The sequence below is a fragment of the Tursiops truncatus genome, chromosome 2 (assembly GCF_011762595.2).
Source record: "Tursiops truncatus isolate mTurTru1 chromosome 2, mTurTru1.mat.Y, whole genome shotgun sequence".
Lineage (NCBI taxonomy): Eukaryota > Metazoa > Chordata > Mammalia > Artiodactyla > Delphinidae > Tursiops > Tursiops truncatus.
Window position 1 is genome coordinate 144,131,434 of NC_047035.1, and position 144,179 is coordinate 144,275,612.

Below are 144,179 nucleotides of genomic sequence, written 5' to 3' on the forward strand. Positions count from 1 at the left end.
GCTGCAGGCAACTAGGAGCCTAGAGTTACCAGATGTCACTCACGCTGGAGCGGAGCCCAGGCTCTGTGCCACTGCTTGAGCAGAACCCAGGAGCCTGCGCTGCCTGGGGGCTGCTGTTGCCACTTGCTGGTGGTGACTTCAGATGCAGGGGGGGAAAAGGCATCTCCCTTCCTCCTGAGACAGAGACCAGCAGCCCCTGGCAGCCAGGAGCGGGCCTCGGACTTCTCCTGTGAACACGAACCCTTTCACAGAACATCCACATCAGACAAGGCCATCACTCTGGTCAAGCTGAGGCAAGACACAAACACGACCGCTCCACCATCGTGGGTGAACTTGGCCAACACAGGAGTACTGTTCAAACGACAACATGAGCAAACATCCCCATTCTGGCTGATGCGAGCATCTGCTGCTTCTTTACCAAGGACAATTTGGGCCTCACACTGCTCGTCCGTCCTTCTAGATCAGATTTGTTAAGACACCCAGTCACGGAATTACCCCACTTCCTGACAGCATCTAACCCAGAGCAAGCTCCTCTCCCTAAACTCTCCCCCAGATCACCTGCCACAAGCCCAAACCCTAGAATCGACTCTTTCTTACACTCTCAACGGAGACGCCCCCAGTTCCCTTGTGGTCACCAGGTAGTCTAGGCAATTAAACAAGCATTGGCTAAGAACCAAGGTTAATAGCTTATTGATGTGTTACCAGAACACTACAAAAAAGAGGTAGGTGTATGGGATGAATTACACAATGCTTGTTTCGAATCACCTGGAACTGTCCTCTTATCTCTCCTCTTATTTCTCAACAGTTTTCCTTGTTTTTAATATCCTTTATCCATTCCATCTTAGTGCTGAAATCATGTCCACCTCACTAACTCAATTCTCTATCGTATCTAGTCAACTGCTGACTAGCTCTATTCTCGTACCATACTTGCATAATATTGGACTATGTCGGGTACCAGATGAGGTGCATTCAGTTAAAGATGGCTCTAGGTCTCCACCCAAATCCTCCACCCAGAAGGAAGAATGGAACGCTCTGTGTTGTAATTTTGCATGACTAATCCAGGACCTGGCAGCCTGGGTCAGTTAAAAATGGAGCTTGGGCTGCAATCAGCTCTAGTTGAACCACGCAGAGAGTGGGAAAAGGAAAAGGGTGATTCCCAAGGAAAGCTAGAGAAGCTGTGACCAGAATTAGGGAAAATGGAGCCGAGCAGGGAAAAACCATGCGTGTCCACTACAGCACCCTTAACCGCTATTGCTGTTCACCTACCTATTTTGAGTGAAAACCTGTGCATTTTGGGGCTTCTTTCCTAATACCAGAGAAAAACGCTCCAATGCCACTTTTTTTCCTTGTCATTGTCACCAACAGCAGCACTGAGCCAGGTCTGTCATGGTCACCTCATGGTTTTTGGAGCTAACAGATTCTCAAAACTGCTGGTGCAACCCTAGCCCCTCCAGTGTAACATGGGGTCTGGTTCTACATATTTATATATTTTATTTTTGAATGTTTAGTATTTGGGCTTATAATTCAGAATAAGGTATAGAACTCCAGAAGTCCAGGATAACCCTGGAAAGTTGAGGACCAATGAGGAATTTTTTTTTCCTAGACATATTGCAATATTGAAATTCCCTCTCAGCTCTCCAGACCAGGTAGTTGGAGCCAAGAGGCTCTACCAAACGATTCGTTTAGGAACTTGACCACCTGGAAGGTTTTATTTTTATCCACTTACCCAACAAACACAGGAATGAAAGCAATAATAGGTCATTCGATCATTACCAGAAATCATTAATATGCATGAAGACACTCCCTGTTTCTTTCTCTAGGACCGAGGGCTAATCGTGGCTTTTAACAACCACTACCTCTGTGAACTAAAAGATGCGAACCACCCAAGTATTAAGTCCATTCTGAATGCCCAGGGTGCTGAGGCCTACTTTGGAATGAATTAAACTGACTTAAAGAAGGTCCATTCATGTGGAGACAGGTGAGGCCAAAGGCCACCTTATACATGAATGGGTGTAAGGAACGGGTTTTATCGGGGAAACGTACAAGCTAGTACGATGAGACATACAGTCCCCTGCTCTGTCCTCATCCATGGAGAAGTACAAACGGGCAGAGCACATCGGGCAAACCCTGGTATGCTCCAAGGGTAGGCCCTGCCTTGGCTACGTCATCTGCACAGTGCCAGCACGAGAGCAGCCTGGCATGCAGAGAGAGGAAATGCCAGTGCACGGGTGCCATGCTGTCCGAGTTCACACACCAGATGCTAGAACTTGGTGACTTTGTAAGAAGTGGCGTTCTAGCTTCAGGGACACAGGAGCCTCTAGTTCCATGGGAAACTAAGTGTGTGCCCAGCCTCTCAGCTGACGGCAGGTGACCTTCAGTCCCAGGTAGCCCACTTCCAGACAACTTGAGGAGGGCTCTTGGGGTGATCAGTGAACAATTCTACCTGTCTCTCCACAATTTACAAGGCACAGATTCATCTCCAGCTTTTTCTTAGTGGAAGTATTAAAGAATCCGTTCATCTTGAGGGAGCATAGAAAACGGAATTGAAACTATTCTGTGCCTTTTGAAAACAAGAATGCAGCCATCGTTAATCTCTGCCACTGACTTGGAAGTTAGCATCCTCTGAGTTCAAACCCCGTCACTTGGCAATCGGTGAAAGAAAAAAAATGCATCTTAAAGTACATCCTGTTAAATACACAGAGGGATGCTGGATTGCTCGGTGCCAAGGGTCCTGTGACTCCTTCCTCAAAGTCACGCAGCCAATGGGACATTGACCATCACCCTGGAGAATTAGATTTGCTAGTCAGCCCCAGGCTATGTGCCTAACATTCAAATAGCTTTGGGATCGCAGTGACTAGGCTTCCCAAAGACAGGCATGATGGAAAGGCGCTCACAGGACAAAAAGAGTCAAATGTGCTTTCGCTTTGCATTACAACTGAAGAAAATTGAGAATTTGCTTTTTAAATTATTGTTTTTGCTGCCCAGTTGTAAACTGTCCTATTCTTTTAGTATGAATATATATTGTTAGAGAGGGTGAAATCGTTTTCATATATTTATTGACCATTTGTAGTTTGTGAATGATTTTTTTTCCTGCCTTTGGTTGTCATTTTCCACTTGGAGTTTTCAAAAGGAAATTGTAAGCATTCCTTACATATTAAAGTTATTGGCCATTTCTTTGTGATACAGTTTGCAAGGATTTTTCCTAGCTTGTTATTTGTCACATTTGGTATCTGACACACAAATGTTGAACGAGTTATTAGCTGGGTCTATCACCCTTTTCTTTTCTAATTTCTACCTTTGTTTTATGAGTAAAAAGTCCTTTTAAAATAAAAGTTATGTAAGTAATTATATTTCCTTCTAGTGATTTTAAGGGTTTGTTTGAGGGGTTTTTTACATTAAATCTACCTGAAATTTATGTTAATGTATGGGAGGAGATCACAAAATCTATTTTTTCAAATAGTTATCTGGTTATTCCTAATCTGTTTATTGACAAGTTCTTCCTCTTCAACATAAAATGCTACTTTTGTCATCTAATGAATTTTTATATATACCTGATCTGGATCTGGAATATTCTATTGCATGTGGGATCTTAGTTCCCCCACCAGGGATCGAACCCGTGCCCCCTGCATTGGAAGCTCGGTGTCTTAACCACTGGACTGCCAGGGAAGTCCCATATCCTTCCCCCTTTTTAATTTTTACAGCCATTTATATGCGTAAATAAATATTTTATATCAACTTTAAATAGTTTGGTAAATTTCCCTCCCAAAAATCCCACTGAAATGGGAATTGGAATTATAGTAAATGTATTAACTAATTCTGATAAATTAACTGGTTTTGCAATCCAGGACCTATAAAATAATGTCGTTCTACTTCTGTAAGTCATTGTTCATGACCTTGTTTTCCTTCTCATAGACCCTAGAATGTTTTATTATTCTCATAGACCCTAGAACGTTTAATTCCTATGGTATCTATTTTTCAATAATTAATGCGATCTTTTATTCTTTATATTATCCAAGTTATTAATGCTCTTATAAAGGAAAATAATTAGGTTTGGTATATTTATTTTATAACAGGACACATTTTGAAATCTCCTTTTAGTTCTAAGTGCTTCACTTGATTCTCTTGAGATAACTTGGGGTCATCAATTTAATAGCTATTTAGGCAAAATATGTAAAAATTATAACTATAATTGAAAGTTTAAATAGTTTTATGATTTAAAATTAAATACTTTCACCTGGATTACCTCCTTTAATTCTCACAAAACTTATATGAGATAAAATTTAGTGTCCTTATTTCACAGATGAAGGAACGCAAGCTGAATCGACACCACTGGCAAATGACAGCATCGGAACCTGAACGCAGAGAATTGGTTAAAAATCTCAATTACATATATTTATACGGAGTATTATACATTTATTGTACGTGATTCTGTAGAATACTGTCTAATTTAGTGTTTCTGTACTGTTTTTCACTTCACAGCACACATAGAAAATGAAAATATTGTATGGGGCTGAGTGGACAACCAGCTTGCAGCTCTGGCCCTCTAGACACCTATGTCTCAGGACATCTATAACCCATTTAAAGCACTGCATTTGGGATGCTCTGAATTACTGATGTGCAAAGACACCCATGTTGCAGTGTTACGCCACAGTACGTCCCTGTGAGGAATAAATGAATAAAAACATGTAAAGCCCTTATTATGATGCCTGGGATATCAAACGCCCTCAGTAGTAGCTGTTATTGTCCCTTTTCTTCTGCCCTTAAGTCTGTACAGAGCAGGCCTCTTTCTTATGTTTCAGGAACGTCCTTTATCAAAAAAAAATTAAAAAGTAACTGTGTGCACCAGAAGATTCTGTTTACCCACCTAAACAGCCCTGGTTCTTCAGACAGCATGATCAAGTACATGCCATGCAAACCTGGACCCTCTGCTTTATTTATTTATTTTTTGTAATGCTCATAGAATATTTATTTGTAATATCCCCAAACTGGAAACAAACCAAATGTCAATCAACACTTAAAGGAATAGATAATGGTATATTCATAAAACAAAAATTACTGCAATGAAAAGGAGTAAACTAGTGACACATACAGCCACGTGGCTATATCATAAAATAAGTATGCTGTGTGAAGGAAACCAGATAAAAAAGAATAAATACTGCATTATTAATTTTTTAATAAAATTCCTAAAAATACAACCTAATCTCTAGTGGTAAAAATCAGAACAGTGGTTGTCTGGGATAAGAGGGCAAAAGAGGTGGGAAATACTCGAAAGGAACACGAAGAAATTTTGAGGTGATTTCATGTGCATTTGCTTGATTATGGTGATAGTTTTACGGATGTATACATATGTCACAACTCATTAAGATGCACGCTTTAAATATTGGACCCTCTACTGTAGCGTCCACATAAGATGCCTCAAATCCCATCCCGTGTTCTGTGTGGATCCCGCCCAGCGCGGCCCCACCCCAAAGGTCCCAGGCATTTCCAAGTGGATTCGATACTCCGGTTGGTCCTACTTGCAGCCTGTTGCTTTCTCTGGACTCTTGTTCCCAGATTCTGCGGCTACCTTCCTCTCTCCCCACTCGCCGCCCCCTACCCTGGCCCCAGCTCCTAACTCCATTTTCATGCAGTCTCACTAACCATCACTGGTTGGCTTTACCAGATTTTGCTAAAGGTTTGGAGTAATGGAGGGAGATTACAGCAAAGTACAGGCAACAGATTAAATCTAACACTAGACTTTAATGTCCTAAAAATGTATCGACTATTCCTCTGATGGGCCTTCCTGAATCGTAAGGAAGAGACCTGCTCTGTGCGCACCTAAGGGGAAATTACAGCCACTCCTGAGGGCTCCTGGCCTTCCAGGTATTATAATAAGGTCTTTACGTGTCTGTACTCATGTATTTCTCTTGCTGGGTATGATCCGCTGACTGTCACCTTTTTGATACACGCGTCTTCTCATTTCCCCTTCTCTCTCTTTTCTGTGCTTGAGATCCCCTCAGTCATTCCAGCGGCCAGAAAACAGCTCCCAAACTCTGCATCCTTTATTTAGGGAGCCGTGTATTCCTCTTTTCTTTCCCCTCCTGCCCAGGGGAAGGGAAGCCTCCTCTTCAACTCAGAGGTCCATTAGGTGATCTTTCTGTATAAGGATCCATCACCTTTAAATAAATTAGGCCACTTCTAAGTGTACAGATGCAGATACAGTGCTTTGGTTCTGAATTGCTTTTTCTTCCTTCTGGCTACATAAGCCTCCTGCCCCACATTGTTTCCCCGTCCTGGGCAAAATCTTATTTGTCCGAGAACCTCTCTCTGGGGCGTCCATGGCTTATCTCCTGCCACAAATGGGACTGCTGCTTCCACTCTCGGGTGCCAGCCCCCGTACCCCTAGTAAGTGCAGAGATGGTGTGCAGTCCAGACAAGGTGGGAAGAAAAGCCCCCCCATCCCCCCTTCTCTCTGCTCCCCCGATTTATCCAGACTGACCTTCAGGGACCTGTTCGGATCACAGCCCTCCTGCCCCGCTATCTGTTACTCACTTACCTGAAAAGTTTTCTGCAAACTGCTCCTTCAAGATGCAAATAGCTTACACCCAGGGAAAGCTGCATAGAGCTGGCCTACTTCCTGAGAAGCTTCCTTCTTAGCTTTGGCAGATAAGGAAATGTTGGGATCTTTGAAAGTAATTCTTCTTAGCTGAATATAACTCCCGCTGGTGGAGTGGGGAGGCAGTGGTCAGAGGGCCTGGTGTGGACCCGTGACCTATTCTGGCCCAGGCCAGGGGATGCCTTTGTCCTCGACCTCCTGACCTTGAAGCCGGCTCCTTCAGGTGACTGTCATAAAAGACACATTCCATCCCTGCCACCTTCCACCCCAGCCAGGCACCGGTCACTCTCAGCCTGCTCAGTCTAAACTGCAATTCGTGGCCAACAAAATGGAACTTTCTTCAGTCAGGCCCATTGGTGGACCATTTGCCTAGACATACCCTGTAGGTCTGATACCTGAAACCCCATAAAGAAAGAGTGAGTCACCTAAAGTTTTATGCTTCGAAGCGGCGAGATGGGTGTCACACCCAGGTGCGCTAGCTTCAAGTCCTGACCTCTGTCCGGCACGCCTCAAGGCCTCCACCTCTCCTAGCTGATGACAGGGTTTCCAAGACAGGCCACCTTCTTCCAGCACAGCCTTTCCCAGCATGGCACCCCTCAGCCCACTCTCCAGTGCCCTGGGCCCCCGATGGAGGACAATGGGCATGCCTGTTCCCCCAGGTCTGTCCCCATGTTCTGGTTTTCCTCACGTAAACAGGCACCCTTCACATGCCCATTCCCTTAGGGGTCTGTAGTCTGCTTTATCTGGTAAACCAACCTGTGCTCATGTAGAAACTGGGACTGGCCAGTAGCTTAACAAAGCGTTTCATCTCCCAAGAAGGATGTTGATACAGAATTTTCATGACGTTTGGACTTACAATCACAGGATCAAAGAATCCTAGGATATGACAGCATGTAGGGACTTCAGCGATGCTATAGACCAGTACATCCATGTTCCAAATGGGGAAACTGAGACTCAGGAGGGGAAGTGACTTTTGCAATGGTTTTCCATCATAATGAAGAAGTAGAGCCCATGGTTCCTGATTTCCAGGCCAGTGCTTTTCTTACTGACTCAGATATCAACTGAAATCAGAGAGGGCTCTGAATGCCCCAGGAGCTGGGTGGGGGAGGGGTATGAAGACACATCCACAGACAGAAGGACCCTAAGGAGAAGGAGGTATAACATTAGTTCAAGAAGAGTGTGTTTTGTTTAAAAACAAAAAACAAAAAATTTTTTAAATTCTAAAACTAATGCATGCTTTTGTTTTAAATATAGAAGAGTATAACATGGAAAACAGATCTCCCTTCCCCAGAGGCATTCGCTACTAAGCTGGTGTATCCTTTCAAACATTTTTATCCATAAATAAACATACACATATTTGTATATGTTTGTGTATTTGTTTACAAATGCGCATATAGATACATACATTCTTTCACAAAAGAGAGCTCGTATTATACACTCTATTCTGAGATTTGCTTTTCTGCTTTACTTAATGTATTCAGTACATTTTGTCTACGTCAACACATATAAATGTCCCTCTTTTTGAATGTCTGCTTCATAATCCATAGTGTCGATATATCCTAACTTATTTACCGTATTGATGGATATTTGCGTTGTTTCTAGTTTAAGGAAGTTATAAAGAATGCTGCAGTGAGAATCTCCGTATAGATCTCTGTGCGTTGCTGAGATTCTGTAGGATAAATTTCTAAAAGTGGAAATGCAAGGTAAGAGAGATGAGCACTTTCAATTGTATTTTTTAGAGTGGGCTTTCCTGATCTCCTTTTCTAGCCTGCCACCATCTGCTGACCTTCTCCATCCCTTTACTCTGCTTTTTTTGGTTCTCCATCTGAGACGATATACATTTATTTATCATTCATCTTCCCTTCTGGAAACTCCTGACAGGAGGGGCTTTCGCTGTCAGTTCACAACTGCAGATGTTCACTGGTGTGATCCAGGTCTCAAACAGTGTCTAGCACATAATAGGTGTTAAATAAACATTTTTTCACTCATTTATTCCTTCCTTCATTCACTAAGTGTATATTGAGCACCTATTACATGCCAACACTGTTCTAAAGCACTGGAAATACATCACTAATGAAAGCGGACAAAAATCCCACCCTGTTATTCAGTGAATGAAGGGCTCATTCTAGTGGGGGAATATTTGGGGCTGGAGAACACTTTGAACTCTTCAGAGCAGACTGTTTTTCCTCCCCAGTCTAACAAGACTCTGTTGGATTGCCGCATCCCTGCGGGAAAGCATCACACAGACCCACACTGATTCTAGGTCTAGAGGTGGTCTCTTCCTGCGTACTTGCTACACCAGACACGTGCCGGGGGGGTCAGCAAACAGATCATCAGAATGTTCCATTAAGGCCAGCTCTCCCAGTAATGACAAAGAGCTGGATGAGAAAACTGTTATGTTGCTGACATCTCTGACATTTAATTTACAATAATGATGTTCGCTCGGGCCAAAACATCTACAATTAAACCTCTCACTTTAAAATTTAATATCAAATTGCACTTTCTTGAACTTTTGATCAGTCAATCCATTAAAAACTAGCTGTAAAGTGGGCAGCAGCTGACTCCCAGAAAATCACAGATGGAAAAGGTGAAGGACGGGCTCAGAGAAAGGGAGGACAAGCCAGGCAGGTGAGGGTCAAGGCTGACTCCTTGAAGCTGGATTTTTTTTTTTCTTTGCGGTACGCGGGCCTCTCACTGTTGTGGCCTCACCCGTTGCGGAGCACAGGCTCCGGACGCGCAGGCTCAGCGGCCATGGCTCACGGGCCCAGCCGCTCCGCGGCATGTGGGATCTTCCCGGACCGGGACACGAACCCGTGTCCCCTGCATCGGCAGGCGGACTCTCAACCACTGCGCCACCAGGGAAGCCCCGAAGCTGGATTTCTTGAAGGCTCACATCTGCCAGCACGTCCACCCCAGATGCTGAGCCAGACCTGAACCAAGGGGCAAAGACTGGCACTTGTTCTTCTCCCACTCTCTAATCTGCAGTCCCTTTGGAGAGGGTCACAGTGTGCACCAAGCCAGGCAAGGGTGCATGGAGTGGTCGAGCCATGTCAGGTAACTGGTTATGATGGAGGTCTGGTTTGAAACTCCAGCCACTCCCAGGACTGGAGCCCTGCTTGTGATGGGAAAGCTGGGGTCACTCAGTCCTCCCGAAGAGGTCAACCATTGCACAATGGGAAGAATCAATAAAAATGAAGGAGTGGCACCATTTTGCTGAAGGTAGTGAGGCTTCTTTCTTTTTTAGATTTTGTTTTATTATAGAATATGTGTTCAGTTTTTTTTTTTTTTCAGTAGAAAACATAGATAAGCAAAACCCAAAACAAAATCTGCAAATCACACTGCAGCACCATTTACAATAGCCAAGACATGGAAGCAACTAAATGTCCATCGACAGATGAGTGGATAGAGAAGATGTGGTACGTATATTCAGTGGAATATTACTCAGCCATAAAAAGATTGAAATAATACCATTTGCAGCAACATGGATGCAACAAGAGATTATCATACTAAGTGAAGTAAGTCAGACAGAGAAAGACACATATCATATGATACCACTTATATGTAGAATCTAATTTTAAAAAGATACAAATGAACCTATTTACAAAACAAAAGCAGACTTATAGATATTGAAAACAAACTTATGGTTACCAAAGGGGAAACCTGGGGGAAGGGATAAATCCGGAGCTTGGGATTAACATACATACCCCACTATATAAAAAATAGATAACCAACAAGGACCTACTGTATAGCACAGGGAACTCTACCCAATATTCTGCAATAACCTATATGAGAAAAGAATCTAAAAAAGAATGAATATATGTATATGTATAGCTGAATCACTTTGCTGTACACCTGAAACTAACACAACATTGTAAATCAACTATACTCCAATAAAATTAAAGTATATTCTTTTTAAAAAAACCTACATATCACACTTGATCTGCCATCAAGAAAAAAAATACGTGGTGAAATTTTTATGATATTCTTTCTGGGATTTTTATCTATGCAAGAACGTGTGTGCATGTTGTGTGTGTGTTTGCATATTTTTATTTTTTAATTTTTTATTTTTTTTGTGTGCGGTACGCGGGCTTCTCACTGCTGTGGCCTCTCCCGTTGCGGAGCACAGGCTCCGGACGCACAGGCTCAGCGGCCATGGCTCATGGGCCCAGCCGCTCCGCGGCATGTGGGATTTTTCCGGACCGGGGCACGAACACGTGTCCCCTGCATCGGCAGGCGGACTCTCAACCACTGCGCCACCAGGGAAGCCCTGTGTTTGCATATTTTAACCCCAAATGGGACTGTACTGTGGATACTGCTTTATAACTCAAGGAAGTTATTTTCTTCATAATATTCCTGCACATTTAAGAAAGCTCTTTCCTCTAGTGGTATAATATATATAATTGTGTTGTTGTAGTAAATGGGATCTTTTTTCCATTAAGTTTTCTAACCAGCTCTTGGTCTGCAAGAAAATATTGACTTTGTATATATTTTTAACCAGCCTCCTTACTGTACTCTTGTTAGTTCTAATAGATTTTTAATTAATTACCCTGGGGTTTCCACATACAGAATCGTCTTGGCTACAAATAAAGATTATTTTTAAATTATGACTTTTATTTTACTTTGAAAGCTTAAGTGCATAAAGAAAAATCAATTTTCAAAGGAACATGGCACATGAGTAAATCTTGTAAGCATCCCCCTGCTTTGCTGTATCTGAAATCGTATTGACAGCCCTGTTTGGGGTTGACCACAGGACACCCTGCATTCTGGGGCTGGACAGAGTTTGTCTCCAAAAAAATAACCATAGACTTGTGACAGGTGAGTAGAGAGCCTTGCATGTTCACCAAGTACCAGAGCTAAATTGAATGCTGACCTGTGCTTTCTGGAGAGCCAGCAATGGGGGTGATTGTCCAAAAATGGAACCAATGGTCTGTGCCACATAAACGTGTGTCAAAGAGGATTTTTTAAACCCGATTTCCCCATTTAATTTTATGAAGTATTTTATTCGGAAAGAGAGGAGAAGGAATCTATTTTGAAGCACTAGTAATTGAAGATTTTTTTCTGGACACTTGACCCATTTTTTTCCATTGAGTTGGTAGTCTTTTTCATCTCAGTTTGTAGCTTTCCCTCTCTCTCTTTACTATTCCCCTTTTCTCTCTCTACTTGAGCATTTCCATGAGATTCCCATATGTTGCACTACCCACCCTCTTTAGAAACAGTCTACCCCACATCTCCTTCTGGCTACAGCTCAAACACAGCAAAGCTTTAGAGCAAAACTCCTTTAAAACTTTATCCTCCAGCCTACAGCTCCTCATCTCCTTGGATGAGTCTCATAGAGTTGCAGTCAAGATGTTGGCTGGGGCTGAGGAATTTCAACTAGGCAGTTCTCAACAGCTCTTAAATTCCATGGCATTCTGTGACGCGTTGAATAGCCCTGAATAATTCCCACAAACTGAGTTCCTCGGCAGCACACCTGTCTCTGCTCCGAAGCAGTGACTAACCAGCCCAACCCTCCAAGCAAAAGTAAGCTTTATTGATGTTTCTCTATTGCCCTCTTGTGGTCATTCCTCATATTGCCGCAGTTCTAAGAAAAAGATGGAATTCATTTGGTATTTACAGGAAAAAAAAATACAGTGCTAAATACAGTACATCGAGCAGTGTTTGCTGGGAGTAGTGGGAGATACACATTCATGCAGTTCGCCTCTGTAGACTTTACTCTTTCCGTAGACGTAAGACACTCTGCCCAGAAGTGTATTCTATTTTGTGGCAGTGTGTGGTGAGGCACAGAACTGGATCACAGATCTGACTTTATTCCTTACACACGCCACCCTCACCACCACCAGCATCATCACCACGACCACTGTCACCTCCATCATGACCACTACCATAATCACTGCCAACACCACCCAAAGGTTGAAGCTATCAGACCACGTAGACTTTTGAAATGGAAGTTAACAGAATCAACAGCAAGTGGAACAGATTAGCTATAAAACAATATTTGTAGAGAGCTTTTCATTTCGCAAAGAATTTTCACAAATACTCTTATGGAAACCTTGCGATAGCCTTAAGAGGTGAAGTAAGTACTATTACCATCCTTGTATTTACTTTGCTTTTGAAATTTTTAATACAGAAAAGTACAAAAGGTAATACAACAAACACCCACATATGTGCCACCCAGAATTAACAAATGCTAATATTTTGTCATATATACTTGAGATTTTTTTAATTTAAAAAAAGGAAAAAGGAATACCCCAAGATGAAATAGAAACCCCCTTCCATCCCTCCCCATCTCCATTTCCCATCCTCCATTCCCAAAGGTAACCATTTGTTTTACAACTTTGTATTCAGTGGGTGTCTTTATCATCTTAGTATGTACATTTATAGTATATTTAATACACACAGACATAAATTCATATGTTTCCATAAGCCATACAGAATACTATTTTCTGTGTGTTTTTAGTGATACATAAGTAGTATCACACTGAACAATTTTCCAACTTTTTCTTTTCACTCAACAGTATGTTTTCAATACCATTTCATGTTGCTGTATAGGGAGCTATTCTATTTATTTCTAACCGTTGTAAAGTATTCTCACATACTACATTTTGCTTCTCTCTTTTCCTGCTGATGGACGTTTAGTTTATACCCAATGTTTTATCACCACACACAATGCTGCAATGAACATCATTACCCATGTCCCTTAATATCACATCGTATCACAAATGAGAACGCAGAGGCTCTGAGCGGGGAGACCATGTGATTTGCTCACCCTTGCACAGCTCCCAGATGGCAGAGTCAGGACGCGATTGCTACCAAACTGTTCTGCACTCCAGGCATCTCTGTGCCTGTTCCCAATGAGACTGGAGTACGACCAATATCTCATAAAAGAAGCTGGGAAAAAAGTGCCTGATTCAAGCTATGAAATGTATCTAATCTTGACAAAATAGAGGTTCTGAAAAGAACGTAATTTAATTTTTTTAAAGTAGAAAAAATGAAAAGAGTTGGATTTATCCAATTCCATCTGTTATGAGCCGAACTGCATCTCCCCCAAATTCATATTTATGTCCTAACATCCAATATCTCAGAATGAAACTCTATTTGGAGACAAGGCCTTTAAAGATGTAACTAAGTTAAGATGAGATCACTGAGGTGAACCCTAATCCAATATGATTGGCGCCCTTATAAGAGGAGATTTAGACACAGACGTGCACAGAAGGACTGTGTGAAGACACAAGGAAAAGATGGCCATTTACAAGACAGAGAGAGAGGCCTCAGAAGGAACCAACCCTGCTGACACCTTGATCTCAGACCTCCAGCCTCCAAAACCATGAGAAAATAAATCTGCTGTTTACACCACCCAGTCTGTGGTGTTTGTTACAGCAGCTCCAGCAAACTAATACAGCTTGCAAGAGAGCAGCTAACGGGGGCGGGGGGGGGGGGGGTAGATACTTTGGATTCCAGTCAGTCAAGATGCAGCCTTGGTAATAGTGAGGCGTGGTCCTCCAGGGTCCACCACAGCCCGGATGGAATACCTAACAGAGGTTGCCAGCCCTCTGCTTTGATGACAGACTCCCAAAGCAACTTGTGGTGATTACTAATCGTGCCTTGATACTCAGAAGTTGGTGGAAATGTCCATGTCCCTCGATTCTGTAAACCAATCAATCCACTCTGGTAGGTAGAGTTTTCAGGATCTGATCCACCCAGAGTAACAATGTGGTTTGCCAACGGCTCAAAGTGTAGGAAGCGCCTAAAGTCTAGCTGACAAGCCAGCCTAGGGCGGGGCTCTATCTTTTTTTTTTTTTTTTTTTTGGCGTTTTCACATCTACCTGCTAGAGCTGAAGTTCAGGGAAGGGGATATTTCCAACCCAGGTGTGATGGTTAATTTAATATGTCAGCTTGACTGGGCTAAGAGATACATGGAGAGCAGGTAACATATTATTTGTGGGTGTGTCTGCAAGCCTATCTCAGGAAGAGAATAGCATTTGAATAGGTAGACTGAGTAAAGAAGATTGTATACCAATGTGGTGGGTATCATCCAATCCATTGAGGGACTGAAGAGAAAAAGGCAGAGGAATTTGCTTTCTCTGCTGGAGCTGGGACATCCCACTTCTGACCTAGGGCATCAGCACTTGCACTTATTTTATTTTTTTTTAACATCTATATTGGAGTATAATTGTTTTCCAATGGTGTGTTAGTTTCTGCTTTATAACAAAGTAAATCAGTTATACATATACATATGTCCCCATATTTCTTCCCTCTTGCGTCTCCCTCCCTATCCCACCCCTCTAGGTGGTCACAAAGCACCAAGCTGATCTCCCTGTGCTATGCGGCTGCTTCCCACTAGCTATCTATTTTACGTTTGGTAGTGTATATATGTCCATGCCACTCTCTCCCTTTGTCCCAGTTTACCCTTCCCCCTCCCCGTATCCTCAAGTCCATTCTCTAGTAGGTCTGTGTCTTTATTCCTGTCTTGCCCCTAGGTTGTTCATGACCATTTTTTTTTTTTTAGATTCCATATATATGTGTTAGCATACGATATTTGTTTTTCTCTTTCTGACTTACTTCACTTTGTATGACAGACTCTAGGTCCATCCACCTATCTACAAATTTCGTTTCTTTTATGGCTGAGTAATATTCCATTGTATATATGTGCCACATCTTCTTTATGCATTCATCTGTTGATGGACACTTAGGTTGCTTCCATGTCCTGGCTATTGTAAATAGAGCTGCAGTGAACATTTTGGTACATGACTCTTTTTGAATTATGGTTTTCTCAGGGTATATGCCCAGTAGTGGGATTGCTGGGTCATATGGTAGTTCTATTTTTAGTTTTTTAAGGAACCTTCATACTGTTCTCCATAGTGGCTGTATCAATTTACATTCCCACCAACTGTGGAAGAGGGTTCCCTTTCCTCCACACCGTCTCCAGCATTTATTGTTTGTAGATATTTTGATGATGACCATTCTGACTGGTGTGAGGTGACACCTCATTGTAGTTTTGATTTGCATTTCTCTAATGATTAATGATGTTAAGCACTCTTTCATGTGTTTCTTGGCAGTCTGTATATCTTCTTTGGAGAAATGTCTATTTCGGTCTTCTGCCCATTTTTGGATTGGATTGTTTGGTTTTTTGATATTGAGCTACATGAGTTGCCTGTAAATTTTGGAGATTAATCCTTTGTCAGTTGCTTCATTTGCAAATATTTTCTCCCATTCTGAGGGTTGTCTTTTCGTCTTATGGTTTCCTTTGCTGTGCAAAAGCTTTTAAGTTTAATTAGGTCCCATTTGTTTATTTTTGTTTTTATTTCCATTTCTCTAGGAGGTGGGTCAAAAAGGATCTTGCTGTGATTTATGTCATAGAGTGTTCTGCCTACGTTTTCCTCTAAGAGTTTGATAGTTTCTGGCCTTACATTTAGGTCTTTAATCCATTTTGAGTTTATTTTTGTGTATCGTGTTTGGGAGTATTCTAATTTCATTCTTTTACATGTAGCTGTCCAGTTTTCCCAGCACCACTTATTGAAGAGGCTGTCTTTTCTCCACTGTATACTCTTGCCTCCTTTATCAAAGATAAGGTGACCCTATGTGCGTGGGTTTATCTCTGGGCTTTCTATCCTGTTCCATTGATCTATATTTCTGTTTTTGTGCCAGTACCATACTGTCCTGATTACTGTAGCTTTGTACTATAGTCTGAAGTCAGGGAGCCTGATTCCTCCAGCTCTGTTTTTCTTTCTCAAGACTGCTTTGGCTATTCGGGGTCTTTTGTGTTTCCATACAAATTGTGAAATTTTTTGTTCTAGTTCTGTGAAAAATGCCAGTGGTAGTTTGATAGGGAATGCACTGAACCTGTAGATTGCTTTTGGTAGTATAGTCATTTTCACAATGTTGATTCTTCCAATCAAAGAACATGGTATATCTCTTCATCTATTTGTATCATCTTTAATTTCTTTCATCAGTGTCTTATAATTTTCTGCATACAGGTCTTTTGTCTCCTTAGGTAGGTTTCTTCCTAGATATTTTATTCTTTTTGTTGCAATGGTAAATGGGAGTGTTTTCTTAATTTCACTTTCAGATTTTTCATCATTAGTGTATAGGAATGCAAGAGATTTCTGTCAGCACTTGTTCTTAGGCTTTCAGACCCAGACCAGGACTTTCACCATTGATCCCCTGGTTCTCAGGCCATTGGACTCAGACTGAGTTATGCCACCAGCTTTCCCGGGTCTCCAACTTGCACACGGCAGGTGGTGAACTTCTCAGCCTCCATAACCACGTGAGCCAGTTCCTAAAATAAAATTCTTTGGTTTTATTGGTTCTTTTTCCTTGGAGAACTGTGACTAATACTCCAGTCTAGAAGAAATGTCCCACCTCAGGGGCACCAGAATCACAAAGGACAGAATCAGCTCCAGCCTGCAGCCACACTCCAGCTGCCACCCTTACACACCCCTGACCAATTATTCCTTGATCAGAAGTTTCCAGCAGGAATGGATTTTACTAATCTTATTAACTTATTTTTCAAGGCCTCTTGAGATGACCAAATAGCTTTTCTCACTTGACACTTCCTAGCTGTATGGCCTTGGGACAAGTTGAATAAATTCTCTGTGCCTCAGTTTCTTCATCTATAAAATGAGAATATTAATAATCCTTATGTCATAGAGCTGTTGTGAGAATCAACTGAAATGATACACAGAGAGCACTTAGAAATGTGCACATAGCAAGAGCTCAACAGAATTTCTTTTGTAGTTGTCATAATTAGTATTCTTAAACCTTAAAAATAAGAACATTAGCATTTACACTTTCTCCTATCTTCTCCATTGCCTGCATTGTTCTTTTTAAATCATTAGAGTTTATAAAATTTATTCTAACTAGATTTTCCATAGTTGTCTCATCTCAGGGGTCTATTTTAATGGATGAAACACTTCCTGACCATCTGCCCTTTCTATGATGGCTTCTTTCCTTCCTGGTTCTCTAGAGCTTTTCAGGAGAGTAGCTTATTCAATAATGGTTCACGAGTGCTCTGTCCCCTGAGTTCCTTCCAGCTTTGGAATGGTCACCTGCTGCCTTTGTACATGAATGACAAGCTAGCAGTTTATAATCTTCTTTAGTCTACATTCTCTTTACCTAAATTCCTTGTAGACGCTACTTTGCCATCTGTCTCACAGTAAATGTCATAGAAAAGTTGGAGAGCACATGATTTCCTCTTGTCGATTGCTTGCGCTTTTTGTCTTTGTTGTTAATGTAACATAGATGTTGATAGCTTCCTTATCTTTTTTTGATGCTAAGTAACTTCACTAGGATATGTCTGTGTTGATCATTCTTCTTCAATTTTTCCTAAAATGCAAGGTACCCTTTTAAACCAAGGATTGGGGTCTTCCTTTATTTCTATTAAAGCTTTCTTTTTTTATGTCTTTAGATTTGTTGTGGTGGTTCTACTTTCTTCTTCAAGGATCCCAATTACCTGCATGCCAGATATCCTTTGTTATACAGATCTCTCGGGTTTTCCCTGATAACTTCCAGCTCTTTGTTTTTTTCCATTTTATCTTTTTTAATTTCTTTATTTTTTATGTATTTTATTTTTGGCTGTGTTGGGTCTTCATCACCACATGTGGGCTTTCTCTAGTTGTGGCGAGCGGGGGCTACTCTTCCTTGTGGTGCATGGGCTTCTCATTGTGGTGGCTTCTCTTGCTGCAGAGAACAGGCTCTAGGCACGCAGCCTTCAGTCGTTGCAGCAGGTGGGCTTGGTAGTTGTGGCTCACGGGCTCTAGAGTGCAGGCTCAGTAGTTGTGGTACACGGGCTTAGTTGCTCTGCAGCATGTGGGATCTTCCCGGAGCAGGGCTCGAACCCATGTCCGCTGCATCGGCAGGCAGATTCTTAACCACTCCACCACCAGGGAAGCCCTCTATTGATTTCTTAAAATCATCAATATCAGTATCTTTTCCCAAACGAGACAAGAACCTTTAGTATACCCTCGTTCTCTTTAGTCTCTCTGCCTGCCTCTTAAATGCTCTGGATCTTGTTCAGAATGGCAGTATTTGGTTGGCATGTATTTTCTTTCCTCCTTTACTCTGGCCCAAGACTTTTAGACAATGAATATCAGTTCTCATATGTTTTACCGCTGCCTCTGAGGTTTAGTTCTCTTCTCCTCTGCTGTGGTCCTACGTGCCTGAGATTTCTCAGTGGGTTTTCATGTTGACAATTTGGCTAAAGTCCAGGGTTATTTTATTCTTGCCTTTTCTATTTAAAAAAATGTGCCCTCATTTTCTTCTTGCATGCAATGTTGCTGCTGAGAAATCTAATTTAAGTCTGATTGACAGAGGATTTGTTTTTCTCTCTGGAGGCATTTGGAATTCTCTCTTTGCCTTTGGTATTCTTAAATGTCATTACGTGTCCATATGGGGCTTCACCTGGTCAAACCTCAACCCTGTTTGTCACTCTGTGATGCTTTTGCTCTGAGATCTTTCCTTTCTTTCATTCCGATATATGTACCTTTATTATTTCTCCAAATATATTTTTTCTACTTCAGGTTCACCTATTATCCATCTCTTATCTCTTCTATTTTCACCTTTCCTATCTCTTAGCGCTTTTTTTTCCTTTTCCTTTTAATATTTTCTCCTTTTTTCCTGCTGCCATCTAGGACGGTTTTTCATACAGATCAGCTCTGTCATGCTTTTATTTCCTCTGGAGTAGTCTTCATTTCTACTTTTATAATCCTCATCCGTAACATTTCCACTTGGTTCTGTATTACAACTTCTTGTTACAGCTAAATATTATTAACATTTTCTCGTTTAGAGTATATTTATTTTGTTACTTAAAAATTGGGGTCCACACGTTCCAACAACTTTGCTTCAAATGACATGGTTGAATGGTGGTCAAGGTGTTGTATCTTTTTGGTATCCTTCAGGGTCTGGTTGTTTCTGCCTGGGTATTCATGTTCCCTTGGGGTCTGGGAATGTGTATTGACAAGGGCTAAAGTCTAGGACCTAGCTGGTGTCTCTGCAGAGGATTTAATGAGGTGGCGGGGGAGGGAGCCCCAGGATGGAGAATCACAATGGGTAACCCTCATTTGCTAATACTTGCCAGCCTTGTTGTTCAATGTTCACTTTATATTTTTTATAATTCTTAATGTTTATTTTATTTTTGGCTGCTTGGGTCATAGTTGTGGCTCACAGACTCTTTGTTGCAGTACATGGGCTCCTCTCAAGTTGTGGCATGTGGGTTTTTTTCTCTCTAGCTGTGGTGCACGGGCTCCAGAGCACGTGGGCTCTGTAGTTTGCACATGCAGGCTCTCCCATTGAGACGCGCGAGCTCAGCAGTTGCGGCGCGCGGGCTCAGTTGCTCCACGGCATGTGGCATCTTAGTTCCCAGACCAGGGATTGAACCAACATCCCCTGCATTGGAAGGCGGATTCTTTACCACTGGACCACCAGGGAAGTCCCTTAATGTTCACTTTAAACACTCGGAAAGAACAGCCTTGGGATGAGAGAGTGGCCTTAGTTTTTAATCCACCAGCCATGGATCTTAGGGAGGGGAGGACAGGGAAGAGTAGACGCCCTGGGGCAGCTGGTCAACCACCGCTCACCACCCAGGGACAGGGCCTTTGCTCTGTCCTGGTCGTGCCCTACACGGGCACCTGCGGCCTGGCTGCTGCCACTCAAATCATGGCAAAGGAAGGGGGCCATGGTAGCCCCAAGGCAAAATGAAGGAGAGGCAGGTACAGAATGTCAGCTTCTAAGAGGAAACAGTCACATTATATTGCTTAATCCAGGTAGTGGCACATAAGGATGTGCTGTATTGTTTTTCACTATACTGCAAACATATTTCAAAAAAAATCTTTTATATACACTCGGTACTTAGAGAAGAAATACCATCAACACTCTATGAACAGGTATAAGTAGGATTTATCTTTCAATCAAGCTAAGTAAGGCTTATGGAGTTTCTATCTCATGGGATTGTTTATTTTGTTCCCTACAATGCACGGTTAACACTTGCTAGACAGCTCAGGATTTCAGATTTCTTGGTAGGTTTTTTTAGGACAGACATCATATCATCTTCCCTCAAGACCTACTATACAGACACTTGATCAGTACGCATTAATCTCTTACTAATGGGCAAGGCTGTTCATCTAATAACTAATATCTATTAAGAGCTTAGTATATATCAGGCATTATTCTACACACTAAGAAATACAGCAGTGAAAAAGTCCCTACCTTCATGGAGCTTACATCTAGACAATAAACAAACAAGTAAACATATCTGTCAATGGTGATAAATGACATACAGAGGAGTAAAGCAGAGACAGAGACACAGAGGGACAGGGACAGGTGAGATGATGCCATCTTAAACAGAGTGGTTAGGAGAGACCTCACTGACAAGGTGACACGGGTTAGGAGGAAATGATGGAGCAGGTCATGCAGATATCAGGGAGAGGGTGTTCTAACAGAGGAAACCACCTGTGCAAAGGCCCTGGGGCAGAAGCATGGCCTGGTGTGATAGGAACAGGAGGATCTGGAAGACATGGGAGAAGTGAGTGGAGGGAGTAGGGTAGGGGATTTCCAGGGCCAGAGGCTGGGGTGCCAGAGGCTGGGGTGCCAGATGCAGGATTTCAGAGACCACGGTGAGGACTTTCATGAGCTGTGAATGACATGCAGAGCCTTGGGAAGGTTTTGAGTAGGAGCGACAGGGTCTGACTTAGGTTTTAAAGAGACCACTGTAGCTGCTGTGGAAATGGCCTTGGAACAGCCACTCATCATTGCTCAGTCTTTTCTTTTTCTGTTCTTAGCCCCTCTATTTGGATTAAATGATGACTCAGTTGTTGACAGTAAGCACTAGGGTCTGAGAACACAAAATAACCAACTCCCTATTTCACTGTTTTCATTCAACTGAGAGCTGTTTACTACTCCCTCCACAAACGTCTACACGTACAGATCTCTGAGGAATCACTTGCTCTATTATGCTGTAATTAATTATATGCACACCAATGCTCCCCATTAAGCCGTGAGCTCCTTTAGAGCAGAGAAATAATGGCACAGGTCTCCATGGTGCTCACAGACAGTTTTTATTAGCCAGAGTCCTGCCTTCTAGGAGATACACAGCCAACCAAGGCACCCAGCTACCATTTTGTTCTTGCTCACAGGGCTGATTCCACGGCTCACCTGGGATGCGGATTTCTGCAAAGCCGCTTCAATGTCTGGTTTCCACAGGTACAGAGAGCTCCATGTGAGGAAAGGCCAGACAGGGCCCTGTCTCCTCCACGCGGGATACACACAAGCCAAATAGGCCATGCGTCGTGGAGCAAAAAGAGAGCCCTGAGCTGCCCCCTGGAGGCCTGGGCCCTTGGGGTTCCTCCTACGAGCCAGGCCACTGGATGGCTGCCTGCCTGCCCTCCCACACTGGCCAATCCCTAGCCTGATTGTACCCTTTCTGCATTCAGTGTTACACACATGCTGCAGCTGGATGCCTTCCGCTTTCTGGGCGCTATGAGCTTTGGCTGCTGGAGTACAAGGACCAAGCATCTGAATAGAAGGCAAGGTGAGAACGTGTTACCCTGTGCTCTTCTCCAGGCAGCTCCTGGGTCGCACCCACCAGCCCCAGGAGCCTGTGACCAAAGGGAGCTGCTCCGCCCTGGGGTGGGAGGGGCCTGGGAGCAGAGCGCCCCAACTAGGAGTGGACCATCCTGCTGACGGGTCGTTTTTCTGTGAAGAAGCTTTTCAGCAGCAGCACCTGGCTGAAGCTGACCACGAAGAGCGCGATCGTCTCACCAACAGACCAGTAAGAGACTCGGCTGTTCAGGTCCTCGGCCCGGGCCCTGTCCTGGGCCTCCCGGAGCCGGTAATGCGTCTGGGAGTCAATCACCGTCTTCAGAGCCTCGTGGATGGTCACACAGGCAGACTCCATCTAGGAAGAGAAAAGCAGTCACTGTGAACCCTCAGAAAAGAAGAACAGGACCCGGCACACACACAGCAAACGTGATCTTCAACATCCTCGGTAATTTCTCCTGGATGCTAACTGTGTGTCTGTGCTAAGGATGTGACACGGCTGTATTCATAATACGCCTAACTGAGGCTCAGAGAGGTTAAGTAACTTGTTCAGAGTCACACAGTTAGTAGATGGCAGAGTCAGGATTTAAACTCAACTGTCTGAGTCCTGAGCCTATGCTTTCAAATACTGCCCTGTGTTCTTATTTAATACTCACCATACCCCTGACAGGCAGGGATCATTAGTCCCAATGTTAAGGAGGACTGACTGATTGCTTACTGCATATACTGATGAGGAAACTGAGGCTCAAAGAGGCTACATGACTTGCCCAAGGTCACATAGCTAATGAACGGCAGGGCGTGAAGTAAACCACAATTGTGTTGGACTCTGAGTTCATTCTATTAAATTTGCAGCCTACACTTCTATGTATACACAGAAACACATGAAGACATACATTTCTCATGTACATAGAACCACACTCACATACAAACATGTGCAAAGACAGACGTGTGCACATGAACGTGCACACACACAGGCATATACTCACACGTAACGCACACTACTTCACAACTTCCTTTACCTGCTAAAATATTACGTGTAGCATGCCGGATTCTGAATACATCCCACCCCCACTACCAAGGTCCCCTGCTCCAATCCCAGGAAGCTGTGAATGTGATGAGCTGCCACTCCTGTGATTATGTTATATGTCACAGCTGACCTTAAGAGAGGGGGGCCATCCAGTGGGCCTGACCGAATCACAGGAGCCCTTCAGAGCAGGGAGCTTTCTCCAGCTGGTGGCTGAAGGAGAAGTCAGAGAGGCTGGATTCAAAAGAATTCAGTGCACCGTTGCTGGCTCTCAAGATAGAGGTCACATGCAAGGACCAGAAAAAGGCCTCTAGGAGTGGACAGCACAACAGCCAACAAGGAAACAGGAACCTCAGTCCTACAGCTGCAAGGAACTAAATTCTGCCAACCACCTGAATGAGTGTGAGAGCAGACTCCTCCCCAGAGCCTCCAGAGAAGAGGCCAACCCAACCTGATTTCAGCCTTGAGACCCTGAGCAGAGAACCCAACTGAGCTGGCCCATGCGTAGAGCCTACAGAACTGTGAGATAATGAATGCCTGTTGTTTTCAGCCATTAGTAGTAATTATTGACTCAGCAATAGAAAACTAAGATATTATGCCTGTGAAAGAACATGTGTTCTTACTCACAGGCAACCTCTAAAGCAATCATTTTATCCAAAACCCAGCAAATTCTATCCCAACAATAAGTTCTTGTGCGACGGAAGTTCATAAGCATCCAACAGACGTTTGTTTCCCAAATTCCAAAGGTGAACTACTTATAAAGCTCAACGTAAGAAGCTAGAAGGGACCAAACCATTGTGTCACCACCTTGACGGACCCCCGTGAAACCCTCATTTCTCTCACAAATTGAACAGTTTCTGGACGCCAAAGGGGAGACTATGACCAAAAAAAGATGTTGCCCTTACTTGCTTCATAGATATTCTTGATTCTGGGCCATTCAAGGAGCTAAACTAGACTACGTGAGGAGAGAAAAGCTCCCCTTTAACCTCTGTGTTGACAAGGCAGCATCTTCTGTCTGACAACTGGTCTACCTCCTAGGGGTGTGGGTTTCCCCTGCACATGTTGGCTGACCCCCTCATTCTGATCTATAGGGAAGAGGTGGTGAAATGTCACGTGGAGGGCAAACTGACAAGGTCACTGTGTACGAGATGGAATTAGTGGACCTCGACTAGGCATCAGGTCAAGGGGCAGAATCCACCGTAAAGAACAAGAACAAGGTCGTTTGTGCTTCACTTTTTCCCCCAAGGGGAACCTTGATCCTGCTTTCTCAGTGACACCTGCGTGTCCTACTTTTGGGCTATATTACGGTCTTCTCTTGCGACGGGAGTTAGCATGGGGCTTCTTCACTTTCCCCACATTTGGTAGGTAGGGTGTAGAGGGATACCTTGGAGATACTGCTGGTGTGTTTCCAGACCACCACAATAAAGCAAATGTCACAATAAAGTGAGTCACAGGGATTTTTTGGTTTCCCAGTGCATATAAAAGTTACATTTACACTATACTGTAGTGCATTAAGACTGTAATAGCATTACGTCTAAAAAAAAAATCAATGTACATACCTTAATTAGAAAATACTTTATTGCTGAAAAAAATGCTAACCATCATCTGACAACACAGGGTCGCCCAAAACCTTCAACTGTAAAAAATACAGCACCTGTGAAGTGCAGTAGAACAAGGTATGTCTGTACCTACAGATGTGTGACGTTGAGAAATGGACAAATGATCCTGAGAAGGGTTCCTGACATCAAGAAGTTGATTCCAAAGGGGACTCCTAAGTGACAACTGACTTCAGATGCCAACCACCAGAGGACACCTCTCAGGGTACAGACCTCTGCACTGGAGACGACGGTGGCATTGCCCGTCCTCGCTCTCCTGGTAACGCTTCCAGAGTTGATGAAGGCATGTCAACTGTCACACAGGAAGGAAGGGGACTAAACTGTGAAGGAACCAGGAAAGAGGTCACAGAGTGGAGTCAGGCTTCACCTACGCAAACCCGTGTCCAAGTGGAACCAAGGTATGGCATTTGTAGACGCTTCCCTACTGTGCCCTTCCAGTCACTCCCTGTGACCATGACACAGGAAGGTTTGGTAAGGCCATTAGTTCTATATTGATAGCACCCTGGTGATCTTCGGAAGACCGCGGTTATTGAAGGTAGGGCTGGGGAACTCAGGAGAGACGCCTCTCAAAATGACACTACAGGAATTCCAAATCATACTCGGTTTTCTCTGATAGCCCAAACTACACTAATTCGTTCTTTCAAATGTTTATTTATTAAGTGCCTACTCGCCTTCCAGACATTGTGCGGGGCCCTAGGAACTGAGAGATGAAATGAGTCAGACACAGTCCTGGGTCCCAAGAAGGTCATAATTTAGAGAATGTTATCAGCTTCCTGCAGTGCCAAAAGAGCTAACAACAGAGGGGTGAGAGGAGCTATAGGAACACCTCAGAGAAAGCTGCTAATCCTGCCAGAGATGGAGGCGTACCTGACACAGGGAAGAGATAACCTGAACCTTGACAGATGGGCAGCATGTCACCAGGCAGAGGATGAGGGGAAGGCATTCCACGCAGGAAAAGCATGGCAGGGCTTCCCTGGTGGCGCAATGGTTAAGTATCTGCCTGCCAAGGCAGCGGACACGGGTTCGAGCCCTGGTCGGGGAAGATCCCACATGCTGCGGAGCAACTAGGCCCGTGCACCACAACTACTGAGCCTGCGCTCTACAGCCCGTGAGCCACAACTACTGAGCCCGCGTGCCACAACTACTGAAGCCTGTGTGCCTAGAGCCTGTGCTCCGCAACAAGAGAAGCCACCGCAATGAGAAGCCCGTGCACCACAAGGAAGAGTAGCCCCCGCTCGCCACAACTAGAGAAAGCCCGCGCACAGCAACGAAGACCCAACGCGGCCAAAAATAAATAAATAAAATAAATTTATTTTTTAAAAAAAGGAAAGAAAAGCATAGCAAAGAGCACATGCAGAGCCCAGTATGTGCAGCCCATCGGGGATATGTGGGAAGGAAGTCATGGGTAGGTGGAAGCTCACGGTAAAGGCCTTGAGAGTCAAGACTTTAACACGAAGCTCTGTGAGCAGAAGATTGGCAAGGCAAGGATCCCACTTTAAGAGAACTTCCCTGCCAGCCATGATGCAGAGGCGGACTGGTGGTGGGGAAACCACTTTGGTGGCTGCAATTCTGCTGGGAAGAAAAGACGAGGCCCTCAATTAAGAAGGTCACCAAGTGGGGTAAGAAGAGCGGATCTGGGAGCGATTTAGGGGACTCGGTATCAAAGTAGAGAAGATCGTTCTTGAAATTAGTGGGATGAACAGAGATACACATATACATGTGTATACACGCACACGCATGCCCGTGTGTCTCTGCATGCATATGCATGTGTACACACAGACATACATACACACATGTTTAGAATGTATAAATACACAGAGGCTTTGTTTTTAAACACTAGGGAAGGGCTCACTGGTTTTCCAGGCTAGAATTCCACCCTCCGTGTTTATTTCCATCACAAGCTCATTCAGAAACTCAAAATGTACATTACACTCACTTGAACTGGGAGCTCCTGGGACCCCTGAGCCCTAGCCCAGGCGTTCAGCAGTATAGGCTGGTACCTCCAGCCTCCTCCCAGGGTCCAGAATCACTGGAGAAGGAGTGGGGGTGGGGGGGAGAGAAACGGAGGAGGACACAGAAACCACGGGTGCCGACACCCCGGGCAGAGGACACATCAGATATGCCACGCAAGGCATCACTTCAAAGACGTGGATCAGATGTCATCAGCCAGAGACCAGCACTGCGCTTCTATGAAGAGGGCCTGAGGTCTTTACAGGAACCACCTCAGATCTGATCAGTGACAGGGAAGGAAGCCAGTTTTCAGGAGGTAACAGAGCAGGAGGTGGTACTCTACGGCTTTCCTGGCGTCTAAAACCAGGAGACACCTTTAGAACCTGGCACGGGCCTCACAGGAGACCCCAGGGCCACACATCACCAAGATTCACAGACACCTGGAAGCATCCCCTTACCGTAAAAACATGCTACTTCCCTGTCCACTGGGATCTGCTGTTGGCGTTAGTCTAAGATACCACTTCAGCTTGTTCCCACAAAATTTCAGTTAGGCAACCCAGCCAGCCTGCTTCCTACCCAGCAGGAAGCCAGCAGAGGCCCTTCTGTTGCAAAGAGCCCTGTTCTCCCAGGGCCATGGGTCCCCAGCTCTCCTGCAGTGCGAACTTCACCCCGCTGAGACCTCCAGCCCTGGCTGGTTCAAAGTGTCCGGGCACCTCACGGGGATCGTGGGCACCACTCCATCATGACAGGTAGTCTCTGGAGACACCCTGACCTGTCTCCCTCCCAGGACCATCACTTTCCTCCATCCCATGCCCACATCCCATCCCATCTCTACCACCTGCTGATGCCCAGGTCTTCACTCTGTAACCAGCAGCAAATTCCTGCAGCCTCACCTCATCAGGACCACCACGGATAGAAGCACTTGGCTCTTTTTTATTTTATTTTATTTTTTGGCCGCGCAGCACATGGGATCTTAGTTCCCCCAACCAGGGATCGAACTCGCACCCCCTGCAATGGAAGCGCAGAGTCTTAACCACTGGACTGCCAGGGAAGTCCGCACTTGGTTCTTTAAATTCTTCAAGAGCTCAAAGGCAGCGTCGCAGGAGCTGGCCTCAGAGTAGAGTTAGGAAAACCTTTCATCTTCCCTCGACCACCACTGAGGCAGCCCCGGACCTTGGACCTCTGTCAGGAACCTTCAGCCTCCGCTAGGATCTGCCCAGACTCTCAGGACGCCCAGGGCACCTCAAGGTTGGCCTCCCTCAGCAGCATCTCTAGCCCATGTCCTCTGCCAGGAGCCTGGTCGTGCTGGAACTCAGGCCGAAGACAAGTCCCTCTGGCCTGGAGCCCTGGCCCGGGACGCGGTCACTCTGGATCCTATTCTTTCACCCTGGGGCTGCTACTGGTGCCAGAACACACAGCCTCTGGCCCAGCACTGAGCCGGAGGAAGCCTCAGGGGAAGAGAGAAGACAGCTGCAGGTAGAAAGGGGATCCATGCCAAGCAAAATAGGATCAGGGCCGGTGAGGAAAGTAAAGTGATGCCCTGAACACCTGCACCTGCTGTTCTCCCCACCCAGGAGGCCTCTCCTCCTCCCGTGCCAGACACACTCCTAGGCAAGCACCCAGAGTGTCGCTTTAAGCTAAAACTCTCCCTGTGAAGACTTCCCTGACCCTCCTGGAAGAGTCAATTGGTCCATCCCCTGACAACCCTCACCCTTAAATCTCAGCTCTGATCAGAGCATCCTGGAGCTCCGTGGTTTACAGGGTTGCATTCCACACAGGGCTCCTGACAGCTGGGACAGCGCCCTCTGACCTCATACTCCCACCACCCAGTACAGTGTGCAGACTGAGCACGGGCCCGCCACAGGCGAGGGGGAGCTGTCTGAGACAGGCACAGACCAGGCAGGGGGGTCAGAGGTACAGAAGGAGAAGGAAACAGCTCTTTTGTGGCTGGGCAGAAGGAAGGATGAGGTTCCCAGATGCAGAAGAGGGGAAGTGCAATCACTCCTTCCTGCAACAAAACCAAACTCTAATTCTAAGGCTCCAGGAAAGAACGTCTCTAGTGCGTTAATCCACAAAGCCTTTTCTCTACTGGTTTCTTTTCCACTGCTTAGAGAGAGAAATCCTTCAGCTCAGCTTCTGGAGACTCATAAAATCTTCAAAACAGAAGCTATTGCATCAACGACCAACAGACCTCCTGAGAGGATAGGTTATGAAAGATCCTACACAGAAGACACACCCTGGGCTGGAACTTCTAGCAGCAGTCATGCCGCTAAGTTCAAACGCACTGCTGTCCAGTGGAACTCCCCATGCGTGGGCACCAGCCACTTGTGACTACTGAACACTAGAAATGTTGGTACAGAGCAAACAAGGAAGGGAATTTTTAATTTAATTTTAATTAAATGTCAACAGCCATATGTAGACAGCTGTCACTGACCGGACAGTGCAGTGCTAACCTCCAACTGCTCAGAGCATGAGCCCATGGTCAAAGCCACAGAGGAATGGAGCCTGTGGTCACCTTGGAGGGCAGCCCAGAAGGTAATCTGGCATTGCTGGAGACTCAGATGCTCTGGCTTTGGGTGTGGAACAGGTGCAGCCACAGGGTCATTCCTGTCTCGCAGGTTTCCCTGGGTCCTGCCACTCAGTCATTTGATAACTATTTGGTGAGCTCTTATTCTGTGCCACACCCCAGGCACTGGGGCGCTGGGGATTCAGGGGTAATACAGAGTCCTAGCCTCAGAGTCTGCATATGGGAGGGAGGGAGAAGCTTAAATAGCAGGAGGGAAGACTGAGGGAGGAGGCTGGGGTCGGATTATAGTTAACTGTGACAGCCATGGGCGACAGAGATGACTATCCGTCCTCCAAAAGTGTCACCGTTTCTCTTCCAGATTGTGAAATTTGTCGCAAGGAGTTGACTGCCCAACTGAACTGTATTTGCCGCCTTCGTTTCATCCAGTCTATCCACAGGACTATTCCTCAACAATGAGATATGAGTGGGTGTGATGGCATCACTTCTGGGCCAGGGCTTTTAAGAAGCAGATGGGTCTTTATCATTCTCTCCTTCTTTTGGTGGCTAGAAACAGAGGACTCTGAAGCCCTAAGGGACATCAGAAAGATGACAAGAAAGAAGGAGCCTGGCTTCCTGAGTCACTCCATGGAGGAAAGTCCTCCACCCCTATCCCCACTCTCTGGATTATTATTTGAGTGAGAAAAAAAAAAAAAAACTTTCATTGTGCTAAGCCATTGATATTTGGGGTTTATTTGTTATAGCAGCCAGCCGTTGTTACGCTGACTAATATATACCACACAAAGGAGGACTGGTCTTTCTCATGCAGATACATCGTATCAGCAGAGAGGCATATGCTATGTGTACTTTGAAAGTGGTGCTGTGTCAAAGACTAAACGGGAACGCAGGAACACCAGAGGAAAGCATGGCAGGGATCCAGTTAAAGAATGGAGAGGAAGACCAAAAGGAGAACATAGGGTCTTGTAGGACTGGATGTGAACAGAGGGGCAGAGTCAATACTGAGACTTCAGACTGGAGCTGGATAGCTGGTGACTGTTCATCAGGCAACTCGGGCACAGACAAGGAGGAGCAGGCTGGCGGGGAGGGGGTTCATCTCAGCCTGTTAGCGTCCACTCACCTGGGTGAGAGCCGTGACTCTGTTGCCCATGTCTGGGAGAATGGGGGGCTCGTCGCCCACTTGAAAGTCAAAGTAGACGGTCTTGTGAGAGAAGGTGGAAAACTCATTACTGAAGCAAAACTGATAAACGCCCTTGACCTCAGCCTGGTGTGTGAAGCTGTCATACTGCTTCTTAGTTTCCCTGTAGATGGTGTTCCCCAGGGGGTCCTCCACATAGCAGTCGACGTCGTAGTGGCCTCCAGTGATGACCTGACAACCACAAAAGACACCCACAGTCTGCTGTTACCAGAGAGGCAAACACCACTTACCAAAGGCCGACCAGGCACTGTGATTACATGTCACAAACATTTTTTTCATTTAATCTTCACAGCCTTCTAAAGGCTGACACTCCCCAATTTACAGAGGATGACACTGAGGCTGAGAGAGTTGAAGTTAACTGGCCATGGTCATGCCGCTTGAAAGTGACAGGGCTAAGACTTGAATCCATGTCTGCCTGATTCCAAAAGTTTTGCTCTGCAAGAGCCTAATCCTCCCCATTTTACAGAAGAGGTAACTGAGGCCCCGAGGTTAAGTAAACTGCTGAACGTGTCTGGTAAACGTTAATATTATTGCTGATGGAATGCAAGGGGAAAGCAAACATAGACTGAAGCCTTCACAGAATCAGTGATTACCAGAGGTGGGAGAGCCCTCAGGAATCATTAGTTCAAACTCTCAACACAGGAAAGATAAGACCTGCAAAGGGCAAAAATCACAGAGGTGGTCAATGACTATAACTAAGGTCCATCAAAGAACACAGTCAGTGGCCTCCATCTGCTTCCAAATGTTAAAATTTCCTTTTGTTCAGATGGAAGAATTTGCTTTGTGATTAGTGAGCTTCCTAATGCTGGAGGTGTGTAAACTTATGCTGAACGTGCTCTAACAGGGGTTCCTGACCTGGCAGGGACCAGATGACCTCTCAGCCCCCTCCATCCTCACAACGATCATGTTTTGGTGACTGTCTCTAGGTGACCCCTGTTAATCCAGCTGCAATTTCCACACTGTCCACGGACATGTGAAAGTGGCAACACCAGTGACTCGGAGGTCATCACACATTGTGCTGTCCCCAAGCACATGCCTCTTTTAGTGGCTTTGGTCAGAGAGGGCCCACCACATGGCCTGCCCCTACTTCTGCTTCCCGTGCCAACTCATCTCTGTAATGCCTGTCAGTATGTGTCCACAAGCAGACGCGGGTCTGGGTATAATTCCCACTCAGCTCCCTACTCTTAGATCTGCTCACTAAACCTCAGGGGCAGATCTCTCACTCAAGACCTGCTCCGCTGAACTGTGAGCCATGAAGTCTCTCAAAGGAGCCAGGACTGCAGGAGCTAGGAGCTTTTCTGAGCCATATGGCAGGAGCCACAACACCACTCCTTGGACACACTGCCAGGGCTCAAAGCCTGCGCTGACACCTCCTTTCCAAAGCGCCATTTCTCATCACTTGCCGCGCTCACCCCAACTTGACTTCAAACACTGGAGAGAGGGAAGAATAATGCCAAGGACCCATTTCCTCTCGCTGCCATTTTTCAGTACAGGCGGGGACAAACTGGTCCAAAAAACTTGGGACAGAGAGCCTGTGTCCAGCTAATCAGACATGGATTCCTTAGAGTCAAGGGGCCTGCAGGTCATTGAGGACAACTCCCCAGGATGCAGGACCCGCCCCCGGGCATCCGCAGCCAGGTAGCTCACCTTTGGCGCTACCTCCCGCCCTGGTTAGTCGGGCCTGTCTCGAGTGGGCTCTGACTTCCTCGCGGGGAAGTCAGCTGGTCTCTGGTCATTCCCGCCCCATTCAGCCTCTTTGGCTAATTCCAGCCACTCCAGCCTGGGGCGCACCGGTGACCAATGGAGACCTGGAAGGGGGAGAGGAGGCGCTGCCGGGCGCCAGGGCCTCACCTGGTAATCCAGAGAGAACTTCACGCCCTGCTCCACGTCCTCGTGGAAGCACTGCTTGGCGTTGTCAGGTAGCTCGAAGGTGAGCTCCGCGCCCCGCGGCCGCTCCGCCTGCAGCAGCAGCAGCAGCAGAAGGGGCAGCGCGCAGGCGGAGCGCGAGGCCACGCTGCCCATGATGCTCCCGGTCCAGTCCCGTGGGCGGCGGCTCGGGCGTGTGCTCCTCGCGGATGGGACGGTGGCTGGGGGACCAGGGATAAGGTGCAGGGACAGACGTGGCGCTTGCGGGGCGCTGCGCTTCCGGGAGGGCGGGAGGCTCAGCGCGCAGCCGCGCGCTCGGGGGTGGTCCCGGGACCGAGGCCAGAGAGCGCCGCGGCCTCCCCCCGCCCCTTCTGCCCGTTGCGCCTGCGCGCTGGCTGGGCTGGCAAAGGGGACACGCCCCTTCCCCCGCCCCGCGCTGTTCTGCTGGGGCGTCTCGGCGAAGGTGAGGCGGGACGCCCATCCCCAGCGCGCACCTCCCCGGAAGGGCCCTCTGCCAACATCCCCGACAGACGTTTTCTGCATCTTCTGGGACCCGCAGGCTTGAGGATTACCCGGAATTGGCCCAGGTCCACGCAGTCCATCCTCTCTGGCTGCAGCAGCACGAAGCCCATGGGGTTTTACAAGGTACAGGCTCTGCTTCTGACTGGCTCTGTAACTTGTCTCACGCTTCTCTGGAGAATCAGTCTCCTGGTCTAGAACTGGGTGTGCCCAAACCTACTATCCACAATAGAAAGGAAGGCTAGAGGAAAGATATGCAAACTCTGGGGACCCAATTAACACCCCCTTTCTCATTCCCATCCCCTTCCCAAGGTGAAAAAGTATGCCACGGGGCAGGGGGGGTTGATGGGTGAGAGTAAGTGAAACCCCACAATTACATCTGTTCTGGGGAAAACCGGCACACACAAAGCTTCCTGAAGCTTCCTGAAGATACGAATACAGGTCTCTCACTCAGGGATTTCAGGTATCTCTTGGTTGTCTGTATAAGTTGAAGGTTCTTCTGGGACAAAACAATCTTTTTTTTTTCCCTTTGATTTCTCAAAAGCGCCGAAAGCAGATAAATTAATTTACTGTCTTATCTATTACCATTGACCTAAGAAGGTATTTTGTATAATCATTACTATAGCGTTTTATATTCACTATGATCAGGTAACGACAAAGAAAAAAACGATTGTAGTCTAGCTACTCAGTAAAGAATTTTTTTCAGAATATCATTGGTGAGGTGTATCTTGATTTTAGCAAAGAATTTTACTGCCTATATAGGTCTCCACGTGGATAAGACCGAAGTGTCCTGTCACTTAAAAAGCTTTTGCACAGCAAAGGAAATCATAAACATGATGAAAAGACAACCCTCCGAATGGGAGAAAATATTTGCAAATGAAGCAACTGACAAAGGATTAATCTCCAAAATATACAAGAAAAAACCCAATCCAAAAATGGGCAGAAGACCTAAATAGACATTTCTCCAAAGAAGATATACAGATTGCCAACACACACATGAAAGAATGCTCAACATCACTAATCATTAGAGAAATGCAAATCAAAGCTACAATGAGGTGTCACCTCACACCAGTCAGAATGGCCATCATCAAAAAATCTACAAGCAATAAATGCTGGAGAGGGAGTGGAGAAAAGGGAACCCTCTTGCACTGTTGAGGGGAATGTAAACTGATACAGCCACTATGGAGAACAGTATGGAGGTTCCTTAAAAAACTAAAAATAGAACCACCATATGACACAGCAATCCCACTACTGGGCATATACCCCGAGAAAACCATAATTCAAAGAATCATGTACCACAGTGTTCACTGCAGCTCTATTTACAATAGCCAGGACATGGAAGCAACCTAAGTGTCCATCGACAGATGAATGGATAAAGAAGATGTGGCACATATATACAATGAAATATTACTCAGCCATAAAAAAAAACAAAATTGAGTTATTTGTAGTGAGGTGGATGGACCTAGAGTCTGTCATACAGAGTGAAGTAAGTGAGAAAGAGAAAAACAAATACCGTATGCTAACACATACATATGGAATCTAAAAAAACAAAAAAACTGGTTCTGAAGTACCTAGGGGCAGCACAGGAATAAAGACACAGATGTAGAGAATGAACTTGAGGACACGGGGAGTGGGAAGGGTAAGCTGGGACAAAATGAGAGAGTGGCATGGACATATATATACTACCAAATGTAAAATAGATAGCTAGTGGGAAGCAGCCTCATGGCTCAGGGAGATCAGCTCGATGCTTGTGTCCACCTAGAGGTGTAGGATAGGGAGGGTGGGAGGGAGATGCAAGAGGGGAGAGATATTGGGATATATGTATATGTATAGCTGATTCACTTTGCTATAAAGCGGAATCAAACACACCATTGTAAAGCAATTATACTCCAATAAAAATGTTAAAAAAAATTCTGATCTCTATGTCTGTGAGTCTGTTTCTGTTTTATAGACAGGTTCATTTGTGCTATATTATAGATTGTACATCTAAGTGATATCATATGATATTTGTCTTTCTGACTTTCTTCACTTAGTATGCTAATCTCTAGTTACATCCATGTTGCTGCAAATGGCATTATTTCATTCTTTTTTATGGCTGAGTAGTATTCCATTGTATATACATACCACATATTCTTTATCGCTTCATCTGTTGAGGGACATTTAGGTTGTTTCCATATTTTGGCTGTTGTGAATAGTGCTGCTGTGAATGTAGGGGTGCATGTATCGTTTTGAATTATAGTTTTGTCTGGGTATATACCCAGGAGTGGCATTGCTGGATCATGTGGTAATTCTATTTTTAGTTTTCTGAGGAACCTCCATACTGTTTTCCGTAGTGGCTGTACCAACTTACATTCCCACCAGCAGTGTAGGAGGGTTACCTTTTATCCACACCTTCTCCAGAATTTGTTATTTGTAGACTTTTTAATGATGGCCATTCTGACCGGTGTGAGGTGGTACCTCATTGTAGGAATACTAAACACTGTAAGTTTTATAAATGAAGGATAAAAAAGATGAAGATATGAATTTTTAGAGTAACAATTCATGTTTCTGCATTGGGAGACTTAATCTTTTAAAATGTTAATTTGCACTGAAATAACTAAATGTCAAAGAATCCCAGTCATAATCTCAGAACATTTTTAACATTTAATAAAATGATTTTATGAAATAATTTGTCCAATGAGAATTGAGAATGAATGTGACTCACCATTTGTGAAAGTGAGTTAAAACCCTACAGTAATTAAAATAGATGCTCTGATATGGAACAGAAAGACAAATACACCAATGGAATGTAATACAATGGAACAGAATGGGGTGGAATGAAGTGGGATGGGATGAAATGAGGGAGTTTAGAAACAGACTCAAGAATTTTAAAAGCAAGAATTTAGCATGTTACAAGGATATTTTAAATCAGTGAATGATATCAAGATACTTTTAGCTTCAAGTAAATTTTTTAAACTCCAACTAGATTAAATGATATATAACCTATATTAAATAGACTATAGAATTCTAAAATATACTACTCATATCATACATATCAAAAAATATACCATTGAATATAGCAGAAAGTTCAGAGGTGAATTCAGCTTCAGGCATAGTGTGATAAGGGCTCCAGTCCATTTCCCTGCTTTTCTCTTGGCTACTCCCTCCTCTGCATGTTGGCTTTATTCTTAGGCTCTATTATTTTATTGTCACAAAAAGGTTGTCAAACCAAACAAACAAGCTTGAGCAACATGTTTATTTAGTCATGTCTATCAGAAGGAAGAGAAATATTTCCTTCACTCATGACCTGTATGTCCTTTCCTTCAGTACAATTGGGCCAACTTAGGTCATGTACCCGTATCTGGATCTAAGCCACTGACAAGGGGAAAGTCATGTACTGATTGGCTTAGGCTGGATCCTTTAGCCAATCACTGATAAGGAGAATGGGGATCGTCATAATTAACTCAGACCAATCAGGGCTTCCCTTGGAGCTCGGGATGAAGTCAAAAGGGCTGCAAGGATACAGGGTGACTGACTACATACATAAAATCAGGATCTACTGGGAAGGAGAAGGGAGGATCAAACTGGGTAGGCAACAATATCCAACTGAAGCAAAGAAAGGATTAAGTACTGATTAAATTGTAATGGGATAATTTAAAAATGTATTTAGACCCTTACCTCTCACCCCATGAGAATTCATTTTTGCCCTAGGTCAGGAGTGTCTGTGATTCTGGGTCCATCATCCCAGAGGAGGCAGAGGACTCCAGAAGGGACAGCCAGGTGGGCTTCTTTCATCAGGCTATTTGGACTGGTTCACACTGGCAAGACCTTGTCCATGAAAAATCGAATCAATAGTCAATCTAAGAAAAAAATGGGAAATTTTATTCGAGCCAATCTGAGTATTATAACCCAGAAGACAGTCTCTCCAAGAGTTCTGAGAACTGTTCCAAAGAGGTAAAGGAGGAAGCTAGCCAAATTGTGATTTTGGCAAAGGCGGTACCTGCAGTCAGGCACACATCTTTCTCAGTAGAAGGTTGCTGCGAGTCACAGTAGCAGACATCTTGGTTAATGGTTTTAGTGCTTTTCTAAGTATGGGAAGATCCAAGAATCCAGGTTCATAAAAAATTTCTGCTAAAGATACTATCTGAGGGCCGGTTCTGTCAGTTTTCCCAGAGCACAGAGTGCCTCATCCTGATCTTCGCCCTGAATTCCTTTCAGGGTGTGTCGTAGGTCAGCAACTGCAGTGGTGAATGACTTGATTCTTGCAGAACTAGAGATGGTGGGCAACAGTCTTTATTTGACAGTCCCTTCCCTTTTACTCTTTTTTTTTTTTTTTTTTTGCGGTACGCGGGCCTCTCACTGCTGTGGCCTCTCCCGTTGTGGAGCACAGGCTCCGGATGCGCAGGCTCAGCGGCCATGGCTCACGGGCCCAGCCGCTCCGTGGCACGTGGGATCTTCCCGGACAGGGGCACGAACCCGTGTCCCCTGCATCGGCAGGCGGACTCTCAACCACTGCGCCACCAGGGAAGGCCCGTTTCACTCTTAATTTCAACCAACGTTTGGGGAGCATTTTGTGACCAATTTGTCTCATGGCACTAGGAATGCTCATTCCCAGGTCAAGTGAGGATTTTGTTGGTAGGTCACTTTACATGCTATTACTGGACTATGCTCTGTTAACAATAGCCAAAAGCCTCTGGATCACCTGTCTTACTAGTCTGTTATGGTCCAGGAAATGGTTCCCTCTTATTGCTTCTTCCCATATCTAGAGTTACACTATTACAATCGTTGATCTTATAGGACTATATATTTTGATCAATCATTGCAAACTGCCCAATCATCATTAATTTTATCTGTGGCTCCGTCACACATTTGGTAATGCAATAAACGATAATCTTGTGAAACAGGCAGAATGCAAGTAATATGACTAGCGACATTCATAGGTCATAGGGATTTAAGCTCAGAACTTCCATTAGGTGAGGCCCAGTATCTCCCAAGGTTCCTGCCATTCGGGAGGTCTGGTTAACATATAATGCAGTTGCACAGTGCACACCGGAGTGGGGGGTGGAGAAGGAGGTCAAAGGACAGAGAAAAAGGTTTGATGTTTCCATTTTTCTTGTCTTGCCTTAAAATGTGAATTTTTATTTCATCAACCTTGACCTCTTCTAGCCTTTCACTTCTTTCTCTTCTCTTCCTCTCCCCCGACCTCAATCCTCATGCGTAATGATTACCCTTTTCTCCGATGAAAATTGCTAGATTTTTAACTCTGTGCTTTCGCAGTCAGTCTACTGGAATTGGATCACAACATCACCTTCAGCTAAGGTGTCCTGGTGAGAATTACCAGACACTTATTTCTGTGTTGACTTATTAGATAATGCTACAGTTCTAAAATACTTACCTCCTTTCTTTTTCTGAGATCTGCTTCTTATTCTTGATGTCTTGCCGCAGATAGATTCCAAGTGTGAGCAAGTTTTCTTCCTTCCTACTGCATGCGTGCCATTTTGTAACTTGGACCATAGTGTTGCAGGAAGGGGAACCCCTTCAACGGCCCAAGAATGGACTCTTGTCTAACACTCAGAAATGAATTGTCTGAGGAGACACACGTGCTGACAAAGCAGGACACTACTAAGAAGGGAAGCCCGGGCAGAGGGCAGCAGGGTAAGCGAACCCAGGGGGACTGCTCTGCCACGTGTCTCGCAGTCTCGGGTTTTATGGTGATGGGGTTAGTTTCCGGGTCGCCTCTGGCCAATCGTTCTGACTCAGGGTCCTTACTGGTGGTGCCCACATCGCTCAGCCAAGGTGGATTCCAGCGAGGAAGATTCTCTGAGGTTGGGAGGACATACAGACTGGTGTCTCCTTTTGACCTTTCCTGAATTCTTCCAGTTGGTGGTAGCTTGTTAGTTCCACGTTCTTTACCAGGACCTCCTGTGGTAAGATAACTCATGCAAGTAGTTACTATCCTGTTTGGCCAGGGCCTGGCGTTTTCCATCAGTGGTTCCCCTAACAATAGGACACGGACTGCTGTGAATTTCACCTCATTAACCTTTGGATGTGAGAAATGTCCCATTTCTTTACTTTGCTAAATCAAGTTAAAATTGACTGTATTTCCCAACCCCTCCTTCCCAACACTGATAAGAAAATCCGTCTCAGCCATGGTGGAGCTCTCTCCACTGTGTCCTGTAGATGCCTTAAGCAGTGCACAGCCTTCAGGTTCAGGGAGCCCTGGGGTCCTTGTGCCGATGTGTTCACTGTCCAAGCTCCAGTGTTTCTTCAAGGCAAGTGCATCAGCTGCCCTCCTGCCCAGCTTGACCCAGGCCCATTCTCCCAAGATGCACATGTCAGCTACAAATTGGCACTTGTCGTGAGCACTTGCCATCTACCTCTACAAGGATTAAAGCAGGTGCCGCTGCAGCTGCTGACTTTCAACACCCCCTGAAAGGAGTTCAGGTGGAGATCGGGAATGAGGCCCTCTGTGCTCTGGGGAAAACTGGGAGAACAGGTCTTCAGATAGTGAGATATCTTCAGGAGCCAATTTTATGAGCCCAATTCTTGCATCTCCTCATATCTAGAAAAGCTCTAAATTCCTTCATGGTGACATCTGCTCCTCGTGACTAGCAGTAACCCTCAGGAGACTAGCAGAACCTTCTGCAAAAAATATGTGCTTGGGCTTCCCTGGTGGTGCAATGGTTAAGAATCTGCCTGCCAATGCAGGGGACACGGGTTCGAGCCCTGGTCCAGGAAGATCCCTCATGCTGCGGAGCAACTAAACCCGTGCACCACAGCTACTGAGCCTGCGCTGTAGAGCCCACGAGCCACAACTACTGAGCCTGTGTGCCACAACTACTGAAGCCCACACGCCTAGAGCCCGTGCTCTGCAACAAGAGAAGCCACCGCAATGAGAAGCCCGTGCACCGCAATGAAGAGTAGCCCCCGCTCACCGCAACTAGAGAAAGCCTGTGCGCAACAAAGACCCAACTCAGCCGAAAACAAACAAACACATTTATTTAAAAAAAAACGTGCAAACTGCCAAGTATATTAAAAAATATATATATGTGCTTCATTGTATGTACACCCCCTTCACCGAAATCACATATATACTGACCTTCCCCCCTGCCTCTTTGGAGCAGTTTCTCAGAGCTATGTGAAATGCTGTCTCCCAGGCTGCAGTCCTCATTTTGCCCCAAATAAAACTTAACTCGCAACTCTCACGTTGTACATTTTTTTAAGTCAACACACATCTAGCCACTCCCCTCTAAGGTTTTGCTCTGGAAAGGAGCAAGTTCCACACAAGGGACCCCAACTTCTGAGCCTCCTATAATCTTGGGAATGTACTCCCTCACTCGGGGCGGGGGGCGGGGGGGGGCTTGTCCCTCATCACACCTCCACCTCCCCCAGCACTTTCTTCTCCTCCCAGGGGGTCCCTCCTAATCTCTCCTCAGAGGAGCTGGAAACAACATTGACCTCCCTTTCCTGCAGAAAGAAGTGAGGAAAAGACATGCTCAAACTAGTCCTTTCCCCTCCCCCACTTTTTAAAAAACTTTTAATGGAGTATAGTTGTGTACAATGTTGTGTTAGTTTCTGCTGTACAGCAAAGTGAATCAGCTATACATATACATATATCCCCTGTTTTTTGGATTTCCTTCCCATTTAGGTCACCAGAGTATTGAGTAGAGTTCCCTGTGCTATACAGTAGGTTCTCATTAGTTATCTATTTTATACAGAGTCGTGTATATATGTCGATCCCAATCTCCCAATTCATCCCACCCCCGCTTCCCCCCTTGGTATGAATAAGTTTGTTCTCTACATCTGTGTCTCTATTTCACTTTTGCAAATAAGTTCATCTGTACCATTTTTCTAGATTCCAAATATAAGCGATATTATACGATATTTGTTTTTCTCTTTCTGACTGACTTCACTCTGTATGACAGTCTCTAGGTCCATCCAGGTCTCTGCAAATGGCACTATTTCATTTCTTTTTATGGCTGAGTGATATTCTATTGTATATGTATAAATACCACATCTTCTTTATCCATTCGTCTGTTGATGGACACTTAGGTTGCTTCCCTTTTCTCCCCCTTGCTAACTGTAGTGTAAGCCTGACAGCTGGCTTTTCTTTTTGCCTTGCAAGTGCCTGACTTGATTTTGATGTCTGAGGCATCCACTTCAAAGGGGGCCTCCACCTCAGAGATGGCGATCTCGATAAATACACATTGCCAGCCACAAAGGACTAAATAAAGAGCCAGGTCATGCCCCCACCCACTCCCCAGCTTTGTTTTAGAGATCTTGGTTGATTTCAGTGATTGACCATTTGGGCCCCTTGTTTTTTTCTCTTCTCACACTTTAAATTCCTTCTCTTATGTTTTAAATTCACTCATAAAGAGTGAGCCCATGAAACCCTAGGTCCTCAGCTTGGACCCCAATAAAAGCAGAACCCCAGACCTGGGCCCTCTGTCTACCCACAGCCTCACTGTGTGACCCCAGGTATGCCACGTAATTTTCAGGACCTGTAAGCAACAAATCTTTTTTTTTCAAAGTTTCCTGATGATTATTGCTGAGGGCTTCTTGCAACCACAATAAGAACCACAAGGGCTGGTCCAGCCATAACATTGGTTATCAACAGGCTGAGACAGGCACAAAACAATATAATTTATTTCAACCATCTAGGAAGGAACCTAGGGGTAAGGTTTGGAACTTTCCAGGGAATCAGGAAGTCTGGATGAAGTCTGAATCACAGAATTCTAGAGTTTAAGAGAGAAGAGAGACCATCCACCTGGTTTATTTGATACTTACCAGCCTGCCCTGGAGTAAGAGCTAAGAGAAATCAGCTTATATTAACATTCATCGACATTAGAAATAGGGCCCAAGAGGGATATCCAGGGACCTTACCAGTAGCAGATGGCAGGTGCAACCCTGGGGGGAACTGAGCAGAAGGGCCAGAGGAAAAGAATTCACCCCCATTGCGGCAATGCACCTTCTCATTCTTAGCTTTTTTTTTTAAAGCAAAAAAGAAACTATAATACCTGTGTAGTTAAAAATTCATTTTCTAAATCACGTGTACATAAAATAGTAGGTGTTTGCTCAGGTCGATGTTACCAGGCAGTCATGCCAAACCCATCTTAAGGAAAAGGTAATATTTATAATTGAGGTTTCACTAAGAAAAATGGGAAATACTTACTATTGAAGGATTGTAATATATCTTTTATTGACATATTAGAAATATCTAAATAGTTCCATTACATGGATTTTGATACATCCTTGAGCACATCGTCAGCTCGAGACTAGGATAGAACACTGTAGAGAACCAGTTCAAGCAACACACGATACATCTAAGTACCAACACACACAAAGGAGGAAGGTCAGACAAAACCTGCATTTACTTGATGAAATTCTAAGAGGCTCGACGATGGACTTAAGCAAACAAACAAAGGCTTTAGAATGTCTAGAAATTGAACCCAAATTCCAGATTTGAAACTTTAGACTCACATTCTATAATATATTTTGATAAACATTCCAGAGAGTCTTAAGTAGATGGGTTATTGAAACTAGTTTGTGGCTATCATCTGTAGTGACCCTAGGCTCCCCCAAATCTCTGATCTAGGAAGCGTGATTCAATCCAAATATGCTTTTAAAAAGCGTTTCTCTGAGGTTTGTTAACACGAAGAAAATTGCCCATGTATGCATTAACCGTGATTAAGTATTGCAGTGGTTGTCCTAGTTTGGAACAGTCTAGTTCAACTAATGCATCGTCAGATAGTGATGAAACAAGGTACTATCCTGATGACCGTCTACAGAAAGGCCAATGGAAAGGTCACAACTGATAGATGCAGGCAGTAAGTGGCATGAGCGTACCTGCTGTTACGCATCTGTGTGACGGATGGACAGGCTATTCCAAACGGGCAACTCATCATGTTTAGTGTTTCACCTAAGCTAATTGCTATGAATGTACCACATTCACTACTTAGGATAAATTAGGCTTTCAAATCTTAGCTAAAGGTTTAGAAAAATTCCCTTATGCAGTGTCTTGCTCAAGCCCCAGTTAGATACTATCAATACTGGCAGACGTTAGTTTTAACTGACACTGACGACCATTGGAAAAGTACTTAAAATAGTGTGTGTGCGTTCCTTTAATGAGCTGCTGAGAACAGTGGTTGTCTGTCTGGTTCTCTCTTTAATACATCAGAGTTGTTGCTTTGCCTGTAATCATGGCCAGTTGGTGAGAACTATTCCCATCTAAATGGTCCTGAAGAGCGTATGGGTTGGGACACTCAACCGAGGTCATGAGCCCTAGAGTTTCACTAGCTTATGTGCTATTCTTCTCATTTTCTTCCCTTCCTGCCAAGTACAAGAGGCCATTAGCACTGAGGTCGAGAATCCTGAAGGCGCACGTTGTATATGAGTCATCTTACTAAGTTACAGTTTGAATTGCCCTGAAGTTAGTGGGACAGCCTAGCCAGCCAGCCAGACCTACACCTTCATGCAGTTTGGTTGCTCTTGGCATATTTCTACCGTGTACACAATCGTTCTCCTAGAGCAGTGGTGATCAGCTGAGGTGATATCACCTCCAGGAGATGTCTGGCCACGTCTGAAAGCGTTTTTGGTTGTCACAGTTTAGGATGAGGATGCTACTGATATCTAATGGGTAGAGACCAGGAATGCTGCTAAACAACTTACAACGTACAGGACAGTCTCCCACAGGAAAGAATTATCCAGCCCAAAAGACCCATAGTGCCGAGGCTGAGCACGTGCCTTCCCTAAAGGAATTACTAAAGAACAAACACTCGGTGTATTTATAACCATCATTAGCACTTTTGATTGGGATATACAGATACCTTTCTAGCAAATGTCATTATAGAAATGGTCTGATGTGCAGAGCTTCTGTGGCAGAATTTCTTTTACTCTACAAGTGAGTTTAAGGCTCAGTATTGACAGAACCCCTGAGAATCTCAAGGGGCCCTTTGAATATTGCAGCTAGACTTTGCTTCACTTTGTGTAGGGTATTAGGTATTATTTGAGATTTTGAGGCTCCGGCGGTCTAAAGGAGTATGAAAATCAGCTGCCTCTTTTCCAATTACTTCTACCTGTGCCAGGCACAGTTACAGGCACTTTCATACATTATCTCATTTAATTCTCACCACACACTTGTAAGGTGAAGCATTACTAACCCCATTTTACAGATGAGGGAGTGGAGGCTTGGAGAAGTTAAGCCACTTCCTCAAGGTCACGCAGCTGGTAAATGATGAAATAGAGATACAAACCCAAATCTCAAAGTCTCTCCTCTTTCCTCTATGTGATGCTATCCCCAAGGACTACTGAATTTTTTTAACCATAGAGCAAACATAACTAAGCAGCATGAAAGAAAACAATAAATGGGAAAATAACCAGAAATATCTTCATCTAGAACGTGGCTACATTACACCAAACGTGCTAAATGTCTGCTTCCGTTCTTGGGTTCGTACAAAGTGGCTCGAAAAGGTTGTACAGGTTATTTCTACAAATCTCTCATCACATAGATAATTCAGGCAAAGAAGAAACCAGATGTTCTTGAATTTCCCAGAAAAGTGAAGGGGAAGTGACAGTTTGCATCCCTTAAAATTTTCAGGCTACAAGTGGTCCCCACTGCCTCTGGCCTGAGAACCATCTACTCTACCTTGTAATATGTGCCTCTCCCATCACCATGTATCATTCTAGTTTGGAGAGATCTTACCAGGTTTTTTTTTTTTAAAGAATAATCAGGAAACGCTTCTTATGGGTCTATTCTGTGAGTTGTATGTACAAAACTCCAAATTAGCCAATAGCCCCTGACTGTTTTTCACAAGATTTCAACACAGAACCTGTGTCAGGGCAGGAGGCCAAGGCCAGTTTCATTTCTGGGCAAGATTCGTCTCTGAGGCACCAGCTACTGTGACACAACAGAATTTGGGGGACACGTAGATCTAATATTTGGGGACTCAAAGCACACCCGCATTAGTACGTGGATAAAGCCTGTTACCGGAGTTCTGAAAGATCTCAACTATGCTACACTAGCCAGTGCCCCATGACATGGTAAGAGGCAGGACCCGAATACCAGAACCTCTCTGATGGGAGAATTCTACTTCTGTTCCTCCAGATGTGACACAGATACCCATATTTAACAGCCCAAAGATCGGTTTTGAACTTTTGCACATTCGAAAAAGCCTCGTTTTCTTTATAGGCACTTTATAGATTTATTACCCATGACGTCCTCCAGATACCATCTTGTGATTTAAATTGTTTGTCTGGTAGAAAATAATGGGCGTCAGCCGCTTAGATCATTGTACCTGCGGTGTGACTTTCAAACTCCAAAGGTTTTCTTCCTTCGGAGATTTTTTCATCTCCAAAACCCAATTATACTGGGCTCTTCTCAAGTAGGCCTATAAGAACCCAGATGGTCTTTCAGAAGGGAAGCGGCACCGTTTCCATCTCTCCTGAAGCAGCCACACACCCACAGTAAGGAGTGATCAAGATGCAGAGACTCTGCATGACCATGTTGGTCTAGATTATGGTACTTTTCATAAACTACGTAGATTTAAAAAAAAAAAAAAACCTCACTGAAAAAGCTTCTAGGTCATGATTTCTTCAAAGTCAGACAGCTGCTTCATCTGTTCAACTTGCATAGAATGCCTTCTGAGGAGCTTCCTTTTACTTCTCAAGTCAACTCTCTTTGGTGAACTTGGAGCAACAGGTACCATGGATTTTAAGCCACTAGCAAGTGGAGAGGAAGGTTTGCTGCTCGATCTAATATCCGGGATAGGTGGGTTCAGATTTACATTTAAAGGCGGAAGGAAGCCAGGCCTGGTCTGGGAAATTCGGTCTAGTAGCAGAGTTCCGGAACCGCGTCTTTCGAGAAGATGGGGTGGCCTGTGGCGCGCTGAGCTGGGAGACGTGCAGGACGCAGCATCCAGGGCCTCCCTGGAGCCCTGGAAATGAGACAAGTGGGAGTTGTTGAGCTTCTTCCAATCTAAGGGTCCTTTGCCTGATTCAAGGGAGATGGAGTTGGGCGGATCGGCCCCTGGCTGTAAATCTAAATCATAGAGGTCATTTTCCAGCCGTTTGAGGGACGCTGCATCTTTGAGAGCAGAGGGGCCTGATGGGCCAATGCCACCCTTCTCTTGGTCAATAGGGAGAGTTCCTCTTCTGGCCAGACGTGGGTGGGGAGGCTGACTTTTCTCGTAGGCTGCCTTCCACGAGGCTGGTGCCGAAGAGGCTGGGATCTTCAGAACCTGCTCCGTGACCGTGAGGAAGAGGCTGGGGTCTTTGCCATCAGTACTGTTGGTTCTGGAAAGGGGGCCCCTTTTGGGGAAGGACATGTCACTGATGCTCTTGATGACCTCGCTGTCTGCACCTGCGCCATGGCTCCCATCCTGGCGCATAGAGGCGGCCAACACGGAGGGCGCGGTCAGGCCCCAGGGCTCAGATTGGAGCCTCTTCAGTTGAGGCAAACGGGCCCTTTTGAGGTTCCCGACCTTCCTAGTGAGTGACCCAGGATCATTAGGAGCCTTGGAGGTGTCGCAACCACCTGGATGCCCTGACTGGAGGCTAAAGAAGTCATCTTCCTTCTCACTGGGTGGAGAGCCCAGGCCTGGAGCCTTCAGTTCAATACCCGAGGGAGATGCACACCGTGGAGGTGACTGTCTGTCTTCCTCTTTGGGTGAAGGAGGGACATTAAGATACTGTTTGGTGGTTTTGGTTCCTGAAGATGATTTATCCGTTGTTATAATAATCACCTCCTTGCCTTTGGCTTTGCAGGCATCCAGGAGATGTTTCAATGCATCCTGGTCATCTGCATTTATTGCGTAAACCAGAGCTGAAGCCCCTGTGCGATCCTCGAGGCTGGGGTCTGCTCCATTCTCCAGGAGCAAGGAGACCACTTCTCCCCCAGCTCTTCTGATGCAAGCATGGATGAGGGCGGTCTTGCCAGACTTATCCTGAATATTGGGGTCTGCCCTGTTGTCCAGCAGATACTTCACCATCTTGGACTTGCTAATGCTCTGCTGGTCCACGTGTTTGGTGATACATGCCACCATGAGAGCCGTTTCGCCTTTGTCGTTGCTTTCGTTGATATAAGCACCCCCTTCCAGGAGGAGTCTGGTCAGCCTGAGCCTCCCCAACCACACGGCCTTTAAAAGTGAGTTTCCATCCGTCCTTAATTCGGTGTTGTCATCCATCATACTGGCTACAGCTTAGAGTCTCTGAGCCACAGTGGCAATCAGACCTAGCAAGGGAAGAAGAGAGAAAAGGGTCATGTATTCTATAGAGCTGATCTGAGCAGCAAGGCTGTTATAGACTCTGGATACAGCCGTGTCCCAGTTTGATCCCAAGTTATGCCACCTTGCCTGGTTATTTAACTTCTCTGGGTTTATTTCTTCATCTGTAACATGGCAGGGGTGACTGTGGTGATAGTGGCAAACTACCTGACTTTGTGAAGATTAAATGAGACAGTGTACCACACGTAAAGCGGTTGGCATGATGCCTAGGAGAGAGCAAGCAATAAAACGTGCAAAGCTCTTACTGGGTTGACTGCATGACACTTATCACAAATGCAGTTTTGTGATAACAGAAACTTTGTTTTCTGTCTGTTGGCATCACTAAAGTCTAAGTTTCCATAAGGAAAGGTCTGAGTCTATCTCGTTCACTGTTGTAGCCTCAGCATTTAGCAATGAGCCACACTTAATAGGTTACCTCGTAAATAATGGTTTAATGCAGTGTAGTTCTAGGTGTGCATCAAAAAGACCAGTAGGAAATACGCCAAAATGGTGATAGGATTATGAAGAGTTTTCCTTTTTGCTGTACTTCCTAAACTAAACGTGTATCACCATTGTCGTAGGGGGGAAATACTGTAAAACAAAAGCAATCCAGCTGTCCATTTCCATGTTGTAGTCCCCACTATTCGAGCAGATGTCCGAGTTCTCATCCACCTCATTCAGGCTCTCAGAATAGCTCAAATAATGCAATGCTACGTCGTCCTCTCTGGTTGAACAGATCTGAGGCAGAGGATGGACAAGGGGATTGCCATTTTGCTCACGAATGTTAGGAAATAAAGCTCGTTCCAGAGCTCCCCCCGCTGAGGTCTGTCAAACCTGGGTTTTCTGCTTTGGTTCTCCTCATGTCAATTACCTAATTCCTGGACTCAGAGCTTCCAAAATGGGTGTTGGTCACGAGGTCTCCCACGAATAAGGAGAAATGGTCTCCCAGAATTGATGCCCTACCAGCCCCGGGTCCCTCACTGGCCATGCTCTGCCAGCATGGCCCCTCCATGTGGACTTTTTGTCCCTCAGGCTCCGCTGGGCAGGTGTCACAATGCCTGAGTTTTCCTTCTCTGATGCATGTCACCCTTCCTCTTACCCCACTACCCTGAGCAGTTATTGATCAATTTCTATTCCTCTATTAAACAGGAAGTCAGCAGCTTTTCTTGGCTAAAGTTGAGAGATGGGTGTATTGCCTTTTAAAACTTTTCATCCATGAATAGATACTTTGTTTAAAAAAAAAAAAGCCCAAATCACACTTAAGTATATAAAGAAGAAGAGTACCCTTTACACGCCCCCAGCCCACCTTGAAGCCACTCATCTCTTAAGAATTAACTGTGGTTAACAGTCTAGGTTGTATCTTTCTGCTTCAGATCATTTTCTGCTTCTTCCAAATGCATTATTCTGATAATGCCATCTCAGTCTGATCTTGTTGCACTTGTGTTTGTGTGTTGCTATAAGATTTTCTGTAAAATCCCTACCATCCAAAGACACTGTATATTATTAAATGTATTCACAAGACGTTTGTTTCTGTCTCTTCAACTCTATGCTTCTTTCTTCAATCTCCTACTGAGTCCTTCCTCTCTCCCTCTCTGTCTCTACCCGCCTGCGCCCCCCAAATGTGGCCATTCTCTCTCTTATGTTTCTGCCATTTTAACTCTTCTGTGGTCATATGATCATTTTATTACAGTTCTATGTGTCTATAAGCTTGTTAGTCCCCAAACTCTGGACATCTAAAGCGGAATTTTCAAGGGCTAAATAAAGAAAAGGCAATGTGCAGTGAAAACATGCTGTTTTCCATTCCATCCAAGGGGCCCTTCATCTCCTGGCCACACCTCTTCAGCATCTGCCCTGCTACTCCTGTTCTCTTTATACTCCATCTATCTTGAAATCTGGTCATTTCTCAAATGCCCCACTTTTTATTTCTCTTCCTTCTAACCCTGTTCATGTTTCTAACTCTAAGACCTCCCTGCTCTTCTTTAATTATTCATCATCCCTCAAATCTCAACTCAAATGTTACTTCCTTTTTAATCAAGAGAAAAATCACTCAGGCTGGAAGGGAGAAAGAGGAATAAAATGACAACTGACTCATATCCAGACTATATAAAGAACTCCTACAAATCACTTCCTCCAAAAGAGGATACACAAATGGCCAATAAGCCCAGAAAAAGGTGCTCAGCCCTGTTAGTAATCAAGGAAAATCAAATTACAGCACACTGAGATACCAGTACACCCTCCAGCGCAGCTAAAATTAGACCGACAGTACCAAGGATGGAGAAAGATGGGAAGATTCAGGAACACATTGGTGGGAGCACAAATGGCTCCACTAAATTAATGCCTACACTCTGACCCAGTAATTCCATGCCTGGGCTTAGCTGTGTTCTAGACTGAAAAGCATGGCCACAAAGTCCTGCCGTCCCAGTGTGCACACCACTCGCAGTGAGGTCTTGCCTCTCCTCCCATGGAGAGGAGGCGTCAGCATGTGATCTGCTTTGACCGGTAAAATGCAGCAGAGCTAACTTTGTGTGACATTCAAGGCATGGCCCCAGTGAACCCTGCAGCTTCGAGATTTGCTCTCTTGGAATCCAACTGCCACATGCAGAAGTCTGGGGTATCCCTAACCAGAAAGGACACAGGGCGCTTCAGCCGACAGCCCCAGCGAACATCAGAGTGTGCCCGAGGCCATCTCAGGCCAGCCAAAGCCCCAGATGATTGCAACTGCGTGAGGGAACCCAGGTGAGGCCAGCAGAAGTTCCCAGAGGCTGGTCCAGATCGCAGAAATACGAGCAAACAAATGATTATTGTTTTAAGCCACTCATTTTGCAATGCTTTGTTCTCAGGAATAGATTACTGGTAAATATGCGTAGCAGAACGTGTGCAGACACGATGCTGGCAGTGAAAACTGGAAACAACCCATCAAGAAGAAAACAAAGAAACTGTAGTATATTCGTATTCATACACTGGAATATTATACATCATCTTTACGTTCTCTCTCGCTCTCTCTTGTGCGTGTGCTCTCTCTCTCTCTCTCTCTCACACACACACATGCACACACACGCACTCACACACACTACATACCAAAAGAAAAAAGTGGATACTGCATCCCCTGGGTTCAGCTTTCTCCGTTGAAGTATTGATCTGGTTCATCATCTGGGTCTACCTCCTCCCCATATCTCTGAGCCCCTCGAGGCAGGAAAACTGTCTTTCTCCCCCATCAGCTGGGTGATAATTTGAAAGTAAGATAAAGGAAAAGATGGAGGAAGGGAGGAAGAGAAAAAGGAAAGGAAGATGGGAAGGAGACGTGGGTGGAGCATTGGGTTATCTCTCTATGTTGTGTGTGGTGCAAATCACATAGCTCTGGACTACCTTGAAGTCTGGGGAGGGGGTGCAGGGAGTAGGGGAGGCAGGTAGGGGACAAAAGAGAAAAGGAAAGCGGGGAAGAAGATGGAATATCTGGGAGATGTTTCTCTCCCCTTGGAATCAGTGGCCACCTCCTCCCCGGAGCCTAGGCTTGTCCCCAGTCAACACTGCCCTGGCCCCTAAGGAGAGAGCAGGCTGGAGACACAGGATCTGAGTTGTTCTCTGAGGTCTGGAATGTCTAGCCCATCTATAGAGATAACATTCTCTGTCCACAGTGAGCTACTTTTTGGGTTGTCTCTAACCATTTTTTCACTGTGGGCCTCCCCACTGAAATTACTTAAATGACGAAAATGCAGGAGCTCCGTGTGAGGACAGAATCAGACCCTTCCCTCATTATTATTATTACTTTTTTGAAGATGTTGGGGGTAGGAGTTTATTAATTAATTTATTTTATTTTTGCTGTGTTGGGTCTTCGTTTCTGTACGAGGGCTTTCTCTAGTTGTGGCAAGCGGGGGCCCCTCTTCATCGCGGTGCGCGGGCCTCTCACTATCGCGGCCTCTCTTGTTGCGGAGCACAGGCTCCAGACGCGCAGGCTCAGTAGTTGTGGCTTACGGGCCTAGTTGCTCCGCGGCATGTGGGATCTTCCCAGACCAGGGCTCGAACCCGTGTCCCCTGCATTAGCAGGCAGATTCTCAACCACTGCGCCACCAGGGAAGCCCCCTTCCGTCATTCCTATAGCCCAGATAAAATGTGCTGGCTGAACATTAACTGTTGGTGTGCTGCATGTGCCTTACACTTTTCATGTCAAGAAAATTGGGTTGAAAAGATTGCAGTTCACACAGATGTAGAGAATGGACATATGGATACTGGGTGCGGGGGGAAGGAGGCGTGGGGTGAGTTGGGAGATTGGGATTGACATATATACACTACTGTGTATAAAATAGATAACTAATGAGGACCTACTGGATAGCACAGGGGACTCTACTCAGTGCCCTGTGGTGACCTAAATGGGAAGGAAATCCAAAAAAGAGGGGCTATATGTGTACTTATAACTGATTCACTTTGCTGTATAGCAGAAACTAACACAACATTGTAAAGCAACTATACTCCAATAAAAGTTAATTTAAAAAAATAAAAGTAAAAGATTGCAGTTCATGTAGCTGGTTGACAAGAGCCTTGCCAATGACGCCAGACTCGCTTTATGTATCATCCCAGTTTCACACAGCCCTGTCTGCTTACCCTCTCTGGGGGTTGGCCGCTCACCTTGCTCTCTTGCCTAAGTGGCCTTAGCAAGTTCTATACCTCAGTCTTAGAGTCAGGACACTGCTGCTGCTGTCACTGCTACAGACGGCTGAGCCCCACACCTGGTTCCAACTGATCAGGAGAAACTGACTATTGTAGAAAGTGTTTCTCCAACAGCTGCCTGGAGAGACAGAATTACTCAGCTCAAAAGTGTGGGGGGATTAGTCCTTTGTAGAGCAAAATATTGACCAATGGGAGATGGGAAGTAGATGTCAGGAAAACGCTTTTCCCTTGCGTCTCCTAATAGCCTGGTTTTGGTGAGTTTAAAAGATTTGGGTGGGATGCAATGGATTATACAACTTCCGCAAGACTGAGCAATCAGTGCACTTGTCTTTAACACGTGAGTAGCTCAATAATGTAGTGCTTGTATTTGCTCTTCCTCTTGCCTGGCCTCGTGTTCCATTTCCCCTTATTCCTACTTCCCAAGGGTTTTGTTTGTTTGGTTTTTATTTTTTAATTTTTATTGGAGTATAGTTGATTTACAATGTTGTGTTAGTTTCAGGTGTACAGCAAAGTGAATCAGTTATACATATACATATATCCACTATTTTTTTAGATTCTTTTCCCATATAGGTCATTACAGAGTATTGAGTAGAGTTCCCTGTGCTATACAGTAGATTCTTTTTTTTTTTTATTGGAGTATAGTTGCTTTACAATGTTGTGTTGGTTTCTGCTGTACAGCAAAGTGAATCAGCTATATGTATACATATATCCCCTCTTTTTTGGACTTCCTTCCCATTTAGGTCACCGCAGAGCATTGAATAGAGTCCCCCGTGCTATGCAGCAGGTTCTCATTAGACTTCCCAAGGTTTTATAACCCAATGAAGTGTTAATGCGTATGTTTTTGCCCCAGGCTGATACCAGCTGCCTTCTTTGAAGCGTCAAACGGCCCTATCAGATGTCCTCTCTCCCCCACTTAACAAATGAAGAAACTGAAGCCAAGAGTGAAGGATTGGCTTGCCCTGGGTCATTCAGAGATCAGTGAGTGGGTGACTCTTCTGAGATGTCCCGCCAGCCCACACTGACCCTTCTCTCTGTCATCTATCTCCCCGCACTGTGTTCAGCTTTTGGTAGGTGACTTTGTACTCTCTGACCTGCCCCATGTGCTTGACTGACTTGACCTTGGGTAGAATTTGACATTGAGACTGAGAAACACCAGTTATCTTGGGCTGTTTGTAGGAACTCAAGTGTTAGGGACTCTGGAGATAAGGCTGCTTTGGTCAGGTAGCCACATGCACAGAGAAGCAGAAAGGCTGAAGTGCACAGTGAGAAGAATGAAGTTAACACACTGAGAAGCTGATATGAGAGGTGGAGAGAATCCCCTCTCTCTTCAGCAGTTCAGCTCCCTCTGGGGTCTGTGAACACTCGAGAAGCCATGTTTCTGTTTAGCAGAGCTTGAGTTAATTTTTATTATTTATAAAATGGTAAACCTTCACTAAAACACTGGCATTACTTGCTGGCTCATTCATTCATATATTCACCATCAAACACTCAATGTGTCTACTCCACATTAGGTGTTGAAGAAATTTGTAAAATTCTAAAGAAATCTATAGAATTCAGGATTGGAAGGGTGAGACGGGAGGCTGGAGGAGCCTCTGAGAGATGACGAGGCTCAGAAGCACCAAAATGAGGAAGTTCTGGAAGAATCAAGCTGCAGAGATGTTCGAAAGCTAGAATTGCATAGTGACCCATCGAATGTGGGAGTCAACCAAGACCAAATTTACTTTTTTAAAATTTTTTTTGGCTGCATTAGGTCCTCGTTGTTGTGCACAGGCTTTCTCTAGTTGCGGCGAGCAAGGGCTACTCTTCGTTGCAGTGCGTAGGCTTCTCATTGTGGTGGCTTCGCTTGTTGCAGAGCACGGGCTCTAGGCGCGTAGGCTTCAGTAGTTGTGGCACACGGGCTCAGTAGTTGTGGCACACAGGCTTAGTTGCTCCATGACATGTGGGATCTTCCCAGACCAGGACTCGAACTCGTGTCCCCTTCATTGGCAGACAGATTCTTAACCACTGTGCCACCAGGGAAGTCCCCGAATTTACTTTAATTTGGGAATTTATCTCCTACTGTGCATCACACAGAATGAATGTTAAAAACACCTAATGCTGGAAACAGCAGATGCCTTTCAGGCTTTCTAAGCTTCTTGGAAGAAAAGGAAGCAGTCCTGAGTGAAAAGAGCTGGTACATGCCCAGAATTTTGAAATCCCATCCCCTTTGGCTGCTCTAGGCACCACGTTTTTATCTTTAAAAATTAGCAACCCCAAAGTGGTGAGGTGTTTCTTCAAGTGTTTCAGAAAAGGAGTAAACTGAGAAGTGAGCAAAGTTTGGCGGGTTCCTCCCTGTCGTGCTCCCTTCCCACCCCCACCTCCCACCCCCGCCATCCTTTTCACTTTTCAGGGCTGTTTTCTGTTTAATTCATCTCCACTATAATGGTGACTAACATAATTTCTGAAGGCACAGGGACTGGAAAAGAAATGCTGAAAACTAAAACATCACTAACACCCAAAAAAAAAAAATTGTTTTGATGGAGGGGATGAATGGGTGGAATTATTTGCCTTTTTTGTCCAGAAATCTTTGAATTATTTCATTATCCACAAAATTATGGAAGTCTTAGACTTTTGAAGCTGAGAGGAGCCATCTTGTTCAATCTTTCCCAGTTTATAAGTGGAAAGTTTAAAGACAGAGATTGAGTCTTTAATCTCACTGAATCTAGGCTCCTTCACTCCCATGTCTTCCCAGACCTTTAGCCTGATTAGTGTAGAACAAGGCTGCATAATACTGGGCTGAGGGCTAAATGTGGTGCCCAGTTATGTATTGCTCCACTGGAACAGTGCTTTAACTTTTTTTTTTTTTTTTTTCGGTACACGGGGCCCTCACTGTCGTGGCCTCCCCCGTTGCGGAGCACAGGCTCCGGACGCGCAGGCTCAGCGGCCATGGCTCACGGGCCCAGCCGCTCCGCGGCACGTGGGATCTTCCCGGACCGGGGCACGAACCCGTGTCCCCCCTGCATCGGCAGGCGGACTCTCCACCACTGTGCCACCAGGGAAGCCCCGCTTTAACTTTTTTTTTTAATTTGAATGTTTTAAGATGGATTATTCATTGTCCAGTTTGACAAAGGCCCTGCCATTCTCTGTGGTCTTACATTTGGCCCAGTTCACACATTCAAGTGACTTACCTAGCCTCTGTAGGTATGTGGGTTTATGACATGAAGCATAAAGAGTAAAATACATGGGCTACAAGTCATGATGTTGTATTTTTGTTCTTCCCCTCGCTTCCTAGTCTCTCACCTCTACAGGTTTGTTAGGAGGCTCCAACGAGCTGATGGATACAGAAGCCCTTTTTATAAACTTTAAAGTATGATGTGCTCGTGTGAACCATTATAAATAGCTAACACTTCATTACTTCAGTGCAGATAAAATACCATTCGCTTTACCTCCCCTTTCTTGAGTCTCATTGGCATCAGATTTCCAGTTAAACTTCCCTTGTTTGGCACAGTGGTAAATCTTTCAGAGGGTTGAGGCATTGCATTGGTTTCAAGACTACTTATATTAGTGCTAGCAGAAAAATTATGCCAAAGTGGAGGAGCAACAGACTCCTACAAACGTCTGCAAAGTTTCTCATATCCCTGTGCAAGGGACTGTATATACACTTTATTGTACTTTGTGACCCAAAGCAAGTGTCTAGGACTTTATAATATGCATAGTTTATATTCATCTTATTTCTGGCTACAGCCTTCATCTTGTTTCTCCTCTATTTTCTTGACTGCTTCTAATATATATAAACCTGGCATCTTGTGGACCTTTATAAGTTGTTTTAAATTCTTTGTGGAACAAAATAGAATATAATCAATGAACATTTATTAGATTGGTCCATATGACGTTACTGTGTCTGTAGGTAAAAAATGGTCAAACCATCATCAGTTTCACACGGTCCAACCTGATATTTACAGTGCTTATCTCCATATATTTTGGTGCTGTAATTGCTCCGTAATCCAAGCTCTGGAGGATGCACCAGTCATGGTGGAAGGATTACAGGATGGAGAAGCAGGAGATCTGGATTTTAACGTCAGCTCTGCTACTAGGTAGCTGAGTAATTAAGGGCAAGCGTCGTCTTTCCAAATGAATAGAACTCCGATGCTGCCTTACAAGATTGTTATAAGGATCAAAGGGTAGGCTATATGTGAACACTCTCTACAAAGTCCTCTAAGAGCCACGGGGTTATTATGTTGAATTAAGCTCATCCAGAATCCTACCTCTAAGCCCTCCCAGCACCCTGTAGAGTGCCACTGATGCCATTACCAGTCCTCTTTCTCTTCCAATCACCTGCTGCCTCCTTTCTTGCCTCCACCACCCAACCACAATTCAAAGTTTGCTGAGTCTTTCCACATTCATGATCTCTTTGACCACCCTCCCCTCACACTTCTGCAAGGGAAGCTTTATTATCCTAATTTTACAGATACAGAGTCTGAAGTTCAGACGTGTTAAGTAATTTTGCCCAAGAGCACACGTTTGTAAGTGGTATAGCTTGGATTCAAACTCTGTTCCTCTGAGCCCAAGTTCAGAGCTCTTTCACGGTGAGAATTCTGCTCGGACACATCTCCTGACTACTGCAGCCGGGAGTGGAGTTTAAGAACACAGCTCTACCATTCGGTGGTTGTAGAAACTGGGCCAAGTTACTCAGCCTCTCTTGCCTCAGTTTTCTCATCTGTAAAATGGGGATAATCACAGACACATTTGTGGTGTGCTATAACAATAAAATAACTCAGGTAGAGCTCCTAGCACAGGGCCTTGGCACATGGAAAACGCTCAATAAATGTTAAAATTTGAAGAAGTTTGGGTACACCTTTCCAAATCCAGGAGGCCACCCCGTTCAGCTGTAGTATTTGCAGAAGCTTGGGGGCTATCTTTATACTCCGCCTCTTCCTTCTACAGTCACGGGAAGCAGTTAGAAGCGGATCAGAAACTGAGTTCCACGTTTGCTCTTGCTATTCGAAAATCCTTTCTCCCAGCTCTAGGGGCGGGGTTAGGTAGTCGCCCTCAGAGGCGAGCCGCGGTAGCCTGGGGCGAAGGAGACAGGACGCCCTGGGCTAACCGGGCGCCGCGCGCAGCCCTTTTGGGCTCTGTCCGAGGTGCTGAACGCCGCGGGCTCCGCGCGCGCGGGCAGTGCGTGAGGGCGTCCACTGTTGTCAGTGTCTGTGAGCATCTTCGTGGAGAAGGCAGAGCACGGGGGTCAGGTGAAACCAGGACGGTAAGTGCTTCTCCCATCATTTCTCTAAAATGCTTAGATTCATACTCTACCATTTCTTGCACATTTTCAGGCTCATAACCTCTCACCTCCCGTTCATCATAGGTTTCTGCAATAATGTGGACTTTGCTCCCCCTTCAGTCCCTGCAGAAATTCAGACGCCTGTCTCCAGCCCCGATCCACAACCATTTCCTACAAAAAGTCATCCCCCTATGCATCTCATCCCCGCGCGTCAATGCAAAAATTTTAAAAAAAGGAATTTTTTTTTAACCATCTTTCACTCCTATCTCCCACAATTTCCTGTGATAAAAGCAGACTCTCTCCTACCAACCTCCCACTCATGCTTGTGGCTAAACTGTGCAGACTTACTTCTTAGGAGCTGAAGGTCCCACCCAGGTGACCAGTGGAGACCCCGGGAGTGCGCTTACCTGGTGGGGACGCTCACCAAGCGAGGCCACCTGGGTCCACGTCACGGGTCGTGTCATTACTCCAAAAGCAAAGTCAGAGGGCGCCCCGCACCCCTGCCTGAGGCTGTGGGTTGGCTTGCCAGGCTGAGCCAGCGCCGGGAGCTGGGGTTACCTGGGGCCTCGCGGGTTCTGTTGAGTGACTTGCCCAGAACTTCTTTAAGGTTTATAAATAAAACTTCTGCGTCAGTTCCTTCAAACCACTCCTTGTTCCTCCAAGTTACAGTGGGAACAAGGGAGGGTTTTTTTTAAGAGAAAGAAAGAAGCATGAAAGAAAGATAAGAATTGTCCCCCGTTGTGGTTTGCAGATCTCCTGCGCAACCCCAGCCCTCCAGCTCTTTATTCGGCTCTACTGGCTGCCGAGGCTCTGCTGCCCGCTGGCGCCTGAGAGCATCTCTCCAGCCGCGACGCGAGCGGTTTGTGTGGGTGTGTGTGCTGGGGAGGAAGGAGGAAGGAGGGGGCAGCGGGGGTGGGGATGTGCCTACCTGCAGCTGCGGGCAGAGGCGCCGGCCACCCCGCCCCCTCATCTCCAGCTCTTGAGGGATTAGACTCGCTTAACAACTTAACTTGAGCCTCCAGGAGCCCCAGAGGGTGGGTGCAGATGGGACACGGAGACCCTTGGATCAGGCGAAGTGAGGGGACGCTCCCAAAGTCTGACACTGCAGATCCCAGACTAGGGTAGGGATTTGAACTCCTGTCTCCTTTGCTCTTTCCGCGGCTCTGCCTTCCTTCATAAAACGCCCTCGGATCTCAGGATGTCTGTCCACAGTGTGGGAAGGAGAGGGAGAGAAGAGGGGGCGAGTGAGACTGTAAGACCTGGGAGGAATCTGATTATCACAGACGAACCATTGGATTCCATTCCAACTCCATCCTTTAGCCCACCTCCTGCTTGTTCCTAGGACTTCCCGGGGAGCCATTCACCAACAATATTTGCTCCCTTTCTATCAAAAGTAATTCGTGGCTTGTATAGAATTCAAAGCACGCGGCATTATATTTAGAAAGCAGCTGTCCCCCCTCAGCCTAGCTGGTCACCTTCCATTATTAGTCCCATTCCCCGAGGCAACCTGCATTTTCAAACCACAAACCCACTGATATATATTATCTATCTATATCTGTATCTGTCTATCTATACACACACACACAAAGTTCTATTTTTCCTTTACAAAAAAAGTCCTACTTCTTGAGTCAGTTTTATACATTTACATTTTCCTAGAAAATTGTCCATCTCACAATTTCAAGTTCACAGGCACAAAGTTACAACTAGTATTACCTTATAGTGTTTGCTTTTCTCTGAAATTATACCCCCTTTTCATTCTTAATATTGTTGATTTGTATTTTCTCCCTCCCCATGCCAATTTTTTTTTACCAAACTTGCCAGAGCGTTATCGATTTTATCAATCTTAAAAATATAAATATTGTTCTGTAGTTTGCCTTTGTCACTTAATGTTTCCATAGTGTTACCTATGGAAATGTTTTCATGTGGCATCCATTATTTGTTAAGTACTGAATAATATCGAGGGGGGTCTTTCTCTGTAAAGCAGTTACAAGGTTTTGTGTACTCAAATCTGTAAGTCTTATCTTTCATGACTTCTAGATTTCCTACCTTGCTTAAGGAGACCGAGAATCGCAAGAATAATTGCTTAAATGTTCTAGTAGCTTAGAACTTTTTTGTTATTGTTGTTGTTGATGATGATATTGTTGGTTAGGTTATCAATTCATCTGGAAATTAGATTTATGCATAAGGTAGGGCAAGGATTTGATGAAGGCGAGAAGCCAGCTGTCCCAGCACCAAATCTGAATAGTCCTTCCTCCTCTTCAAGATGATTCAAGATGCCACCCTTAATTATACCACATGTATATTCCTCCAACAAACGTTATATGGTCAATGTATGTTCTTTTATTAAAATACACTGTTGGATTGGAATTATTTATTTACCTTAGGGCTTTTAGGGGGCATCTATATTAATAAATAAAATTATTTTTTTCCTTTTTAGGGGACGGTGAGGTTTTCATTCAAATTTGGTACAAGGTTATGCTAACTTTCTAGGATGATTTTGAAAGCATCCTGGTTTTTTCCTACACACTGGTTTTTTTTTTTGTTTTTTTTTTTGTTTTTTTTTTGCGGTACGCGGACCTCTCACTGTTGTGGCCTCTCCCGTTGCAGAGCACAGGCTCCAGATGCGCAGGCTCAGCAGCCATGGCTCACGGGCCCAGCCGCTCCGCGGCATGTGGGATCCTCCCGGACTGGGGCACAAACTGTCAACCACTGCGCCACCAGGTAAGCCCCACACTGGTATTTTTAAATTGTCAAGATATCTATCTGCTCATTGATGATTTAAAGAATGCATCTACAAAACAATCTGGACTTGATGGATTTTAGAAGGCTATACCTTTAATTATTCTTTCCAAAGTTATTGATAAGTAATGGAGTATTCATTTTCTGATTCTTCTTGAGTCAATTTTGGATCATTTATCTTTGCTTAGAAAATAAGTCTGTCTCATTTACGTTTTCAAATTTATTGGCATAAAGTTACAAATAGAACACCTTTATAATTTTTCATCTCCTCTGAATCTGTTCTTATATCCCCTTTTTCATTCCTGATATTTCATTCCTGCTTTCCCCCTGTTATTTTTGGTGTTTATAGCTAATGTTATTTTGCTGTGGTCAAATTATATGATCTACGTAATTTCCACTCTATGGCCTATGAAATGACCAATTAAAAATATGCAAAGAGCATTTTTCCCTCATACTCAAGGAAGAAAAAAATGTACTTTCTGTGTTTTTAGATACAAACAACACAAATCCGCCTGCAAAGTTAATTGCACATTATTACTCTCTATATCTTTATTTTGTACTGCAAGGCAGTAAAGCATGTTGGTTATGAGCACAGGCTCTGAAGTCAGACTACCTGGATTTAAATCCTCACTCAGCCACCTACCTGCCATGGGATCCCTGGTGAACCACTAAACCGCCCTGTGCCTCAGTTTTCACCTCCGTAAAACTGAGTTCATAATAGTATCTACTTCATAGGATGGGGACCAGAGACAGCTGAGTTAATACATGTTCAGTGTTTAGTGCAGTTCCTGGTAGGGAGTAAGCACTATATATGTCTTAGCTATGTTTGTCTACCTGATCCATTAATGTTTAAATTAAACTGTTAAAGTCTCCCAGGATGCTTGAGTTCATTCATTCAGGAAAAATGTACCGAGTTGAGGCTATATGATGTGACCTGCTTTCCTTTGCATGCTGGAAACTCAGCTGTGAACAGGAAAGACAAGTTTTCTCCCTTTGTGGAGGAACCTTCTAAAGATTGAGATTTGTCAGTATCTGTGTGTGTGTGTGTGTGTGTGTGTGTGTGTGTGTGTGTGGTGTGTATCAGGGCTCTGCCATCCATTTCATACAAGACAATGTGAAACAAAGGCCTTTTGCAACCTATTCCAAGTCTGCCTTCTGGTGGTATCTCAGCCACATCCCCAGAGATGCACCTTATATGCTAGACTCACATGATTAATAACAATACAAGTCCCCTACATACAAACGAGCTCCATTCCGAGAGCGCGTTCGTAAGTCCAGTTTTTTCGTAAGTACAACAAAGTTAGCCTAGGTACCCAACTAACACAATCAGCTATATACCGCTGCTTTTATTTTTGCTTCTGGACATCCACTGTACTCTATACAGCACTGTACAGTGAAGTACACAAAAGCACAACCACTTGTAGAGGATGCACGCACATGACAATGTACTCCAGACTCGTGAATTAACTTACGTGATCGGACACGAGAACACACGTTCACATCTTTTAAAGTTCGCAACTTGAAGGTTCGTATGTAGGGGACTTACTGTAATAATTATTTTTTAAAATAATAATTGCTGGGACTTCCCTCGTGGTGCAGTGGTTAAGAATCCGCCTGCCAATGCAGGGGACACGGGTTCAAGCCCTGGTCCGGGAAGATTCCACATGCCACGGAGAAACTAAGCCTGTGCGCCACAACTACTGAGGCTGCACTCTAGAGCCCGCAAGCCACAACTACTGAGCCTGCAAGCCTAGAGCCCATGCTCCGCAACAAGAGAAGCCCTGCTCACCGCAACTAGAGAAAGCCCGTGTGCAACAACGAAGACCCAACGCAGCCAAATAAATAAATTTATAAAATAGCAATTGCTAATAATAGCAATAAATGGTTTTGAATGCTTAATATTGTCAGTGCCCTCTAATCAAAGACCTCCAGGAACACACCTGTAGTTGAACAAGTTGGATTTATTACCTGTTGCAGCAAGGGGGAAAGCACACCATGGAAAAGCATGGAGCATCTCAGTAAGAAGGTGTTAGAAAGAACGTGTTATAGAATTTGGGGTTTGGTTGGGAGATTTGGGGAGAGTTCCCTCCACACTTAACAGAAGAGAATCACATTAGATGGTATTCTGACACCACAAAGAAAATTATAAAGTGATCTTTGGTGCTTTAGTTCCCTGTGCACTCTGGGTTTGTTGTTGTTGTTTGTTTTTTATTGATATAATTATATCATTATGTTATAGCATTATGTTAGTTTCAAGTGTATAACATAATGATTCGATACTTGTATATACTGTGAAATAAATGTCTGGTTAACATCGTCACCATACATAGTTACGAGATTTTCTGTGTATGTGGTGAAAACTTTTGAGATTGACTGTCTCAGCAACTTTCAAATATACATACAGTACAGTGTTATTAACTGTAGTCCCCATGCTGTACATTACATCTCCATGACTTATTTTATAGCTGGGAGTTTGTATTGTTTAACCCCCTTCTCCCATTTCACCCACACCCCCCATGCCCTCCCCACTTCTGGTAACCACCAATCTGGTCTCTGTATCCATAAGTATGCCCTCTCTTTTTGTTTTTGTTTTTTTAAATTTATTTATATTTTATTTATTTATTTTTGGCTGTGTTGGTGAGTGTGGGCTTTCTCTAGTTGCAGCGAGCAGGAGCTACTCTTCGTTGAGGTGCTCAAGCTTCTCATTGCAGTGGCTTCTCTTGTTGCGGAGCACGGGCTCTAGGCGGGCGGGCTTCAGTAGTTGTGGCTTATGGGCTCTAGAGCACAGGCTCAGTAGCTGCGGCGCACGAGCTTAGTTGCTCTGCGGCATGTGGGATCTTCTCGGACCAGGGCTCGAACCCGTGTCCCCTGCATTGGCAGGCGGATTCTTAACCACTGCGCCACTAGGGAAGTCCCTGCCCCCTGTTTTTAAGCCAAGGAAGTATAGTGTTTATTTCCCATTCTTGAGCAGTTTCCCTGCATAGAGTATCTGTTCAATCAGTCATTGTCCATAGGGAAGAGAATGACAGACTCAGAGACGAGCCCTGAGCTCTTTCGCTGGAGCTGCTAACAAGGAGCCTTAAGAATCATTTGATTCCTTGTCACTACACAGTTTGGGAGGCTGAGTTCTAGAATGATGAGGTGCTTTCCCAAGATCACACAGCAAATCAATACCAGGACTGCCAGGTCTTGGGAGACCAGCACTGCCGGGATTGGATGTGCTCCAGACTATTAGAAAATTTGAAATAACTTTTACTGGATTGTTATTACAAATGCGTTACAGGTATATTCTAGGAAATACAGATAAGATACAGACTTATTCTTCCAGTCCTTTTATTCCACTTTTTTAAAAATCATTGTTTTTATCAGAAAGTTATTTTTTTTTAATTTTTTATTAATTAATTAATTTAGTTTTGGCTGTGTTGGGTCTTCATTTCTGTGCGAGGGCTTTCTCTAGTTGCAGCGAGCGGGGGCCACTCTTCATCGCGGTGCGCGGGCCTCTCACTATTGCGGCCTCTCTCGTTGCGGAGCACAGGCTCCAGACGCGCAGGCTCAGCAGTTGTGGCTCACGGGCCTAGTTGCTCCGCAGCATGTGGGATCCTCCCAGACCGGCGCTCGAACCCGTGTCCCCTGCATTGGCAGGCAGATTCTCAACCACTGTGCCACCAGGGAAGCCCTCCACCTCTTAATTTTTTTAAAAAATAGTTCCTTTCAAGCGTTTTTAGGGCACATTTAAATCAGTTAGAAATGCTTTCTGCTGCAAGTAACAGAAAACTCCATCTAAACAGAGGGACTTGTTTTCTTGCATAACAAAATGTCTGAAGGTGGGCAGTTGTTACTGATGGTTCAGAGGCTCAGAACTTTCAGGACCAGCAGTGATGCTGGTAGCCTTTCCCTTAAGTGTGCTAGAAGGCCGCTGACTATGGCTCCAGCCATAACATCCACTTTCCAGACAGGAAAACTGCCAAGAGTAGAGCCAGACACATCTGTCCCTTTTATCAGATGAGCACACCTTCCCCGGTACATCTCACAGCCGACTTCTCCTTGAATCTTTGTTAGAAATCAGTCAGATGCAAGACATGTTGGGGAAACAGAAAGCAAGATTGCTATCGTTGGCTTAGACCAAGAAATGACGCCTTTCTTTGGTAGGGTCTAATGCCACCCCAATGAAAATAGAATTCTGTTAGCAAGAAAATAAATAGGAAATGGATAAGGTGACCATAGCAGGGTTTGTTATTGAAAACTTGGAAAATGCAGATGAGCAATAAAAAGAGACTATATACAATATTTATAATATGTAATGTAAGTATAATTTTACAAAGCTAGAATTAAACAGAGTATACTCTATTTATACCGCATCCTTTCCTTCCTCAAAACATCAGCTCTAAAGCTATCAATTTAAATTATATATTTTTTCACTCTGAGAACTTATTTCCACGTGATTTCATGCTGTTCTTCTACTTCATTGTTAATGGCTACATTATATTTTGATGTATGCATGAAGCATAATTTCTTTACTCAATTCTGCTAAAGATGTGAAAGTTTCACATAGTTTCTCTTTTTTATAAATAACATTGCACTGAAGATCTTTTAGTTAATCTTTTTCAGATTTCAGAATTATTTCCTTAGAGCAAAATATTTGAGATTTTAGACAAAAAGGTATGCAAAATTTTAATATTTTTCATACAGATTGCAAATGTGTCCTCCAGAAAGATTGTATCAATTTTCATTACCCCTTGCTCATTTTTAAATGCATCATCAACCACACTGGATCTCATTTTTGTTTTTATAAGTTTGAATACAAGTCACAGTTAATTTTATTTGACCTGCATAGCATTTTGGAATTTTTCAATTAGTTGCCAACGTTTAAAAATGGGACGATTTCTTATTAAACTTCAGATTTTACTTTTTCTAAAAAAAATTGGAAAATCTGACACTGGGTTTGCTTCCTCGCTTGGCAAAAACGTCTTGGAGGTGAGTAGTGGATGCCTCTTTAGAAAGGATGTGTCCTCTCTGTTCACCGTAGTCCCTGGTCATCCCACTTCACTCACTCTGAGACTTCCTACTCCCGCAGACTCCTGAGTCTTCACGTCCTGGACTAGGTAATCTTCCTGGTCCCTGATGGTTCAAGTTCACTTATTCTCTTAACTCTGTCCAGTGGAGGTTGTCACATCTATTGGGCTTTTCCCCACAGCTATATTTTCTCTTTCCAATATTTTGAATCAGTCTTTCTAGTATGCATCTGTTCTTTTTTGTATCATTTTTTTAAATTAAATTTTTAATTTTGAGGTAATTGTAGATTCCCATGCAGTCGTGAGAAAGAACACACAGAGATCCTGGGTGCCTTTCTGGAGCTCATTATTAAAGAAATGTGCCAGTAGGATCATTTTAAAATGTATCAGGTCATTGTTTCAATTTGTATTGTTTTATTACTAGTCAAGTTGATTTTTTTTAATGCTTATTGTCTATCTTTCTGTAAAATTACTCATTATATCTTCTAATCCTTTTTCTGTTGGTGTTTCACAGTTGACTAGAAAATAGACATAAAGTAAATAAAATTGTTCATAATTTCCCTATCCACAGATAATCACTATTATTCATCTATTATTCATACGGGTTATATATTTGTTTCTCTCTCTCCCTCTCGCATCTCCCATCTATCCATCCATTTATCATTCAATCTATCTATCCACCTACCTAGCTTGTGATTATTTCATTCAAGTTTGAACAGCATTGAATTTCAGCAGTGGTTCTCACGCAGACTGTCCATTAGAATTTACCTGGAGTATTAAAAAAAAAAGTATCCATACCTGTGTCCCACCCTCAGAAGTTGTTTCTTAGATGGAGGAGAGCACAAGCATGAATGGTTTTTTTGTTCGTTTTTGTTTTTGTTTTTGTTTTGTGGTACGCGGGCCTCTCACCATTGTGGCCTCTCCCGTTGCGGAGCACAGGCTCTGGACACGCAAGCTCAGCGGCCATGGCTCACGGGCCCAGCCACTCTGCGGCATGTGGGATCTTTCCGGACTGGGGCACGAACCCGTGCCCCCTGCATCGGCAGGCGGACTCTCAACCACTGCGCCACCAGGGAAGCCCTCATGAATGGTTTTAAAAGATCTCCAGATAATGTTAATGTGGAAGCAGGACTAAGGCTCTCAGGTATACCATTCCTCCAAGACGCCCTAACTCTTTCTGAGAAGCAGGGGTGCAAGTGCTCCTGGAGGAGGCACAATGACAATGGTCTGGGTGGCTGGAACCCATCCCTGGCAAGTTGCCTGAAAACCAAATCCCAAAACCTGAATGCATCCGCAATTCTCAACCGCCCATTTCCACCCAATGGAAGGAGTCATTGCCTCCTTGGAACTTTAGTTATTATCCTATCCCCTTGGGAAGATGAAAGCTGTGGGAAAACCAACAGAGGCACCAAGCTCACAACATTTGTTTCATGCCAAGTTTATGATGTCATCTCTGCTCTGGTTCCTTAGCTTCACTCTAAAGAAATGGCATTGAATGTATCAGAAAGTGTCACAACATAAATGCTACAGTGTTATGATCACCATCTTCCTTCCCACCCTCTTCTAAAGGCTCCTACAGAAATTGTTTTTATCTTTTCAGATTTGAAGTGCTTTATAAAAATACTCAGCAAATATTTCAGCAAAAATAAATGTCCCTAAATAGTCACTCTATCCAGTGTAAGTCATGATCACCAGTGTTCCCCTGAAATGCCTAAAATAGAGTCTGTGCTAGCAGTTCCCTCCAAGGAGTGTCCTTGTTTAGCTAACCTAGTTAGAAGCTGTGAGTTTGTGCTTTTGGGTCCTGTGAGAGCCTTGTGTTTTTAAAATAATTTTGTCTAAAAACCCTTCTCATCTCTCAAAGGAGATTCATGATATGCAAATTTCCAGGAACTGGGAGCACTGAGCTGACCTGTTCGTAGAGGTACAGCTCTTGTCTGCACAACCCCGGGGAAGAGCCGTATTGTTTGTACCGGGAACAGTATCTGAGTAGAAGACCCTTTGGAGCCCCTCAGCCATGTTTCCTTTGGGCTGTGTTTCTCCGCTGGTGGCGTGGGCCGGTGTGGAGCCCCTTCTCCTGCTCTGACACTTTTGTCAGTCCCTCTAGAGCAACAGATGTGGAGGAAAATTCCTGCATTTTAATCTGATTCCTGCCATGATTGGGGAGAGAAGCGGGCATGGTCTTCACCTGTTGTGGAGAGAACATACTTGTATCAGAGTGAGGAGAGTGTCCTCACCGCTAACCTCAGAAGTCAACTAAGACAGTGGCGATAAAGCCTACTGGTGCCTGTGATGACCGCAGTGACCAGCTCATCCTGATTTGCCCGGGACTTTCACAGTTTCAGCACTGAAAAGGCCATTGTCCCAAGAACCCTCTCAGTCCTGGGCAAACCAGAACAACTGGTGACCCTAGGTGGCAGTCCAAAGCCACCACTCTTATGATGTGGAAGGGTAGCCCCTGCTGAGTATCATGATGAAATGTTATAAAATTTAAAATTAAAAAACCAAAGATTTCATGTACAGGAGTCAGATGGGTACGGCTATTAACCAAACCTCCATTTTCGGGAGAGATGAAGGTAGATCGGCTTCAGTTTCCGGTCCAAAGGGCCAGAGCTAAGACAAAGGACCCCACCCAAAGCAGCCAGCTGCGGAGGGTACTGGGGAGCTGAGGCCAGCACAGAACAGAGCCAGCCAGGGTGCGAATCAGGTGAGAGTCAGAGGGAAGAGGGCCAGAGCCACGGTCAGGAGAAGACTCCGTCTGCAGCACAGCAGGCCCCCTTTCCTGGTCCAGGAGCCTGCCTAAAATAGGCAGGCAAAGGACAGATGCCTCAGGCAGCTACTGACTGCTACAGAGACTCTTTGAAGGATGAAGGGTAAAGAAAAATGTTAAATCATGTCCTTCTATACTATAAAAGGAATACATTTATAATGGAGGAAAATGTGAAAAAGTACAGACAAATATACAGAAGAAAATTAAAATAATACAGAAAGCCACCACCCTGAACAAACCGTTTGTAATGTTGCCATATATATATATTATTATATATTATAATATTATAATTATAATATTATATATTATTATATATATATATTTTATTGGAGTATAGTTGCTTTGCACTGCTGTGTCAGTTTCTGCTGTACAGCAAAGGGAATCAGCTATATGTATACATACATCCGCTCATTTTTGGATTTCCGTCCCATTTAGGTCACCACAGGGCACCGAGTAGTTCCCTGTGCTATACAGTAGCTATTAAACATAGTAGTGTATATATGTCAATCCCAATCTCCCAGGTCATCCCACCCTGCTCCCTTCCCCCTTGGTATGCATATGTTTGTTCTCTACATCTGTGTCTCTAGTTCTGCTCTGCAAGTAAGTTCATCTGTACCATTTTTCTAGATTCCACATGTATTCATTAACATGCGATATTTGTTTTTCTCTTTTTGCCTTACTTCACTCTGTACGATAGCCTCTAGGTCCATCCACATCTCTGCAAATGACACAATTTCGTTCCTTTTTACGACATTGCCACATATTTCTTTCTCCCTAAAAAAGCCAACAATTTATGTGGTCCAGTGCCAGCAAGTAATCAAAAGCCATTGAGATCTTCGCCGGAGATTCTTAAAGAAAATCCAAGGGCATCTCATTTATAATCAATAGAAACACTTCTTAAAATTTTCTTTCCCATTTCCATCCTCTTGTCACCTCCCACACCCTGCAGCTTCCCCAAAACTCCTTAGCCCTCACTCTCACCTACCAGCAAAAATCTCTCATAAAGCCCAACATCAAGGGGTTTCTCTTCCCTTTTTCCCTTCCTCACCTTTTTCAAGTTTCTTTTTCCTCTCAGAGACTCTGCTTCCATTCCCAATATTAAATTAATTAAACTTGTTTCACTTCTTGCAGTTCATCTTTTCTTTCTGCCCATTTCCCCAATTCTACCTGGAAGAATCTGAGCTAAGCAGATACATTCCTTCCCCCAGAAATTGGAGGAGAAGAAGCCAAGCCATCAATGAGAGAATACTCTTTCACGAGCAACAGGAGGAAAAAATATTGCAAAATATGCAAAGGCCCATAATGTAACATCTTTTTAAAAAAAATCTTTAAATATTTTAAATATATTTTTCTACAAAACTCATTATACTGTAGGTGTAATTTTATATTGTGCTCTGTAAACTTTACATTAATGAATTCGTTCATTCAGCGAATAGTTTTGCGGGCTTACTGAATAGTTTTGTGGGCTTACGAAGGAAACATCAATGAACAAAATAGGCAAAAATTACTGCGCTCATGAAGCTTAGTCAATTAGTAAGAGATAGACAACAAATATAAAAGGAAGTTGTACATTATGCTAAAAGGTCATAGATACCCTGTAATTTTTTTAAGCAAAGTGGGTCAGGAGTGCTGGCTAGAGGGCTGGTTCCTTCTCAGTTCAGTGAGGTGATTTATGGACACAGCCTTGAGCGAAGAGAGGGCGTGAAGCATGCAGGTTGTGAGGAGGAGCCCTGCAGCGGGGACAGCACAGCCAATACAACGGCCCAAAGACTGGACGGTGCTTGGCATTTTCTAGGAATAACAAGAAACCGAGTGTGGCCAGAGTTTGGACATAGGATGTGAGAGATCGAAGCCGTTGATAGTTCCGTGATTTTCAGCCTGAACGACTACCAGAATAGAGTTGCCATTAACTGATGTGAGGCGAATGGCGGATGGAGCAGATTCTGGGCAGAATCTGGGGTGCAGCTTTGGACATGTTGAGTTTTAGTTGGTTCTTAGCCATCCAAGTGGAAAAATAGGGGATGCTGTTGAGAAAAATATTTCCCTGAGTCTTTAAATATTATTAGAAAATCTAAATTTTAAATAGGTAATGCTTTATTATAAATTTAAAGAACTTAAAAAAGGGTATACAATGAAAACTAAGTTTATTTCCCTTTCCTCCACCTAGCCACCCATCTCTTCTCCCCAGATACATCCTCTTTTACAAGTTTTTCATATATCTTTCCAGAAACCGTCTACACTTTTATAAGTATACGTTTTCCTTTTCTCTCCCATAAAATTTTAGCATGATATGAACACAATTTTCCCCCATGCCTTTTTCACTTAACCAGATGTCTTGCAATATTTCCATATCAGTAAGGAAAGAGCATTGTCATTCTTCATAATGACATAATTTTCACAGTTTTCACTTGTATGAATACATGTAACGTATACAGTATTATTTTTAACTCCCTTGTTGATAGACATTTAAGCTTTTGTTTCCAATCTTTTGCTGTTACAAGCAATATTGAAAGACATAATGACCTTTATATATATTTCATTTAAATGTGCAATTATATTTATAAAGTAAATATTTAGGAGTGAAATTATTGCTGAGTCAGAGGGTATGTGCATTTTTATTTAGCTAGATATCACTGCATTTCAATACAGCAGAGCATAAGAGGACATGTTTTCCCACACCCTCCCCAACACAGTGTGTTATCAAATTTTTTATAATTTTCTGATACAGTAAGTCTGAAAATTTTTTTTTTTTTTGCGGTACGCGGGCCTCTCACTGTTGTGGCCTCTCCCGTTGCGGAGCACAGGCTCCGGACTCGCAGGCTCAGCGGCCATGGCTCACGGGCCTAGCCGCTTCGCATCATGTGGGATCTTCCCGGACCAGGGCACGAACCCATGTTCCCTGCATCGGCAGGCGGACTCTCAACCACTGCGCCACCAGGGAAGCCCTAAGTCTGAAAAAAATTTTTAAGAAAAATATTATCCCACAGTCATATTGTTTATGGTTTCTGCAGCATACTTTAAAAGGCCTTCCTCTCTCTGAGTTTGCTCTTTTAAAAAAACTGCCCAATTTTTAAAGGTACATTTATAGGTTTTTTTTTCTTTAAATCTTTCATATAGAATTAATTGGGGGGAAGGTGTGAGGTAGGGACCCAGTTTTTCTTTCCAAATGGCTGTCCAGTTTTCCTAATATTTTTGCTCTCTGATCAGAAATGCCACCTATAAGATATAATAAATTCCCACATACTTTGGTGTTTATTTCTGAACCTTTTCTCCTTTTCCATTGTTCTGTCTCTCTCCTATGTTCCACATTAATTTCATTACTCAAACTTTACGTTTTGTTTTCATAGTTGGTTGGATGAATTGCCCCTCATTACTTATATTTTCTGAAGTTTTGGCTTTGAACAGTGGCAGACTCTTGGCATATTAACACCTTTCTGACTAGAGAAGTGTTGCCATTTGACTTTCCAACTGGTACTGTAATAGCATGACTACCTCAGTATACTTCTGTGAGCACTAAGTATTTTGGGGTTCTTAAAAGTTCCATTTCATATTTCAAAAGTGGTGAATACTTCATTTTTCCTGTGTTTATGGTATTGTGGTATTCCTTCTGTGAATCATCAGGTCAGGACTTTTGCCCATTTTTATATTATATGTCCACCTTTTTCTTAAACTTTTAAAAGATGGTCATATAGTAAGGTTATAAAAGGAAACTTAGAAAAATATTCTCATATATTCACAAACACAGTTCTTTTCCCTTTATTTTTTTTAAAGAGTTTTTTCAATGTGAACCTTTTTTTTTAAAGTCTTTATTGAATTGGTTATAATACTGCTTCTGTTTTATGTTTTTAGTTTTTTGGCCACGAGGCATGTGGGATCTTAGCTCCTCGACCAGGGATAGAACATGCACCCCCTTCACTGGAAGGTGAAGTCTTAACCACTGTACCGCCAGGTAAGTCCCTCTTTTCCCTTTAACGCAGGAGTTTGCAAACTGACCCGTGGGCCAAATCCAGCCTGCAACCTGTTTTTGTAAATAAAGTTTTATTAGAACGCAGCCATGCTCATTCATTCACATACTGTATGTCTATGGCTGCTTTCACACTACAGGGGCAGTACTGAGTACTGGGCAGTGACAGAGACCATCCGGCCTGTAAAGCCTAAAATATTTCCTATCTGGCCCTTTACAGAAAAAGTTTGCCAAGCTTCATTTTAAAGTATTATCTAAAGTTGTATTCGAATGTGTGTGTATTAAAACATTGTAACAATTGTTGAGAATCTATTTCAAGCTTTCTCTTTTCATTTTGTCAGGTAGAGTTTTAAAGTTTACTATTTAGTATTTGTTTTTATTATTTCAACAGCCGATCAATAATCTATCAAGAAGTAGTATCATTCACAAGTGGTTTAACCATTAATTGCTTATTTGACTACATGCTGCCTTATTCCTAACAGGATTAAGTCAGTTATTATCCTTCTGTTGTATAATGATGTTCTTATAAATAGCACCGAAATGAGCACCTTCATACATAAGTTTTTCATCTCTTTGAGAGACGTCCGTTGGAAAAAAAAATCCAGAAATAGTATTTGAAAAGCAGTCGACAGTAATCTGAAAGGTCATCAAAATGGTCATATCCTTTAACTCACTTATCATGTTTCTGGAAATGTTTTCCAGTTCAATAAGGCATAATGAGGCTTTTATTCTAGGAAATAGACATATATGAATGAGTCCAAAGTAGCTGGAGTAACAGAAACAGGCTCACAGACATAGAGAACAGACTTGTGGTTGCCAAAGCGGTGGGGTATAGGGAGGGATGGACTGGAAGTTTGGGGTTAGTAGATGCAAACTATTACATATAGCATGGATAAACAACAAGGTCCTACTGTATAGCACAGGGAACTATATCCACTATCCTGGATAAATCATAATGGAAAAGAATATTTTTAAATGTATATAAGTGTATAAATGAGTCACTTTGCTGTACAGCAGAAATTAACACAACATTGTAAATCAACTATACTTCAATAAAAAACAAAAAATACCTGGAGGAGATGGAGGGTAAGAGAAAGGATCTAGTACTCTTAAGGGCTTACCCTGTGCTAGGCGCTTTGTAAGAAATGTATACGTATCATGCAATTTAATCTTTACAAAGCCATTTGGAGTAGGTATTGTCATCCCCACTTTTCACCTAAGAAACCCAAGGATCAGAGAGTTGGACACAACACTGTAAATCAAATATACTTCAATAAAAAAAAATTGAGGGCTTCCCTGGTGGCACAGTGGTTAAGAATCCACCTGCCAATGCAGGGGACACGGGTTCGATCCCTGGTCCAGGAAGATCCCACGTGCGGCAGAGCAACTAAGCCCGCGTGCCACAACTACTGAGCCCACGTGCCTAGAGCACGTGCTCCGCAACAAGAGAAGCCCCCGCAATGAGAAGCCCACGCACCACAACGAAGAGTAGCCCCCGCTCTCCGCAACTAGAGAAAGTCCGCAACGAAGACCCAACGCAGCCAAAAATAAAAAATTAATTTAAAAAAAAAAGGATTAGAGAGTTTGGGAAACTTATCCATGCAAGTGGCAGGCCTGGGATTCAGATCTGCTTTACCTGTCTTCAAAGACCCATGTGCTTTTCACTACCATCCTTTAAGGTATGCATGAGTGTCTAAAGAAATATTGAGTGGACCCTTAGCAAATATTTCTGCCTGAATCTGAGTAGGTGCTGAGGAGACAGCAGAAGCAGACAGCGATGGTAGTGTGCTCCATCGGGCACCTTGGCTCAGGTCCACCCTCCCCCTCGTCCTCCCTTCCTCCCTTTCTTCCCCTGGAATTCCCTGAGCATCAGTCTGACTCCTTTCCCCTCCCTGCCCTCATCTCTCTCAGGTTCCTGGAGCGCCTGGGACCCCAAGTCCCTTCTCACTGTCCCCTCGTGCTGCACCCAAGCACCATGCCCGCTACAGGCTCTCCTTCCACCCCGCCTGATTATCTGCCACCCCACGGACATGCAGCCATGACCTTGGCATGTGGAGTTTCCACTGTGTCCATACCTAGGCTATTCAGGCAAAGCAGAGTGAGAATGGGGATGGGGAGGGCTTCCCTGGTGGTTCAGTGGTTAAAGAATCCACCTGCCAATGCAGGGGAAACGGGTTCGACCCCTGGTCTGGGAAGATCCCACATGCCGCGGAGCAACTAAGCCCGTGAGCCACAACTACTGAGCCTGCGCGTCTGGAGCCTGTGCTCCGCAACGGGAGAGGCCGCGACAGTGAGAGGCCTGTGCATCGCGATGAAGAGTGGCCCCCGCTCGCCGCCACTGGAGAAAGCCCTTGCACAGAAACGAAGACCCAACACAGCCAAAAATAAATATAAATAAATTAATTAATTTTAAAAAAAAGAATGGGGATGGGGAGAACATGAGAACTCTGGGTGACACTAGGGCCCTTGCACTTAACAAATGGGGTTGTCAGTGTGTGAGTGTGTATATGTGTGTGTGCACTTTAATGACTGTGAGTTACTGTAGGTGGTATGGCTCCATGTGTGTGGTTCAGTAAATATGAGTGCGGGCATCTGTGCAGACAAACACGTGCATGTATCTTTCTGCATGCATCTACATGCGTACCGGGGATGCCTTTTTACGAATGTTAGCATGTATAAGCATATCTGTATCCGTTGTCATGTAGGTGAGAATTAAGCTCTATGGAATGTCTTGTTTCTGAGAATAAAAAAATACTCTGCAAATATATATCTTGTTGCGGGGAGGGGTGGGGCTAAGTCTAGAAGCTAAGATTCTTGGGTATGACTGTTTCCCTAGAACAGGATGCCTCAACTTTGGCCTTACCGACCTTTTAGCCCGGGTGTTGTGGGAGCTATCCTGTGCATTGTAAGATGTTTAGCAGCATCCCTGATCTCTCCCCACTAGACGCCCGTGGCATGCCCATGCTGTGACAACAAATAATGTCTCCAGATTTTGCCAAGTATCCCGTGATACGCAAAATTGCGCCCAGAGAACCACTGTCCTGGACCAGTAGTTCTCGTCGCTGGCTGCACGTTCAGCTCGCCTGGGGAGCTCACAGATGCTCAGACTCCACCTCAGGTCACCCAAACCAGGATCCCTGGGAGCTGGGGCCTGAGCAGCAGGAATTTTAGAAGCTGCCTGGGACTTCTCTAATGTGATTCTAACATGCAGCCTTGGTGGAGGACACTTGCCTTAATCCAGTGGTTCTCACACTTGAGCATGCATCAGAATCACCCCGAGGCTTGTCAGAACACAGCCTGCCCGGCCCACCCTCAGAGTTCCCGATGCAGGTGGCATGGACAAGGCCAGAGAACCTGCATTTCTAACAAGTACCCCAGATGAGAACCACTACCCTAGAAAAGTGACATTCAGACTTTGGTGTACACAGGGACAACCTGGAGAGCTGATTGAAAATGTCCATGTCTGTGCCCAGATATTCTGACTCTATATATCCTGTGCAGGGCTCAGGAATTAACTTTTTAACCAGCAGTATCCAAGGTGATTCTGATGCAGGGGCTCTGGAAAACCACTTTGGGAAACTCTGCCACATGTCAGACAGAAGTTCAGTGGCAGTGGGAGGTACTGGACTTGGTCAGTGAGGCCCGTTTTCTGGAAGCAGGCTCAGTAAGGATGGGGGTAGGGTGGCTGAAGCTGGGCTAGGAGAACTATCTCAGCAGCAGGAGCACAGGGACCAGGGATCATCTCTCACTGATTTCTAAACAGGAGGGAAGGGCAACGGCCCAGGTCAAGAATGCAGCACCCGGCCCAAACCCCTCCTACTGAACTACCATATAACCCAGGAATCCCACTCCTGGGCATATACCCTGAGAAAACCATAATTCAAAAATATACATGCACCCCAGTGTTCATTGCAGCACTGTTTACAATAGGCAGGTCATGGAAGTAACCTAAATGTCCATCAACAGATGAATGGATAAAGAAGATGTGGCACATATATACAATGGAATATTACTCAGCCATAAAAAGGAATGAAACTGAGTTATTTGTAGTGAGGTGGATGGACCTAGAGACTGTCATACAGAGTGAATTAAGTCAGAAAGAGAAAAACAAATATCGTATATTAACGCATATATGTGGAATCTAGAAAAATGGTACAGATGAACGTATTTGCAAAGTAGAAATAGAGACATAGATGTAGAGAACAAACATGTGGACACCAAGTGGGGGAAGTTGGGGTGGGATGAATTGGGAGATTGGGATTAATGTATATATGCCACTGGGTATGAAATAGATAACAAGTGAGGACCTACTGTATAGCACGGGGAACTCTACTCAGTGCTCTGTGGTGACCTGGATGGAGGGAAATCCAAAAGGGAGGGGATATGTGTACATATATGGCTGGTTCACTTCACGGTGCAGCAGGAGCTAGACAACATTGTAAAGCAACTATACCCCAATTAAAAACAAACAAACAAAGAAGTGCTAAGAACTCTAAGAGAAGAACACCTATGGCTGCTGTCCTGCCCCTCAGACGCTGCCTAATCGATTGAGACCCTCATGACCTCACAGTTCCACCACGGGGGCCGTGCTCCGTGCCCAGGGCAGCTGACATGCCCTCTCCCTGCAAGGCTGCTGGGCCCCCTCACTCATCTTCAGAGGCCCTGCATGGCCTTCCCTGAGCCTCAACCACCCTGAGGAATTTTCTGGAATCTCCTCATATGCTCCCACTGCACTATTAGGGCATTTTTCTTCTGGAATGGCTTGGTTTCATTGTCTTTCTCCTCCACTAGACTGTGAACAGAGACCACCTCTGCTCCTCTCTGTGTCCCCAGGGCCCAGTAGAAGAGGGTCAGCTTGTGCCGACTGCTCTATATGACCTAAGGCAGCGTACACACTCACCCCCATCACCTTCACAAAAGACTGGCTGCACCTTGACCAGGAAAGCTCTAGCACTTCACCTGGAGCCCCGCACACTGTAGGTGTGACTCAGCAATTGAACGAATGGATGTCGTCCACTGATCTGTCACCCTCTTTCAGTTCTCATCAGAGTACTTACCACTGTGTGAACATGTTCATATTAATTAGCTGTATTATTTTCCTTTCCTTATCGGAATGTAAGCTCCAGGGTAGCAGGAATATTTCCTGCCTTGTTCTGAGCTCTGCTTGGCACCTGTGACAATAAGAATAGCAATTAGAGCAACCTATGGGGCATTGCCTCTTTGCGGTATGGCATGGATGAATGAATAAATGAGTGAATGAAATGACACATTAGAAAAGAGAGCATTCCTAATTAAAAACTATGCTGAGATAACATCTTTTACACATACTGATGAAAATACAAGAGTTGAATAATACAGGCTGCCAGCAGGGCTATGGAAAACAACTCTCACAGACTGTTGGTAGGGATGAAAAATGATACAGTATCTATGAGGGGAACTTGGCAATATCTAGCCAAACTGCATATGTGGTTGCCATTTGACCCAGCAAACGCATGTCTAAGAATCGATCAAAAAGATACACTGGCAAATGGAATAAATTACACATGCACGGGCTATTTATTGTAGCACTGTTTTTGCAATAGCAAAAAGGAAAGCTGAAACAACACAAATGTCCATCAATAGAGGACTGCTTGAATAAGTTACTGGTTGAATAAGTTACGCCATGGGGTTCGATGCCATTGTAGAAATGAATGAGGACAACCGGTGATTCCATTTCTAGGAATCTAGCCAATAGAAATCAAAGTATATGTTCATACAAAGATACATATGTGAATGTTCACAGCAGTGTTATCCGTAATAGCCCCAAACTGGAAGCAATCCGAATGCCCATTGACGGGTGAATGGATAAACAAAATGTGGTACAGTCGTACAGTGGAACACAATTAGACATTTAAAATGAACAAAGTGCTGACACGTTCTGCAGCATGAATGAAACTCAGAAACATTATGCTAAGTGGAAGAAGTTAGACATAAAAGACCATATGACCACATAAAATATTTAGAAAAAGCTGTTTTAAAGAAAAAAATAAAAAAGCAGACCAGTGGTTTCCTAGGGCTGGAGTTGTTAGGATTGACTACTGATAGGAACTTTTTGGGGTGATGGAAATGTTCTAAGATGCACCGGGCTACGCTTGCACAACTCTATAAATTTACTAAAATTATTGAATAATATACTTATAATGAGTAGATTTTATGCTATGTAAATGATACCTCAGTAAAACTGTTCAACCAAAATGGTTAAGGAAAGACTTCTGTGTTCTACCGTGGAGGGCTCTCCAGGCTACGGTGACAAATTTAAATTTAAGGAAAAAAAAAAAGCACAGGGCTTCCCTGGTGGCGCAGCGGTTGAGAGTCCGCCTGCCGATGCAGGGGACACGGGTTGGTGCCCCGGTCCGGGAAGATCCCACATGCCACGGAGCGGCTGGGCCCGTGAGCCATGGCCGCTGAGCCTGCGCGTCCGGAGCCTGTGCTCCGCAACGGGAGAGGTCACAACGGTGATAGGCCCGCGTACCGCAAAAAGAATTCAGCTCTCTTCTATTAAGAATCCAGTTGTCTTCTATTAACCAGACACTGGAGAGACTTGTAAAAAGTGTAAAACAATGCCACTCTTCTTACTAGTTTACGTATAGTTATTTTTCCTTAAAAAGCATGTCATTTATGTTAACATGTAATAAGTGTTATAATTTTTACATGAATTAATAAGTAAATATTTTAAAGTTTCTCAGTTTTAATATCTAATAGAAGTATCAAAAATTTAACTCACATAAACCAAAACTTTTGGGGGTCCTTCATATCTTTTGAAAGTGCAAGGGAGTCCTGAGACCAAAAAGTTTGAGAAACCCTGCTTTAAAATGATCTTGATACAGCACAGGGAACTAGACTCAATATTTTGTAATAACCTATAAGGGAAAAGAATCTTAAAAGTTTTATATATAAAACTGGATCACTATGCTGAACACCTGAAACTAACACGATATTGTAAATCAGCTCTATTTTGGGACTTCCCTGGCAGTCTAGTGGTTGAGACTCTGAGCTTCCAGTGCAGTGGGTGCAGGTTCCATCCCTGGTCCGGGAAACTAAGATCCCACATGCCGTGTGGAGCAGCCAAAAGAAAAAATCAACTGTACTCCAATAAATAAATAGTTTTTTAAAAAAAGAATGACAATAAAATAAAATGATATTGAACAAAACCAAACAAAAAGATGTTGAGGGGAAGGAGACTTACATGTATGACAGGAGTGAGTTGAAGTTGGGGACTGGATGCATGCAGATTCTTTTGTACTCTTCTCTCTCTTCTTAGTACGCTTCAAATTTCTGTAATTAATTAGGTTTTTAAAGAGAGCATTTCCCTCCCTGGGTTGTTGATAACTACACCTGCCCATGCTTTCCTGTGATTTCAGGGCCTGGGAGCCCAGCCAGAGGTAAGAAAATCCTCTGTAAGCAACACGGAGTTCCCACCCCTTTCCAAGGGCACCTAAGGACAGGGACCTGGAGGGTAAAGGAAAACAACGTCAGATCAAATGCTCTTACCTGGGGCCAAGACTCCCAGCTCATCGCAGGGGTATCTTTGATGGCCATGCCTAGTGGCCCCCGGGAAATCACAGTGGAAATTGGGAAGGGTCTGAGGTCACTTCTCTGCACCACTAGACATGTGCTGAGGACCACAGACTCCTCTCGGGGCTACAGTTGGACCAGATGATCTTTGAGAGCCCTTCCAGCTAAAGCACTCTGTGAAAAGCTATTCCTCTTGGTCCCATGAGTTTCCATGCATTTAGTAATTATAAGTGTTGATTGTCTCTCAGGCATCAGGGTCTGCCTCGTACAGGACAAGAATACAAAGCACAGTAGCATCTGTGATTTCAGTGACATCAGAAGACCCAGATGCCCCGGCCACCCTTCCATCGTTCTATTCCCAAAATTCAACTATTAATGGAACACTGCTTTGATTTCTTTCAAAATGACTCACTGACACTTTAACAGGGAGATGAGTCTGACCCTTCCCAAAGATAGAAACCAAAGGGGAGGGCTGTATTAGCAGAGAAGATATTTAATTTTATTTGAGACACATCGATTTGATGGCTCTAGGGGATGTCTTAATGGAAGTGTCCAGTTGGGTATATTGATCGGGAGCTCAGAAGAGCCGTCTGAGCTAAGAGGTAGAGATTTGAGAATGGACCGCATTTACAAAGTAGTGAAGATATGTTTGGGTTCAGTCAGAGTCTCAGAGAGGAGAAGAAGCAAGGAGGAAGGCTGAGGAAAAGCACATTCAAGGAGGGACGCTTACAAAGAGGACCAGCAAAGAATGAGCAGAGGGGAGGAGATGGGAGGGAGCCCAGGAAGCAGGAGAGTTTGTGGTCCAGGAAGACAAGGGAAAGAGGGAGGAGGAGGTAGTGCCAAAGGCAAGAGGCCCGGGAAGAATAAAGACAGAGGTGCCTAGTGGATCTGGTAGCAAGGAGGCCACTGGGAGCCCATTCCCAAGCAATCTGGGTGGGGCTGTGGGACAGCAACCAGACTGAGATCGAGAAAGGGGGATGGGGAAGAGAGATGATGGGTATAGACAGCCCATAGGAAGTTCGGCTGGCAAAGGAAGTTTGGCTGACATAGCATTCAGCAAGAGTTTTTGCTTATTTATTTAAAAAGGGAGAGACTTGAGCATGTTTTAAAAATCAACCCTTTAAAATTTTATTTTATTGATGTATAGTTGGTTTACAATGTTGTGTTAGTTTCTGGTGTACAGCAAAGTGATTCAGGTATACATATAGATTCTTTTTCAGATTCTTTTCCATTATAGGTTATTACAAGATGTTGAATATAGTTCCCTGTGCTATACAGTTAGTCCTTGTTGTTCATCTATTTTATGTACAGTAGTTTGTACCTGCTAATCCCAAACTTCCAGTTTATCCCTACCCTCCTTCCCGTGTGGTAACCGTAAGTCTGTTCTCTATGCCTGTGAGTCTGTTTCTGTTTTGTAAATAAGTTCATCTGTATCATATTTTAGATTCCACATATAAGTAATAGCATATGATATTTGTCTTTCTGTGTCTGGCTTACTTCACTTGGTGTGATAATCTCTAGGTCCATCCATGTTGCTGCAAATGGCATTATTTCATTCTTTTTTATGGCTGAATTGTATTTCATTGTATATATGTACCAAATCTTCTTTATCCATTCATCTGTCCATGGACGTTTAGGTTGCTTCCATGTCCTGGCTATTGTGAATAGTGCTGCTGTGAACACGGGGGTGCATGTATCTTTTTGGATTATGATTTTCTCCAGATATATGCCCAGGAGTGGGATTGCTGGGTCATACGGTAGTTCTATTTTTAGTTTTTTAAGGAACATCCGTACTGTTCTTGGTAGCGGCTCCACAAATTTACATTCCCACCAACAGTGTAGGAGGCTTCCCTTTTCTCCGCACCTTCTCCAGAATTTATTATTGAAATCAACATTTTAACTGATTGTATTGATTGGTGGAAAGGCGGCAACACAGAGGGAGAAGTTGAAGAGACAGCAAAGATGGTGGATAATCAGAGGCTAAGGGTGGGGTCCAGAGCCCCAAACTTGGAAGTGGCAGGAACACACAGCACCTTCACACACCATGAAAGCATGAGGCGTACCCTCCTGTGGACAGAGGGTACGACCGAGCAGTTCCAAGAAACATGAAAGACCAACAGAAAACTTCAACTTCAGGCAACAGTGAGATACTATTTTTCATCAACCAATTTGGCTGTTTACAGATAAAGAAACTGAGGCACAGAAAGGTTCCAATCAAGACGACACAGGCAGCACACAACAGAGCCAGGATTAGAACCCAAACCTGGCTCCAGAGTCTAAGCTCTCAGACACGATTTGACATCTTTTTTCTAAAAAGAATTACACGTTGCATAAATACGCATTTCTATACATACATGTGCATACACGTATGTGCATGTATAATACATACTCATGCAGAAAAGACTAGATACCGTAATATGAAGAGTGATTATCTCTGAGCAACTGGATTACAGCTGGTTCTTTTTCTTTGTTCTTTTCTGCATTTCTGAATCTACAGAGTGTCAATTACTTGTGTTCTAAGAAAAAATAAAAGTTATTTTTAAAAACCAGCCTGGGGAGGAGACTAGGATGACGACATAGATCAGACCCCCGTTGTTCAAGTCCAGCCTTCATGGATAACCTTGGCGGGAGGGAGGGAGGGCAAAGGGTGAATGGGTGAGCCGGTCTCTCAGCTACGCAGACAGAACCCACAGGTTGTCTCCTTCGTTTTCCTGAAAGTTCCAACTACTGCTTAAATGCTCTTGAATGCTCTGCAAAAGCCTGGACCATTTTTCCTGGGGATGGCTATCTCCTGTCTCAAGCAAAACTACTGTGACCTGAAGGGACCCTGACATAGGGTCTTCACCTCTTCAATCAGAAGTTCCCTCCGGTTTTCCCCACGACTCCCCAGAGGAGGAATCAAGATGCATTCCCTCCGGATATGCTCCTTTCCTCCATCAAGGGCATGTTTCTCAGGCTCTTTGCAGAACCAAGACCAGATCAAAAGCCTCCCCAGGGCTCAGGGCCCTGAGGTCAGGCTTCCAGGCCATGTGGCTCTCCATGACACCATGCAGGTGAGCAGTCTGTCCCAGCCTTGTGCTCCCAGGAACCACTCCTTCCCCTCCATGGCAGCTCTTCTCCAGAAAGACATCACTTCCTGCCAGCTGACCTCTCCCTGGCTGCAGGCGTCATAGAGCTTAACCATTTTATTTACTAGATTGTCGGTTTATTATAAAAGGATATAACTCGGAAACAGCCAGATGGAAGAGATGCAGAGGGCAAGGTACAGGGAAAGGGCGCAGAGCTCCCAGCACCTCCACACGCTCGCCAACCCAGAAGCTCTCCAAATCCCATCCTTTTGTGTTTTCACGGAGGAGGCGTTGTTACATAGCCACGATGGATTACATCATCGGCAATTGGTGACTGAACTCAATCTGCAGCCCCTGTCCTCTCCCCAGAGTTCAGAGGGGTGGAACTGTTCCACCCTTCTCATCCCATGGTCAGTTCCTCTGATGACCAGCATGCAACCATAGGTGACTTAGGGGCATTTCAAAAGTCAGCTAAGTTTACATAACAAAAGACACTTTGATCGTGCTCAGCCCTTAGGAAATTCCAGAGATTTTAGGAGCTCTGCCAGAAATGGGAAGACCAAATATATATTTCGTTTTTTTTTTAATTTTATTTATTTTGGGCTGCATTGGGTCTTTGTTGCTGCGCGCGGGCTTTCCCTAGTTGCCGCGAGCTGGGGCTACTCTTTGTTGCGGTGCACCGACTTCTCATCGCGGAGGCTTCTCTTGTCGCGGAGCACGGGCTCTAGGCGCGCAGGCTTCAGTAGTTGCAGCATACAGGCTCGGTAGTTGCAGCAGGCAGGCTCAGTAGTTGTGATTCGCGGGCTCTAGAGCACAGGCTCAGTAGTTGTGGCACACGGGCTTCAGTAGTTGTAGCACGGGGGCTCAGTAGTTGTGGCTCACAGGCTCTAGGCGCGCAGGCTTCAGTAGTTGCAGCATACAGGCTCGGTAGTTGCAGCAGGCAGGCTCAGTAGTTGTGATTCGCGGGCTCTAGAGCACAGGCTCAGTAGTTGTGGCACACGGGCTTCAGTAGTTGTAGCACGGGGGCTCAGTAGTTGTGGCTCACAGGCTCTAGGTGCGCAGGCTTCAGTAGTTGTGGTGCATGCACTCAGTAGTTGTGGCACACAGGCTTAGTTGCTCCACGGAATGTGGGATCTTGCCAGACCAGGAATCAAACCCATGTCCCCTGCATTGGCAGGCGGATTCTTAACCACTGTACCACCAGGGAAGTCCCAAATATATATTTCTTATTATAAATCACAATGTCACACTTGCACTCTCCATTGGCCCTTGTATTCCTTCCTTCCTTTCTTCATTCAATAAATACTAATCAAGTGTCTACCTGTCCTCAGGGCCTGGTGCTGGGTGCTGGGGTACAAGGTGAAAAGACACACAGTCCCGGCCCTCAAGGAGTAAAGACAAGGCAGGGATCCAGGTATGTAACTGCAAAAAGCCCAGTGACAGAGAGAGCTCCCTGTCTGCATCAGCTCCCACCTCTGCCAGGGAGAGGCAGGCCCTTGACCTGGTCCTGCAGGGGGTCTGGAAAGTCTGGAAACGTGGGCAAATGTGCAGAATGTCAAGGACATCACCAGTCTGTCAAGAAAGAAATGATACTGCCTATGTTTCCAGACTTCGTGGAAACCTGTAGAAGGCTCACGGGCATCAGCCCATAAAGCAGAGATGAAGGGCAGAAGGGGGTGGGGATTGGTGTTGCCATTAAGACCTGGGCCAGGACTTCCCTGGTGGTCCAGTGGTTAAGACTTCGCCTTCCGGTGCAGGGGGTACAGGCTCCATCCCTGGTCGGTGAACTAAGATCCCACGTGCCTCGGGACCAAAAAACCAAAACATAAAACAGAAGGAATATTGTAACAAATTCAATAAAGACTTTGAAAATGGTCCACATCAAAACATCTTTAAAAAAAATAAAAAGAAAGCAAGAAAGAAACTAACATGGGCCATGCAGAGTGCATTCATGCATTAACGACTTGATTTGATTCCCACAACAGACCCACAAAGGGAGATGTTTTGTTGGTTTTGGGTTTTGTTTTATTAAGATCCCTACTTTGCAGATGAGGAAGCACAGAGTGGTGTCTGGGCTCCAGCTCTGCCAATAGAAGGCGGGAATTTAATGTAGATTATCTCGGCTCTGGCGCGCAGGGGATTAAGTGAGATGAGAGGGCAGCCAGCATCTTGACTGCTGTCAGAAAGGCCACATCTTTCCCAGCGGTTCTCACGCTGCCATGGCGACAGGCAGTTAAAAATAGTTCAGGCACAAGTTGAGGCGTCAGTGCGCACTGACACTGGGAAAGCTCCCGTTGGCGGTCTGGAAGGATGAGTGCATTCCCTCCCAGCATGGGGTGCTCCTTGCAAAGTGTGGGGTGCACCACATCCTCTGGGCGCTTCCAAGATTTTTCCTATGGAGATAGAGGTGGGCCAGGAACATCCTGTGGGAACGTTGTCAGAGAGCGGAGGGAAGGAGCAGAACTATTGGAACAGCCTCCTCTCCGGCCTCCCTGCCGCCCTCCCCCCAACACGCACCCCTCACACTGTGCAGCTACTGCCCCCGTCGCGTGCCCTCCACTAGACTCTTATGGGGGCCCCTGGAGCACCTTTGCTCCCCTTTACCTCACCTGCAGCTACCAGGGTGCCTGACTTTCAGTGGGTGCTCCATACATACTTATTGAATAAATACATAAGACCTTGAAAATTACCATTTTTAACTCCTTGTTTTGAGCCATATTTTAATATTTCTGACTCACGCGCTAGCAAGCGCTGACTTGTATAGGTTGGCTAGAATCACACTCAGCACGTCTGGGCCGGGTCTTGACGGCTCACGCAGCTCTACACCCGCATTTCACAGAAATTCAGAGACAGACGTGTGCTTAGTTGGACAGCATCCATCTCCTGAGTCCACCCCCAGCCCACCCGCCCCGTGCAATGCTTTCTCTTTCCTCATTTTTCTTATTGAGAAAGAGAAAGTGACTTTATCTGAGCATTCTCATAGCCAGAATTGTTTTAAAACAATTCTGGCAAATGAAGATCGTTGTTTTTCAAGAGATGCTTACATCCAGGAGGCCTTCAGGTACCCGGAGGAAGAAGGCAAGGGCTGTGTGTGGGCAGCAGCAGACCATTCCAGAATCCTGGGAGAGGAGAGGAAGGAGTGAAGGACCAGCCAGCCCTGTCTGTGCCGCAGGACAGGTTATTTGCATAACGAGCCCCGCGCATACCTTAGCTCCCGATTCCTCACAGCTCCGAGGAGTGAATGGGTATTATTAGTGTCATCTTATCTAGAACTGGGTCACACCAGAAAAGACTGACTTTCCAGATGGCTCCCAGGGATCCGACTGTGCTCAGGCACGTTGAAGACACCAGCAAAAGCTGCTGCCCTGTTCAAGCCTGTCAACCATCACAGCCCTTCCTCTAGGAAATAGAGAATCAACCATCCTCTCCCCTGCGGGGCTGGGGCCTCTTGCCTTCTCACTCACATCCTCCGTTGTTTCTGAACCAAATGGGGTCTGCTTGCCCGGCGCGGTGGGCAGCAAAGGCAATCTGTTGACACCAGGTTGTGGTGAAGGAAAAGACAGTGTTTATTGCAGGGTGCCAAGCAAGGGAGTGGAAGACAAGCCTCAGACCACTCCCACTCGGTCTTTGAGCTTGGGGTTTTCTTCTTTAAGAACAAAGAAGCCGGGGTTACTCATATCTTGGGACATTGCTTAATCATAGTTTTGGGAGTCAAGGTATCTCTGGTTTGTGATTCTCTGACCAAGTTCACAGCTGGGGGTCCGTTAGCTCATCTTGCCCTGGAGAAACAACCTGAGTTTGTACGTTAATGATGTGATCTATAACAGTAATTTTAGTACATTTACAATGTTACTGACAGCAGCAGTGGTAGTCATCTGACTGTTCAGTTAGCACAGGATTGAGGTCAGAGGGGACAAGAAAAGGAATAACGTTTTGGATAGAGAGATTAATCATAAACTCGGTAAGGGAACTCAGTTTTAGGGGGACTCAGTTTCACCATCAGTAACTCACCCATTTCAATCACCTTGGACTTAGAAGGTGAATGAAAGCCAAATCTTTATCTCCAGCCTACCTTTCTCTCCAAAGTTTCAGACATTTATATCCCTCTGCCCAAGAGATGTCTCCACTTGGTGGTGCCAGGGCCCAAACGACACATCCAAAGCCAAACGCAGCGTCTACCCCTGAAGCTATTTTCCTCCTTAAGTCCCTGTCTTGGTGGTTGTCATTGTAGCCAGAGCACAAGCGAGTCACCTCCCCCTGCCACACATTCACCCTCAGATCACTGTCCTGTCCGTTTCTCTCCACCTCTGTGAAACTCACCTGCATAATGACGGCAGCACCCAGAGTGGTCTTCCGTCTCTCATCATGGCCTCTACAGCACCCACCCAAATCAATTCTCCAGAACTCCACCTGGGTAAACTTTCTGATCCAACTGTGACACTCCTCTGTGTGACAGCATTCTGGGCTCCCCAAGGCTGTGAGATTGAGACCTTGGCCCGGCCCCGGGAGCTCTGTGACGTCTGCCCCGCTCCAGTCTCACCTCCACAACCCTGCCTGCACAAAGTCATATCCCCTGTGCCCCGGACATTCTCCCTCCTCGCAGGCCCCCAAATCCACCATGCTGTCTCTCACAGCACGTCCTCCGCTGCTGCCACAGCCCTTTGAAGCCTGGGGAGAGGAGAGCTCGGTATGTTTAAAATATAAAGAAATCCCCATCCAGGGTTTCCAAAAGGGCAGCATATTTTCAACGTTTACAACTAATTCGCTAATGCCTTTGTCACAAAGACCTTATAATGCAATGTAATTGTGCCAGTCAGAGGATAATGAGAATCTTCAAAAAAGATAAATAGTACAAATGAACTTATTTACAAAACAGAAACAGACTCACAGACTTAGAGAACAAACTTATGGTTACCAGAGGGGAAGGGTTGTGGGGAGGGTTAGTTAGGGAGTATGGGATTGACATGTACACACCTCTATACTTAAAACAGATAACCAAAAAGGACCTCCTGTATAGCACAGGACACTCTGCTCAATATTCTGTAAAACTAATTGGGAAAAGAATTTGAAAAAAGAATAGATACATGTATATGTATAATTGAATCACTTCCTGGTACACCTAAAGCTAACACAACATTGTTAATCAACTGCACTCCAATATAAAATAAAGAGTTAGGGCTTCCCTGGTGGCGCAGTGGTTGAGAGTCCGCCTGCCGATGCAGGGGACATGGGTTCGTGCCCCGGTCCGGGAGGATCCCACATGCCGCGGAGCAGCTGGGCCCGTGAGCCATGGCCGCTGAGCCTGCGCGTCCGGAGCCTGTGCTCTGCAACGGGAGAGGCCACAGCAGTGAGAGGCCCGCGTACCGGAAAAAAAATAAAATAAAATAAAAAAAGAGTTAAAAATGAAACAAAAAGAAGTTAATGAAAGGGTTTATGGAATATAATCATTCAGGCTGCCCTTCCAGCCCATCTCTCCGGGTCTGCCAGAGCTAAGGGGTTTCCCGGGAAGCAGGACTGTCAGTGGTACAATCAGGAAAGGCCTGGGCAAAGCAGGACACACTGGTCACCGTAAGTATAAAACAGCGGTTGACAGGCGTATGATGGCCTTCTTCCTTCAGAACCGTCAGTGTATCTCTGTGGCTGTCTGCCTGATGTTAGCTTAAAGGCCATGTTGGAGGCCGTGGAGACTGGGAAGCCGAACCTCTCCGGCCCAGTGCTCCCTGCTGCTTGCCCTTCCTGCTGCTACCAACCAACGAGTTCCTGCTCATCCTTCTGGGCTCAGCTCGCCCCAGTGCTGGCCTGATGACTGCTCCCTCCCACGTTCCCTCAGCATCCCCAACACGCCTCCTAGCAGGCGGCACGCTGTGTTGTGGTTTTCTGTGAGCGTGTCAGTTTCCACCTTTAGGCGGTGAGCAAGTTCAGGGCTGGGCTGACCCACAGAAGACCCTCGGTGGGCGATGAACAAACAGGACTGTGCATGGCCCACCGAGCAATCCCATCTGACATGTCTGCTGGGCCCGGACAACTCACAGGTTTCCTGGGCACCTCCTGTGTGCCAGGCTCGAGCGCAGCCTCGGCCTCAAGGAGCTTAGAACCCCGTGTTCTAAAGGCACCCAGGAGAGCAGACAAAGGAAGCTAGCAGTGCTTGTTTCATGCCTGCATGATGATAAAACACCACCTAATTCCTATGGTAAGGTTGAAGTGCCCAGGGAGGGCTGCCTGGAATGTGTGTAGGTGGCAAAGAAGACACCTGTACCAGACATGAGTAGCAAGAAGGCAGATGCCTTGTTGTCTAAAAAAAAAATAAAAATGTAAAAGAAACAGAAATGCCAAGTTAGAGGAGAGGTTGCTCCCAGCAGCAAGACATGGAAGCAAGTTCCGATGGCCCCTTCTCCAGAAGGAGGGCTGAGCAACGTGACCTCCACAGCTCCTTCCAGATTCTATTATTTAACCTTGGCATTGCCAGCAGGGAGCAAGCCACAGATGCAGGAATTGAGCAGGGGTATTCTGGGTACAGTGCTAGTACCGACCAAGTGGGTCAGAGCACATAGGAGAGGAGTCTGGACGCGTGGACGGAGCTTGAATTGGGACCCCAGACTCCCCTGGACGTGTTTGGTGAAAGAGTGAGGAGTTTGGGAGCCAGGGAGCAGCAACTATCTCAGGGGCAGGAACTACTGCAGGACGTGAATGTTTGCCTGTGTGCCACCTCTGCTTCCTTCTCTCCTCCTCACACGTTTCTCACGATGGAATTTCAGGGCTTATCACTAACCACAAAGATGGAAATCAATCCAGCCCTTTCCCCCATGGGTCCCCAGCAGTATGACAAAGGAGGCTTCAGAGAGCCAGATCGATAGCTGGGAAAGCTCCCCTGGAAAAGCATCTTGACTCGGCAGCCACAGTCTGTTTTCCCAATACTTTCCTCTGAATTGGGCTTACCCACTTCAAACTACGGGCACATCCCAACCAGGGCAGAGCCCGCCATGCTCAGCAGCATGGAGGGGTGGACCAGGGGGGAAACAGGTGCTCGTGTGCAGGAGGGTCAAAGGGGAGGACGCTTGGGAGGGGCTGGCGGGCGCAATCTCAGGCTCTTTCTCCAATCTCATCAGGTGTATCAGACTCTCCCCTTTGCCCCAGGGAGGAAGAGTAAGAGACAGGCTGGGAAAGCCTTCAGGGAGCAAGGAGATCACAGCTCCCTATCTCTGGAGGTAGCAGGTGCTGGGTCCCATGTGAGGTCCCCACAGACATCTTTATGGCTACTGGGGCTCCAGACTCCAGTCTGGTTCTGCCTGTTGGTCTTACCCTCCTACGTATGTGCAGGGTACAGGAGGGAGGCTTTGTTCCATCTGCACAGGCTCTACAGGAACCCAACAGCTGAGTAGGTACCAGTTATGGATCTAAACAGAGCGTTACATTTAACTCCCACCTTCCCAATGGCAGTGGTAATCAAAGGCTGTGACCCATTTCTCTCCAGAAAGCATAGAGGATGTCAGAGTCCAACTTGTGACAGGGGCCTTGCTGAGAAGGGCATGGGGTCATAGTAAACAGAGCCGGGTTTGAATCTTCGACAACTACCCACTTCGAGATGCTGCATAAGATGTCACTCTCCAAGGTACTGTTCCATCATCAGTACGACGATGATAGGATCACAAGATGCTGTGGGAATTACTGATAATGTGTGAGCCTGTCACGTAGAGGTGATCACTAAACAGCAGGCTCTTCCTCACCTGTGTAACAGCCAGGCAAACATCACCACCCCTAGCCCTGGACAGGACTTGACCCAAGTTCTCTGGCCAGATCTCTGCAGCTCCAGCATGGGTTCCAGCATCCAGGCTGCGCTGCCAGATGATGGGCTGCAAAGTTCCTGTGGCCTCGTACGTCTGCAGGATGGAGGCTGCTGCACTCCTTCTGTCTCCTTCCAAATTGGCTCTGGAATGGGGATGGGGTAAGATGTACAGATGGGATCCTCAGAGCCTCAGATCCACATGAGGGCCTCAGGGGAGACAGAAGCAGATGCAAGCAAGCAGGACACTGTATAGCATCACCCTTTAAGCCTGTAACAAGGTAACGAAGCCTATGCCGTAGTGATGATCAGTTCATGCACATCCGGGGATTCCAGCTCCGGCTCTGCCGCCAACCACTGAGCAGGTCCCTGTACCTCCTAGAGCCTTAGTCTCCTCATCCACAAAATGGGATGACATGACCTTCCTTGAAGGCGGGTTTCTGTCACCCTGGGTGTGAGCACTTCTTTGTAAGGTGCCAAGATGTATGCAATTGGAAGGGGTGGCGATTATGGAAGTGTCATCGGAGGCACATTTGTTACTGTGGGAAATGCAGGCGCTGGACCATTTTCTCATCTTTCCACAGGTTGCTAGAATCACAACTTATAATTAACGCACAGTGATATGGCTTGACCCAGTTTCCCAAATTAGAATGTTTCAACTACAACTGATGAAAGATGTGAAATTCTTGTCTACCTAGCAGAACTAGCCGGATAAACCTCCTTTCCCTGGACTTCAAGTTTTCTTCAGAGCTAATGAATAAATACACACGTTAAGCAAATGTATAAATTCGCTTATTCAATAAATATCAATTGATCACCTACTCTGCACCATTTATTAAGCTTAACGCTTTACCTGACTTGTCCATTTAATCCCCACATGAATTCTGTGAGGTGGGCACCCTGATGTGAAAATTAGGAAACTAAGCCTCAGAGGGGTTAGGTTACTGGATCAAGGCCATGCACCTAGAAAGCGACAAAGCACAATTAAACCCAAGTTTTCTTGACCTCTCATGCACCTGCTCTTTCATGACACCACGTGGCTTCTCCAGGCCCCTAGGAAGGGGAGTTAAGGTTATGTCTGGTAGAAGGAAGGAGTAGGGATGGACCACAAATTACAGCTGTTGTGTGCCCCAGTGTCACCACATTAAACATCCCAGCCTTTCCTGGGACCCAGCCATTCATCCTGCTTCCCAACTCCAGGCAGGTGGCCCCTGGAACGCACTTACTGCCCCTGTTCTCCTGGCCGAACTCATCAGCTCTGTACCACTGTGCAGCTGCCTTGTCCTCAACCTCGGTTCTGACTTGTTTCACTTTCTACCACCCCAGGTCCATCTAGGAATAGGCTGGCACTGAACTAGGCACCCCATCTCCCTTGGACCCCTTGGGCTGGTGGGCAGCAACTGGGCAGTACAGGGCATGGAGTCAGACAGAGTGAGGCGCTTCTGATTGCTCTCCATTTGAGAAAGTAACTGGTTTCTCTGTGCCTCAGTTTCCTTATCTGAAAGCTGAGGGTAATCCCTGTCTCACAGGGTTGCTGAGAGTCCTAATGGGATAAGGTAATACATGTGTGGCATACAGTAGGCACTCAGCAAGTGCTATTTCCTTCACCTCCCCGCCCCATACTTGCAAAGTACAGCAAATGGTACATTCTGATCATGCTACGTTTTCCTCTGTGATTTCTTAGTTTTAAATGCTTGACTCTCATGTTGGTGAGTAGGGTAAGGTACAAATCTAATTCCTTTTTCAAACTCAATCTTCAGTCTTCCAACATGATTTATTAAGTGAGCTTTCCCTTCCATATTGCTTACTCATCATATAGGACAGTCTCTCATATAATTTGGTCTAATTCTTGGCCCTCTTCTGCATAACTTAGATATAGTTTTGTCTTTGTAGCTGCACTCCAGCTGTTTTTATTACTATTTGCTCTAAAATAGGTTCTTATAACCAGGCAGATAAATCTCCCCACCCCTGCTCTCCCACCCCCACCCGAATTATTTATTTTTCTTGGCCACTTATTCTTCCAGCCATACTCTTTTGTCAGGTTCCATGAGAAGTTCTGGAGCTTTAAACGAGGATTTGCTGGGTACACAGAGGATGTGAGGGCTAGCACTTTGGGGAATTCCACAAGCCTTGAAATCTCAAGTGGTCACACACATACACACACACATGCACATATGCACACACACATATATACACACACACAGTACACATACATGCACACACACATATACACACATACATGCACACACACACATACATGGACATACACACGTACACATGTATACACAGCCAACCCTGTTCCCTGCTTGCCCCTCCAACCCTTCCCCACCGATAGGAAGAAGACAGTAAATGACAACCATCTGGTACCCAATTATGACCCCTTGCCAGGCCTGCCTCGCGTTAAAAGGCATAGGGATGAGGCTGGAAATTAGTCCAGTGATGGGCAAGTTCAAGGGAAGTCCTAAGAACCTCGGAGTCTAGACCTGCTTTACTAGTTTCCCATTACATTGACCTCTAAGGCATTTGACTAACCCAGTGGATTTCCAGGTGCAAGGCTCCCTACCAGCAGCCCCTGGGAACTTGATAGAAATGTAAATTCTTGGGCCTCACCCCAAGAATTGAATCTGGGTGTGGAGCCCAGCAATCTGTTTTTTTAACAAGCCTCCCCATGACTGAATGCTTGAAATTGAGAGCCACTGGATTAAACAAGCATAGATTTACTCAAAGTCTACCTCTGCTTATTTCTGAGATCTCAGGCATGCTGGTAGCCTGGTCAGCTGCGCAGAAGAAACTTTGAAGGAAGGATGCCTGCAAATGTAGAAGAGCTGCAACAAAGCCAGATTCGTTGTATCAATAATTGGACCACACGTGACCTATACACGAGGAGGGTCGATATCTTCACAATATTACTCCTGCTTGCCAGGAAAATGCAATTCTCCTTCTGCTCTCCTGCAGGAATCACAAGTATTATGGTTTTCTCTACCCGGTCACAAACATCCTGCATTGAGTTTATTCCAAAGTACTTACTATATTTTGTCACTGTGAATGGGTTCTCCTTAGCTGTGGATTTTCTAACTGACGATGCCCGGTATTCATATAGCATCCTGTGCATTCATCGGTAATCACTCATTTTTCTGACCTCTTTACTTCTAGTCCTTTTTGACAGCTGGTTTGTTTGTCTTTCTCAAGGTGTCTTTTGAATAATAATACTGCCGACTTTGGGCCTAATGTTTATTATTTGCATTTCTGCTTCAGGGGCCCACCTGGATGAGTGGACAGATTTGACAAAAGACGGTGGAAGGAAGGGCATTTAGGGGGCCAGACTTGTCCTGGAACACACTTCCCACCTGGCCACCTACCTGAGCTTAACGTAGCCTTTGGGACTCACCTGGTAAATTCACCTTTGGGTTTTTGGAGTTTTTTTACCTTTGTTTTAATCCAAGTTTTAAAATTTGTTTGCATAGAGTTATACAGACAATTCTGTAATCATTCTCTTACTTTAGCTTTTATAGATCCATTTTTGTATATAACTCTTGGATCCATATGGAATTTCTTTGCATGTGAAGAATAAGGTGATGTTACAGGGGAGAACAAAATCTGGCTACATGTTAGATCTGTTTCTTTTACTCCCGTTGCTTTTGTTCACTAAAAGGATACTGTTTATACGTAATGGCCTGCCTTGGGGAGCCCTGCCCTTCTGCCTGAATGTTAAACCAAAGTGCCTTTGTTCAGGGGAACATCCGGACCCTGTCCACCTATGGATGGCTGCAAGAAAGAAGAAATTAACACATCCTCTCCCGGAGGCTGGCCATTCCAGGGGATACTTGTAAGACTTATGGTCTTTTTACTCTACTTCCTCACCTTCTCCCCGTCTCTCTTTTATAAAAGAAACTGACATCCAGGCCCTGATAAGATGGGTATTTAGAGACATCAGTCGGCCGTCTTCTCGGTCTTCCGGTTTTCCGAATAAAGTCGTATTCCTTTGCCTCAACACCTTGTCTCCGATTCATTGGCCTGTCACACGGTGAGCAGAGCGAGCTTGGACTTGGTAACAGTAATAAATCATTTTTTTCCTTCAGGCAACTAACCAGTTTTCCCAATGCAGTTTATTGAATGCCCCATCCGCGCTGATAAATTTAATGATGCCATTTTAATCAAATACTCATTTCCCATACGTGCTTGAATTTATTTTTTGACGCTCTTACATTGATTTCTTGGTCTATTCCTACTCTGAAATGTCTGTGGCCTTAAACAATGGTTTAATATACCTGATAGTATCACAGTCATACTTGTTATTCTTTTTCAGATCTTTCTCTGCTTCCAATCATGTGTTTATTTTACGAGATGAAATTTAGCTTTAATAGCTCAAATTCCAAACAAAAATCTATTGGTAATTGGGCTGGGAACACACTTAATTTAGAGATTAAATTCAGGAATTAAAACTACCCTACTGAATAGTCTTCCAAAGAAAAACAAGGGAGGTTTTTCACTTACTAGAATAATCTGTGCAGCTTTTAATAGGAATTTTAAGTTTTTAGCATAGGGTTAGGACTACACTGTACTGGACTATATAAGGTTAGGACTGTACTAACATTGATTAATACATTTGTTCTTAAGTATTTTTATGTTTCTATTGTAAATGGCATCTTTTCTTCCCTTAGATTTTCTAACTGGTTATTATTTGTAATATAGTAAAGGTTTGATTTTTGGCATAAACTTTACAACCAGATGCCTCTTCCTTTCTGAGTTTTGTACCTTTTATATCTTTCTCATATATGATAGTGGGAGTTCTTGTTTCTGACCTTAACGGGAATGTGTCTGGCTTTTCACATTAAGCTGTGCTAGCTTTTTGGATGGAAGATTATAATATTTTATAATGTTAAGGAAATATCCATTAGTATTTATTTTGTTAATTAAAAAAAAACTGAGGGACTTCCATGGTGGTCCAGTGTCTAAGACTCCATGCTCCCAATGCAGGGGACCCAGGTTCGAACCCTGGTTGGGGAGCTAGATCCCCCATGCCACAACTAAGCGTTCACATGTCGCAACGAAAGATCCCACATGCTGCGACTAAGACCTGGCACAGTCAAATAAACAAAGTTTTTTAAAGTGGTCCTAATAACTTCTGCATAAAAATCAAAAAAGGTTAAGATTTTAAATAAGTAAATAAATAAATAAAATACAAACTGAAATGAAGGTTGCACGATAGCAAATGCATTCTTTAGCATAAAATTTTCTAATATTAAACCATCCTTACATTCTTCAGATTGATCTCTCTTCATGTATCTTTCTTTTAGTGTCTTCTGCTTCTCTTTGCTGATATTATATTAAGGATTTTTGCGTTGGTTGTCATAACTGAGTTTGATCTGTAGATGTCTTTCTTTTCTCTTTCGCCTTTTTCTTTCAGGCTTTGGTAAAGTTTTGGTGAGATTCTCCCGTCTCTGGGAACATTTAAGTAGCACTGTGGTTATCTGTTTCTCAAAGGTTTGGAAGAAGTTACCTGTGAAATCTAGGGACTTAGTACTTTTAAAGAGAGTAGCTTTATTATGATTTTATCAATTGAGTTCTGTACCTTAGAACCTTTATTATTTTTTTAACGTCTTTATTGGAGTATAATTGCTTTACAATGGTGTGTTAGTTTCTGCTGTATAACAAAGTGAATCAGCTATACATATACATACATCCCCACCTTCGAACCTTTAAACAGTCATCATAACTCCTTATATTTTCCGTACAGATGGAATTCACCTACAAAACCAGCCTCATCCTTGTGGAGGTGGGATGGTTGAAAGGGGTAGGTCTTAGGTCCCTTTCCCAATTTCTTCCATGGTCTGACTCCTCTTTATTAAATTTTGATGACATAATTTTTTTTAGAAAATTATGCATTTTATCTAGATTTTCTAATGTTTAACCACAGAGGTTGTGCAAATCACTCTATAATCATTTTTTTTAATTTAATTTCTGTTTTTTCTTAATTCAAAATTTGTTTGAGTTTTCTCCACTTAAAAAAAATAGGTAAGGCAGTGGTTATTATATTTTATAATTTTTTCAGCAAATCTTCAATTTATGTTCTTGAATCTCTGTATCATTTTTGTTCTGTCTTCTAAATTGCTTGCTACTTTTCTCTTCATTAGTGTCTTCCCTCTACTTTCCTTAGGTTAGTTTAATTATGTTTTCTAAATTCTTATATTAATTGCTTAATTTTATTTCATTTCATTCTTTCTTACTTAGTAGCATAGATACGTAAGCTAGTAATTTTTTCCAAACACTGCTCTAGCCACATTCTATAGTGTTTAATATGTAGTGTTTATTGTGTCATCACATTTTATTTTTGTGGATATTCTAGAGCAGAACTACCAATAGAAATATAATGTGACATCATCTGTCATTTTACAGTGTACAATATCCCCATTTAAAAAGTAGAAAGAAGAAACAGGTGAAATTATTTTAATAATATTTATTATTTAACCCAGTATACCCCAAATGTTATCATCTAAACATGTAATCAATAAAAATATCAATACATGAATGAGATATTTTACATTCTTTTTTCATGTTAAGTCTTGGAAATCCAGTGTGTTCACGCCCACAGCAATTCAGACTAGCCACGTGTCAGGCGCCACGTTTCAATAGCTACGTGGGGCTAGTAGCTACCATATGGAGCTGCACTGCTTCAGAATTTCAGCTTTGGTCTCCTCTACGACAGAGGTGTTTAAGGAAGAGATTAAGATGTAAGCAGAGTTAGGCTTTTTGTTTATGTTTTGTCTTTATAGTTTGATTACACTGGGATCAGGGAATATGATCTATTCGATTGTTGATGGGAAAATATGATATTTTCCATTTTTTGAAACTGGCTGATGTATGTCATATTAATATTAATCATATTTTTAAATAAATGTTCCATGGGTCCTTGCAAAAGAGATGAATTGTCTGTTTTTTGGGTGTAGTGTTCGTTTCATTGTTTATGTCTATTATGTGGGGGGGAGGTCTACCATGAACCAAGTGATATACATCTATCTACCATAAAACCACCATAAACTAATGTAACATCTCCTATTATTATTATTATTATTATTTGGCTGTGTTGGGTCTTCGTTTCTGCACATGGGCTTTCTCTAGTTGTGGCGAGAGGGCTTCTCATTGCAGCGGCTTCTCTTGTTGCGGAGCACGGGCTCTAGGTGCATGGGCTTCAGTAGTTGTGGCTCGCGGGCTCTAGAGCGCAGGCTCAGTAGTTGTGACATACGGGCTTAGTTGCTCCGCAGCATGTGGGATCTTCCCAGACCAGGGCTTGAACCCATGTCGCCTGCATTGGCAGGCAGATTCTTATCCACTCTGCCACCAGGGAAGCCCTCTTATTATTTTGTATCTATTCATTTCCCTCTTTTTTTTTGCAACTTCTAAAAAGTTTACATTGATGTTATTTTACTTATAATTTAAGGATTTCATTGGAAACCGTCAATTTTATCTGTATGAAATTCCCCCATTTGTGTTTCTCCTTTTATCTTACATTTTTATTGATGTTAATATACTTCTGCTTTTGTTTGCGTTTTCCTGATACGCATTTGTATGCATTTTCCTTTTGTTTGCATTTTACTGATCCGAATTGCTCTTTTAGATGAGTTTTTTTGTAGACAGCATACAGCTGGGTTTTCACTGAGCTGATACATACCGTCCAAGTAACCAGTAAACACAGAGAATATGGTCAGAGAAAAACAAAATATTTCCTCCACTCCCAGTGAATACAATTTATCCCTAGACGGAAGATAAGAGCTCTTCCATCTATAGCAGGATCTCAACCTCGGCACTATTGACTTTTGGGCCTGGAATATTCCTTGCGGTGGGGCTGTCCTGTGGACTGTAGGATACTTCACAGCATCCCTGGCTTCTACCCACTAGGTACCAGTAGCACTCCCCCATCCCCACCCCTGGTTGTGACAACCAAGAATGTCTCCAAACGTTGCCAAGCGTTTGTTGGAGGACAAAAATCTCCCCTGTTTAGGAAGGGCCCTTCCACACCTAGAAGGGCCGTTCCACACCTTTCTGTCAGGCTTCTCACCCACCTATCTGCACCTGTTCCCTCCAAATACAGGTTTCAGAGTGAGATGTATGGCAGACATGCTGCTTCTCAGCTGTGGAGAAAGCCACTGCTCGGAGTTCTAGAAACTTCCATCTCTGATGACGCCTTTCACATTTGTGGTCAGAGGTTTCAGTCCTTGCCTTACTTGAACATGACCCCTTGATCCTCTGCCAGTGTGCCTCGTCTGTCTGTTTCTTATTAAGTGTACGGAGAAGGAGGTTACATGTTCGTCTGTACTCCACCATCAATCCACAGCCATCTCCCCTCTAGTCCCCAATCTGAGCTCTTTTCCCTGCATGTCTGACAGAGAGATGTCAGGTTTCAGTAAAACAATAATTAAATCTATAGTCAACTCTGATCTGATGGCATTAAACAGAGGAACACGGAACAAGGAACAATGTTCTCTGAAGGGAGAAATATTTTTACATGAATATTTTGGTATTTGTTAATGTACTGGAATTAATAGAGAGGTGTAGGAGGTGCTGAATAAAAATCCAATTTGTACTGATTATTCCCAAATTAAGATTAGCACAGAAACCTGTCTGGAGTGGGAGGCGAAGTCTGCTGTTCCAAAGAAGAGGTTTTAAAGGTGTAGGTGGGGTGAGTGAGAGAAACTGAACGTAAACGTTCTTGCAAAAAGAATGAGGAACGAGCCTGCAGATCTTCTGACAGCCAGGGGCGTCCCTTTGAGAAGGCCCAGCCCTCAGCCCAGAGAAGACCAGCAGGGGCTATTCCCTAATCCTGACCCTTCCAACATCCCTTAAATTCAGTGGGTAGCTTATGGCTTACAAAGAACTTTTGTATATTTAGCATTTCAAATAAAATGGATAAATACACGTGATAGCCTAATAAAGGGATTTATTATGGGATTCCTAAATAGATGGAGAGATTTGAATAAGCTATATTAGTTGCATAGAACTATTACTTCATCCCATAGATGTTTGTAGAGTGCCTGTTGGGTTTCACATACCAGCTATGGTGTGGAGATGATTCTTCCACACGCTGCCATCAAAAGGTTGACAGTCTACTGTGGAGACAGAAGTGAAGTACCAATTACAAAGCAGCGTCATCAGCCCCATGATAGAGACCTGATGTCTGTCCAAAGGAAGGGCGCTTAATACCGTTTGGGAGGGAGAGAAGGGAGAGAAGTCAGGGAAGGCTTCCGGGAGGAATTAAGACAGAGCTGAGTGTGACTGGATGAGTAGAAGTTAGCCTAGTGAAGGTGGCAAAGGCATTCCTGGTAGAGCAGTCCACATGAGCAAAGGCACTGAGATCAGAAACAGCATAGCGTGTGCTGGAGGCAAAGCAGGTTCATATTATGGGCGCATCAAGTCCAGGGCAGGCAGTGGCCATGAAGCACCTTGGGTCCTCTCTTCCAAGTCTTGGTATTTCATCAGGTTAGTGATGGGGACCCGCTGACCAACCCGTCTTTGCTGAATCACTTTCTGCCCTTGGCTTCTGCACTGGACACTCCTGATTCTCCTCCTCAGTAGCTTCTCTGAGTGGTCTCCTTGTCGTGATCCTCCCCCTTTTCCACCCTCTAAGCACGAGCATGCTCCAAGGCTCAGTTTTTGGTCTGTTTCTCTTCTCCATACATACACACTCCCGTAGCTTTCAGTACCATCTCTCTGCTGATGAATCCCAAATTTACATCACTAGCTTCAATCCTTACCTCCCAGATCCAGATGCATATATTCAATCGCCTACACCCCATCTCTACTTGGGTCTCAATTAATGTTCAGTTGCATGTAGCAAAGACCCAAAATGTCGGTGCATTTAAAAGGATAAAAGCTCAGCTATAGGCCATTTGTGGCCAGCATGGTGGCTCCACAGACATCTAGGACCCAAACGTTACTAGATTTCTACTCCAACACACTTAGAGTGTGGCCTTCAACCTCGTGGCACAAGATGGAGCCCCATCCATCGTAACAGAGTTCCAAGCAGCATGATGAAGGAAGGGGTGATGAAGGAGCTGTTGCAGGTCAAATTCCGCGGGCGGCACACTCGGAGACGGTTGCTTGCATACAAGAATTTCATTGGGATGTACACCTAAGGTCAACCCCTGGGGGTGAGTAACAGAAGTTGGACTGGGCAGAAGGAGAAGTTGGGCTATAAGACCTCAGCCAATCCTACAGGAAATTCTGCAGATGGTCCTCAAGAGTTTTCCCAAATGGGGCAAGGGGACCAGATCATTTTATCCCCACTTCACCCAGTCACCAGATGCAGGCTGCACTAGGAAGGGGCATCACTTGGGGAGGGGTGGCTCTCATAGCTAAGGACAATCACTGGAGAAAGGGACTCAGCTGAAAACTGTCAGCACTTACCATTCTTTGTAGCTGGGAGAACAAGTGCTGCAGTACTGAACATGGGAGAAATCTGGGTGGGAAATGACAGAATCCACTACAGTCCATCCCTTGAGCTACTCAGATCCACTTGCTTTGTATACGTTTTGAGAGGAGCACTTTCAGGATTCCGGTGGGCCTCTTTTCCTGGGGGAAACTTACAAAGAGAAGGCTTTGCCGGTGCAGCTTGTCTCAGGGTCATAACTGGTACTCATCAGCTCCTTCCTCTACTACCCCTGTGAGATCCCCCCACTCTGAGGAAGCACCTCTTCTGATCTAGGTGGTTTCCTTTTGTGGGTTACCCTGTGGTCTGAGCTCCTGGTCATTACGCCCTTCTCAGGCTGTGGCTACAACACTTGACCATTTACCATCAAATTTGGACGGGGGAGACCTAAGAGACGCCCTTGTGGATCACTTTGGTGCCAGATGTATTCTTCTTTGCCCCCTTTGCATGACAGGAGCCCTATTTTCACCTGGTGATGAATCAGTTACCACTGCCAAGATGGTGACTCCCTTTTTGTCCCTGTCAGCACAAAGAGCCCAAAGGGAGCAGGCAGTAGCCATAATTTGAAATTTAGTGGAACTCATGTTATCTCCTTTGATGGAATCATTCCCCACCCCGCCTCGAGGGTCAAGACCTCCAAACCCACTGAGTCCAAAGTTGTGGGAACAGGATGCAGACATTCTGAAAGTGGGTCCTGGGAGCAGGCCCACCCTTCCTTCATCTCTGAGTTCCTAGACCTATATCTTAAGGAATCATTGAAGTGTTTTGAGTAGAGAAATAGCAATTCCAAATCAGCAGTGCTGAGGATAGACCATAAAGGAAAGTATTTAAAGCAGGAAGACCAGCGATGAGGCTGTTAGAATAGTCCAGGCAGGAAATTATGTGGGCCTAATAATGGAATATTATTAGAACCTGACATTTCCCTCAGCAGGAAAGCAAGCACTTAGTATCCAATTAGTGTCTCTGGGTACATCAGGAGGCATACTGTAGGTTAGGAGAGACATTTGTTAAGCTTGCCCTGCACTCATAGAAGCAAAACGATTACAGAATCATTCCAAAAATAACCCAGCCAAACTGGTGAACCGTAGCTTGGCTATATGTCAGCTCGATCAGCAGAGACACAGAAATAAGACAGCCAGGCAGGTAGACTGTTTCTCTCAGCCCCACCCAGAGTGGGGCCGGGGATTCTTCCCCTAGACCTTGATCTCTGCTTATTTCTCTGTTCCAGAACATTTACCATCATCTACCTGGAAGTCAAGATGTTTACCTATCTGCTTGCCCTGCTCTAGACTGTGATCTCATAGAACAGGAAGTTTTTCCTGCCCTCTTTTGTGCCTATCACAGTCACAAAGAGACCAAACTCAGTCACTTTGGAATGGAATTGAAGAAGAAAACAAGCTCAGAACGAGCTCAGTCACTTTTGAACGGAATTGAAAAAAAACCTTTGCAAGTGAGATCGCTGAACTGCTATCAGGGATCAACAATATTAACAATAATAACAATGACAGGTAACATTGTGGAGGCCCCTCCTATGGGCCAGGCACACTTCGAAAGGATTTACTTGCATTATCTTATTTAATCCTTCCCAGAATACGATCAAGTAGGTATTATTATCATCCCATTTTCCATAGAAAGAAACTTTGTCAAGAGAGGTGGCAAAGAGAACTCCAGAGAGTCTTGCACCGGCAACTTCCAGCTCCTGCCCAAAAATGGCACATGGCCCTCATTCATGATTCGTTGGCCAAAACAGATCACATGGTCCCACTGATTCGCAAGGGAACCCGGAAGTGCAGTCTCACAAACGGGGGTCCCAGAAACATCTGAAGACCAGCACTAGTGACAACGACACTATGGAAATGAGATTTCCAGGGACCCTAAGGGAAAGCTCTGTGAGGTAGGAGAGCAGTAGTTATTGATGCGATTCCCCAATACAAGTTAATCTGATTCCAGAGCCCGTGCACCTAACCGAAATCTAGAAGGTTACACCAAAATGTCCACAACAGTTATGCCTGGGATAGAACAAATAGGTTATTTTTATTTTCTTCTTTACACTGTCCTGTCTCTTCCAATATTTCTACAATGAATCTGTATTTACTTTGATAGATAATATGTATCATAGGGAAAATAATATCTGCATAATAATTATCTTCCCCGGACAAGGTATTCCACTCCCCATCAGCCCTCTTTATTTTTTATTTTTTTAAATAAATTTATTTATTTAATTTATTTACTTTTGGCTGCGTTGGGTCTTCGTTGCTGTTGCTGTGCGCGGGCTTTCTCTAGTTGTGGCGAGTGAGGGCTACTCTTCATTGCGGTGCATGGGCTTCTCATTGCGGTGGCTTCCCTTGTTGCGGAGCACAGGCTGTAGTGCGCGGGCTCAGTAGTTGTGGCTCGCGGGCTCTAGAGCACAGGCTCAGTAGTTGTGGCTCACGGGCTCAGTTGCTCTGAGGCATGTGGGATCTTCCCGGACCAGGGACTGAACCCGTGTCCCCTGCATTGGCAGTCGGATTCTTAACCACTGCACCACCAGGGAAGCCCCCCATCAGCCCTCTTTAGATGCTGTCTCTTCCTTGCTCCGTTTCCTAAAACCCATCCTCAGAAAACATTCTGATTAAGTCCATGACACAAAAGAGGTCCTTATTGGTATTCAGGTTTTACCCATTCTGAGATGTTAGCCTTATGCCAAAAGACTTCCTAGATGGTAGCATTTCAGGTGCACAGTACCACCAGCCTGGATGGAGAGCTGCCTTTTCTAGTATGGAGAATGGAACCATCACAGCATCCCTGAAAACACCCTGCACCAACGGCCATGGATACCAGTTCCAGCCTCATGCCCCCAACCCTGCTACCCAACCTCCAGTCATATGCTCCTCTGAGAATTTCACAAGTCCCTCTTATGCAGGCATTTATTTTCAAGGAATCGAAGGTGTCATCCGTTTCTCTGTCATCCCTCCTCCACAGCTGCTGCCCTCTTCCCGCAAAGCTTCCAGCGTCTCAGCACGGGGTGAATGCACCTGCCCCTAGAAATACAAAACCCACTGCCTGAGCACAGGCACAGCAATTTCAACGGGAACCCAGGACCAGAACAGCGTCACCCCACCTGCTTCACCTTGTGACCACCCTCTGTGTTTCTCAGCTTGCCCACTACACAGATGGGTTGCTCACGCTGTCCTGGACTTTGACAAGAAGGAGCGAGGGCCCCACCCCTTGCTGCTGGTCATGTGACACAGCCATCACCTCCTTCTCTCACTTCCTTCAGAGGCTGAAAGGATGCTTCAGGGAAGCAGCAGTAAAGTACAAGCATAAACGTAAGAAACTCCTACAACTCAACAGCAAAATAAATAAATAAATACACAATTAAAAAATGGGCAATGACTCAGATCGATGAGCATCTGGTGTTCAAGGCCAGCCCACTCAAGTCAACCAGCATCAATAGAGCACCTGCTGTATGCAGAGTCATGAAATGGAGCCAAGAGTAGCTGCTAGGAGAACTGAAGTGTTCCAGATTTCCCTCCCTCAAAGGAAAAAAATCCAGGCCCTCTGTCTAGACAGCTATCCTCAGAGGCTCTGAAGATACTTTTCGATTTGGAATCTCACCCAGAGAGGCTCTGTGATATTATAGGGCTCGCCTGAAGGTGCAGCTGGCAGACTCCAGCTCAAGTGGTTTCCAAGAGGAGCTTAACGAAGACACCACTTTACAGATTAAAATCATCTCTCATTGCCATGGCAATCCTGCGGGTCATTAAAGAGAAGCACTTAGGGCTGGCGGGGCTCCTGCAGGTCCTGGGACTGGCAGGAACCACAGGCCATGGAGGATGGTAAAGGGGGGCAGACAGAAGACCAGTCAGAAAGGCAGAGGCCGCCCAAATGCCTGTCCTTCTACCAGGAAACAGACTGGAAGTGACTGACATGCAGGACACTCACTGGAATCAATGAACTCTCCAGGATCGAGAATGTTGCAGGAGTCAAGAAAATACTCCTTATGAGGGGCTGACTCAAGGGCTCCTGTAGCTGACCCCTACATCTGGACACAGCAGAGCATCTGGAACTGCAACCGCAGAACAGGCAACGGGAAACCAGGAGGTGCGCCCTCTCGGGTAAGTGTATCATCCCAGAGGGGACTGAGGGCGGGGGGCTGGGGAGCGGTGTGGAGAAGAGGAGTGATAGAGACGAGGAAGGGGTGAGGGAGGACAGCCATCTCTGCCACGTAAATGCAGGGAATTCAGAGGCCGTCTGGCTCCCAGATCCATAAGACCTTCTCTACCTCCAATAGTCCCCAGCAACATGAGTAGAGACAGAGTGAGATTTTGAACTTAGCTCAGAGGCGGAGCTTTGCCGAGGTCTTTCTTTCAGCCTCACTCACCACCCCTTCCCAACTGAGGGCCTTTCCCATCACCATAACAGCTCACATCCCATAATAATCAGTGGAACACCTGATCGAGAAGGATAAGCAAAGTGATCTGCCCCAGTTCAGAAATCTTTGTCTTCTGGGATCTCCTAGATGATCAGGAGAGTTGCTGAGACTCCTAGTCCTGGGTAATCAGAACTAACAGCTCCTGAACTTGACACAAGGGCCTCTGCTAGGGTATAGATGCTCATCCAGCAGACATACCAATAGGTAAGGTGAACCCCAACATTCTGTCTCCCCTACATAGCACCAAATGCATAGGCTGCAGAATTCCAAGTGTAACTGTGGCTAATCCTGAAAAGGGTCTACAGAACATTCTGTGATAAGGGGTGCTGCACAGGAGGTCATGGAGAATGTGAGCTCAGACAGAATGGTGAGAGTACAATCCCGTGACATAGAAGGGCAGAGGGATACAGGCCGAGCTGGTAGACAGGTTCCAAATAGCGTTGAGTGGAAAACCCAAGAGAGCTCAGTCCAACTCTGTGCACGCCCCTGCCCCAGGACGAGCTTCTGAAGCAAAACAGACCTGCTACAGGGCTGGAGGCTGGGACCGCGGATGGTGGCCTGGAGGTTGGAAGGACAGGATTCTCCAGAGGACACCAGCTCTTGCTGTCACAATGAGTCAGGCTTGGACACAGAGCATATGGAGTCCTGTAAGCTTGGTCCCAGAGGACATCTGAGTAGCCCTAGCAGGGCTAAGGTATACTAGGGTATAGGCAGGAGGGAAGCCTGGCCACAGACACAGCTGGTTCTGTAGGTGAATGGCAGACCCCAGGGGAGGGCTCCCGGGGAGGCCACCAAGTTCTTAGGAATCCTCCACCTCCACAAAGTGCTCTCTAGATGGGAGAGGGGCCCCGAGCCCACACTGAGATCCCCTCCCAGCACTCAAACAGCTTAAAAGGCCAAGATTTCAGATGGACAGGAGCCTTCAGAAGGTACATGCAGTCCTTGTGCTGGTTGGGATGGGGTACCTTGCCATCTTGTAGGGAGCAGTAGAATTGTACCCCAGCCCCTTCAAAGCCCTGGTAGTGTCCTGTAGCAATAGATGGCGCGCTCCGAGGACAGGGGTCCTTAGCTGCAAGGCTGTATTTTGCTCGTGGGGCATATACAGGTTTGAAGCCAGGGGAAAAAAGAGAGATGAGGCTGCACCCCCTGCCCATCCTCCTTCTCTGCCCCTCCCCCATTTGAACGCAGCCTCTCCCCAAATTACTTTTGAACCAGTTGTCTTAAGACCCGTGTTTTGTTTTTGTTTTTTGGGGTTTTTTTGTGGTACGCGGGCCTCTCACTGTTGTGGCCTCTCCCGTCACGGAGCAGAGGCTCCGGACGCGCAGGCTCAGCGGCCATAGCTCATGGGCCCAGCCGCTCCGCGGAATGTGGGATTTTCCCGGACCGGGGCACGAACCCGTGTGCCCTGCATCGGCAGACGGACTCCCAACCACTGTGCCACCAGGGAAGCCCGAGACCCGTGTTTTAAAGGGGCCAAATTACTAGCATGCGGTGACACCCGCATGCACAGTCCACCCTGTTCACCCACCCTGTTCCAGCTGCCCTTGCGCCACTGCGGTGGGTGAGCTGCGGAGCTGAGGCCCAGAGAGATGGGGGGGGGGGGGGGTGGAGACACAGCAGCACGTCTGGACTCAGAAGGCCGGGATGGCTTCCCCACTCCTTTATAAATGGCCCCTGAGGACCCAGGCCAGTGTCCCAATGGTATACAGTGCCTAACCAGGATTTTCTTATTGCTCTGAAAGGACCACTAAAGCCCACAGCCGAGAACAAGAGGTGGCAACTACCGCACATGTGAAGTCCAGGAACTCTCAGCGCTGGGTCGGTCACCTGGCAGCAGAGCCAACTTGGAGGTACCAGTTTGGCGACCCAGACTATTACCACCCCCAGTCCCTGGGACAGACGGGAGGACAGGAAACAAGGAAAGCAGCTGTTGAGGACATGCTGCATTTGTGAGGAGAAAGCATTCTGTCTCCCTCTTTCCTGTGAGAGTGGGAAACGGGGTGTGTTTCCTCCCCAAGGAAAAGGAGGGCAGTCCCAAGAAAACATGTAAATTGGGGAGCTGTTTTCAGAGTGAAAAGACTAGATTTGGGTCCCTGGTTAGATACCTGCTTGGTCCCCAGACTTCCTCCTCCCCGTGTGACCAGGGCCGGGAGGGACTCTCCGGAGGGACAGGGTGTAACGGGGCCACAGGCAGGAAGACAGGCCAGGGTCATCCCTTCTGACCGCCAAGAGGATGGAGAATGGATCCTGCCTAGTTGTTGCTGGTGGCCTGGCGGTGCTAGCCAGGCAAAGGGACAGCTGCTGTGGGTATGTGAAGCAAACCTCTGTCCTTCCCCATCCAGTCTGAGGGGATGTGCCAGGATGGTGGGGGCAGGGGCCCGAGGGAGCAGATCTCAGCCCGCCCCTCCCCCAAGCCAGCCTCCAGCCCTGATCCTAAACCCTTAGCGCTCTCAGTCTCACCAGCTCTGGGGGAAAAGAGAAAGAGCTTTAAATAGATGTGAGATCCACATTTTCAAGGGAACAGAGCTGAGTTCTTCCTAATTGCAAGTGACTGAACTTTCTGGAAGAAGGCTGAGCCTTCCCTGGTGGAGCCGCTACCCAGAGGGAAAGACCTTCACCATGACACAGCCAGGGCAGCTCCCAGAAAAAAATAGAGCAATGCATGTCACGTTCATACCCTGAGGAGTCGCAACTGCTCAATAAACCAGTTATGCTAATACAAACCGGTTGGCTCAGAAGCTCTCTAACACCTGGAGGCGGGAGAGTGAGGCACCAGGGACCACAGATGTGACCGGGCAGCCAAGCCAGGAGAGGTCTTGCTACCAAGGCCAGCTGGAGTCACACTGACAAGGGACAGGAACGCCAGGCTGGGGCTGGATTGGAGTCGGTTCCCACTGAGGAGGGAGGCATAGGGGCCAGTGCGCACAGATTGGCGTGACGTTCTCCTGGTGGAAGTCATATTCCAGGAAGGCTATTGACCACTCTTATGCGCCCCGGTGACCAGTCCTCGCTGTGTAGAAGCCATGGGGAAAGGCCTGGAAGTAGGGGGACATCACACATCATGGTGCCTTTGGTCCAACCACAGTCATGGCCTGTGCCCTCCTCTGAGGTCACACAGTCCCAAGGCTGTAGGGTCATTGGCTGCTTGTGACACTCTCTGTCTCCCCGGACTGAGAAAGTCTTGGGCAGGCAGGGCTCTGATTCATTTCTCTCTCCCCAGCACCCAGCGAAGACCCAGCCCATAGTAGGAACTCAGTCAGTGCTTCTTGAGTGAATGGCTGGATGAGTAATAGAATGACTGACTGGATGGATGGATGGATGGATGGATGGACGGACAGAAGGATGGATGGATGGATGGACAGATGAATGCATGAATGAACCCATTGGAAAACCCAATGTTTTCCCCTATCATGTTCCCACTATTGGAAAACCCATTGTTTTCCCCTATCTGGGGCACCCACGCCCCAGACTGAGGCCTCAGATAACAGGAGATGTCTCTGTTATGAAATGTCTGTGACCTTCAGTATGACAAACCTAATAACAGGGCTGACTAAAGCAAACTGTGCCCTCTACAATCATCACAAAAAGAGCTTCAAGTGTTCACCCTCTAGTGGCCGATTGCTAGACTGCTCTGCTGCTTAGTTTCTTTTACTGTGTTCAAGAACAGATTGGGGAGGGCTTTGTCAATTAGGGACATGAGGGGATCCATTTGGAGGCATTCCACGTTTTTGCTCCTGGAGGGAAAGATCTGGACTTTGCGCATCCTATGTCCCCATCAGGGAGCTTCTTGCCAGAACTCAAATTCACTTCCAGCAAGTGTGTATTGAGTAGCTGCTGGGGGTATAATTTATGCATTGGGTGGGGCCTTGGCGGCCTGAAATGTATTGGAAAGGCAGGGCTCGGGGGCTGGAGTCCCAGAGCAGTCTCCCCAGGCTGCAAGCCCTGAGTAATGCGGACAGGTGCCCTCCTACCTGGGCATCTACTGTGGTGCTGAGCCTGGCCTGCCTTTCACAGACCTGGTATGGTAGCTGTATGGTGGGAGCGGGGAGCAGGAAGCTCAAGGCAACCATCCTGAGTCTCTGCTCATCTGTGACATCTCCGGTATTTGTAGGTGACGGCTCTATGTGTACACGTTTGCAAAATAGAGCTTCATTGATTTTTCAAAAATTTGATATAGAAAAGTTTGACTCAAAATCCCTTCATGTTAACCCCCCCCAAAATTTCAGCAGCACAGGTGTCAAAGAAATAAAAGAAAGGACTGTTAGGTTATTTAAACATAATTTCAAATTGTGACAATCGCTCTTGATTTCGTCGTTGTTGTTGTTGTTCTTAATTGTTTATTATTTACCTGGGTGGGAAAATTGCTAATCAGTGTTTTGAGTTTAAACATCTTGATCAGAAGTTTCATATTGCCGTTTCAGAACCTGAATATTAAAAAAGAGATGCAAGCGCAAGTTTCTCATTAAGAAACTTGAGGGAATTCCCTGGTGGTCCAGTGGTTAGGACTCTGCCCTTCCACTGCGGGGAGCACGGGTTCTATCCCTGGTTGGGGAATTAAGATCCCACATGCCACGCGATGTGGGCAAAAAAGAAAAAGAAGAAAGGAAAATGAAGAAACTTGAAAATATTTTATTTATACAAATCCAATATTTAGTATTTTCTCTAATATTTTATCTTAACTATGTACTCTAAGGAAAATACAACGCTTTTTCACGTAGCCCTGCAGATGTCCTCAAATCCCCTCAGTTAACCCCCATGTGCGAGGCAAATGTTACTACGTGTGCCATGCCATGAAAGAATGTTGGAAACCACTGGGATAAAAGGCTGCCTATTCCACCTCAGAAGTACTAACATTCTTCAAATCCCTGTTAAAATTATGAAATTCTGGCATAGGCTTGGGTTTTAACAACTCAAAGCTCTTTTCACTGGAAAAATCATATCAGAGGTCAGCTGCCTGTTCCACCTCAAAGTGCTAACATTCTTCAAATCCCTGTTAAAAGTATGAAATTCTGGCATAGGCTTGGGTTTTAACAACTCAAAGCTCTTTTCGCTGGAAAATTCGTATCAGAGGTCAGGCTCTAGAAAAGTTGTAAAACTTGGCTGCCAGGATTAACATGTGGCAGATTATATTTTCCAAGGATGACTGCAACAGTATCTTCCCTCCCACGTGATCTTACTCTATGACTTTGACGTTCCTCCTATAATGAAATGGGGTCTGTGTTTCCTCCTCTTAAATCTGGATTTGTGACTACAGTAGAAGCCATGTTGTATGACTTCCAAAGCTAGTTATAGAAAGTGATACACATTCTTCCTGGCAATTTCAATACACTGGTTCTTGGAACTCAGCCACCATGCTGTGAAGAAGCCCAAGCAGCCCCCATGAGGAGGTCACGTGTAAGTGTTCCAGGTCAGTTCACAGCTGATCACCAGCACCAACTTGCCAACCACGTGAGTGAGACATCTTGAAAGGGGATCCTTTGGTCCCGGGTGGGGTCACCCCAGCTGACACTGCATGGAGTAGAGAGAAGTTATATCCACCCAGCCCTGCCTCAATGGCAGCTGTGCACAAAATAAATGATTGCTGTCATTTAAGCTACCAAATTTTACAATCAGTTATACAGAAATAGATAGCTGGCACAATGGAGAAACAAAATAATCAGCTAAAATAGGTCAGAAGAGGATAAATTAGCAATACTTATAAAAAGCTTTCAAAAATACATGTACCCTTAAATCCAACCATTCCAATTTAGGGAATTTCATCCGAAGGAACAAATTTAAAATGTGTTCTAAGATTTAGCTCTAAAAATATTCTTCCTGAATAGAATCCTAAAACAGTAAAAGGACATAGATAAAATCTAAGAAAACCTCAATAACAATGGACTTCAATTAAAGGTAATATATTGATATTGGTTCATTACTTATAACAATGTGTCGTATAATGTAAGACATTAATAATAGGAGAAATTTTGTTTGGGGGGTATGGGAACTCTGTAAAATCCTTGAAATTTTTCTGTTAGTCTAAAACTGTTCTAAAATTAAAAGTTTATTAAAAAAAAAAAAAAACAGTGAAAAGCTGGAAACAACCTAAATGTTCCTTAGAGAATTGGGTACCTCATTTATGGTACATGTAATTCTGTTGGTCCAAACCTGATCAGTCAGAATCACCTGGAGATTTTAAAGAAAAAAAAATGAGTAGTCCCTCCCCCCAGTTCCCTTGTTGGTGAATACTAAGATTGTTTCCAGTTTAGGGCTATACAAAGAGTGATGTAATATATTTCTTTAGTCATCAATTCTTAGGTATTATTGCTTTTGATCTCATAAGATCATTCCTAGAAGTAGGTTGTCCATATCAAAGGTATGCACAGTTTCAACTGCAATAATTGAATAATCATTGTGGATAATTTTCCACAAAACTTGTAGCAATTTACACACACCAGTAATGTATGACTTCCCATTTCTCCACACCCTTGGCAGCCCTGGGTGTTACTAATTTCTTAAGCTTTGTCAATGTGATGTGCAAACACTGATACCTCATTGTATCTCAATTTACATTTCTCTGATGATTAGCGAACTTGAGCAAACGCCTATGTTCCGTTTACATTTCCTCTTTTAGGAATGTCTTCTCTATGTCCTTAATTTTTTCCCCTTCTGAATTATTTATCTTTTTCTTATTATTTGGTAGGAGTTTGTTTTTTAGGGGTTTGTCTGTCATAAAAAGTTTTAGGCATTTTTTTCTCAGGCCTTCACTGGTCATCATGGCAGTCACCAACCACCTGTGGCTATATATATTTAAACCTTTTTTTTTTTTTTTTCCTTTGGCCGCCGCACACGGCATGTCGGATCTCAGTTCCTGCATCCCCTGCAGTGGAAGCATGGAGGCTCAACCACTGGACCGTCAGGGAAGTCCCTTAAACCAATTTAAATTTAATTTCATTTAAAATTCATTTCCTGAGTCACACTAGCTTCATCGCAAGGGCCCGCTTGCTGTGTATGGCTAGTGAGTACAGTATTGGACAGGGCAGGATAGAACACTTCCGCCACCAGAGAACATTCGACCAGACAGCGGTGGCTCGGACTGCCATTTCTCTTTCATCTTTTCTAGGTGTCTTTGTCTTGGCCATCCCTAATTTGAAATATTTATAGAGTTAAATCTGACAACGTTTTCTTCATGGCTATTAGGTATATATTTCTTGCTTATGAGAACCAACCCTTTCCCAAGGTTATTTTTTTTTAATTTCCATTTTTTACTTCTCATATTTTTATACTTTTTCTCATTTAGATCTTTAACACACAAAGAATTTATTTTCACATAGGGTGAGGTTGTACGTCTGGCTTTATTTTCTTCCAGATATGTAGCAGTATGATTTGTGAAGTAAGTATCAATGCAAGAGTTTGTTTTTAATGCTCAGTTGTAGAATGTCTGTGTCATCAGACTGTGATTGTTTTTATTTATTTATGGCCCCAGTGCGCAGCACGTGGGATCTTAGCTCCCCGACCAGGAATCAAACCTGTGCCCCCTGCATTGTAAACAAGGAGTCTTGACCACTGGACCACCAGAGAAGTCCCTCGTTTTTGTTTATGAATTGGGCTTTGCTCTCGTCCCTAGACAGCTCTGTCCCACTGTTGGATAGTGAACACCCAGCTGCCTTTTCATCTAGGTCTATATGGCCAATTAAAGATGGGGAAACTGAGTCCTAGGAATGGCAAGTAAGCAGCTTCAGGTGACAAGAGGAAAGATAAAGGGACAAGGATGTGGCGGTGAGATGCATTTTGAGTGCAGCCGTCTTGCAGGCTGGAGGATGTCACCGTTCCATCTCCATTTCCTGCACATCTGCCACGTGGCTCTTCCACCGCCGGTTCCCAGGCTCGGCTGCAGGGAGACAGAGATGACTTAGACCTGAAGCCCCAGTTCCCTCACCACGTTCCAGTCTCACGGGCTCCGAGACCTCCTCCCCGGCTGATACACAGGGCACTCTCAGCGACCACCCTCTGGGTGCCTGGCTGCAAAAACATGCTTGGTACCAGGAAACCGTGCATCAGATTCAAATAAAAGCGCCAGTAGGAGGCTCCCCTCGGAGGAAGAACTGGCTATGTAATTTGTAGGGCCCAGTGGAAAATGAAAGTGCAGTGTTCCTTGTTAAAAATTAAGAATTTCGGGCTTCCCTGGTGGCGCAGTGGTTGAGAGTCTGCCTGCCGATGCAGGGGACACGGGTTCGTGCCCCGGTCCAGGAAGATCCCACATTCCGCGGAGAGGCTGGGCCCGTGAGCCATGGCCACTGGGCCTGCGCGTCCGGAGCCTGTGCTCCGCAACGGGAGAGGCCACAACAGTGAGAGGCCCGCGTACCGCAAAAAAAAAAAAAAAAAAATTAAGAATTTCAAGTTGGTGACAGCGGAGGGTCTAACCAAGCCTGAGGCCTTTTTCAGCTTGGCGCTGTGGAGCCAGCCCTGCTCCTAGGGCTTACAGGCCCAGGGAACTGGGCCCCCCACCTAAGCTCCCTCCCCACTCAAATGAGGCGCTCTCATCCGCCTGGCACCAGAGCCCTGACTGCAGAGGTTGGTGGCGCCCCACTCCAGCCACTCCCAAAGCCCCAGACTGTACCCCCCAATTAGGGGCTCTGCTTTAATCCTACTAATTTATAAACTTCGGCCTCACAGTGAACCCCAGTCCCCGACCCCATCTTCACGACAGCACATCCGAGTCAAAGCCAAGGGTGTGACCCGTGGTTGTGGACACAGCCCCTTGGACCACAGCAAAATGATTGAGAAGCCAGCTCCAGCCCACAGGAAGCACAGACCCCGGGCTCTGGAATCAGGTAGACCCGGTCCAAATGCATCTGTATCACTTACCGTCTACGTAACTCTGAGACTCTGCTAGGGATGCCTAGATCTGCTCCAGGAGCTGCCACAAAGATTAAATGACGTGAGACCCAGTGCCTGGCACAGAGCAGAGGCTTATGAAGAGTCACTTTGAAGGAGAGGCCATGTAGCCAAGTGGTGAGAACTCGGCCCCTTACCAGCTGTATGACATTAAGTCACGTTCCTAAACATCTCTCTGCCTCAGTTTCCTCAGAAGTAAAATGGAGATGATTTTAATAGTACATTCCTCTTTGTGTTATTTTTAAGGATTAAACAAGGTAATTTTAGACGTAGAGAACAAATGTATGGACACCAAGGAGGAAGCGGGGGTGGGACGAATTGGGAGATTGGGACTGACACATATACACTATTGATACTATATATAAAATAGACAACTAATGAGGACCCGCTGTGTGGCACATGGAATTCTACTCAGTGCTCTGTGGTGACCTAAATGGGAAGGAACTCTAAAAAAGAGGGGATATATATATATATATATATATATATATATATATATATATATAACTGATTCACTTTGCTGTACAACAGAAACTAACACAACATTGTAAAGCAACTATACTCCAATAAAAATAAATCATTTTTTAAATTATATAAATAAATAGGTTAATGTTTGCCACTCAGGCTAGAACACTGCCTGGCACATAGCAAGAGGTATATGAGTATTTGTATTTATTAGTATTTAGTATTTATTGATGAGATAAAATAAAGAATTGTCTGCGGTCATGTAGGGTTTGGAATTGGCAGAGTTGAGGGGCAGGTCTGCTCCAGCTTTTTCACCGAGGAGCCTAAGCGGGCCCTGTGGGTTCCCTGATCCTGTGCTTGGGTCTTCTGGCCACTTAATGGACATAATCTATTTATTTATTTATTTGCGGTACGCGGGCCTCTTACTGCTGTGGCCTCTCCCGTTGCGGAGCACAGGCTCCGGACGCGCAGGCTCAGAGGCCATGGCTCACGGGCCCAGCCGCTCCGCGGCATGTGGGATCTCCCATACCTGGGCACGAACCCGCGTCCGTTGCATCGGGCAGGTGGACTCTCAACCACTGCGCCACCAGGGAAGGCCTTAATGGACCTAATGATTGGGGCCTTTGGGCTGTTGCAAGAATCAGACTTGCCTCTGGCACCAAAATGCTGATAAGCAAAATGCAAATGTTGGCTGCTGTCATGGCGATTCTATTTCTGGTTGTCAGAATCCCTGACCTCGCGAGGCCACATAAGGGGCACAGGATCCATTCAGTAACACGAACTGTTAGCCTGCCCTGTGGCTGGCATTGCGCTAAAAGCTAAATATATGGAGGTGGGCTGGAGGCCCTGCCCTCCAGAAGCTCACTTTCTCCTTTTTATGGCAGACAAACACCGGACTTATACTGGACGGAGGGGAGTGTTGCAGGAGATATAGTGGGCTGGGGGGTGGGCATGGGCCCGGGGGCCGGAAAGGCTTCCTAGCAGGGGCATATTTAACTGGAGGCCTGGCTGTGCCTCTCACTAGCTGTGTGATCTGAGCCAGGGACAGAGACCTCTGTGAGCTTTAGTTTCGTCATCTGTAAAGGAGGTAAAGAGTGAATTAAGCAAGATACTGTGCACGCAATGCATGAGTGGTAAGTAATAGATGTTGCTTCCTGCTCTCTGCTCTCCCAGCCATGAATATCAGTGAAGACAGAAATGGGAGGGGCTCCTTCCCCCAGATTCAGACCGAGCAAGTTCACCTAGAGGTTGCCATGGGGTGAGGGCTGGAGGCCGGAGGGGCCTGGGATCCGAGCTGTTTAGATCTCCAACCGGGATGAAGGGAATTTCCTGAAGCTGGCTTTGCTGTCCCTCGTTCCTTTTATGAAACACTGGCCTCTTCCTGCATCCATAAAGATGAGGACATTCTTTTGCAGGGATTTAATTTCGGGACTGCATGCCTGGCCCCTGAGAAAGCCCAGGCTTCCTCCTCCTTTTAAATCTAACCCGGGCAGCTTTGTGCGCTCCAGACAAGACCGCATTCCCCTTAATGCTCCTGGAATCGCTTACTCACACCGAAATCCGCTGCCTCAGGGCTTTTTCCAGCCAGAAATAAGCCTCCTTTTCATGGGCAATCAGGCAGCAGCCTGGAGCAGAGAGGGGGAGGGGGGCCTGCATGCCCCGTTGGGTCTCTGTAGACAGTGCTGGGCACGGGGCCCTCCCCTCTCCCTGACCCCAGGCGATGAGCCCTGGGGAGGCTCCCAAGCCTGGGGAGAAGACGTGCAGTGACAGAAAAGTTATCTACATCTGCAAAGGGGAAGCTGAGGCTGGGCGTGACCGCGGCTATGCTTGGGTCAATACCTGGGTTTAAACCGGACAGATTTCCTGAATCACCACCTAGAGTCCCCACTCTCTTATGGCTGAGGTCGCCTTCGGCACTTGCCGGGAGCTGTGTATCGTGCTGTCCCTGACTCAGTATCTGGGTGCAGGAGGTGAATACACTCAGAAGAGTGGGTCCAAAGGTGGGACACGTCCACCAAAGGCCCTCTGTTCCTCTTCTTGGGGAGGTGACACCCACGCTTGAATCTCTAAAGGTTGCGTTTGGTGGAGGACGACGGGGGCGGGGGTGCGGGGATTCACGTTGCCTCTGTGCCCAGCAGGTCTGGGAGGCTTTTCGTCAGCAAATCTTTATTGTGAGCCCACCGTGTGCCGCATATCATGCATGCCAGATGCCGGGATTCAGGGGGGAATAGGGTCCACAAAGCCCTCCAATCTCTGTAGCACGAGGGGTGGAAGGAGCATGGGCCGCGGATCTGGAAGAGGTGAACTCGGTCCCCACCCTTCCGCTTACTGGCACTGTGTCCTCAGGCAGGTGATCTATTTGGATGGCAGTGTCCTCATCTGCAAAATGTGTGTGACCCAGAAACCTGCCTCTCAGGACTCTCTAGAGGGATCAACTGACGTTCTGTAAGTGAAAATGTCCATCCGCTCTCTCGCCTGTCGCCCCATCTGTGAACTGAGGTCTGACTTCTGCCGTACGTCCAGGGTCACTCCGGGTAGTACGTGCAGTGGTTACACACCCTGCCCTCACGATCTGACGGTCCTGGGTTCACATTCTGACTCTGCCACCTACTGTGTGACCTGCTCCATGGTACTTAGCCTCTTCGGACCCTTGTATTCCCAACTGTAAACTGGAGATGATAACAGTAGTACCTAGCTCAGACTGTGGGTATGATAATTAAAGGACGTAATTCAAAAGTAAATTTAAAAATTATTAAAATTTAAAAGTAAGGGGCTTTGCACAGAGATGTTCCCCATCAGCCCTAAAGAAATGTGAGCTATACTTTTCATCATTAATATTCTTATAATCCAAAGTCTATTCCAAGGTATTTTTCTATGTTCCCATATGTATGTCTTTGGACCGGTGCAAAAAAAAAAAAAAATTGGAAACACGCTGCACAGAGTTATGAGGAACTGTGGAAACAACCCAACACCTTTGGAGAATTGACTGCAAAGCTAGATGCTCTGTTTGTATTGTTCTGCACTCAACAGTGTCTTGCCAGGTGCCCACGAGGTGCTCCCAGCATCCCATGCCATGCAGGAGGATGGGAAGTTCTCAGCCCCCTTTCTACACAGCCCCTTCACTGTCTGGCCATCCCCTAGCTGGCCTCTTTCTGTCCAAATGAGGTACTGAGTCTCTGGGCTGTGCTGTCTGCTCCTTCCAGCAGCCTCTGCCCGTCCACCCCACGGCCTCTGGAGCCGTTCTCCATACTCCTGGACCCAGAGTGGAGACCTCCAGGTGCTGAGTCCCCTCTGGTAAAAGAAGAGGGGGCCTCAGCCACCCCTTAGAGCAGGAAGGGCCTGGAGGGGACATTCACTCCGACATTGGCCCCCAGTTTCTACTGAGCTTAAAAGGAAACTGAGACATGATAAAGGTTAAAGATTTCTCTCGAGTCATAACAGGAGTCAAGGTCTCAGCCAGGGCTAGAAGACGGGCCATCGGACGACCAGATTATAGCTATAGATTGGGTCACCTGGGCACAGCTACAGTGCCGTGCCTGGACTGGTTAAATCAGAATCTCTGCAAGTGGGACCCAGGCATCGATGTCTAGCACCCAAGGCTGTACAGCACTGCGTTAGAGCAAAGAGACCCCCATGTGAACACTAAAGGCCTTGGTTCACATTCTACTCACGCCCAAACCATATGCCGGAGATTCTGATGTAATTGACAACGCATCAGGATCATTAAAGACTCCCAGATGATCCCAACGTGCAGCTACATTTGGGAACCACTGTTTTAATGTAGCATCTTAATGTAACTTTAAGACTCTACTCTTTAAGGAAGATCATAATACTTCATTGTAGCCAAAAAAACAAACAAACAAGCAAACAAAAAACCGTACCTGTTCAGTCGAGATGCGATCCACTGCCTGTTAATCTGTATTCACCTCCCAGGAAATAGAAGGACTTGTAGTTAAGGGAATATTAATCCCGATTTTGTCTTTCCAAGTAGGTGCAGTTAGACTCGCTTGCGTGTCACTCGATTAAATCATTCGCCAATTCAACAGAGATTTATTGTTTGTTTTAGTATAAGCAAAGTTTAAAGGATAATTCTGAATCAACAACATAATAAATAACCATCTTTAATATAACAGAAAGAAGATAAATTTAGTTAGTACCATGAAATGTCCTGTGTTAACATATGGTCCTTATAAGTTGAGTTTAGTGAGTGTTTGTCATTTGTTGAGGGAAATGTCTGGGATGGGACTTTCTCACGAATCAGATGGAAATTCCTGCTCTTTTTTTTTTTTTTTTCTAAAGTAAGATTGCCTAAAATTCCAAAGCCTTTTAGCCTCTTTATTACCTCCCAACTATGATGAGGAAGCCTCAGGAATAAGCACCCCAAACACTCCACCACTGTTCTCACGGGGGAGACCCTAAATGCAGTCACAGAGAGCACGTTTTGAATAAGGCAAGTGAAGACCCCCCCCCCCCCGAGAACAAAACCCCAAGGCTGCTCCAGCATCCTCCGGCAGGGAGCACAGCCCAGGGCCCCCGATGCCGCATGGTCCTCCTTCCTCCTCCTAGGATCCGCTGCTGCCCTTGGGCATCCAAGCAGGAGCAGCAGGTCTCCCCAACACGCAGGTGACCCTCGGGGCTTCTGGAAGCTGTGAGTGTCAATCACCTACTCTTATCAGTTCTCCGTCCAACATTTAGAGTTACAAAGCTGGCTGGAAAAGTGATAAGGGGATGTGACTGGCTGGCAACGACATTCTGATGAAGTTTTGAGGGACGGGAAGAAAACTGACTTGATCTCTGTGCCCTGCTGCTTGGCTCCGGCCTCTCCCCAAGTCTCTCCTTTTGACATTTGGCAAGGCTTTTCTGTTTCTGCACACTCAAATGGAGACATGCAGCCCTGGATCTCTATAGAAAGTCATGGATTCTTTGCATTTTTCAAAAAAAAAAATTAAATGTTTAAAAGTTAAATTTTAAAATGAATAAATAAACCAAAGTTAGCAAAGTCTTTACCCAACAGCTCTTGCAGGTCTGAGGCAGGGCACCCGGCATGTTCTCCTCCTCCTGGTCTCTGGGTCTAAGCTCACACCCACATGCCATTCATAAAGTCCCTACTCTGAGTCTCCTCCTCCTGCCAGGATTGGTCCTCCAGAGGTGCTGGCCCCAGGCCAGGACCCATCAGCTGCAAATCTGCTCGAGCTGGATGTGTCCACTGTGCTGTGTGGCCTTGATGGGATGAGGCTAGGGTGGGGTTCGGGTCTAACGGTGAGCTCTGCTGCACCCACGCTCACTGGCCCATCGTGTCAGATTCTTCCCTCTTGACGGTTGACCATCCCCACTGATCCGTACACAGACTCTTTGGAAACCAAACACTACTGACATGGCTTCGATTGTGGAGAGGTTAACATGTTTCTCTATGTCAGGATGAAACCAAGAATAAGAGCCAGCTTTCAGGAATGGGTTTCTACAGAGCAGTGCATTGTGGGAAGTATTGCATTGTATAAAGATCGTCAACTTGGATCCCAACTGCCTGCCACCCACTTCCTGGTTGTGTGACCTTCAGCAAATGACTGAATCTCTGAGCCTTGGTACCTGATCTCTGAAACAGCTAGTACCACCTAACTCCCAGGATTGCTGTGAGAGTTCAATGAGAAGAGGGATGGAAAGTGTGTATGCTTAAATTTAGGTTCAAATCCCATGTCAGGCGCTTCCTGGTGACAGAGCCTTCAGCAGGTCTCTTAAACTCTCTAAATTTTAGCTTCTTCTTTTGCAAAGTGGGGATTCTAATAGCTCCCTCAAAGGGTTGTTCTGAGGATTAAAATAGATATATGGTACAAGGGTAAGAGCATGGCCCTTGTAGTTCATTGGCCTGGATTTCAATCCTGACTTTGTCAGTTACTGGCTCTGTGTAAGTCACCCAGCCTCTCAGAGCCTCACTTTGCACATCTGCAGAATGGCTGTGACTCTCCTGACAGTCCTACCTCAGGGCTGTAGTAAAGGTTAAAAAAAACCCTAAGCACAGAGAATTCAACAGAAGTGCAGCTGATATCATTCACGAGATAACACAATCACCGACAGTGACCTTGACGCAGGAGATGCCCACCAGGCGGCAGCTATACCTTTCCATGGGATTCACTTGCATGGGGCTTTTTCATTACCATTCGATTCATCCCACAGGCATTGATGAGACCCTTTATTGCCAGGGATGGCTCGAGCCATTGGATGGAGGAGGAGATTCAGTCTCTGAGCTCAAGGAAATGAGAACCCAGGGCTGATACTGACCCACATGCTGAAGAGGGCCATTCGCTCTGTCTGGGGGAGACTGAGAAAAGTGACTTTTGACCTCTGCCTAGGAGCAGAGAAGCGGGAATGGATTGAAAGGTGAAGGGAGCAGCTTGTGAAGGTAGGAAGGTGTGAAGCAAGGACTTGGTTGGGGACCAGCAAAAAGCCCACTGTGAGGTGATGGTGTAAAATGAGGCTGGAGGTATAAGATTGGGGTCAATCACAACACCTTGAACATCCGGTTAATTAGTTTGAGTCCTACCTGGCAGGCAACAGGAAGCTCTGGAGTTCTGAGGAAAGTCACATCTGATTCAAGGAAATAAGGGCCAAAGGTTTGGAAAGAGAAGGGCTGCAGAGGGTGGGAAGAGTTGGAATTAACACAGTGGCAGTCGCAATGGTGTCCTTTAATTTTAAACTTAGCACGTTCTTTAAATAACTATATCGTGAAAGTAATGGTACTTAAATTTGGATAACGCCTACAGTAGGTAGGTGCTGCTGGATTCAGCTCATCTTCATATAGTATTTCATTTCATCCTCTCAACAACCCTGAGCAGTGTGTATCTGGGGTGGGCTCCGCCCTTCCTGGGGGCAGCAAGGGTCATGGGAAGCTATCAAGGCAACAGAATGTCAAACTCAGAAAACTCTCCCAGGAGAACGAACTCCATTCCAAGGACCCTTCCAGCTGGCAAAGCCACCAAGTGGAAAAGGGGTGACAGTCACAGGGCAACCCTTGTATTATTTACACAGGTCACGGCTATGCCAGAAGGAGAGACCCCAGGCATACGCCATGTGCAGGACAGGACACCCATGGGCTGCAGGCTCAGGACAGACCTTTGATTGTCCACCCAAGCTTTGCTCCATTGATCTTATCCCCTCAGCTCCCCAACTCACTCGAGTCGATCTTCCCTGGCTAAGTCATAAGACCGTGTACTGCCCTGTCTCAGTTAGGACTTTATCAGCACATGGTTTTTATTACTAAAATGCATCAACACGAGGAAGGGACCCCTAGCCAGAGAGTCTGGAGGGGGTGCCTGTACAACACAGGTTGCCCCCGGGCTCACTCACTCTGTGACCCCAGAACTGAAACACTCTCCAGCCTCCCTCTCCTCCTTTTGTTGTGTTTTTGTGACTTTTTACCAAAAGACATTCTAAAACCACTTATGGACATATCATGGGCGCTGTAAATATATACCCTCTAAAATATACTTTTATGGACGTATTTGACCTGAGTTTTCCCACTTCCAATACAATAAATTTTCTTAGGGACTAGTTCTACTCCAAGCATCACCATTTTCTTTTTATAGAATAAAAAACAGCTTCAGAGAGTTTAAGCGACTTGCCTAAGGCTTCACAGCTTGTCAGAATTGAAGCCAAGGTATTTCTGTCTCCAGAGGTTTCTCCCACATCACCCTCCCTTTCTAAGTGCACAAACAAGTGAATAGACATCACCTTCAACACTTCTCACAAACATTCCAAGTCACGCATGCCTTTTTTTTTTGAATTTTAGAATTTTATTTATTTTTTATACAGCAGGTTCTTATTAGTTATCCATTTTATACATATTAGTGTGTCTATGTCAATCCCAATCTCCCAATTCATCCCACCACCATCACACCCCCCCCCCACTACCACCACCACCACTTTCCCCCCTTGACACATGCCTTTTAAAACAGTTTACTGTTCATTAGCCCAGAAACCAAAGGACGGTCATGGTCAAGGAGGCAGGCTTGAGGATGAAGCGAAATAATTGCTGAGCTGCTGAACCACACCGTGCTCGTCTTTCATGGGCACCCCGTCCAAGAAGTTCCCCTGCGGATCCCACCTGGTGCTTTCTGTAGCTCCTTTGGCCTTGGTTGCCTCTCGTGGGTTATGAAATCCCCACCTCCCAGGTCTCCGGCTGGGCGGTCTGTCACAGTCACTTTGCATCTCACATAATCCTTTCCTGCCGTCTGACTGGCTCCACCACAGCCTGTCTGCCCGCCAGGGTTAGTAAGTTCCTTATGGGTGGTGCTGATGGCGACCTGCAACCGGCCAACTCCTTCCCCCCGAAGCTGGAGGGATGTACTTGCCCCACGGTTGGGGGTATAACAGGCCGTGGAAGGAGCGGGCAGCATCAGGACAGGTGGAGGGAAGGAGAATGCTGAGTGCTGGGCCCCTTCCAGAGCAGGCTGCCCTGCCCGGCTGCATTCAGGGGCCACGACCTGTCTCCTCCCCGGTCTCCATCCGGTTGTGCTCACTTCACCCAGTTTAATGCGCTCAGGAATGTGCTCTGTTGAGACACCCAGTGTTTGCTTTGGCCCCTTTGAGCTGAAACGTGCCCCGGGCTCTGCTCATCCACCTGCAGGCTTGCTCGATTCAGTCCTCAGAGAACATCCAGGGGCAACAGGTGACCTACGCCCAGAACAGGGCTCAGCGCCTGCATTTAATATATTGTGAAGCATGATAAACATCTACCAGGCCTGGCCTGCAGAGATGGCACGGACCCCGTCCTGGGAGCCAAGGAAGCCACATGGCTTTGAAGTTGGTTCCAGCTCGGTTCCTCCTGCCTCAGAGCTGGAGATGGCAGGTCAAGAACCAGCTACTTCCTTCCCTGAATACTGCTCGGTTCTGAGGGACACGGGCAGCATCTGCTCCCTCTGAAGCCCACGTGGCCATCTGAACGCTGGTCTAGGAAGCGCTGTGTGCTGGCTCTGAGCTGGGGTCCTGGGACGCAGCCCAGAGCTCCTGGGCTGGGGAGCAGGGAACGTGGGCAGGCAAAGCAGCACACTCGATGTGATAGAAGAGAGAAATAGGGGTGTGGAAAGCGGGCCAAATTCCCACATCAAACTTGGGATCTGGTTACAATTGCATCCTAACTCGGGGCCTCAGTATATAAGAAAAGACAAGAAAAAAATTGATTTTGGAATGGTTCCAGAAAACCTGGGTCGTCAGCTTGAAAGGGGAACAAAACTCAGAGCCAGACAAGGAAACTGTCCAAGCGCAGGCAACTGGACGGAGACTTTGAGCTGGATCTCAGAGGGAGGGTGGGCGGAAGTGGCTGGAGAAGTGGCCCGGCACAGACCGGGAAGTGTCTAGAAGGCCAAGCAGAGGAGAGTGGCCTCTGTCCTGGAAGGTGTGAGGAGCTGTGAAAGGATGTGAAATAGCATCTCACACACCTGTTTGTCCTTTGCTTAGTCTCTGTCTCCCCGACTTGAACGTAAACACCGGGAAGACAGGAACGTTTTCTGTTTTGTTCCTTTGCTGCTTCCAACGTGCCTAGAACAGAGACTGGCAGATAGTAGATACTCAATAAATATTGGGTGAATGAATGAATGAGCAGGGAAAGGATTTCTTGAGAGAGGGGCTATTGAGGAATTTAAGCTTTTGTTAATACTGGTTCTGGTGCCAACACCCTTCTAAAAAAAAAAAAAGACTCAGATGTGTTGGAGGGAGGCAATTGCTGGGGGGTTAGAAGACCAGGGTTCAAGTCCCAGATCTGTCCCTTGCTCTCCAGGAGAAAGAAAGAAAGCCAAATGTACACGCTGCTTTTCAGAAATCACCATGCTCAAGACGCCATGTCACTGCCAGCCTACCAGCCACCCTTCGGCAAGCTTCTGCACACTTCTTTCTCAACGGGTTGCTTCTGAGTCATGGGGAACACTCATAAACGTGTTCTATAAAGACCTCACAGACACACCCCACCTTGTTCTGGGAGCCTCAGGGCTGCCATTGCCCTCACAACCCACTCCTGCCTCCTCTGCCCGCGTTCAGAGCTCTGTACACACGGGTCCCCACCCTGATATTTGTCCAAGATGTTCTTGCATAAAGCCTACGTCTCAGCCACATCAGAACAGCCAGTGAAACACAAACATGTTCTCAACGTGCCCTTTCCCATACCTCTGTCCAGCATGGTTTTCTTCATGCGCATTGCCTGTTCTATCCAAATTCAAAGCCGAGCTCAGATGCCTCTGAGATGCCTGTGTGATCCTGACGGTCGGAAGGAAAGCCCTCTGCTCTGTTCTGGCCCAGCCCTGCATTCACTCCTTCTCTCTTCTGGTCCTTATTTCCCTATGTCTCACTCCCCGTGGAGTTATTGTTCACTACGTCTTCTCTTGAGTTGCCCTGAATGTCGAGTGTTCTGTCTGCCATGGTGGATGCTTGCAAAAACTTATCAAAGTGGGTGGTGTTGCACCTTCTAAGATTTCCTTCCCTACAATGATGGCACAGACAGAATGAGGAAGAAAAGGTGAATTTATGAACCTTCAGCTAATTGGCATTGGCTGGGAGCATGTCCATGAGAAAACCATCAGGCCGTCCTCATTTACACGATACTCTTGGGCATCTAAGTTCCACACGTGTCCTTATTTCCACCCTTGAACTTCCCCCTCATGGGGTCTCAGTTATTGTTCTGTCCACAAACTCCTCCTACATTCCATAAGTTCCTCCAACATCATGTGATCTCAACATAGTCACACCCGCATGTGTCAAGCCCAGGTCTCCAGCCTCTTGCCGAAAGAGACATCTCCCGATTCAATACAATCTCTGTCTACCAAACACAGTGGAACATCAAAAGACTCCCAAACTTGCGTAAGTACATGTGGAATCTCTCTCAAGATATATTTCTTATGCACTCGAATACAACGAGCGGCCAAGTAGATCAGAAAAAATTCCATGCCGCCTCCGTAAGAGCAGATGTTGTCAACGCCCCACCCATATCCTCTTGGCGTCACCATTCCTGTACATGCCCCCTGGCTTGGAATTTATGGGCTGCAAACATCTGCAATGCTCTATCCGAGGGATTTTTCTTGGCTTGCGCCAGGGACCTGCTGGACACGCTGGGGAATTAACACCTCTGGGGGGAAAGTACCCCAGAGACCTCACCCTCTGGTGGGCAACTCTGAGATACGTTCTCCCAGAGGTCTCCAGCAAGACTGAGCCCCAGTTGTCCATGGTAGTAACTTGCTCATACCCTCTGTATTGGTCTCCTTCTCTTCCCTGTCTCACTTCCCCAGTCAGCCTCCTAACTAAACCAATTATACTCAAGTCTTTGTCTAAGAGTGTGCTTTGGAAGATTCCAGCCTAAGACAATCTCCCTGCCGTTTTAAACCCCTTTTGCCAAGAATATCATATGTGCTTCTCCTCCATGCCCAAGCCCTCATTTCTATCTGGAAGCAGGAGGAGAAAGATGGAAGAAATTCTAAAACAAAGTAAGACCCTCAGGGGTAGCAGTCACACATCATCAAATTTTAGAACTATGATGTCTACAGGGATTGGCCAAGTTCAGCTCTGTACTTCTCAAGTGGGGCATCTGAAGACATCCATGGAGAAGCAAATTGCCCAAAGTCACCCACCAGGTTAATGACAGAGATGGAACTAAGACTTGAGTCTCTCCACTCTCAACTTCAGGGCTGGATCCTCTATGCCATGTTGCTGTGAAAGGGTTTAACCAAGTGGCAAGTCCCTCCCAAGGTCACTGGTTAAGTTCACAGCCAAAGAAAAACAAGCTCTAACATTCCAACTCTCCCCTATGAACCTTGCAAACACTTAAAAGAGAACGAGCCTAGCCCTTTCCAAGCCCATGTGTCTAGATGGCAAAGAGAAGTCAATTCTAGGGGCAATGATCTACACAGTTTAGGCCCAGGGAGGGTTTGCTGTCATGGCAGTCATTCAAGTAATAGCCACCTCTCCACACTCTTCTTGGTCTTGTTCAAGGAGACCCAGGGCTTACTAGCAGAGAACAGAGCTTCTCACTTTCTAGTTGAACGGTCCAATCCGTAAGAAGGGAAAGATGGAGCTCAAAAAAAATTGTATTCAAATGCTTACATATTTTCCATAATACACGGCACAAAATAGGGCAGCTGCTGGGACAGCAGAGCCAGAGATCGCATAAGAAAAACTGGCATGGGGACATGGGCTTATGTTTCTAAAAGGCAGCGAAATGCTACTTAGATTGAGTGTGGGTCTGTGATTCCGGCGATCCTCTGCTCAGCTGGGTCCCCTCGTGTCCTGTCTGCTTTGTCCTGGCCCCACTGGTGAGGACACATTAGACTTTCACAAAGGGGCAGCTTTCTCCTGCAGCACATGAGAGCTGCTTTTAGAGCTGTGAACCTATATGCATCTCAGCAAAAGTATCTTGATTATGTATCATGAAGGTGGAGTGTAAGTGGGCCCAAAATACCCCCTGGCCCACGTACACAACAACCCAGGTGTGGAAAGTGGGAATCTTCTCATGTCTTCAAATAGCTTTAAAAACAACATATTCTATTAAAAACAACATACTTTGGTTTTCCTTGCTTCTCAGGATGTCTCCAAATACATTGAAGACAATCTATTGTCATTTTTATTACATTACTTCTACAAACAAGACATTTTAAAGTGAAACCTGAAAAGTGGATTAAAATGTCCCTACTCTTTGATCCTTCAAGCTCCCTTCTGGGCACCCCCCTCCCAGGCAAGCAACAGAAGATAGAGGACTCTACGCCCAGAGATGCTTTATTCGGCGTTGCAGATCACAGCCAAAAAAAACCCCAGAATAACCCAAGTGGCCACTAGGAAAAGTTCAGTGAAAGAAACTGAGGTGCGTCCGTTCTATGTGAAGTGGTACGGATAGTGTCATGGTCCTAAAACATGTCCTCAAGTTCTTTGACACGCACTCCATCAAGAGGTGGAGTCCACAGCCTGCCCCTCCAGTCGGGGGATGGTGATCGTGGCTGCCTCGAGGAGGAACATGAGGAGGAAGGGGTGCTGCATGGCTCCCGGGCTGGGTTAGCAAAGGCCACACAGGGACTTCCCTGGCGGTCCAGTGGTTAAGATTCCACGCTTCCACTGCAGGGGGCGTGCGTTCAATCCCTGGTCAGGGAACTAAGATATTGCATGTGGCACAGCGTGGGCAAAAACCCCCAAAAAACAAAAACAAAATAAATAAATTAATTAAAGTCTTATTAAAAAAAAAAGAAAAAGAAAAGGCCACACAGCTTCTGCCTGTCTCACTTGGGACACTTGCTCTAGGACCCTTGAACCACTATGGACGGAGTCAGCTGCCCTGAGGCGGCCGTGGGGAGAACAGGATGCCCCAGAAACCCAGCTGTGTGAGTCTTCCCAGCCCAGGCGCCAGATGTGAGAGCAAAGAAGACTTCGTTCAAGGGAACCCTCCCCCCAACTGCCTGATTGACCGCACATGGGAAGACTGGCTGAGAAAAATCAACATGGTTATTGGTTGAAGACACTGGGGGATGGGTTGTTACATCACAATGAATAACGGAAACAGAGGTTCCAAGAGGTGTTGGATCTTACGCAAGGTCATCACATAACTAATAAGGAGGGAAGCCAGAGCTGGAATCTGAACGCTGGGTCTTCAGTGTGGGGACATTGACAAGCCTACAGTCTTTTCTGCTACAGCACGAAAGAGTTCATGTTGCTTGGTAAACAGAAGGAAGATGTCGATCTATGACAGAACCCTCCTTGGTTCCTACGTGACTTTTCCCAGTGCATCAGTATTTAGGGCCAGCAATTATGCAAAGTACAGAAGCACCGCTGAAGGTTGCAGGCTGCCAGGAAAACAGTGCTGGGATGGGATGCCCCTCGTGCCTCTCTTTGCCTCGGGGCTCAGTCCACCACATGGGTTCCTTGGGCGACGTTTCCTGCCCAGGTCTCCCTGGTATTTGTGGATTTTGCTCTTGTCTCCTGACCTCAGAAGCCTCTACCCCTCCGTACATTAGGTCAGAAATGCCCGGTCTCCCACAACTGGCTCTATAAGCCAGTCTAAGCTCTATAGACAGAGCTTACATTTCCCGGAGTCCGGCAGTCCCCCGCCTGGTCCAAGACACTCCTTTCCCTTACCTGCCTGGCCGTGCAGACGTTCGAGTTGGCAACCCTTGACTTAAGAGCCAAGATGTTCTTCAGTATGGAGACGTGTCTGTCTCTACCTAACCCAGGGCATCCTCTACTGGTTCAACCACAGAACTAACTCTCAACCCACCTCCTACGTACTGCCGACTGCAGTGTTCCTAAGGAGGCACAAAACAGGAAAAGCTGCAGGTCTTCTTTTTTATTATTATTATTAATTTTTATTGGAATGTAGTTGCTTTACAATGCTGTGTTAGTTTCTGCTGTACAGCAAAGTGAATCAGCTCTATGTATACATATATCTGCTCTTTTTTGGATTTCTTTCCCATTTAGGTCACCACAGAGCACTGAGTAGAGTTCCCTGTGCTACACAGCAGGTTCTCATTAGTTATCTATTTATACATAGTAGTGTACGTATGTCAGTCCCAATCTCCCAGTTCATCCCACCCCCCTTCCCCCTTGATATCCATAAGTTTGTTCTCTACGTCTGTGTCTCTATTTCTGCTTTGCGAGTAAGGTCTTCTAATTCTACTTATCTGCACCCGGTTATTAACAGACTCCAGCCTTGGTGAGCTTACTTCCTTCTGTAGGTGCCTCGAGACATTTACAGACCATCTGGCCTTTCTCCTCCAGGTCCACCAGCTGCGTTTACAACGTTGAGATGAACAACCTCTGTCAGGGCCTCTGTGTCTCTTCCATGAGCTTCAGTTTACGACCTGTGCTACCTTCCTAACAGTCAGAGTACCACTCTCCACTCAGTTCATTCTGCAAGTAGCTCTGAGTTGCCCTTTTTGTTACTTTATTTTTAAAATTTAATTCTTTATTTCCTATTAGAGTAGAGTTGATTTACAATGTTGTGTTAGTTTCAGGTGTACAGCAAAGAGACTCAGTTATACATGTATGTATATCCATTCTTTTTTGGTTTCTTTTCCCATATAGGTTATTACAGAATTTTGAGTAGAGTTCCCTGTGCTGCACAGTAGGTCCTTGTTGGTTATCTATTTTATACATAGTAGTGTGTATATGGCAATCCCAACAAGTTGCCCTTTGAAAGTAACTATACGACAAGGATGGATATTCGACTTGTGTGCTCCATGTGGTCTATCTGTGGGGATCGAAGAGCAAGACCACACTTGCAGAAGGTCTAGAATTAATGGCCTTTCATCCTGGAAAGTGCCCATCCTGAAATGGGAAGTAAAGACTCCATAGTGGGTTAGGAACTGTGGCCTTAAAGAAAGATCTAACTCCTCACTCTTGGTACCTGTGAGTGCGACCTTATTTGGAAACAAGGTCTTTGCAGATGTGAATTTTTAAAAATTAATTAATTTATTTATTTTTGGCTGCGTTGGGTCTTCATTGCTGCGCACAGGCTTTCTCTAGTTGCGGCGAGTGGGGGCTACTCTTCATTGCGGTGCACGGGTTTCTCATTGCGGTGGCTTCTCTTGTTGCGGAGCATGGGCTCTAGGCGCGTGGACTTCAGTAGTTGTGGCTTGTGGGCTCTAGAGTGCAGGCTCAGTAGTTGTGGTGCATGGGCTCAGTTGCTCCGCGGCATGTGGGATCTTCCCAGACCAGGGCTCAAACCCGTGTCCCCTACGTTGGCAGGCAGATTCTTAACCACTGCGCCACCAGGGATGCCCCGCAGATGTGATTAAGTTAAGGATCTTGAGATGAGATCATTCTAGGTTAAGGGAAGGGGGCCCTAAGTCCAAGGAATGGAGGAATGAGAGGAAGGAGAGGGAGATTTGAGATGCAGAGATGCACGGGGTGGGGGGGCAGGGGAGCCTACATGAAGACAGAGGCAGAGCTTAGAGTGATGCATCTGCAAACCTGAGGCATGTCAAGGATTTCCAGCAGCCACCAGAAGCTAAGAGAGAAGCAAGGGACAGATTTTCTCTCAGAGCCTGCAGAAGGAACTAACCCTGCTGACCCCTTGAAGTTGAACCCCAGACCCGTGAGAGAATAAATGACTATGTTTCCTGCCACCCAGTTCGTGGTCCTTTGTTACAGCAGCCACAGGAGACTGATACAGACTCCAAAGGCAGGTGAGGGAGGAGGTACAATTGCCTCATCTCAGGGGCCACATGGCCACAGGGAATGGGGTAGGGTGGTGAGGGGACCCCGCAGAAAGCCTGCAGGGTCGGAGCCAGGCTGCGAGGTCCCTCAAGAAGGGGGGATCCTAAAGAGAGGCATCTTTGCAAGCTCCCACCTGTCCGGGCTTCTCATTCACTCTCTCTCGACTCTCAATAAACCTTCATTAAAGATTAGAGCTCGGGCTTCCCTGGTGGCGCAGTGGTTGAGAGTCCGCCTGCCGATGCAGGGGACATGGGTTCGTGCCCCGGTCCGGGAAGATCCCACATGCCGCGGAGTGGCTGTGCCCGTGAGCCATGGCCACTGAGCCTGTGCGTCTGGAGCCTGTTGCTCCGCAACGGGAGAGGCCACAACAGTGAGAGGCCCGCGCACCGCAAAACAAACAAACAAACAAAGATTAGAGCTCAAGGTCCACTGGGTAGTAGAAAATTGAGGGAAGGGCCTGAGGAGTAAAGGGGAAACAGAGTCCCTCTCCCCTGAGAGCAGGGTGATGGGAGCAGGAGAATCACTGGAATGGCTGAGCCCCAAAAGATGGAGCCCATCACGGTCATGGGCATCAGAGGCAGCAAAGGGCAGAGGAAAGAGGGGACCAGTGTGCCAGGCCTTGACCAATACCACCCTCTGCACAACCAGGAGACCGCGCCCTGAGAACCCTCAGAAACAGAGCCCTGGGACTCCTTCAGGGCTTTTTGTCCTAACACCAAAGGCAGTGGGTCTTTATCCTATTTTAATTTGAGTCGTTAAGAGACACGTGACCTTGTTCTGCAGTCACAGGCTGGTGAGGCCCGGGACATTCGAGACAGGTGAATATGCCTGCAAAGTTTCCCCAAATAGCCAAGAAATTAGCACCCCCGACATAGCTGTGTGAGAGCGAGAGGGCGCAGCCTTGTCCTGGGCCGGCCACTGCTGCTTTACCTCCCCCTCTACTCCTCTCTCCATCCCTCCCTTCCTCCCCACTCTGCCACCTTCCTCCTTTTCTCTCCTTCCTCCATTCCTCCCTTTCGCCCTTTCTGTTCTCCTCCGTCCCTTCCGCCTGCCTTCCACACCCTCCATCTCCCCTTTGGCAGGAACCAAGCCCACGGTTTGCATTTACCAGTGACCCTAAGGCAGCCGGCTGTCTGCAGACGTCCCTGCCAGGGTCCGGTCCCCACCCCTCTGAGGGCATGTGGCTACTGGTGACCAAGCAGCATGGCCAGTGCCCATCAGAGAAGCCTCAGAGGGCGTACGCTCTGAGAAGGGAGATGCTCTTGAAAAATACCTCCTCTTATTTAAAAAAAAAAAAATGAGGTCATGACATTCACTCATTCATTCATTCAGCCAACGTGGCTAATGTATCGAGCACCTAGGGGTGTCCGCCCAGAGCTGCTGGGGGAGCATACAGTGTAATAAATACCATAGTGAAACTCTGCACAGGAAGTATGGGAGCGCAGAAGGGAGAAAGTCAAGTCTTTGGGGGGAGGGGGGTGGGATCAGGGACAATTTATCGAAGGAGAAGGTGACCGTAGAATTCATTGTCCAACCCAAGACACATTTGGACATGTGTCCAACCAGAACTGTCCCAGGCCAACTGGGACCCCTGCTCACCTTAGCCCTGAAGATTGTTTGGGGGTGTCGCCATTTGGAAGATAAGGGTACTGTGCAACAGACAAAGTGAACCACATGAGGGTTACAAACAGTGTGTGGGATTGGGGAAATGCTCATCATCAGGTGACCTGAAGTGAGGTGGGAGTGATGATGGAATGTGCCGATAAGACCGGAGAAGTCCATTGAGAGTCAGTCTTTGAAAGGTCGCAGATGCAAAGTCAAGGAGTTCTGCTGTTGCTCCTCAGGGATTAAGTATAATGCTCGAAAAATATTATTATTATCACATCAACAGGACACACAAAGAGATAAAAAAGCATATCATCATATTAATAGATGGTTAAAAAAAGGTATTTTATGAAGTCCACTATCTACTACTAACAAAAAAAAATACTCTGTGAACTGAGATTAGAATACTTTCATATAATAAAATATCTATGCCCAAATACCAGTCGATATTAACCTTATCAGAGAAATACTGCAGTTAGAAAATATGATGGGAAAAGTATCCTCTACACACTTTTAATATAAATATGTAACATGCACACATACATGCATGTACATGTATGGATATTTGAAAATACACTTAACAAGGAATACGTTAAGATGTAGGAGAAAAAATGCTGACATTCATTGGGAAACATTTAGAAGACTAACGATAGAGCATTTTCCTGAGACAGAGATAACAGTATCAAGACATCCATTCCCCCCAAAAATTATAACCAAATTTATAAGTTTTTTATTTAAAAATTTTCTGAAACAATAAATGCATGGGGGGAAAAATGAGATAACTCTGAAAAAGAAAAGCAGGGAGAGGGAATGGTTCCTACCAAATGTCAATATCCCCTGCAAAGCTGCAATACTTAATACAGTGCACTACACCTGCAAGAAACGACAAATCCATGGAAAGTCCCGAAGGGGCTGACTGTACATTAAGTGACCAGGGTGAAAATAGGATTTTCTGTTCAACTTTGGTGGGACTTGTGAAAGCTAGAAAATTCCTCAAATGGCATGCAGCTCTCTGCCTCCAAAGGATGGAGACTTGAACCTGACCACTATTTTAGGGCTGCCTGTTTGTTTCCTTCTGGTAAAACTTCCTGAATGATCCTTCAGTAAAGCAAGAACCAAGTCAGTGTTGGGAGATTGACTGTGAGAAAAAAACACCAACAAACTGCTCATCGAATACCCCCCAGCCCTGTGGCCCCTCCCCCAAGTTGCTCGCTGCTGGGTGGGATCATGTGACCAGCTCTGGCCAATGGGCTTCTAGAGAAAACGACATGTGCTATTTCCAGCCCCAGACAGAGAAGAGGCTGGCCTGACCTTCCAGCTGTCTTCTCCTGCCATAGCAACCAAGGAAACCAACTGTTTAAGATGGTGTCCTCACAAATAAGGATGCCTCCGTCAGAACGCTGCCTGCAGGGAGCAGAGTCTCCCACTAACCCTTACTGGACATGCAGTGTGATTGAAAAACCAAACTTTGTCATGAGAAGCCACTAAAATACTGGGATTCATTAGTTACTGTGGGATACCCCAGCCTCTCCTGACGAATAAGACCAGTCACCTCCATGTCAGCATTTCAAAGCAGTGGTTCTTAACTCAGGCTACACATTAGAATCATCTGGGAACTCTGGGGACAATGCCAGCTCCCAGACTCCTCTGAGAGCTTCTGACTTTATCGCTCCAGAGTGTGGCTCAGGCAGCAGTAGTTTTCAGAGTTTCCCAGACAAGTGTACTGTGCAGCTCCAGTGAAAAACCACTGCTTTCAGTTAGGATGCTAAGAATTCTGTAAGATAAGATCACATGTAGTTCACGGTCAGGTCAGCATCTGCTCTACAGACTCGGTTCTTCCCACGAGCCTGTTTTTCACTATGGATTTCTGCCGCCCTGAGCTTGCATACCGTTGCTGACTTTTTTTTTTTTTTTTAATTTATTTTTGGCTGCGTTGGGTCTTCGTTGCTGCGCACGGGCTTTCCCTAGTTGCGGCGAGCAGGGGCTACTCTTCGTTGTGGTGCGCGGGCTTCTCATTGCAGCTGCTTCTCTTGTTGCAGAGCACGGGCTCTAGGCGCGCAGGCTTCAGTAGCTGTGGTGTGCAGGGCTCGGTAGTTGTGGCGCATCGTCCTAGTTGTTCCGCAGCATGTGGGATCTTCCCAGACCAGGGCTCGAACCCATGTCCCCTGCGTTGGCAGGCGGATTCCTAACCACTGAGCCACCAGGGAAGTCCCCCATTACTGATTCTTGAGAAGCGCATGTGTGCTTCTGTGAAGATTTGGTATCAGGCATTCTGAGGCTGAGATCCAGGGGGAAAACACCACCTTTGCCCCATGTTAGAGGCACCTCTATAAATAGGAAAGTAGGGCCTGATATGGGAAAATTCAACCTGGAGTGTCCAGTCACGTGTTCTGCACAGAAAGCTATTCAGAACTAAGACCCTCACAGCATTTGGAAGCGTGCAGATCCTGCACTGCTGTGTTCTGATGTCATCTGCCTGTTGGGGTCATGAGGGAAGCTGAGACTGGGTGGGGTTTCTGATGCAGGGAGTGAACATTTCTGCTGTCATCAGCCTGGGACCAGGTTTCTGGTAGCGCAGGCAGGCTCACAACCCTCTCAGAGAGGTGTAAGTGGGCCCCACTGCATGAGGCAGGCTGAGAGATGGGCAGGGAGACTGTTCTATCAAATCACGACCCTCCCAAATGTTTAGTAAAGTCTCATCAGAAGGCACAGACTGGTTTCTGCACCACTTGGGAAATTAGGGGTCCTGGTCCTAATAAACATGTCTCCTCTCCTGTTTCCCCACATTCCACAGCCTCGAAGCCTGTGTTCTTCGTAATCCCCCTCACTCTCCCCAACATGGGGCTGCCCCGCAGATCTGCAAATACCTAGCCTGCACCTGCTACCCTCCCTTCCTGGACAAGCGGCAGATACCACGACACAATCCCAGCATCCTTTGCCACCAAGCCTGCCCGAGGCCTTGACCTTCTGATCACAGGAACCCAGGCAGCATCCGCCTGCTGGTCACGGTTGGGAACGGCCACCCGACACGTGCTTTGATTTCAGGAACGTGGTGATGCCAGCTAGACGCAGCAGGCTCACCTGTGTAAACATCGTCTAGGGCCGCTTTCGTGTTGCAAAGGCAGAGTTCACAGTTGCAGTGGAGATTCTATGGCCCACAAAGCCTAAGATAGTTACCATCCAGCTCTTTGCAGAAAAAGTATGGCGACCCCGAGTAGGTAGAGGCAAGGCATGTTCAAATTTTTTTCTCCCAGAATAATAAAGTTGTCAATAAACTTATAGAGTATATGTTTCTATTCACAAAAAAGAAGTGTAAATAGAGTCATCTGAAATTTAAAAATAAGGGACTAGAGATATCTAGTGATTGTGAGAGTCAAACAGGACTAACCTCAAGGGTTACTATACCTAGTTAACTCAACCTTGGTTGGAAAACTTACTTTAACTCTCTTCCTAGAGCCTCCTTGGGCTGTGTTTCTCTGGTGTCCGGTCTTCAAGGCTATAGGGAGTCCGTGCTGGGGACATTAGCCCTCCGCAGGAGGATGCCAGCACAGGGTGTTGCTAACAGCCCTTCCAGATGGGCGCTGTGACATCACACCTCATCTTTCCCTCCCTGGGCTCAGGGTGGGAAAGATGGAGAAAGATCCAGCAGCTTTGCCTTCTCCATCTGCCCCCTGACTCCCACCTTCCCATTAGGATGTGGTTACCAGGGACGCTCAGTCCTCTCAGCTCCCAGCCCCTCTAGGTCGGGCCCCTGTCCTAATGAAGAGCTAAGTAACATCAAAAGCATTGGCTCAGCCCACCGCTGCTTTTCATAATCACTGCCCGTCCCCAGCAGCAGCTTCAAAGCTGCCTCACCCTTCAGAACACATTACTCACATGAAGCTACACCCTCCCCGTGTTTTTCAACGGTGATCTGCAATGCAGATCGCCTACCTTGTCTGTCACCCACACAGGCACCCCCTCTCACTGCCTGCAAGGGGGAACTCTGATGCAGCTGGTAACTATTAGCCCTCACCTGTGTGATCAGGAGACTGGGTTAGGAATCAGGAACCCCATCCCGCTTCACAAACAAGTTGCAAGAACTGTTAGGAGACCAAGGCTGGTCCTCTTCTTATCAGACAAGTAGCTCAAAGCCTCGCCGTGGGAAGGGGAGGTCCCACCTTGAAGGAAGAGGCCTCCACCCCCAGCCCCACGGCCTGGCGAGCCTGGAGAACCTGCACAGATTTGAGTTCCTCATCCCAACTGATGACCATTCCTTCCCCTGATCGCCACGTGGGGTCAGACCCCAGACGACTCGAAAGCAAGACCGGCAGATTTGGGCTGTGTCTCGGCAGGGTCCTGGGGTGGAGAGGTGTTGCAGACTCTTTGTTTCTGCAAATTGATCTTTAACATCCGCAAAATGGCCACGAGCTGTCCCCAAGTAAACCCTGGCTCACCCCAAAACACCTGCAGACTTTAGATAGTCTCACACCCCGTGCTCTGATAGTCACAGCGAACATGAACTTCACGGGGTCGCCACTTTCAAACAGAGCCAATCGCAAGCTTGCTCACCCTGCCTGGCCTCTCACTCCTTCCCAAGGAAACCACCATAAAGGCACTTGCCCACAGCTCCGGTCTCTCCCTCTGCCTCATAACCAGCCCCGTGCTTCCTTTGGGCGGCCCTATGTGGCATGCAGTGTTCTCCCCAGGGAACTGGGTATAAAATTATAAAGCTGTACACCCCTTTCTGGTTTCTTTTGCTCTGCATCAGGCCTCACCATACCCCACCCAAATTCACATGGTTTGAGCAAGTGCAGACCAAGATTCTCAACCTGTGACAGCCAAGGGGTCATTAACAGAGGGACAGGAGTGGAGGAAGTGAATTGGAAGTCAGGAGAAAATTCCAAGAAAGAAAAGGATCTTACTGAAAAGAGATGATCACAGACTCAATTCCTTCCCTTGATTTAATAGATTAGTTGGGAATTGGCTGGAGATGCTTTTCATCCAGATTTCAGGGAGGCACATAATGTGACAAACTTATGAAGACGTTGGGGTGATGCACATCCTTCCAGGTGAACTGGAAACCAACTGACACTCTAATAACCAAAGACTATTGATGACAGGCAGTTGTCACCTGGAAGGCGGTCAGAGACACTCACCAGACTGCAGCCGCAACTTGGGGGAAGGGGTGGAAGGTAAGCTGACCTAATTTGCAAACGCCATGAAGTTGAGTACAGAACTCAACAAGCTGGACGACGAAGTCGGGATCCGTGAGCCTCTGACCTGGACAACAGCACAGCCTCGTGATGGAGCACAGATTCCCCGAACTGAGTCTCCCTGGGCTCAAATCCCAGCTCCGTCACTTACCAGCTAGCTATCTTTGGCAAATCGCTTGGGCGCCAACCATCACTAAGTGAGTATCTCCCTCATTAAATCAATGGGTGGGAGGGGAAGTGGGGGGCGCAGGGACGGGTAGTCTCTGTTGAAGTGGTGGAAAGCCGACACGGAGGCCCTGTTCTAGACAGGAAAGCAAGGCACCCACGTGACTCTGAGTCCCTCAGGCTTTGTCTATAAAGAGAAGCGTGACGTCTGAAAGTCTGATGGTTTTCCATGTTGGCCAGGAAGCCCCCAGGTGCAGAAGCCTGGCTTGGGGAGTGAGCCAGGTGAGGGGTGGCAGCTGTCACCGCTTGTGGGGCTGGGAGCACAGAGAGAGCCGGTGTCAGGCAGGTGTGGCCTGTTGCAGGGAGGGGCAGTCTGAAAGCCCCAGAGGGAGCGAAGAGGAGGTGTGGGCTTCTGCATGGGTGGACTCCCAAACCCAGCAGTGGAGCAGAGCAGGGTGTGGTCTGGGGAATGTCTGGGTCAGATCCTCCGTCACCATCACAATCCCAGGAAATGAGACATCCCAGCAGAGTCAGTGGGCAATTCTAGGCTGACGGGTTGGCAGTTGGTCCTGGGAGCTGAGCCAGTGCTTAATCTCACTGCCGGGCAGCCCCACCAGCACCCTAGCTCTAAGTGAGGCATGAGTCACCTTCGGGAATGCCACTCCCCTTCAGTCCTAAAAGCCCAGCGTGTGCCGACCACAAGACGTGATTAAGACCCCAGCCCATCTACTAGTTGTATGATTTGGGACAAGTCACTTAATACTGGGCTGGCCAAAAAGTTTGTTCGGTTTTTTCCGTAACATCTTACGGAAAAACCTGAACGATCTCTTTGGCCAAGCTCAAAGTGTGCGACTGTGTAACGGGAATATCCTACTTCCCAGGGCCACTGTGAGGATCAGATGAACTCATTATAGTAAAATGCTTAGCACAGTGCCGGCCACAGAGCACACTCAACAGCAAATGCCTTCCACCTCCTACTTCATATTTTGCAGAAGGAGCCAGAGTGGGACACGTAGCAGAGAGTTATTGCTTGTACACAATTCATTCTTCACAGCTAATTAAGCTGAAGAAGCCTGGGAATAAAGTTTGAAACAAAGGTGAATAAAGTTCTTTGCCCAGTCATAAAAGGGGGCTTTGGGGGTGAAGGGAGTTGAGTGAAACCTGAGACAAGAAGCCCATCACCATGGCCTAGAAAGAGCTGGACCGTTAGGACTACAGTCCTCCAGTTGTACCAGTTGTCAATCCCTACCTTTGAAGTTGCCCAGGGACCACGGAGGTCCCATCAGGGGTGGGAAAGCCCAGACAGTGCCCCTAGCTAGCAGAGGTTTGCAGAGCTCCAAAGCTCAGCTCCCAACCTCAGGCCACTGGGGCCAGAGCTGCCTATCCTTGGTTGCTGGGACTTACCTAGGGGGCTTTTGCTTTCCATTTATCTTTGGCTTCCTTAGTATTTCTCCACATAAACTGGTAAACGGGATGCGTCTGCCGAATGTCAGCCATCTAAGTTGTTTGAACGTGTGTACCTTCCAAAGGGGGAGATCCCGGAATTCCTGAACCCTGGGTGCCCTTGGAGTTCATCTAGACCTAAGAGACTCCTTCAGAAAGCAGTTAAAGAACTAGACCCTCACTCACACATAACTGCCTATTCATACGAAATTTTCTTTACATTTTCACAAAATCCCCCACCACAGATCCATAGATCCCACATTAAGAACTTCATTCGAGCCCTTCGGGTTGCAGATTGGGCAGCCAAGGTCACACAGGGTATAGTGGCAGAACCAGGGAGCAGATTTCTCGCCGTGCCTCTTAATACTTGTATCCAGAGAGGTGCCATCCTGGCCAAAAGGTGGGGTCATCTGCATACAACCTCACCTATGCCTCCTACACCTGGGAAAATAGCTGGGCATCTCGCCAGCTGCCAGAGCCCTTCCTCACCACTAGGTGGCGCCTGTGCCATGTGTTAGACTGGAGTTACAGACAAACACCCTGGAAAATCAGAGGTGCTCCACCTACCTACCCCTCCTGATTACAGATGGGTAAACTGAGGCCAAGAGAAAGCAAAGGACTCCTCGAGTTATTCTGAGACATTATCTTCCTCCTTTATGATATACAGTCTTTCCCTTCCAGTCCCAAAAGGCATTTCGACTAGAATCAGTTTCCACGATGGAACCTTGGGTTTCATGCGGAACAGGATTGGGGGAACAAGGCTGTCCCCAGACCTCCAGACTAAGCGAGCAGGGCACAGGCCTCTGAGCCCCTCGCCTTGTGCTGCCACCAGACCAGCCCCATTGTACCTGTTTCATATACTGAGCTACTACATAAAATTTCATGTGAACAAAGGGTTCTGTGGCTAAAACAGTTTGCAAAGCCCTGGTTTCGGTGGACGCTGAGGACGGCTACGGCCCAGGAATTCCACAACTTCACTCCAAGAATCTATGTGGCTTCAGACCTTTAATAGTTTCCAAACTGGCAAAGGCATGCGGCCCTCTGATAATCTGGAAAAATTCTGGGGAGGCACCCAGCCAGCCGGGGCAGAGCTGGGACTCAGAGCAGGCAGGTGTCCTGACCTGAGGCCAGTGCTGGGTCAACAGCATCCGCAATGCAGGTTACATGAGCACCTGCTACGCCCCAGGGCTTGTCACTGTGCTTACTCAGCGTCGTCCTGTCTCTTCTTTAATCCGCTTCTCCCAAGGTTCAGCACTGTAAGAATTACCTCCCCGTGTTACAGATGAGGAAACTGAGGCTCAAATGATCTGTTTAAGAGAGAAAAAATAAGTCACATATACTCAGGGATGGAATTGTTTTGGACTCCCAGTTTCTCCAGAGGAACTCGAGAAATGGAAGGCTTATACCTGTGGTCCAGTAACTGCCCTGCCCCGTGAGGATGTCTCTCCACCCCTCCGCACATGCTCAGTTCTTCCTTCCCTCCCTCCCACCTGGCCATCCACAGCCATACTCTTTTGTTTGTTTGTTTGTTTTTTGTTTGTTTGTTTTTTGGGCCATGCTGCACAGCATGCAGGATTTTAGTTCCCGGACCAGGGATTCAACCCGTGTCCCCTGCAATGGAAGCACAGAGTCCTAACCACTGGACCGCCAGGGAAGTCCCAGCCGTGCTCTTCTTGACATCAGTCAACCACTAACAGACATGGACTCCCGGAAGCTTGAGGCCTGAATCGGGCAGAAAGCTACCCAAGCCCCACACGCCTCCCCAACTCACCATGCCTGCAAGTCCACCACTAAGAGTGTCAGTACTTGGGGCTAAAGTCTCTGGAAAGGCACACGTTTTAATCTAAAGTCAGACATCAGTCAGATATTTGAATCCCAGAGTGAACGAGTATCCAATCTTTTCCAGAGAGCAAGGAGAGAAGAGAAAAACTATATGAAAGTTCCTGGAAAACCAGAGGGGGTCCCTCCTGAAGGAGGAAGTGTGCAGGGTGCAGATGCTCTGAGCACCAAGAACTATCCCCATTGACTCAGAGGGGCGCCCTCACCCCACCCCCAACGCTTACATTTTTAAGTGTCTGTTCAGGGCCAGGCCCTGTGCTGGGTGCAGCTAGAAACACCTATAAGATGCAGCTCTTGCCCTTGGGGAAGGGAGAAGCACATAAATACTAAACTAGGTGAGGGGCAATAATAGAGGGTCCTCCGTGGTCCTGTGGAAACCCAGAGCAGAGGGCATTTCCTCTCCTGGGGACTCAGGGAAGGCCTAGAGACTGGCGTGGAATCAGGAAGGATAAGTTTAGGCACTTCCAGTTTTCATGGGACCTGAAGATCATACAGGTGTGTGTGTGTGTGTGTGTGTGTGTGTTTCTGGCAGGGGGAAGTGGGAAGCCTCTTAAGTAGAAGAATACAAAACCAAATCTGAGTAAAATATCTAACATTGATTTAGAACGAGAAAAGTAATCACAACAAATTGTGATTTTTTGAAGCTGGAAAACAGTACCAACGTCACAAAAATCAGAACACAGTATTTTTATTAACAGAATGTCTGACATCTTTAAAATACTTCTGCCTGCATAATCTTTGACAGCCTCTGCATAGGACAATAAGTTGATGAGATCAATTTTTTTGGTAGGGAGAATATAGAGATAAATCAGTCTTTCCTCCAGCATGGTGGATAAGAAAAAAAGTATTTTGTCATTTGATAATGTCACAACTTATTATTTGCAAAGTCAAATAAAATTTTAGGATTGTTACCTATTTGGGAAAACTATCAAGGATAGCAGGGAAGTCCCTTAAATTCTCTTTATTATTTTATTTTATTTTTTTAACATCTTTATTGGAGTATAATTGCTTTACAGTGTTGTGTTAGTTTCTGCTGTATAACAAAGTGAATCAGCTATATGCATACGTATATCCCCATATCCCCTCCCTCTTGTGTCTCCCACCCCTCTAGGTGGTCACAAAGCACCGAGCTTATCTCCCTGTGCTATGCAGCTGCTTCCCACTAGCTATCTATTTTACATTTGGTAGTGTATATATGTCCATGCCACTCTCTCACTTCGTCCCAGCTTACCCTTCCCCCTCCCCGTGTCCTCAAGTCCATTCTCTACGTCTGCATCTTTATTCCTTGTCCTGCTCCTAGGTTCATCAGAACCTTTTTTCTTTTTAGATTCCATATATATGTGTTAGCATATGGTATTTGTTTTTCTCTTTCTGACTTACTTCACTCTGTATGACAGATTCTAGGTCCATCCACCTCATTACAAATAATTCAGTTTCATTTCTTTTTATGGCTGAGTAATATTCCATTGTATATATGTGCCACATAATCTTTATCCATTCATCTGTCGACGGATCTGTGTCCTGGCTATTGTAAATAGAGCTGCAATGAACATTGTGGTACATGTCTCTTTTTGAATTATGGTTTTCTCAGTGTATATGCCCAGTAGTGGGATTGCTGGGTCATATGGTAGTTCTATTTGTAGTTTTTTAAGGAACCTCCATATTGCTCTCTATAGTGGCTGTATCAATTTACATTCCCACCAACAGTGCCAGAGGGTTCCCTTTTCTCCACACCCTCTCCAGCATCTATTGTTTGTAGATTTTTTTGATGATGGCCATTCTGACCGGTGTGAGGTGATATCTCATTGTAGTTTTGATTTGCATTTCTCTAATGATTAGTGATGTTGAGCACCTTTTCACGTGTTTGTTGGCAATCTGTATATTTTCTTTGGAGAAATGTCTGTTTAGGTCTTCTGCCCATTTTTGGATTGGGTTGTTTGTTTTTTTGATACTGAGCTGCATGAGCTGCTTGTATATTTTGGAGATTAATCCTTTGTCAGTTACTTTGTTTGCAAATATTTTCTCCCATTCTGAGGGTTGTCTTTTTGTCTCTTTCATGGTTTCCTTTGCTGTGCAAAAGCTTTTCAGTTTCATTAGGTCCCATTTGTTTATTTTTGTTTTTATTTCCGTTTCTCTAGGAGGTGGGTCAAAAAGGATCTTGCTGTGATTTATGTCATAGAGTGTTCTGCCTATGTTTTCCTCTGAGAGTTTGATAGTGTCTGGCCTTACATTTAGATCTTTAATCCATTTTGAGCTTATTTTTGTATATGGTGTTAGGAAGTGTTCTAATTTCATTCTTTTACATGTAGCTGTCCAGTTTTCCCAGCACCACTTATTGAAGAGGTTGTCTTTTCTCCATTCTATACTCTTGCCTCCTTTATCAAATATGAGGTGACCATATGTGTGGGTTTATCTCTGGGCTTTCTATCCTGTTCCATTGATCTATATTTCTGTTTTCGTGCCAGTACAGTACTGTAGTATAGTCTGCACTCTGGGAGCCTGATTCCTCCAGCTCCGTTTTTTGTTCTCAAGATTGCTTTGGCTATTCGGGGTCTTTTGTGTTTCCATACAAATTGTGAAATTTTTTGTTCTAGTTCTGTGGAAAATGCCAGTGGTAGTTTGATAGGGATTGCATTGAATCTGTAGATTGTATTGGGTAGTAGGGTCATTTTCACAATGTTGATTCTTCCAAACCAAGAACATGGTATATCTCTCCATCTGTTTATATCATCTATAATTTCTTTCATCAGTGTCTTAGAGTTTTCCACAGGTCTTTTGTCTCCTTAGGTAGGTTTATTCCTAGGTACTTTATTCTTTTTGTTGCAATCATAAATGGGAGTGTTGCCTTAATTTCTCTTTCACATTTTTCATCATTAGTGTATAGGAATGCAAGAGATTTCTGTGCACTAATTTTGTATCCTGCTACTCTACCAAATTCATTGATTAGCTCTAGTAATTTTCTGGTAGCATCTTTAGGATTCTCTATGTATAGTATCATGTCATCTGCAAACAGTGACAGCTTTACTTCTTCTTTTCCGACTTAGATTCCTTTTATTTCTTTTTCTTCTCAGATTGCTGTGGCTAAAACTTCCAAAACTATGTTGAATAATAGTGGTGAGAGTGGGCAACCTTGTCTTGTTCCTGATCTTAGAGGATATGGTTTCAGGGTTTTTTTTGTTTTTTAAATTTATTTACTTATTTATTTATGGCCGTGTTGGGTCTTCGTTGCTGCGTGTGGGCTTTCTCTAGTTGTGGCGAGTGGGGGCCACTCTTTCATTGCAGAGCACGGACTTCTCATTGCAGTGGCTTCTCTTGTTGCAGAGCACGGGCTCTAGGCACGTGGGCTTCAGTAGTTGTGGCTTGCGGGCTCTAGAGCGCAGGCTCTGTATTTGTGGCTCACGGGCCTAGTTGCTCCACGGCATGTGGGATCTTCCCGGACCAGGGCTCGAACCCTTGTCCCCTGCATTGGCCGGTGGATTCTTAACCACTGCGCCACCAGGGAAGCCCAATAGTCTTTAAAGTCTATTTTGTCTGATATGAGAATTGCTACTCCAGCTTTCTTTTGATTTCCATTTGCATGGAATATCTTTTTCCATCCCCTCACTTTCAGTCTGTATGTGTCCCTACGTCTGAAGTGGGTCTCTTATAAACAGCATATGATACGTATGGGCCTTAAATTCTCTTTAAATTGATGGCTCCCATTAACAACTTTGTTACCGATAG

At 45.7% G+C, this 144,179-nt stretch overlaps 2 protein-coding genes and 2 long non-coding RNA genes across 4 annotated transcripts; 1 reads left to right on the forward strand and 3 right to left on the reverse strand.

Moving 5' to 3' along the window:
* Window positions 1-21,626: 21,626 nt before the first annotated feature.
* On the reverse strand, window positions 21,627-32,588 carry TMED3 (transmembrane p24 trafficking protein 3). The gene is made up of 3 exons (XM_019945872.3): window positions 32,284-32,588; window positions 30,355-30,603; window positions 21,627-22,481 (listed from the first exon to the last, which is right to left on the reverse strand). Exons 1-3 carry the CDS (start codon window positions 32,452-32,454, stop codon window positions 22,245-22,247), a joined length of 657 nt encoding a protein of 218 aa, XP_019801431.1. The 5' UTR covers window positions 32,455-32,588; the 3' UTR covers window positions 21,627-22,244.
* Window positions 32,589-32,721: 133 nt separating this feature from the next.
* Window positions 32,722-109,683, forward strand: LOC109551806 (uncharacterized). Its single transcript, XR_012330324.1, has 5 exons — window positions 32,722-32,943; window positions 59,584-59,697; window positions 71,344-71,443; window positions 83,412-104,380; window positions 106,440-109,683. It is a non-coding gene; the product is annotated as an uncharacterized lncRNA (long non-coding RNA).
* Window positions 45,320-46,983, reverse strand: ANKRD34C (ankyrin repeat domain 34C). Its single transcript, XM_004319727.4, has one exon. The coding sequence runs from the start codon at window positions 46,977-46,979 to the stop codon at window positions 45,372-45,374; it is 1,608 nt and encodes a 535-aa protein (XP_004319775.1). The 5' UTR covers window positions 46,980-46,983; the 3' UTR covers window positions 45,320-45,371.
* A 2,234-nt stretch (window positions 109,684-111,917) lies between the features above and the next one.
* Window positions 111,918-118,504, reverse strand: LOC141278074 (uncharacterized). The gene is made up of 2 exons (XR_012330325.1): window positions 117,918-118,504; window positions 111,918-112,567 (listed from the first exon to the last, which is right to left on the reverse strand). It is a non-coding gene; the product is annotated as an uncharacterized lncRNA (long non-coding RNA).
* Window positions 118,505-144,179: the final 25,675 nt, after the last annotated feature.

Coding starts and splice junctions, on each gene's coding strand:
- ANKRD34C (XM_004319727.4), bottom strand. CDS start 46,979: ATGATGGATGACAACACCGAATTAAGGACGGATGGAAACTCACTTTTA.
- TMED3 (XM_019945872.3), bottom strand. CDS start 32,454: ATGGGCAGCGTGGCCTCGCGCTCCGCCTGCGCGCTGCCCCTTCTGCTG. Junction 30,604..32,283: donor AGTTCTCTCTGGATTACCAG/GTGAGGCCCTGG, acceptor TGTGGTTGTCAG/GTCATCACTGGAGGCCACTA. Junction 22,482..30,354: donor GAGTCACGGCTCTCACCCAG/GTGAGTGGACGC, acceptor TTCTCTTCCTAG/ATGGAGTCTGCCTGTGTGAC.